General features: G+C 38.2%; 7 protein-coding genes across 14 annotated transcripts; 6 read left to right on the top strand and 1 right to left on the bottom strand.

The window, feature by feature from the left end:
* Positions 1–20,994: 20,994 nt before the first annotated feature.
* dnmt3ba (DNA (cytosine-5-)-methyltransferase 3 beta, duplicate a) lies at positions 20,995–38,901 on the top strand. The gene is made up of 26 exons (XM_036578421.1): positions 20,995–21,088; positions 22,998–23,123; positions 23,280–23,425; positions 23,605–23,809; positions 24,890–26,652; positions 27,390–27,549; positions 28,618–28,686; positions 28,991–29,058; positions 29,281–29,412; positions 29,826–29,900; positions 30,802–30,951; positions 31,048–31,155; positions 32,579–32,714; positions 33,196–33,327; positions 33,467–33,511; positions 33,595–33,674; positions 33,768–33,880; positions 34,745–34,928; positions 35,454–35,538; positions 35,692–35,837; positions 36,073–36,163; positions 36,446–36,594; positions 37,181–37,266; positions 37,490–37,559; positions 37,658–37,776; positions 37,897–38,901. Exons 2-26 carry the CDS (start codon positions 23,009–23,011, stop codon positions 38,039–38,041), a joined length of 4,572 nt encoding a protein of 1,523 aa, XP_036434314.1. The 5' UTR covers positions 20,995–21,088; positions 22,998–23,008; the 3' UTR covers positions 38,042–38,901.
* Positions 38,902–51,343: 12,442 nt separating this feature from the next.
* Positions 51,344–55,180, top strand: mapre1a (microtubule-associated protein, RP/EB family, member 1a). 3 transcript variants are annotated; one of them, XM_036578418.1, is made up of 7 exons: positions 51,344–51,452; positions 52,304–52,426; positions 52,712–52,857; positions 53,021–53,216; positions 53,830–53,933; positions 54,645–54,797; positions 54,886–55,180. In XM_036578418.1, the coding sequence occupies exons 2-7, from the start codon at positions 52,306–52,308 to the stop codon at positions 54,934–54,936; spliced, it is 771 nt and encodes a 256-aa protein (XP_036434311.1). In that variant the 5' UTR covers positions 51,344–51,452; positions 52,304–52,305; the 3' UTR covers positions 54,937–55,180. The 3 variants fall into 3 exon arrangements, with proteins under 3 accessions (XP_036434311.1, XP_036434313.1, XP_036434312.1); XM_036578420.1 differs by lacking the exon at positions 51,344–51,452 and adding an exon at positions 51,671–51,782; XM_036578419.1 differs by lacking the exon at positions 51,344–51,452 and having other exon boundaries at positions 52,116–52,426.
* A 1,333-nt stretch (positions 55,181–56,513) lies between these two features.
* On the top strand, positions 56,514–79,625 carry LOC118814039 (WD repeat-containing protein on Y chromosome-like). Its single transcript, XM_036579707.1, has 23 exons — positions 56,514–56,600; positions 56,766–56,901; positions 57,201–57,319; positions 58,667–58,770; positions 59,029–59,218; positions 61,675–61,780; positions 61,998–62,082; positions 62,510–62,625; positions 62,807–62,880; positions 65,168–65,298; positions 66,384–66,451; positions 66,570–66,718; positions 66,994–67,131; positions 69,020–69,130; positions 69,919–70,146; positions 71,332–71,460; positions 71,991–72,128; positions 73,113–73,328; positions 74,335–74,490; positions 75,724–75,892; positions 76,033–76,165; positions 77,412–77,568; positions 79,488–79,625. The coding sequence occupies exons 1-23, from the start codon at positions 56,514–56,516 to the stop codon at positions 79,623–79,625; spliced, it is 3,078 nt and encodes a 1,025-aa protein (XP_036435600.1).
* Positions 79,626–83,235: 3,610 nt separating this feature from the next.
* Positions 83,236–88,794, top strand: si:dkey-16n15.6 (organic solute transporter subunit alpha). The gene is made up of 7 exons (XM_036578417.1): positions 83,236–83,305; positions 83,998–84,149; positions 85,013–85,086; positions 85,196–85,351; positions 86,376–86,487; positions 87,182–87,434; positions 87,656–88,794. Exons 1-7 carry the CDS (start codon positions 83,236–83,238, stop codon positions 88,081–88,083), a joined length of 1,245 nt encoding a protein of 414 aa, XP_036434310.1. The 3' UTR covers positions 88,084–88,794.
* Positions 88,795–88,945: 151 nt separating this feature from the next.
* suv39h1a (suppressor of variegation 3-9 homolog 1a) lies at positions 88,946–94,210 on the top strand. Its single transcript, XM_036577987.1, has 7 exons — positions 88,946–90,017; positions 90,246–90,423; positions 90,934–91,079; positions 91,266–91,925; positions 92,453–92,599; positions 93,324–93,453; positions 93,569–94,210. The coding sequence occupies exons 2-7, from the start codon at positions 90,405–90,407 to the stop codon at positions 93,700–93,702; spliced, it is 1,236 nt and encodes a 411-aa protein (XP_036433880.1). The 5' UTR covers positions 88,946–90,017; positions 90,246–90,404; the 3' UTR covers positions 93,703–94,210.
* A 5,907-nt stretch (positions 94,211–100,117) lies between these two features.
* gpr173 (G protein-coupled receptor 173) lies at positions 100,118–109,395 on the bottom strand. Its single transcript, XM_036578416.1, has 3 exons — positions 108,717–109,395; positions 108,356–108,544; positions 100,118–102,451 (listed from the first exon to the last, which is right to left on the bottom strand). The coding sequence occupies exon 3, from the start codon at positions 102,207–102,209 to the stop codon at positions 101,046–101,048; it is 1,164 nt and encodes a 387-aa protein (XP_036434309.1). The 5' UTR covers positions 102,210–102,451; positions 108,356–108,544; positions 108,717–109,395; the 3' UTR covers positions 100,118–101,045.
* A 4,943-nt stretch (positions 109,396–114,338) lies between these two features.
* Positions 114,339–122,922, top strand: foxp3b (forkhead box P3b). Of its 6 annotated transcripts, none has more exons than XM_036577982.1 (13): positions 114,339–114,368; positions 115,114–115,177; positions 116,999–117,043; positions 117,165–117,313; positions 118,283–118,391; positions 118,734–118,872; positions 119,045–119,143; positions 119,261–119,348; positions 120,025–120,099; positions 120,328–120,466; positions 120,754–120,830; positions 120,971–121,072; positions 121,514–121,822. In XM_036577982.1, exons 4-13 carry the CDS (start codon positions 117,167–117,169, stop codon positions 121,751–121,753), a joined length of 1,215 nt encoding a protein of 404 aa, XP_036433875.1. In that variant the 5' UTR covers positions 114,339–114,368; positions 115,114–115,177; positions 116,999–117,043; positions 117,165–117,166; the 3' UTR covers positions 121,754–121,822. The 6 variants fall into 6 exon arrangements, with proteins under 6 accessions (XP_036433875.1, XP_036433878.1, XP_036433873.1 ...); XM_036577985.1 differs by lacking the exon at positions 116,999–117,043 and adding an exon at positions 122,438–122,922 and having other exon boundaries at positions 114,340–114,368; positions 121,514–121,635; XM_036577981.1 differs by lacking the exon at positions 114,339–114,368 and adding an exon at positions 114,402–114,431.
* Positions 122,923–140,331: the final 17,409 nt, after the last annotated feature.

The following is a 140,331-nucleotide window of genomic DNA, read 5'->3' as shown; positions in this document are numbered from 1 at the left end:
GATTTCTGTCATATGATAGTCATAAAACTTTGTCTACATTAGAAATTTAAACACATGCTGTGACTCCTAAATACTTCCAGTTTCCAGTCCTGTCTTTTGTGAATTAAGTTGGTTAAGTTGGTTAGAGTTGTAAGTCTGTCCCCATATCACTGTCCTGGGATAGTTTAATATAACCAGAAGGATACTAAACTGTCTGCTACACATTGTTGTTTTCTCAGCTTTAAACTCTTAAATGTATTATATTTTTATGATATATTATGTTGCTGTTTAATATGGGAGGGAAATCAAGCCAAAAAATATATTATAATTTAAACAATAAAATGTAAATGCAAACCGCTTTTTGCCATTTCTTTTCCCAAAATCTGCACAAATATGCTGCCAAAAATGAAAATGAAATGAAATACCTACATTTGCAAATTTAATTTTCTCACATAAGCATGAGTCATTTGTGAAAAAAATAAAAAATGAATTTAAAACAGCTATTCGTGGTATAATTTTTGGGACAAATGAAACTGTTTCTAATATTCCTGCGCCGATGGTTAAATCTCAGTGTTTTATTCCACTTCAACATGAAGTTAATAAGCTGCTGATTTAACAGATGAGATGTCTGTCCGGTTCTTATATATTCTGACTTCATTCTGACAAAAGAAAATAAAAGGGACTCTGCTGAGTGTTTTACAAAACACCACCACTCATTGGCTGAGTGCCTGAAACAGAACTCGTTTTCTCTTTTTTTCTTGAACAGTAGGATTTTCCTCTCATCCTAAATGGGAGTGTTTGTGAGAAGAACAGACTGCAGTCCGCCTGGCTTTTATTAGGAACCCCTGTTTCTTTTTTAGAGCATTTTAGTTAATCACCCATAAAAACACTGAACTTAGTTCATCAGTGTTTTTCTGATTCTGTGTTTTTGTTTTCATTTGTATTATTTAAAAACGTTTCTTTCATTTATTTATTTATTTATTTATTTATTTACTGGCGCGCGTTGCAATGGAACTTGGGTACTCCGTCTATGACGTCACCCCGCGCCAAGCTCGATTGTGACGTCACGCCGTATAAAAGGCGCTGTCAGTCCGGTGTTCGGTCATTAGCCCATTGGACACGTTAGGAGGAGGTTCCTCTGTGAGCTAAAGTGAGAATGAGCACCATGAAGAAACACTCGGAGAACGTGAGTTCTTTTTACCTTCTTTTCTCCGTCCTTCTCATTTAACACAGAAATGAAATTCATATTTCAATACTAATAATTCATCATAATGTTATGTTAACATTATATTATAAAAAACAAAACAAATATTATAAATTATATTTAAGTGGTCACAATGAGGAAGAATATATTGACCCTCATAACATATATATATATATATATATATATATATATATATATATATATATATATATATATATATATATGTATTTAAAATGAACAATTTACTCTCATGAGCTACAATTATGGTATGAGTTTTCATGATGATGCTGATTATTATAATGATAATGATGACTAATATTATGATGATGATGACTGGTTATTAATATTAATAATGATTAACTGGTCAAAACGAGGAGGAATATTGACCCTCATATCTAATAACTCACACTCACACATTTAAACTGAGTACTCTTATGAGCTACTATTAGTGATATGAGTTTTGATTGTGATGCTGGTTATTATAATGATAATGCTGATTATTATAATAGCAATGATGATAACTGTTATTAATATTAATAATAATGAGTCATGATTACCTGGTCAAAACGAGGAGGAATATTGACCCACATCTCATAACTCATAGATTTAAAATAATACAGTATAATGTGATTCTCTAGTGATATAAACCTCATCTAAACAGATGCAGGTGATCTCAGTATGTTTCTACAACACTGTGTGGAATATAAAGTCTGCAGGTAATTTAGTTCATTACTGTTTTACCATATTCAATCAAAAAAACATGTAATTTGGCCAGAAATAAACTTTTGCAGATGACTGTATATCCTGGAGAAAAGTTTCTATGACTGTGTAACTGAAATTGTGACAGTTTGGAGAATAAAATATGGCCTGAGAATAGTTGTTATTAATGCTATGAATGTTGTAATTGGCTGATATATAATATTAACTGTGGGAAAAATTCAGAGCCTTTGATTCATTGTTATGACTCCAATAAGAAAAACTTCCAATAAGAACTTGGCAAGAACTACTAACTGATGCACTCATTCATATTTGTGTCAACTGTAAAATAATCAACAACCAGTCTGCTCATGTGAAAATTTGCATTTGTGCATCTTCAAGAAAATTAAAACAAATCTAATTAAAGATTCTGTGCAATTCCAGTGAAAGTACAACATAAATGCCTTCACTTTCTTATTCATTCCTTTTTTATATATTTAAACAGATCACACTGGAGAAGTTCAACGATGTGCTGGATAAAATCTCTGTCTGGGTGAAAGCAGCTGTGAAGGAGGTGTTTGTTCCAGCTTTACAGCCGAGCATGGAGCAGAACCTCTTCTCCTCAGAAATGCCCTCAATCTCCAGAAGCCCCAGTGGAGTGGAGCGCGGAGAGACCAGCACTTCTCCCTCTGGGAGGATCTCCCAAAGACTGAGAGATGTTTTCAGCAGTGCCTTTGCTGGAAGCCCCTGCTGTCTTCCTTTAATGCCTGCTTCTCCATTCAGGTATGTTGACACTCAGACTTCACTGTGGCTGTTAGTGTTGCTCTAAAGAGCTGTGAACCTGAGACACTAACATAAATACACATCATGAAGTAATCTTATATTACAGCACTAAAATGATCAGCGTTTAACAACTAGAAGTTGTTGCTTGATAGCTTTCTGATATAAACAAGCTCAAGGTTCCCTCACCCCCTCTCTAGTTTTGTGGTAAATAGGTTAATTTTAATACCTGTTTTGTCTCTCTTTTCAAGGAGCAGCAGGAAACCCCTGCAGAATGAAACCATTAAGCCACTGATGGAGCTGCGAAGTGAACTGGAATTCATGTCCACGGCAAAGTGCAGTGATTTAAGCACAGCGCCCCCTTGTGAGCCTCTCAGAACCCTGTTTGGCATCACGAAGGAGAGCATTTTCCAGAATGTCCACAGAGAGCTCACCAATTCTCTGTGTAATATGATACTACCGCGCATGACGGACACTGCGAGAATGAAAAAAACTTTCAAGCTCGCCTGCACTATTCTGGATTATTCGCTGGTGCAGGTAAGTCACTGTAACTTTCAATTTGTTACATATTTTAGTTTAAATTTGATGCATATACATAATCGGGACTGCAGTTGAAAATTACCCAATTTTCTAAGAGTATTTTCTAAGAGTAGACCACTTTGCTACAGGGTAATTGATGTGCATTTCCTCAGACAGACAGACAGACAGATAGATAGATAGATAGATAGGTCACTGTGTGAGAAAAAAGTTTCACCGTGTTTTTCCTTCCATATATTTTATGGGGTTAATGGCTCTTTCCTTCTCTCTTTGTTCCACTAGCTGAACTCAGCTCTCGCTGAGGTGCATGATCATGCTGACTCCCATCAAGTGTCACTTTTGATTGCGAACACCAGCAAGGACGTCGCCGACATACTGCTGTTTGCAACTGTGACCAGAATGCACAACTTTGTCCATCTGTGCACAGCGTCTGAGTGGCAGATTGCTGCTCAATGCTCTTCTATCAGCAAGATCAATGATGGGCTGGAAGAGATGCTGCCTGCTGCAACCGCCAAGGTTGTGGCCACTATTTTCGAAAGCATGCTGAACGTCTGCAGTGAAGCATCATCTGAGGACCCAGAAGAATTTGGTTCTAAGACACCTCTATTTAACTTCATTCAGGCTGTGCATGACAAAATTAGGTCAGACCTTTTCAAAGCAGCCACCCTGAGAGGGTCTAGCAGCGGAACATGTTCCGGCATCGGGAGGAAATCTCCATCTAGTCCAGAGAGTTTATCTTCAACATCCTCCAAGACCAGCTGGGCACCAAAAGCAGGTCGGGCACTCCTTTGGCTGAATGAAGAAAATGACAAAGGCACTACAGTGGAAGATGGGATTATTAATCTCATCTCTTTCATCGGTGCTGAGGTCCCAGAGGTAACATCCTCTGTAATTTACCAGTCTCTGCAACTGGAGGACTACATGAGGCTAAAACCGCCCTGTGAGAGAATCATGGAGACGATCATCTTCTCAGTGAATGACAACGATGATCCACCCACCAGTGAGACACATACAAAAGGGCTCTTCAGGCTTTCCTGTGAGGCTTTCCATATTGAAGCCTCCAAGATGGTCAGTGATATAATTTTGAATGAGACCGCGGAATTAGACATGGCAAGAGAAGCAAGCAAAAGGAGTGAATCATTTGTTGCAAGAGGGGATCAGAGCCCACCTTCTGCCTTCAAAAGCAGCCTGGGAAGTAGCTCATTAGCTGCAGCCTCAACAGTTGTAAGTGCAGTGACAGCTGAGTTGAAGGGCACCTTTGAGGAGGAACTCAGGTTAGTTGATCCTTCTGTTGACTCCACTCTGTACATGGAACAAGTCCAGATGGTGTCTGAGAAAGTCCTGAATTCCACCCAGGCTAGACTGAAGAAAGTTTTTTTGCAAAACCTTCTCGTGAGAGCTGATGCAGCCATGACCAGTCACGATAGGGCTGCACTTAGTTATAACATACTGTCAGGCTCAAAGAAGGTAGTGAAGAGCATCATCCAGAACATCACTGCAATAGTGCCTCTCTCTGCAGACAGTGATTCTGTGACGTCAATCACACAACAGGTCTTGAAGTCTTTGGAGGAAGATCTAGAGCTCCAGTTCATGTGGCAGCTTTCAGACTCCTCTCTGATGCGTCCAGAATGCTTCAGTGATCTCATTGTCACAGAGGTCTCAGAAGCCGTTGCTGATAAGCTGCTCAGTAATGGAGCACTTCAGCAGAATGAGTCTTCTGATTATTTATTGGGAACACTGGACAACATACTTTCGACAGACTCCATCCATCAGTCCTCCCGTGAGCACATCAGCTTTGTGCGGAAACTAGTTCTAGGGGCGTCTGCTGTTCTGAACAGTGTGAGGGAGAAAACAAGCTCCCCTTGTGATGAGAAAGTCGTCTCTACACCTGAACTGTGTGAAGAGAAAGTCCAGTCAGGTATTGTGAGTGGCTTTATAAGGACAGTAACAGAGAGGCTGCTCCATCAGTGCCTCAACAGGATTTCAAGGAAGCCTCAGACTGTCCCCTCCTCAGTGGACCACCATCACCCTCAAACTGCATCACCTCTACTGACGCCCGAACTTCAGACTGAAACTGAAAATCAGACAGTGACATCCTTTCAGGCCAGTGAGAGCCAAATTGCACGACTTGCCGATGATCTGGTCAATTACGTGATGGAATCTCTGCCTGCAGATCTGTTCAAGAGATCAAGCTGCACCAGTTTGGGTAAGATCAGCTAAAAGAACACTTATTTGAACATGTTAACAAATGTAATACTGTACTATCCAGTCATAAGTACTGTGATTTAATAAAGGAATGAGCCATTTGAGGCTGTGCATTACAGTGATTTTAATTTTGGCAAAATCATTGTAATTCATTGTAACGGCATCAAGTGGCTTTTGCTTTTACAAAGAGTGAACAAATAGAAAATTGTGAAACACATTAATTTTCATTAAATCATTTATTTTTTATTGTAATTCTAATAATCTCAAACACTTCTTCCACTGAACAATGTAGTTTGTTAATCGTAGAATATGGTTGCGAAACAACACATTGTATAGTAAGTTAGAATATTGGTACAGAATTAAATAGATTTCCTTATATCTGTATATTTAGAGCATTTCACGACAGCTTCAACTGTAGATCAGACGATCAGATATAAAATCCGGAGCTGTCAGTTTTATAATACTACTTTGACATTCAAATGACTCTATGTAATGTATTTCAGGATCTACACCAAGCAAGACCTCCAAGCATCACCGCATCCTTCCATTCACGATTCCTAAGTTTAGGAGCCTGAAGCTCAGGTTTAAGGTAAGATTTTTCATTATTAGATTTTGCTCAGTTGACATTTTTTAAATGGTGTACTACTGTATTTTATTTCTGTTTGTGAAAGAAATGTACTTTGTCAATGCTTATTACTTAGCTATGGTTATTATTAAGTGACTACTATGAAATGTTCAGTAATTTCTATGAAATCAATATGTAAGTTATGTAGTAATGAGACTAAGGAACTGAAGTTTGCATGCACATCTGGATCGTTAGGGTTCAGGGTGTTAAATGTGATGGTTCGTTCTTCATCTTTTGGAATACTGAAATGAAATTTTCTCTTTTTAAAGAAACTGAGAAAGAAGGTAGAACCCATGAGTGCTCTTTCGTCAGACTGCACCCAGAAAAGACCTGATCTAACTGGTAAGTGTTTCTCTTCCAAGGATTTACATGAAATCATTCTGCTGTGTTTCACGCTCCACCATTTCGTCCAACATCTGTGGTGTTTAAATAATGACAATTTAACAATTCTCTGCACTTTCTTCCTCTCTTACAGGGTCTCAGACCGTGTCTTCTTTCTGCCCTCCATCAGAAGAACCATCAAAATCTCTGGCTACCACAACATCCTCAGCTGTTCCAGTACCAAAGAGGAAGAATTTCTTCTCCAGAGTGGCTACTGCTTTCTCTAAGGTCTTTAGGACAGGAAGCAAGATCTCGTCTTAATGACACAGAAGGTCAAATAAAAAATAAAAAGTAGTTATCGTCTCAGTATCATGACTTTATAAAATCACCTAAAAGTAATTATAACAAAGTAATGGTATTTGGGTGGAATGAGACTTTAAAGCTATAGTTAGATAAAGTAGTGGTATTTGGGTGGAATAGCCTTTAAAGCTATAGATAAAGTAGTGGTATTTGGGTGGAATAGCCCTTTATAGAATTAGGTAGTGGTATTTGGTGGAATAAGCCTTTAAAGCTATAGTTAGATGAAGTAGTGGTATTTGGGTGGAATTAGCCTTTAAAGCTATAGTTAGATAAAGTAGTGGTATTTGGGTGGAATAAGCCTTTAAAGCTATAGTCAGATAAAGTAGTGGTATTTGGGTGGAATAAGCCTTTAAAACTATAAGTAGTGAGATAAAGTAGTGGTACTTGGGTAGAATAAGCCTTTAAAACTATAAGTAGTTAGATAAAGTAGTGGTATTTGGGTGGAATAAGCCTTTAAAGCTATAGTTAGATAAAGTAGTGGTATTTGGGTGGAATTAGCCTTTAACACTATAGTTAGATAAGTAGTGGATTCTTGTACAGAGCACATTAGGGGGCTTCCCTGTTGTCACCCACACATTTTAACGTTCGTAGTTGAATCTGGTGCTGTAAAGCAAAGAAACACCAAAGTGTGCAGTGTTTTTTGTTGTTTTACATCACAGTGCAGTGCGTTTTGAGCTTTACGAAAACAGTAAACAGTGTAAACACGTACGTAAATCACGTCATTTCGTGGAAACCTGTGATCAGTTGGAGGACGCTGGCATCGAACCCACGATCTCTTGTATGCTGGTGTAAGTTTCAGGAACCTGCTGAAAGGGTTGAGAAAAGAAAGGAATAATCCTCCACCTGTAAGTGATGGACTGTCGGTGGTCAGCCAAGCCCACCTGCACAAGACAGAGGAGTCTGGTCTCTGAGACTCAGAGACCAAAGATATCCATGTCTTAAGCTGAAGTGTTGGGTTGTTGTGGAACATCCTAGCTGAAAAAAAACACAGGAACCATTCAGGGTTTCTGTTGGTTCCTGACGGTTCTGTAATGTGCTCTGTTTTTCATTGATGGGTTGATATCACAGTGTAAAGGACTCTCATGGTTCAACATGTGACCTGTGACTGATTCTAAATACACCTAATGGTTTCCTAAAGGGATCTAAAGGGGTTCTGCACGAAACTAGTGGTCTTTTATGGTGATCACCTTTAAGCCAATTCTACGGAGCACTGCTGGTGACATCCCATATAAACAAAAATAATGTGTGGCCACAACTTAGTACCCAGCTAACAAAATTACGTTCTCTGAACGTTCCCCTAACATTCCATTTTGGTTGTGGGAACGTTGCATTGAAATGTTCCCTCAATGTTATTTCGTCCAGTTTTCTAAATGTTCTCAAAACGTTCTTTATAAGTTATGAAATTGTTCCTATAACGTCACCTCGACCTTATTTGCAACAATTATTTAACACTCTAGGAACGTTGTCTTGGAACGTTCTGACAGCGTTCAAAATTATGTTCTCTGAACGTTCCTCTAACATTCCATTTTGGTTGTATGAACGTTTATCGTATGAACGTATGAACGTTTTATCGGACGGTTCCCCCATGAATCTGTCCAGTTTTCTTAATGTTCCCAAAACATTCAGGTTACAAGAATGTTCCCTAAACATCAACCCAACCTCATCGGCAACAATTTAACGTTCTAGGAATGTGGTCTTGCAATGTTCTGAGAACGTGAAAACATTCCTATAACATTTAATTATGATGAGATTGTTGCTACATTTAAATAGGCCATTTTTATGTTTCCATAACATCTTTCCTAAAACCACTGCCCCAGATTATCACCTCAGCTTTATATACACTGACCACTGAACATTCCTGGAATGTTATCTTTATACGTTCTTCAAAGGTTTATAGTTTCAGTTTTCTTAATTTTCTTAGGACGTTAGTAGAAAATGCCCCTAAAACATCTTCCCGATATTGTTGTGCAGCCAGCAGTACACAGCGTGAAAAGTTCAGATTTTTTTTAATGTTACTTTAACGTTCCATTAACATTTTCTCAGTCTAGTTAATGTTAGTCCCTCCCATCCACATTCCCATTCGTTGCTGATAGTCTAATTCAAACAATCCCAATTACTGTGATAATACTGACATAAACTAAAGCAAAATCAATGCAAGCATAATGAATTTAATAAATGTTTATTATTATTATTACTAATATTATTAATCAATTCAAGTGAATGAACAAAAAATGAAAAAAGTCGACACATTCATTAAAGGCGTCTCTGTGTTCTCCACCTGCAAAGTAAACAAATAGGTTTATTAGTTATTTTTTCACCTTTATCAGTTCATGTAAAGCATTGTTAAACTCTATCCAAGCCATTCTGGGTAGCTAAACACAAAGCTAAACACAAAGCTTCCTTTAAGTTAGTTAAATTCTGAACAAGACCTCTGCAATGCTTGGGAAACTTAAATACATATATATGTCCATGTTAAAAAATTCTAGAAACGGAAGGAATCAAACTGTTAGCAGAAGACTACACTGCATTGTTGAAGAACACCTCCAGTACAAAGAGAATGCCATTCATGTAATTTCACAGTCTGAATTTGGCATTGCAGTGGAGTTCCCTGTTAAAAGCTTGATTTGAATATTTTATCAAAACCTAAATACAACATGTAATAAAACTTGATTTATTTTTACATTTGGGAAAATGTTATTCGAAACTGAAACTGTAAAATTACACGAAACTTATTCTATGTGTATCTGGGGAGGTGTTTTTCGACACTGCAGTGGAGTTCCCTGATAACACCCTGGTTTCAATGTTTTATCAAATTTTAAAAGCTGCTTTATTTTTAATGAAACTGGATTTTTCAGATTTTTAAGCAAAGATTATTCAAAATTACCTAAATTCCAGGGGTTTAATGTAACTGCAGTCTGTATAGGGCTTCATCAATACCAATTACTTGTACTCTTACTCATACAAATTTACAGATACCAACATCTGGTACCAGCTGATACCATGTGACATAAGCATAGTATATGCTGCCATACTAATGAACAAATGACTCAGACTGGCAGTGCAGAGGGTCTGCTTACACAGTGAAGTGTTATAGGCTACGTTCACACAGCAGATTAAAGTGGCCCAAATCCGTTCTTTTCCGTCAGGTATGACACAGATGTGTTATATGTGTGGCAGTGTAAACGGGGGGAAAAAAAATAAAAATAAAAAAACCTCATGCGGTAATGCGACTCTGTCTGAACAACCAGATGAGAATTCATGTGATGCAAACATCAATCCAACTCACCTCTGAATGAGTTGTAGTATTCTGTGATAGTCACAGTATGAGCTGTAAAAATGTGAGTATTGTTCATCTTTCAGAGCTATTTAAAAGTAGAAACCAGACAGATAAGTTCCACTTTCATTTTCTTGTCAAAATAGTAACCTCTCTGGCAGCAGATTTAAACCAGTTATAAATAGGAAAAAAGCAGGCATGATGAACTGGAGAAAGTGGTTAAGCAAGTGGCTGTTACTGTTGACTCTGGACGAGTGTGTCACGTGAAGTGAGGCATTGTTCTTTTGGGCATGCGCATCAGTTTAGGAGCGTGAACTGTTCAGAGGAATGTCAGCTATAGATCACATTATAAAGATAATGTAAACAACCTAAAAAAAAGTGGGCCACTTTTACCTGCTGTGTGAACACGGCCTTAGTGTGTGTCACGCTAGCAAAAGTGGATCAGACGCAGCAGAGCTTTTAAACACTGTCACAGCATCCTGTGGGCAGCGTCCTGTGACCACTGATGAAGGACAAGAGGATGACCAACACAAACTGTGCAGCAGTAGAAGAGCTATCGTCTCTGACTTTACATCTACAAGGTGACTGACAAGGTAGGAGTGTCTAATAGAGTGGACAGTGAGTGGACAGTGTTTAAAAACTCCAGCAGCACTGCTGAGAATGATCCACCAGGCAAATAATATCTGCTCTGTGGTGGTCCTGACCATTGATGAACAAGGTAAAGGTGGGATAGATTATACAAAGATACAGACGGACTACAGTCTGTAATTGTAGAACATAAGTAGACCAGGACCAGAGTGTTTTAAAGATTTAGGGACACCCTAGAGTGTAACATGTTTCTAGAAAAAAGGACACAGCAAAGGTGTGACTTACCTTGATCCCCTGTGTGTAGCATATTTTAATGTATTTCAATACATTCTTTGAACACCTTGGACGCCACCTTGGGGTGTATGACCCAGCAAGCCTCTAAAAAACAAACATCATATTATACAAAGATGTGCTTTTTCACAGAACCTTCTTTTTTAAGCCTTTTTACTCCCAATATATTTGCTGACAATTCCTGTCATAATCCAGCTATCATTCATGTTACAGCATTACAGTGAGGTGAAACAAGTATTCAGACACCTTTGTTTTTGTTACTTGATATACTTATAGTGCATATATCCACTTCCAATTGATACACAAAGCCTTCTGACACTGTATTGACACAACTCTTCTGGAACAAAAATACAACACTCTGAGTGGTTTCAGTGGTAGACAGTAGTTGACATGGCTGAAGCTGGTTTCCAAGTCGCATTTTCCAGTTCTACCTTAAATGGTGCAGCAGGTCATTCTGGCGCCTGAATGGAACAGCTGCACTATTTACATGGAACGTGAACATTTGAACAAGAACGGCTTCCTAAAGATGAATTCCAGAACATGGAGGCGTTTATTTTCAATTGTCCAGTTACTCAAACTTAAGTACACATAAAGTAACTAAAAGGCCACGTAGGTAACAGAAAAAAGGTAACACTTTACATTAAGGGTCGCTAATCAATCATTAAATATATAATAATCAACTATTAGTTTCCCATTATTTAGTTATTAGTTAACTCTTCATTAAGCATTAGCTATTACTTAGTAATTGATTAAGCACTTATCAGTTAGTAATTAAGTACACTGTTAGTTGATAAGTTAGTTTGTCGTTAGTTTGTGGCTTACTTACTCATTATCTGTGTGCTAATTGCTGCTTATTACATTGTTAATTAACTAATAAGTATCTTTCTTCATATAAAGAAGTAACGTGATAACTTACTAGCACCTATGTGTTAATCCCGCTAATTATCTGTTAATTAACTTTCCATCACCTCCATATATTCAGTTGCTTCACTTTTCTCACTTTGGTTCATTAAAGATGCTTATGGTCACATCTGACCGTAAGATGAGCGCACACAAACTCATGGACGGTTTTGTTATTCATCACGTTCATCTTGGCATATCTGTACTCATATCTGGTAGGAGTGCATGTAAATTTGGGCATAAATGCTGGATATGTGGCTAATTAACCAAAACTATTATCAACATAATCTGTAATTGCAAAAATAAGAACAACAATAGAAAGTTTCAATAATACTAATTTGTGTGCATGACAGTCCAGTACAAAAGTGGATGTACTTATTTTACATGCACATTGATATAAACAAGTGCTGCAGCTATTTCATGTTCCATTTAAAGACACATTACACTGTGATTTTGTTTCATACTACTGACTCACAAACACAGCTTCGGTCATACACTGCAATAATACAGCGTTTATTTTAGGGAATTAATTACACTAAACAATCACTCTACTATGTTAACAACACTGAGAGTATTTTGTTTTATTTCACATTTTATTTTTTTCCAGTTGTTTTCATTTTAATACTATTAAGTTTGCTCAGCAGGGGACGAGTGCACTCACTGCTGGACATCAAACTCCACCCACTAGCACGGCCATTAGCTTTCATGCCAAACACTGCCGTTTTATTGGCTGGCTAGTGAAACATCTGCATGAATTAGTGTGTGCTTCATGTAAATGATATGTAAATGAGGTGCTGGTCGGCTGGTTTCATGCACTGAAGCTGATTTATCATTTATGCTCAAATCTCCACTTGTTTCCACATCGTACAAAATTGTTATGAATCAGACGCAGAGCAGTTCAGACCTTATAAGAGGCAAAAAGAGACGTGTTCTTTTTTTACGTAACTTTGATGATTAATGGGCCCTTTTCACAAGATTCGTGATTACTTCCGGTTTAAGCATTAGCAGGGTAAAACTCACTTCCTCTCCATATAGCTACCGCAGACGCGATGTCAAAATGTTTAGTAGTGAACTGTAACGCTCAAACTCTGAGCTACAACAGCTAAACTTTAGTTTTCCTGCACGGTTGTGACAGTGAGAGTAAAAAGTGGACGGAAGCTCTGATTTAACTGTAAACAGAGCTAAAATGCTGTATGTTGTTTTTACTGCAGTTCTGCTGCAGCTGCTTCACATCAAGCCGTCTCTGTGTCTTTATACAACACGCCAGCGATTTCGGTAATCTTCTGTTTTTATATGTAGCATTAATGTTACAGACTCTGTTTATATTAAGCTAGCTATACTGGCTAGAAGCTACTGCTAACCAAACTAGCCCGGCTAACATGAAGCAGCTTTTTCAGATGTTTTTTTCAGCTAGGAGTCGCGTTTTTGACTGAGCAGTGAAAGGTGGATATTTTCTGAAGTGCTGCTTCAGAAATTGCCATGAAACTATAAGAATAATGCTGTTTGGCAGATCGCTAACATAGCCAGCGTTAGAGCTAACTTAGCTTTAAAGTTTGATGCTCATACGAAACTGGTGCTCCTCAAACTGCTAATGGTAGGCTAGCTAATTAGCGACTGTAGCCTGCTAGCCTACCGTAAGCTAATACAGTTTAAACGAGGTCTGTAAAATAGACTTTACATATAAAAGTTTTTGTTTGCGTTTATGTCAGAAGTCACTGCCATCATGTAGCTAAATGTGTCACAGAACCTGCTCCACGTTAGTCGGCTGGTGGCAGCTGCTAATGAAAGCTAACTAGCTTCCTTATTTTGGGAACACAGCTACAGTTAGAAATGGCTTCTAGCGTTGTTAGCTATCTACAGCTAAACAACGTCTACCAAATTCATACTACACAGAAGAACTTTAATTTCTTTTGAAAACAAAAATATTACAGAAATCGCTGGCATGTTGTTCAACTACAGAGACACTGCTTGATGTGAGCAGCTGCAGCAGCAGTAAGCAGGGCTGCACCACACACAGCATTTTAGCTGTGTTTACAGTTAAATCAGTGCTTCCATTCACTTCCTTTTGTCATGATAGTGCACAAAAACTAACATATGTCTGTTGTAGCTCAGTATTTGAGCATTATAGTTCACTGCTAATTCTAAATCCGGACGTAATCACGACTCTTTGTGAAAAGGGCCCATGGCCATTAGATCTTTACATTTTGACCATTAATTACTTCTTAAATTCCACTTAATCAACCATTCATTACTTCTTAAATTCCTCTTACTTAATCATTAATTACTGATTTTGTGTTGTCACTTTACTTGGAGGGACACAAAAGCAGTAATTAATGGTTAAGTAAGAGGAATTTAAGAAGTAATTAATGGTCAAAATGTAAAGATCTAATGGTCATTAATCATCGAAGTTACGTAAAAAAAGAACACATTTTTTTGCCTTTTATAAGGTCTGAACTGCTCTGCGTCTGATTCATAACAATTTTGTACGATGTGGAAACAAGTGGAGATTTGAGCATAAATGATAAATCAGCTTCAGTGCATGAAACCAGCCTACCAGCACCTCATTTACATGAAGCACACCCTAATTCATGCAGATGTTTCAGTAGCCAGCCAATAAAACGGCAGTGTTTGGCATGAAAGCTAATGGCCGTGCTCGTGGGTGGAGTTTGATGTCCAGCAGTGAGTGCACTCCTCCCCTGCTGACCAAACTTAATAGTATTAAAATAAAAACAACTGGAAAAAATAAAATGTGAAATAAAACAAAATACTCTCAGTGTTGTTAACATAGTAGAGTGATTGTTTAGTGTAATTAATTCCCTAAAATAAACGCTGTATTATTGCAGTATATGACAACAAAAGCACAGTGTAATGTGTCTTTAAATGGAACATGAAATAGTTGCAGCACTTGTTTATATCAATGTGCATGTAAAGTAAGTACATCCACTTTTGTACTGGACTGTCATGCAAACAAATTAGTATAATTGAAATTTTCTATTGTTGTTCTTATTTTAGCAATTACAGATTATGTTGATAATAGTTTTGGTTAATTAGCCACATATCCAGCATTTATGCCCAAATTTACATGCACTCCTACCAGATATGAGTACAGATATGCCAAGATGAACGTGATGAATAACAAAACCGTCCATGAATTTGTGTGCGACCATAAGCATCTTTAATGAGCAACAACCAAAGTGAGAAAAGTGAAGCAACTGAATATATGGAGGTGATGGAAAGTTAATTAACAGATAATTCGCGGGATTAACACATAAGTGCTAGTAAGTTATCACGTTACTTCTTTATATGAAGAAAAATACTTATTAGTTAATTAACAATGTAATAAGCAGCAATTAGCACACAGATAACGAGTAAGTAAGCCACAAACTAACGACAAACTAACTTATCAACTAACAGTGTACTTAATTACTAATTGATAAGTGCTTAATCAATTACTAAGTAATAGCTAATGCTTAATGAAGAGTTAACTAATAACTAAATAATGGGAAACTAATAGTTGATTATTATATATTTAATGATTGATTAGCGACCCTTAATGTAAAGTGTTACCCTGCCCGGTATCATTGAGAAACTGTAGTTATCTTGTACCTCTCCTCAAGGATTAAGTCTTGTTATATTTAAAAGACCAATCTTTAAAGTAAAGCTGAACATCTGATTCAGTCTTGGCTTCAGTTCTACTTTGATATTTTGTTTTTCTTAGATTTCACCTTTCTCATATCTGGCTCTTTTTCATGTCTGCTTGCTATACTGACATTATTATTATTATTTTTTTATTATTAAATTTTAGACTCCTTCAGTTTGGATTCCAATTTCTTGTATTGTATTTTTATTTTTTGGGTTATCACACATCTTTTGGGTTATCACACATTGTGAACTCATGAAAAACATAAGACATAAGATAAAAAAACATTCTGCCCTTGTGTTATGTAGAATTTACACTCGTATGCAAAAGTTTAGGCACCCCTGGTCACATTACATCAGGCATTTGCTGATTTTCTAAGTGAAAATAAGTAACATATCCTCTAGAGAGAGCACACTTCCGCTCATTTTAATGTGCAATGAATGTTTATTTGCTGAACTTAACATATCAGAACATATCAAAAAAATAAAAAATAGAATGTGTCCTGTGCAAAAGTTGTGGCACAATTTTTATTTTGTGTATGTTAAACACCAATATGTTAAACTCAGCAAGGAAAAATAAATTGTGCCCTATAATTAACTTCGTTCCCTGTAGAGGAGGAAACTTTCATTGACTTTGAATAGCAATAAAACCTGCCTGGGCTGTTTAAACTTTTACATACTGCTTTGCAAAATGTATCGAAAACAAGAACAGCAAAAAATAAAAATAAAAAAACATAATAAATGACATATTTGTGTTGCCCCTTGTGTCTCAGGGACCCTAAGCAACTGCCCGTGCCACTTACAGCTATAGAAACAGAAGAGGTCAGTCTGATAGAGAGATTGTGACAGCCAATCAGAGTGCACAGTGCCTCCTGACCACAAAATTTGCAAATAGCACTGGTGAGACTGGTGAGTGAGCTTCATGGTGGGGGTTTGTGGTCAGCAAGCAGTTATCTTCAGTTACATACATTGAGGTGGGAGAGAAAGAAGAGGAAGAAGCAAAGGACCCCTTCCTTTTTAGGGGTGAGAACCTGAGAAGCTCAGTAAACCCACGATTCCGTAAACTGTGCTTTCACTTCTCAGCATGTTCATTTTCTCAGCTGAGCATGTCTGAGCATTGCAAAGTTCTCATGCATCTTTCAGTGATTGGGGAAATTAACCCTCTTCAGCACATACTCTCTACCTTCAAGTCCCTTTCTTGTCATAAGCTAATGGTCTGTCTCTTTCACGCTAGCACTCCCTCTCCACTCTTTTTCTCTACTCAGTTTCATATGAGGTTGCTGACTGTGGCCCACTGGATCCCCCACCACCATTCTTCCATTGTTACTCTCTTCAGAAGGGTGTGGTTGAATGGATCTACTATTATTCAAAGGGGGCGGGAGGGAGGGCATAAAACATCGGGCAGTTTTTAAGCCCTCTCACATTCCAATCCACATCTGGGGTGACTTCCTTTTCAAAACCGGTACGTTTGTAACTGCCAGCAAGACCACTCTCCAGTGCCTGCTAATGATACCCAGTAATCCCATCAGTTTTATGCTAGTTCTATGTGTAAAAGAATGCAGGCGAACTGTGACTATTAGAGTTAGACCTTCAATTTGGGCCATATATGTCAAAACTTGGCCAAAAAGGAGAGAGAAAAACACATGCTAATTTCGACTAGCGCTTTTATGGGATTCTAAAAAGGATGTTAATGCTAAGCCAACAACAATTTACATGAACATTTTTTGACAGTTCTAGATTAAATGCAAACATCTTAAGCTTGTAACAGACACATTAAAATATGTTTTACCTTGTATCCAATAGTTTTACTGTGACTCCTTCAGTAAAGCACCACAGCAGAGAGTTGCTGTTTTCTATTTCTAACAACTGACTGAAATGCATCAGTCAGACTACAGTATTCACAATCAGTGACATATGTAAGATTTCCAGAGGGCCTATAGTGACATTTGTTTCTCACAAATTTGGTTCTGCCAATTGGAAATCGATGCATGACAGGTTGATTCCACTGTTATTTCCTGAATATTTTGGTGGCTGTGCTGTGTTCATGACAACTGGGAACTAAGACTGTTTTAGGTTGGAAAAAATTAACATTCACAGCGCTTTTATACAAGCTTTTATACAGGATTCAAAGAGTTGTTTGATTAGTGTGTCATTTATTTTAAAAGTGGATATTAGCTATGACAATTACCCCTTATGATTGTGCTGAAAATCACATTAAAACACAGTTTGATAAAAAAATCTTTTAACTTAACCATGCAAGTATCCCCCTACATTTAGCAACACACATAGCATATCAAACTTAAAAGTCAGTCTAAAAAGCTTACAACATGCCATTACTAATTGTTCTGTGGTTGCTGCCACATTGACATCATGTCAAGTCAGAGCTTTTGAAAAACTTTCTAAGTGGGAATTATGAGTTGGGTGGATGTTCAAATGGATTTTTCTTACTTGGAAGCTGAAAACGTCCCAGTTCACATTTGGTTGTGAAAGCACCATTAATCTAACATGTTCCTTCTGTTTAGCTCCTGAAGTCCTAACCTATGGGAGAGCTTGGCTGTAACCAAGATACCACAGAGCAAGATCCTAATTGGATGATTTTCTGTTGGGCAGTTCAATAATTTAGCCCTTTTGTTCCCAACCAACAATGAATTAAGAGAAACTGCTACAGTACTTGTGGAGTTTAAAGTAAAAAAAAAAATGTTGATTATATTAAATGAGTATGAACTAAAAATTACAGACACTTAATTTACACTGATAGAATATGTGTAACTGTGTTACATGACCATGTTACACAAAGGGAAGTTTTCATCTGAAAGCTTTCATCACTCAGCTTAGCCAAGAACCACCTACTTTAACAGGAATGGGTCATCAGATCTACATACAAAATGACCAATCACAAATCACAGAAGATTTTCAAAAAGGTGGTACACATCCACATGGGATAAATAGCATGTCTGCTGGCGTGAATTCTAGTCTCACATTCCCATCCTTATTTCAGTTTCCAAGGACCCTCGAACAGAGTTTGCACATTTTCATTATCGTACAAACCATTATAGTTAACTGTAAAACTCGTCACTGATATTTACTCAGTTGTGTGCTAGCTTTGCTGTGCTTATTTGCGAATATATTTCAGTTCACAAAAAAAGTCAGAAACATACATCTATATCTATGCCTTTTAAGGTTCCTCCAGCTGTTGACTGACAGCTCTGATATGTATGATTCATCCAATAATATTGTGAAAATCACACCAGAAACCAAGGGAAGTAAGATCAGAATGAGGATGCATAATTAGACTCCACACCAGCAGCACACGGTTTTATCTCGATGATGCTTCACATAGAACAATCAAATAGCATTTTACATGGTACTGTGAACATCGCAAATGTTTTTTTTCAATCCAGTGACTATATCTTGCTCTGAAGATCTAACTACTGTCACCCTGAAAAAAGGTAACTGCTTATTATTGATGCTAGCCTTTATTTAGCTTGAGGAACTAAATCTTTAGGATGGGTAAAATCCAGTGCATGGAAGTAAATACACACAGATGTGCACACAGCCGTCAGAGTGCAACTAACAAAATCCTGATTGTTGTGGCCAGCATTGTGTGCAATATAGAGTCCGAAACTGAGACTAACAGAATGATAACTCTCAACTTATGAACTATCAACTTATTACTTCACTTAGATTTGCCCATTTCCCTAAATGGTTTTACATCACACAAAAAACGTTTAAGACAATACATTGTTTATTTAGTTTTTTTATGTTATTATTTCACATTATTCAAGCTTTATTTCAAATGGATGTACACATATCACATATGACACCAATTTCATTAAAAAAATTTGAGGTTACATATATACTGTTTGTACCTTTATTGACAAAAATCCAGATAAAGCCATATAGGCAATGTTGAGTTAGTTCTGTCACTTAGCCTAGTCTAACATCTTAGTTTTCTCTGTATTTAGTGTTTCTATTCTAACGTCCAGCACAGCTGAAATGCTCATTTTTCATGGCTGTTTAAGATCTCAAGGTGTATCTGAAATGTGCCAGATACACACACAGAAAAACGGTGCTTGGAACTTACATGCTGCAAATGTGTTGATGTGTAAAATTTGTCACATGAATATGACTGTAAAAAGAGGAGAACAGAAGAACAGCAATTGTGTTAATGTAACGCATTTCACTGACGTCCAGTCACGGACAAATTTAAACCAGTTTATTTTTTTGCAACATTCATCTTTGGTGTCAAACGTCAGTGTCCAAATCTGGACGAGTTTCTTTTAAAGCAGACTGAACGTCGTTGTTGTAACGAAACATCGTCTCTCCGAAACCGAAACACTGCAGGGGACGGCAACCTTCACTTTGACGTACATGAACGTAACGAGGTTGTATTTAAAGTGATTGTGGAGCGTTTCTATTGGTCCAATTCACCGGAAACGAACTCGTAATGTGAAGAGCCGCTGGCGTTTTCAAATAGTGTAAAACCAAATAAAACTGAGAACATGGAGTTTGGATCACAACAGTGACCATAAGGAGGATTTCCAGGCACATTTTCAGGCTTAACTATGATTTCTGTAGCCTTTCCACAGTACAGAGCGGGTTATAACGAGAGACGCGTCAGCCCAGATAAACCAGCGACAGGTCTACCATTTCAGAGGATCACATGGAGCTCCGCCATTTCGTTAGCCTCATAAAAGCGTTAAACCCACGGACCAAAATGGGCGGCTTTTGTTTGATACGTTAAGTCAAAACGCCAGAAAACGTCGCGCTCAGCAGCTACACCGCTGTAAAACGCACAGAGATACTGGAGTTATCCACTGGCAAATTCACCAACGTTATATTGAAGAGATGGAGTAAAGTGATAGGTCTTAATAACACATTAATACATTAATGATCATAAAAACGTGTTTAACCGCGGAGGTAATTCGAACCACATAAATCAGGGGAATCCACAAACGTCACATACTGATTAAACCGAATTTGCGTGCCGTGAAACGTAGGACGAGTTTTTTTCAATTATTTACTTACTTTGTTATTTAGCTATTTACTTCTTGTCAGCCTTGTATTGTGGGGGACGTTGCGTCCCTAACCGCGATCCCGAGTCCAATTATTCTATGAAAAAAACTAAACTAAATTTCATAACATTCCCAACGAAAGTGCTCAGACTAGTAGAATCGTTAGTGTTTTGTTGGCGGCCGAAGGTCTACCACACTACCATTTTCTTTCTTTTGTATTTTTCATCTTCCAACTTAGCACAGCGCGCCAAACAGACGACAAAGCTTCACTCGTGATAAATATTGGGGTTAAATATTACTAGGTTTTCCTGCGTTATCAGTTCTCTGGTTGGCTACTCGTGTATTTCATTTACCGACTAGCCGACGCTCGGCGGGCTGTGTGCTCGAGCCGATGGAACACAACAAAGCCATGAAGTGCCCGAGTTATCCTGGCGTCGTTAGTCGGGTAAAACTAACCTAAACCTGGTCTAGGTTAGTGCGCAAACGGACCGCCCCCTTGAGTTTCTCGGCCAATCCTGTTCCGCGGAACGGACAGCGCCGTCCCCCTCACATCTTCAGACCAATCGTACTGAGCAAAATGGATAAGTTGGGGGGGCGTCTTTTGGGGTGCAGTGGTGAACTGGAGACTTTATAGACTAGAGCGTAGTGGCCTGCGGGAGCGAGAGAAAGCGGAGGTAGGTCCGATTTTAAAGAGCAGCCTGCATTTACAACTTTCCTCATGCTTTTTGTTATTGTAGCGAAAGCGAGAGCGTTTAAACGCCGCCGTCTGTCTGGAGATACAGCAGCTCCGCTCTCTGTAGTGCAGACATCGAGGCCAGGTTTGCGAGCGTGAAAGACACAAAGAGACACTTCTGACACAAAGGCAATCAACCTGTCTTGACACAGTGAAAACAGCAGCGTCCATACTGAGTAGTTTTTGTTTGTTTTTGAAGAGAAGTGATCTTTTTCTCCGTTAACATGTGCTTAAAGCTCTTAAAGAGAGTCAGACAGATAGACAGACAGACTGCTACTTAGCTTCTCGCTTTAACAACAGAACGAAACAAAGCGACTTAGATCATCGCTTTGTCAGCTTTAATCTAAACCTTACACAGAAGAATCAGGCTCTTTCAGTGCACTTTCCTCGTAACTCGGAGAGGCTGGCGGACTGAATGATCGTGCAGTGTTTTAACTCTGACAGTGTTTGAGGTTTGCTGTGCTGCAGAAAGCCGGCGTGTCCCGGATTGGCTGTTTTGTTGTTTATCTAGTGGGCTCAGCGTGTTCATTAAGATAACATACATTATTTCTGTCCTGTCCGATCTGTGGGCTGTAAATAAAATAAAAAAAAACGCAACCTGGGTGTGTGAAAGTGAAACTTCCTATCGGAGTGAGGAATATTCGCGGCAAAATCTGACCCGCGAGATTTTTTTCCCTCTCGGACTGCTCACTATTCATTGAAAGGGGGAGGAGAAACATTAGCTCAGCGCGTCGGAACTGACGGAGGAAGAAGGAAGCGCTTTCTCCTTTTTTTACCCTTTTTATTTTTTCCACGTGCTTGAAGCAATGTGTCAGGGAGCGTATACCTATAAAGACGTTCTCAAACGTTACAAACGCATAGAAACAGTTGATCAAACCTCTAGATTGAAACATAATCGCACTTTTGTTATTATTCTAAATAGACATTTTCTTGCACAGTGCAGTGCTTTGCAGAAATGTGCACGTTCACAGGCACGAGAAATCTGTTATTGAGCTGTTTTTGGTTAGCAAAAGTGCAGCCAAATATAAGTAAATTAACCCTTTTTTGCGTTCACTCTTAAAAAAGATGCTTCTTCAAGGGTTCTTTAGTAAAGACAGTGGTTCTATTCAGAACCATGAACAGTCGTGCTTAAATGGTGCTTTGCATGGCGAAATAATTCTTCAGAAGTAGAAGAACCCTTTATGGTGCTATATAGAAACATTTTTTAAAGGGTTCTACATAGAACCATATTCAACACATTCTTCACCAATCTGAAGAACAATTTCACCATGCAAAGAACCATTTCAGCATGCCAGTGGTTCTTTGAGAGTTCATGGCTCTATATAGAACTGTTGTCTTTACCAAAGAACCCTTGAACAACCATCTTTTAAAGAGTGTACTGTAAAATATGGTGGTTAAGTATAACACCGTGGATATTCTGATCACAACAGTCGGTCACATTGCTTGATATTACAGTTTATAATGTAATAAACTTATAATTACAATTCAGTGTTTTGCATTAAATATCTTATGAGTAATTATGATAGATCTGATGTGCTCAAATCTCTAAGATGCACATTAATAGTGGAATCATAATAGTATCTGCAGATTTTTATTTAAAGAAAATCTATGGCCTAGATTTGACCAATAATACAAACTGATATTTGATGATGCATTATATGTCTTCTTGATGAGCAAATCACTGCATTTGTATTCTAGGTTTTATAAATATATTTCAGCACTGAGAGGTAGGTACATGGAAAATATTGGATATCGGCATCACCCTAGCGTTCCCATATCGGTAGCATGCAGTATTTTGACATTTGTGTCTGTGTGAATGATAGTGGGCTAACTATGTTTATTTCTTGCAGGAAACTAGAAAATGGCAAAAAATGTGGTTCTGGGCCCAGACGACAAGTGGAGCCGTTATGAGGTTCTTTCCTGGCTTAATGACATGCTCCAAACCGAATTCACACAGGTGGAACAGCTGTGTTCAGGTACTGCATTTATCTCTCTTACTGGTGCAGCAATGCTACATGGATTATAAATAATCGATAACAACTATAACTGTATGCATACTGTATGAACCGAATAATAAGTAAGTGGATACAAGTGCATAGTCAACGTACTTAAGATTGCATGTTTCTCTGCAGGGGCATGCTTTTGTCAGTTGATGGACTGGCTCTTTCCGGGGTCCATCAACATGAGCAAAGTAAAGTTTCAGTCCCAGGACAAGGCAGATTTTCTCCAGAACTACAGTCTTCTACAAGCAGGCTTCAGGAAAATGGGCGTCACAAAAGTGAGACTTAACATATCATTTTACCATTTGATCGTACTTTATTACACATTAAAGTAGAACTACAGCTGAGTGATAGAGAACTGCAGAATTGTCTAGAGATACATGTAAAAAGTTTTTTTTTATTTCTTTATTTCTAATGCGCTTTTGCAGTGTTTCTGACGAACTGCTTCTTATTACAGTCTGTTCCAGTGGAAGAGCTCACCAAGGGGAAATTCAGTGCTAACTTTACCTTTCTGAAGTGGTTTAGAAAATTTTTCCAAGCTAACTTGACTGGGCAGGTCTATAACCCAGTGGAGGCACGCAATGGTCAGGAAATTGCAACCGCAAGACCAAGTCTTAATTCTCCTCAGAACTCAAAGGACCTAAGAAATATCAGTACCCCTGGTAAGACTTTTTAAAAAATATTTTACAGGAGAAAGCAAAATTATTATTAGCTTTTAATGTAGGTTAATGTAACAAGACTTGATTCTTTTTGCTTAATTTCTGGTGGTTCCTTCGATAACATATTTACGTTCATACATTTTAAAAAATTAGTTTGTGACACAAAACAAAAATCTATGACTTTTCAACTTTGTTAGATCAAGTTCTTTACATATCAAAATACATCCATTAACAGCAGTGAAAATTCCATGTCATTAAAAGAGAATAACAGATTAAATGGCAGAAATAGCCATTTTTATACTGCCTTTAAACAATTAAAGGGGTGTTCCACAGATTTTTCTCATTTTTTATATGGTTCAGTTATTAAGATAAAAAAGTTATTCTGAGTGGTTTGATATGAAATGTGCTACTCATAGGCAGAGGCAGAATCACAGAACATTTTTACATGAAATGATTACATGTTACCTGATTCCCAACGCATTGTTTTATAATAGTTTAGCAATATGTTTGTGGCCTGAACCATATTTTTTACATACATTCATGGTGGAGATGTACATGCAGGGCATTGTAAGGCAAAATAGCACTGCCCAAAATTTTAATTTTTACCACTATATGTAGGATTTTACTATTCTAAACATTCCCTATAAAAACTCAGAAGACACATGTAGGTTCATTGGTCATTATGAATGGTTAATAAAATGACTTTATTTGCAGTGTAGACACTATAACCCCTGGTTCCTATCACCACCACTGTAAAGATGTAGGAGTAAGTAATTTTATCTACAATGAACCATTTCACACTCTGAATGGCTTTGTTTACGTCTCAGTGATTGAATTCTGAAAAAGTTTGAAAAAACAGTGGAATTTCCTTTTAATTAGCAGTCAGATTTGTCATAACACTAAAGTGTCTAGGGCAGGGGGTACATCAGGACTCGGGTTGGGAACCACTGCTCTGTGTGAAAATCCTGTGAGATGTTGTCCTTTGGCTTTCTTATTTTTATTTATCTTAGTGATTTTGGATTATAGTTTCCTATTGGGTAAAGAGAAGGGGTATGTAATTAATTGTTTCTGTTTTTTGCTCAGGGAAGGGGAAAGAGGACTCTGAGTCGGATCTGGATCTTCATGAAAAGAAGAACATCACTTATGACCCCCAGTGGCAAGAAACCTTCAAATGGGTCAAGCCCAGCATTCTAGGAGATACCTATGCATACTGCACAGTCTGTGATGTAAATGTTAATGTGCTTCGCTTAGGATTGCTTGACTTAAAATATCACCAGGAGTGTAGAAAGCACAGGACAGCTGCAAAAAAGCCATCATCAAATGGAAAGCAGGTTGATGATTCCTTCACCTGTAGTGAACTCATGCTGCGCTTCATTCAAACCCACTGTCGGCCTGCTCAGGCTAACGAGGTCTCCCTGCATACTGCCAGGCATGTTCTTGGACTACAGTACCCAGAAGGCATTTCCTCTGCTGCCAAGCAGATCCCTTACTGTATTTACCTTTATGGACGGGTGGCGCTAGGTGAAGAAAGCGAGGAAGAGAATTCTGCCTGTGTAGTGCTGCTGGGTTTTTTTGACGAAAAGGCTGCAAAGCATCGCATACGAATCCTGGATGTTTTTCAGTATGTAGACTTAGATGACTCTTTTGCAAAGTCTTTGGTTGATACCTTGGAAAGATTTGACATACCTTTGAGCAACATGGCCGCTTTTTATGTCGATGACCGGGATGAGACATCTGCAAAGGTTGCTGTGAAGCTGAAGGAACTTAACCCTAAAGTGGTGGCTCTAGGTGGCCTTTATGACTTGGCCAACTCAGCTTGCCATTCTGGAGTAATGGCCCTGTCCAGTGAAGTACAAGACCTGATTGGTAACATTTATGAACACTACTCCGGTTGCTGTACTAAAAATGACAATCTCAAAGGGCTTTTTGCAGGTGTTGGTGGCCTTGATAGCTCAGTCCATTCCTTTACCAACAACTGCAAGAATTTTTGCATTCTCATCCACAGGGTGCTTGAAATGTGGACGGACTTGATCTCACACTTCACTTCATGCAGTGAGAATGACAACAAAGCTAAACTCATCTGTTCTCAACTTGAAAACCCCAAACTCAGGGTCACCTTTATGTTCCTAGACCATGGCCTCGGACCATTGAATGCATTCAATGATCGTCTGGAAAGCCGTGAAGGTTCTGCTCGTGCGGACCTTGTGCAGATTCTGCGAGAAGCCAGTGGTCTCCTGCGCTCCTATGCCTCTAGTTTTCTCCGTCCTCAGGCTGTTGTACGTTTCCTGAAAGAAAGAGATGCAGCCATTCTTGACAACCAAAAGTTATACCTTCCTAGCACTGAGCTCAGCTTCGGTGGGCCAGCCGTGGAGGACTTTCTGTCTGAAAATGAAGCTGAACTGACTGACTCCCTGAAGGCCTTTCAGGATGACTGTATGGCCTTCTATAAGGCACTTACAGCTTGTGTAGCTGATGGGCTCCCCCTGAGTGATGGTATCCTGAGGAGTATGTCCCAGCTTCTTAGTCCAGAGGGAAGGCTAAAGGTCACAGGCAAGGCTGTCGTAGACCTTGGGGTCCAGTTTGGCCTTTCTGCGACCCCAGAGGCATCTGCACAGCTGCGAGACGAGTTCCTTGAGTACCAGCTTGTTGAGGAAGGAGATGGTGAGAAGAATGGGGCAAATGGACACCCTGAAGGCATCTCAGATGGTTTACCTAGCCCTTCTTTAGAGCAACATTGGAGCTCTGTCCTCAGGACCAGTGGGCAAGACTCTGCCTTCAGGAAACTTATCCTTAGTCTTTTGGCATTACCCTGTCCACCTCTTGAAGCGGAGAAAGTCTTTGCTCAGGTGTGCAGAAGCGTGAATTGGAATTGTGAATATACAGTACTGTACAAAAGTCATATACTACCCTACATTTATTCAGTTTCATTATAAAACAGATCAGCATGTGGAAATGACGCTTTCTGCCTTCTGCCATGTTTTCTATCACCATATTAAAGAAGCACAATGCTGTTTCCAGTCAAAACAACCATAAAATAAAAGTTATTAATTTTTCAGCATCAAGAAAAAAGCAGAAAACATTCCTTCAACTAAATTCCTTCAACTAAATACAATATCAGATTTGTTAGTATTTAGTGTGTCCACACCACATTTATTACAGCTTCCATACTTTTTAGGAGACTTTTTGTTTTTCAAAGAAATCTGCAGTGATACTTTTCTGCACCTCAAAAGTTCAGTCTTGGTTGTGTTTTCTGCCTTTCACGATCCAAGTAATCCCAAACACATTCAGTGATGTTGAGGTCTGGGCTGTGGGGTGGCCAGTTTTGAGAACGCCAACAGCTTAATTGTTTCATTTGCAATTTTTTCATTTTTTATGTTTATACCCTTTTCTTTGTAAGGGCTTCTTGACAGATCCACATAAATATAATGGAAATTATAATGTAGTAAGAACAACAATATGAATATAATGTGGGAGTATTGGAGAATACTTTTGTAACAAGGGATGCTGACTAAAATGAGAAAAATGAAGAGAAATAAGAAAATTTATCCTGGAACTGAAACCTGTTTGTGTGAATGTCACATAGGCAGTGGAGAATGGAGACATGGATCAGTTGGATGACAGCCTGGCTGAGAGTGACTCTGATAACACCAAAGTGCTGGACTCGACCAACGATGATTCATCCTCAGAACTTGCCAGCTGTAAGCCATCACCTGTCAGAAATGGCAGGAGGAAGAAGGCAACAAGTAAGTACATGAAGTAAATCTAGTTACTTAAATATAATACATTTTCATAAAATGGATTAGCCTGTAATCGAGTGATTGAAACCCATTATTTAAGTTTTTAGTGCAGACAAACTGAGACGGCAGGATTTTGGAACTTTTGACATGTGTTTTTGTGCCATTAGTTGCAGTTCATTCATGCAACTGATGTTTTACACTCACTGTTATATGCCATTTCACACAGCCTACTTGTTTGGTTGTACTGACATGAAACCAGTAAGTCTCATATCCCAAAGTTCTTTGACAGGGCTTGTGTGTCACTTCTATAGCTTGTAGCGCAGCTTTTCAAAATGCTTATTTTTGGTATGATAGTTACTCAGGCAGTGAAGAAATCTAAGAAACCGCTTTAAAGGCAATTTTTTTCATGTTTAAGTACCTTAAACTGCAAGGGTCAGTATGCAGGCCCAGACTTCACTTCCTCACTCTTATAACTCTATAAAAGACACGTTACTTCCATAGTAATTTCTAAATATTCTGAAAATTTTGAAAATGTCAGCATATATCTTGAAGCTTATAACTAAATAGTAAACTTGCAGTTAACAGTGTTTAATCGTTTTATAGGGATGCACCGATATGGGAATTCGATGCCAAAATCTGTTTTTCTTGTACATATTTGGTGATGCTGATACATAAACATTTATAAAATGTAGAAAAATCCACCTGGATTACAGAGAAATGTAACCCTTTTTGTGGAGGGTTACAAATGCAGTAAAATATAGAAAATTATTATTTTTACACAGTAATCCAGCATCGTCTTAACATTCTGCTCTTCAATAAATACATTAAATATCAGTGTGATATATTGATCAAACGTCTGCCAATACCGCTGGGATTCCAATATCATTGTACATTCCTACCTTTTTAAAGGTGTATTTAAGTATGAGAGGTCATTCTACATGTTGTCATATTCATAGAAACAAAGCACTACTGTAATTGCATCTCTGTGTAGTTACTTGCTATGCTCTTTGACTAAGTAAACAAAATGCTCCTAGAAGCCACCTGGATTGATACAAACATTATGTTGTTTTCCAGAGATGGTTGACCTTTCAGACTCAGTGAAGCCGTGCACGGTGCGACTGCGGAAGATAACCAGTAAGACAGGTGTGAGCAGAACAAGCTCAGTTTTAGTGATTCAAGAGCAAGTAACTACCAGAAAATGCTTATAAACCCCAGTTTGTCCTCCTCAAAGCAAAGCATCTTTGCCCTCTAATCCCCTCAACCCCCTGCTTGCATTTGCTATAATGATTAAAGATTAATTCAGTTAAACGAAATAAGACATTCATAGAAAATAGTCTGCATGATCAAATGCTCTTTAGATACCTTAGATAGGTTCATCATTGGTTTGTTGACATTAGATAGCTTGGACTACCATTAGTGTGATTCAGTCTTACTGTTTGTCTTGCAGAGATTAACAAAGATGGCAGCATGGTCTTTGTTGAAGATGATGTAGTTTGGACTAGTCCCTCCCAGAAGGTGAATACCATTTTTTTTCAGTTTAGATCAGATAAAAGAATGTCCTGTCTCTGTATCTACACACATTAATTTGCATCAGCTTTTAATCCTCCTATCTATCTATCTTTCCTGCTAGCGTCTTTTCCTTTCCTTGCCTTTCCCTGGGTACTCTACCGCCTCTTAGTGCGGCTGTGGGAGGTGCAAGGCCTGAGCGAGGGTGTGTGTGTTTTTATTGTCCCTCAGGGCACCATTAGGGGGATATACGGTTGGGAAAGCAGTTTGCGCCAGAAGCCACAGGCACGTACTGTCTTTCAGGCTGGCTCAGGCACCTGGGACGAACCACAGAACCTCCAAAAGGACGAGAAGGCAGAGGTGGTATGTACCTGTCCAGGTCTACCATGCTGTGTTGCTACTGTCCAGTTGGCTGGCTGCAATTTTGGCTCTGTGTGGTCGTGCTCCCTCCTAAATATTAGGACCCCTTGTTTTCATCTTCTGCCCTTCTTGTACCTCTTTTTCCTTTCCGTCGTATCTTCCTTTTGCTTTCTGCTTATACACTTCTTCATTGTTCATAGAATTCTGGTCGACGAACAACTCTTTAAGTGGCTCTCTGACCCAAGATCTTCATGTAGTGCCTTTGAATAATCAGGGCTGTGGCTAGGAGTCTGTATGTTGTGTGTATGTCTGCTGGTTTCTTGTGTACATGTTTCATAGTGTGACTTGATCTTCACCTATTATTTCACTGATTTTATTATAGTTTATTATATGAATTGAGTGTCTTTTGATTCTAGGGGAAGAAAGGCTTGTCTCTATCTAACATCTCTACATCAAGTCCAAAGTCTGCAAAGAGACCCCAGAAGTATCAGGTAATTTTCCATAGTTCTTTTATTCTCATGTAGCAATGCTAGAAGAGTTTTTTTGAATCACTGATCAGTGAAAGATTTTTGATCAGTTGGTTATGAGCTAAATATGCTTTTTGTCCAGAAAGCTTGCATAGCATCTATAAATATTAAGAGTGATATTTTGAAAGGTGGGAGAAAAGGAGCTCTGGTGTGACATCACAGAAGAACCCCCTTTGGTTCCCTGAAGAACTTTTCAGTTGAATTGTTCTTTAAAATTGCACTATGTAAGCTTGAAAGAAGTAACATTACTGAGTCAACATGGTGTCTGTGTGCTGCTGTGAAGCCTGACATAGTGATTTGACAGTGAGAGGTGGTGGGTTGGAATGTACGTCAGTTATTCAACATACCTCTTCATGTATTAATGTCACACATACGATCGCGAAAATAATGTCCAGCTGGAAGTTTGAGTCTCAAATGACCTACATCAACATTGTGCGGATGAAGATATCATGACAATAGTACATCCTTCTCTTACATCCTCAGAAGTCCTTAACCAAGTTTTCGTTGTTCTCATTGGAGACTTTTTCCAAAGTGCTCAAAGATGTCAGATTCATCCACACAGGGAAGGATTCTGAAGCCCAACCGATTTTACAAGATGTTTTTCCTCATGCTGTGTGCAATTAAACATTTCCACCAGAGAAGTTTCAAAATCCTCAAATCTTTCATAATGTAGCTTTAAATAATCACTTTTGTAAACAAGATGAGGTGTAGAATTATGAAGAACTAAACTTTTTAAAGAGGCCATATCATTAATTGTCCTCACCATTTTGTTTTCAAATGTACTACCTTCCGGAATAGTTCAGTTGTACAAGTTGCACCACTGTCTGGCCTGTTAATGTGTTTTCTTGACTGTCTCCACCTGCAGGACGGGAAGGGTTTTAGCATTGGAGAATTGGTGTGGGGGAAGGTAAAGGGTTTCTCCTGGTGGCCGGGACTGGTTGTGGCCTGGAAGTCAAAGACCTCTCCCCCATCCATGAGGCGTGTGGAATGGTTTGGAGATGGCATGTACTCAGAGGTAAAAATCGACTACTGAAGTCAACTCTTTTTCCTTTATTTCCTGTAGATGCCAGCATTGACTGTGCACTGACTGAGTTGTCTTCCTTCTCTGTAGATTTATACAGAAAGGCTGTTGCCTTTTGCTGCATTTTCAGAGTGCTTTTGCAAGAACTCATATGCCAGTCTGCCCACTTACAAAGATGCAATTTACCAAGCTCTTGAGGTAAGTGCACAAAAAGTACATTGTTGTATGAACTTACAACTCTGTTTCCAAAAAGTTCGAACACTGTAAAATGTAATAAAAACGGAGTAAAATGATGAGCAAATCATTTAAATCCTATATTTAATTGGAAATAGTACAAAGACAACATATCAAATGTTAAAACTGAGAAATTTGTATTGTTTTTTGAAAATTATATGTCCATTTTGAATTTGATGCCAGCAACACATTTCAAAAAAGATGGTAAAGTGGCAACAAAAGACAGCTGAAATTGTGTAATGCTAAAAAGAACACCTGGTGGAACAACTAATTAGAATAATTTGCAACAGGTCAGAAACATAATTGGGTATAAAAAGTGCATCCCATAGAAGTCTTTCAGAAGTAGAGATGGGGAGGGGCTCACCACTCTATGAAAGACTGTGCAGGCAAATAGTGCAACAATTCAAGGATAACGTTCTCAATATAAAATCCAGAAACACCGCAACCGTCTCTGGGCCCAAGCTCATTAAGAGCTCATTAATTTGGGAAATAATGGATGTTGCATCCTCCAGGCTGAAGAAGAGAGAAACAATCTGGCTTGTAATCAGCACAAAGTTCAAAAGCTAGCATCCGTGATGGTATGGAGGTGCATTAGTGCACATGGCATGGGTGAAGGCCCATTAATGCTGAAGGATATATAGAGGTTTTTGAGCAACATATACTGTCATCCAGGCGACATCTTTTTTAGGGAAAGCCTTGCTTGTATTAGCTAGTCAATATCAAACCACATTCAGCACCTATTACAGCACCATGGCTTTGTAGTAAAATAGTCCAGGTGCTAAACTGGCCTGCCTGCAGTCCAGACCTGTCATCCACTGAAAACATTTAACGCGTTATGAAACGAAATATATGACAAAAGAGACCCAGAACTGTTGAGCAGCTGAAACCCTACTTGAAACAAGAATGGGAAAAAATATCACTTTCAAAACTACAGCAGTTGGTCTCCTCAGTTCCCAAACAATTACAGTGTTGTTAAAAGGAGAGGTGATGAAACAGTGGTAAATGTGCCCCCGTCCCAACTTTTCTGAAACGTGCTGCTGGCATCAAATTCAAAATGAGCATATATTTTTTTCAAAAAACAATAAAATTTCAATATTTAATATGTTGTCTTTGTACTATTTTCAGTTAAATAAAGGTTTAAATGATTTACACATCATTGCTTTCTGTTTTTAGAAACTTTTTTGGAAACAGGGTTGTAATATATTTGTGACACATGGTGCTATTCAGTCAAATAGACTAGAGTTAACATACACAGACTTTGTTACCTCAGCATGAAATTAGTTGCAATTAATGTCAACTCTTTTGAAACCCTGTTGGCTTATGCTTTTGGGTGTGACACGTCCAGCCTCAGAATAACAAAGAGCATTGTGTCGTTCTTTGTATGTAGTTGGCAGGTGAGCGTTGCACCAAGACTTTTACCTCATCTGGAAACAAAGCGGAAGAGGTGAAGGCTATGCTGGACTGGGCTTTTGGGGGTTTTCAGCCCCCAGGCCCTGAAGGCTTTGCGCCACCAGACTCTTATGGTAAGAATCATGGATGTCACAGCATTTAAATTTCTATAATGATATTGGTGACCAAATGTATCACTGTTTTTGGTATATTTAACTGCATAACTATTTTAAAAAGATGGTAATCATACATGGTTATCAAAATATGAAAGTATGAAATAAGATAATTATCATTTGTTGTTGTATCATGGTATATAACTGATATTATTAAAAGCGAATCTTAGTAATAATATAGTAATAATACGGTCGTCTCCTCCTATGACCTACATTGTGTTCGGCATGCTAAATTATGTTTTCATTCATTCTATGATCATCACTTCACTCCTTTTAAATACAAAGAAAAAGGCAATTATATTGTAAATGCATGAATGCAATCTATGTATTTGACAGGTAGGCTTCTTGATGGACCACACAGAACAGTATTTTATTTCAGCATACAGTCCATAACCTGTATACAATAGGAAATTATATAGTAAAGGTTGAACACTCTTCTCAGACTCTTTGACCAGCCAAAAGACTGAGTCTTCAGACTCATCTGTGTCTGATTATCAGCCTCCAGCCAAGAGAAAGTATGTTCACAGGGGAAGACCATCCAACACTGCCCCTACTACTCAGGAGTACACCAGAGGTATAAAAGTGGAAAGTAGTGACTTATTGTGCAGAAGAGTTGTTCATTTTTACACCAATTAGTGCTTCTTCTCTGCACAAGAATGCTGTAACATGTTTGTACATCCTTACTTCACCTTATCTTTACCTTTCCTTAAAAGAACAAGTGGTCCATGAAGTCACAGTCAAAGGCAAAAAGATTGAAGGTAAGCTGTCATAGTGGATGCAGCATTCAATCTTTTCTGTAACCTGGATTATTTGTATGTAAGCTTCTTGTTTCCTTCTACAGATTTCTGCCTTTCATGTGGAAGTGCCAACATTGAAATTTTTCATCCACTTTTTGAAGGGAGCCTTTGTTTCAAATGCAAGGTAAACTATCCTGGGTACTACTATGAAACTGTACAACAGTTTGGTTTTAATACATATTAAGTTATTAATTTATGTGTGTGTCATTCAATGTAGGAAAACTTTACAGAGACGCTTTTCAGATATGATGACGATGGATACCAGTCTTACTGCACTGTGTGTTGTGCCGGGCTAGAGGTCATTCTTTGTGGCAACACCAGCTGCTGCAGGTTAGACACTTTGTCTGTCTCTTTCTAGATTTCTATGCAGTTTGGAAACTTCATTTTAAAGCACTCAGTTCCAGACCTGGTATGTACAGTCAGAAAATGTCTGGGCAAACAATAGAATATGGTACAGTTAGTGACCTTAAGAAAACATGGAAATTCTCTCCTCTTAACACTCAATTTGCTGTCCACTGATGTTGCGGTAGTGGCAGTTTGCTTCATGTGTCTCAGAGGAAGTACATTCTAGCCTTCACCCTCCCAGGGGGAGACCAAGCTAGCAAGTGGAATTGGCAATGACTATATTGTGGAGAAAATTAGTTAAAAAGAGGAAATTTTGGAAAGTTAAAAAACTGGATTATCTCTCTTTTTTAACGGGCCGATATCATGGAAAACCGAATTTCCATTGTGCTTTTGAAATGAAGGAGTTTGAAGTAATATGTAAACATTGTTAAAGTTTCAAAACGTATCATTCACTCAGCAGACAGTACAGTCCATATATGTAAACTGTGCTGCAAAAACAGCCTGTTTTGAATGAACTATTTCTGTGATGTCACAAGAACCAACTCATTTGCATATATCCACCTATTCAGCTTAAAGCAGTTCAAGTCCACCCATTCATGCTGAAGTTATAAGGAGTGTTTCAGCTCTGAGTGCTTTCTGAATGAGGCACAACGCAGGGCAGCCATTCAGAACAGAGCTCATGTACATATACCAGTCTTAAAGGCAGAGTAACAAAAACAGACAGTTTAATTCTAATGGATAAAGAAAAGATGAAAAATGTAGGATATGGGCCTTTTAATAAAAGCCTTCAATTAAAAGTGTCTATGAAATATGAATCAACTGCCTGTAACAACATTCTCTCCCTCTCAGGTGTTTCTGTAAAGACTGTTTGAATGTGCTGGTTGGACCAGAAACCTTTGACAAGTTGAAGGAGGTAGATCCGTGGAGCTGCTACGTTTGTCTGCCCCCTAAGAAGTATGGTGTGCTCAAACTCAGACCAGACTGGAGTGTGCGTGTGCAGGAGTTTTTCGCCAATAACAGTGCCTTTGAATTTGTGAGTGACAAATGTCCTTATTACGAGCAGTCTTATACTCCTGTCCTGATAGTATGGGGTCCACAGCTTTTTTTTTCATCTTCTACTACTAGTCTAATGTAGCTAACAAAAAGTGGAAGCTTATACCCTTCAATTAGCATTGTTTTTTTGCCCATTTTGTAGTCCATTTCAACAGTATGTCATATGAGAGACATAAGAGACAGTATGTCATATAAGAGATATAACATAGTGTCATATAAGGAAGTCTATTTTAACAACCAGACATGGTTAGGGCAAGTGTGGGGTGATTTAAATTATGCTAATTGGTGACCATAAGCTACATTAGCCTTGTAGCTCCAGTGCAAAATTAAAGAAGCAAGCTTCAGATACTAAACATGTCTTGGCTACATTTGGGAATAAGGAGAAAACTGTGTGCATTTGATTTTTCAGTAAACTGTTGCTTTAACATTGGATTTCTATTAATATAATTAACATTGATTTTGCAATGTATGATTATCATAACTGCCATTCATCTCCATGATCTAGGAGCCACACAGAGTTTACCCTTCAATTCCTGCCCATCAGCGCCGGCCCATCAGGGTCCTCTCCCTCTTCGATGGGATTGCCACAGGTCAGTCAGTGTGCTCAGTGCTGTATTTTGAAAGAGTTAAAGAGCTCTAAAGTAGAGAATCTGAAAAGAAATTAAAATGAAGGGTCTTATTCTTGCTTTCCAAAGGCTGTTGTCTGGGACAGTTATTGTAATGTGTCTTGTTTCTTTTGTAAGGCTACCTCGTTCTGAAAGACCTCGGCTTCAAAGTAGAGCGCTACATTGCTTCTGAGATCTGTGAGGACTCCATTGCTGTGGGGATGATCAAGCATGAGGGAAAAATTGAATATATCAATGATGTACGCACCATCACCAGGAAACATGTAAGTACAAGCAACAGAAATTACTGTCTTGATTCCTTGTGAATTACTTACCTAATATGTCGATATATGGATTATTATTAGAGATGGTCTTCATCTCAGACTATGCTGTGGCATTTTACTATCATGTTATACAAACAATATTATTACTATGCATATTTATCCAGATGTTACAGTGAAAATGCTGCACTACATTATAAAACCCTCAAAATGTTTCTCCTGCTGCTGTCTGCTATAGTTGGCTGAATGGGGCCCATTTGACCTCCTGATTGGTGGCAGTCCCTGTAATGACCTGTCCATGGTGAATCCGGCCAGAAAAGGCCTTTTTGGTAAAATAGCACTTGCCTATTTCTATATGCTTCAGTATAATCCATTGTAAATGGAATATTGTGTAATACATTTTCAATATATTATTTTTTTATATTTTAACAGAATGAGTTTGAAACACACAGCAGAGTGGCTTGTGTTAAGGGTCCTCTGTGTTTAAAGATTTAATGATTTTCTTTATTTTAATTTTAGTTATAAGAGCTTGTAACTCATTGAGATACCTCAATCTGTTCACCCAATGTGTTTAGTTTTTATTCCCACTTTTCTCCCTGTTTCTCTCTCAGAGGGCACGGGTCGACTGTTTTTTGAGTACTATCGCATGCTTACCATGATGAGGCCCAAAGAGGATGATGACCGCCCATTCTTCTGGCTCTTTGAGAATGTGGTGGCCATGAGTGCCCATGATAAAGCTGACATCTGTCGCTTCTTAGAGGTTAGAATGTAACCTTCACTTCTGTTCACCTTCATGTGTCAGTTTTTCTCTCATATTTCATTGTCTCTAGGATTGTATGTGCTTCATTACTTTTATTAGACAAAAAAAGTCTTTTTCATGCTTTTACTATCTGTTTGTTTTTCCTACAGTTGTATGCCAAAGTTTGAACATACACCACTGAAATGACAAGTTTTGTTGTTTTGCAAAGTGAAAAGATGTTAATACATCCTTCACACATTTAAATATAGTATTTTTCTGCAAATTCTGGTGCAGAGTTTGTATTTATTTGTTGAGTTTAACAAATTAGGGAAAAAAACAAAATATAAAATTTGCCATAATTTTTGCACAGGTTTTATTTTTCCCCAAAATGTTAAATTCAGCAAATAAACAGTAATTGTTCATTAGAAGGTGCAAAAGTTTGTTCTCTGCAGAGAATATGTTAACTTATTTTCACTTAAATTATCAGTAATACACATCATTTAACCAGAGGTGTCAAAACTTTAGCATACAATTGTATATATATTTTGGAATCGTAGTGAATTTTTGTTCATAGTCATGTTTAATCTCATTCTCTCTGTGCTGTTAGTGTAATCCAATCCTGATTGATGCTGTGAAAGTGAGTCCTGCCCACAGAGCCCGTTACTTCTGGGGCAATCTACCTGGAATGAACAGGTAAAATCACAGAATCCTATTTAACCTCTGGTCATTAGTGAGCCAGCATTTGTATCTATGATTTATCTGCAGATTGCCGTAATAGTTTGGGGGTGGGGTGACATCACAGGTTGCTAGCAACCCATAGTATACATTTAATAGTGAAGGCATCACCAAGCCATGTCATTTGAGCATGAGGAAATGTGTTAGATCATATTCAAATGTTTCAAACATATCTCAACAGACCACTGGCTACCTCACTTACGGACAAGCTGGACCTGCAGGACTGCCTGGAAATCGGAAGACTGGCAAAGGTCAGAAAGAAAGGAATGCATTCATGCCAGCCATGTTCTAGTCTCCTTATATGCCACATGTTGACTTGCTCTGCCATTTTGTTCCACTGTTTCTGCAGTTTAATAAGGTTCGAACTATCACAACTAAGTCCAACTCCATTAAGCAAGGAAAAATGGGACCTCTGCCTGTCTCCATGAACGGGAAGGAGGATTACCTTTGGTGCACCGAGATGGAAAGGTAAGCATGAACAAAAAAGAGAAACACAGATTTAGCCAAAGCTCTTTTCAGAACTTACTTCAAGCTGTATTCTGAGAATTATGTTTTAGCTGTGCTTAAAAGCAGTAATTTCTATTGCAGCATATTTGGCTTCCCGAAGCATTACACTGATGTGAATAACATGGGCCGAGGGCAGAGGCAGAAGCTCCTGGGGCGTTCCTGGAGTGTTCCTGTGATCCGCCACCTCTTTGCCCCACTCAAGGATTACTTCGAATGCGAGTCCTAGTCATCCTTTCACCATGCAACGGTAGCACCAAAACTGAGATTCATTAGGGGAATAGTAGTGGAGAAGTGAAGTATTCTACCTATGACCCCTGCAATCCCCATTTCTCTCAAATTAATTACTTTTTAGAGGGTTTGTTGGTGTTTCTGCAGACTATGATCTCACAGAATTTTTAAGGTGTTTTAATTGTTACACAGTTTTTAGTGTTTTAAAGTGACTTGATCAGTTTTTCATGTGTGATCAAGCCTTCCAGAATGCACAGACACTTTCTTGTTTACTGTATATCTACTTGATGTGCTTTTTATGGCTTTGATGATGGTTTTATGTTGGAGAAAGCCAAGTGAACCTCCACCCACTACCTCAGCAATATTCTGTGACTGGTTCATTGTCTGGAGAAATACTGTTTAGCTATTTATAATTTTATTACATGAAAATGAGTTTGGCTTTAAAGACACTTTTGTCAGAATTTTACTCTTAGATAAGTTTAACCCTGTGAGGTCCATCGCACCATCTGATTCTGTGTAATGCCTGTTTTCTGTTTTTTATATCTAAATTTATCTTTGAAGTTTCCTCCAACATGCGTAATTGAAAACTGAACCTCCCCCCCCCAAAAAAAAACATAAAAAAAACAGGCTTTTTCAGTGTGTTGACACAGTGATGGACCTCATACGGCTAATGTCTTTTAAAATGTCCTCATTTGATTATGTTTTCATTTTAAACATTTTTAATCATGTTTTCATTTCGAAAGTGTTTTTACTGGCTTTTAGAACTTTTACACAACCACCACTGTCTCTTCTGACAATATGAAGTGTGTAATCATGTAATATACTGTATTTCTATGGTAGATATATTTTTAATCCCCATGATTCAAATCATAATTTCTCAAAACACTTTTGAGTAGAACTTACTAGGGATGCCTGATAATATCGGAACCATATCAGTATCAGCAGATATTTGACTAAAAAAAAATTTGAAATTGGAACAGAGGTTTAAATTTGACTGATATTTCAAACCATTATATAAGGATGTATGTATTGTACTATGGAAGAGCAGAATCTTTAGGTAATGCTGGGCTACTGCACTAAAATATCCGCATATTATGAATTTTACTGCTTCTGTAGCCCTACAGAAATAAACATTATATTTTTTCTGTAATGCTAATCCAGGTGGATCTAGTTCCAATTTCTACATTCTATAAATGTTTATGTATTAGTATTGGCCTTAGCAGATATGTACATGGCTTGGCTCATATTCTCATATCGGTGCGTCCCTAGAACTAATCAATAATTCATAAGGGAATGTCATCTTTTATGACAGTCTTCATTTTGAGTTTCTGATGCTGTACTATATCAGCAGTAATACACTGTGAACCTTCCAGAAAATAGGATGGAGAGGAAAAAAATGACTCCTTAAAATGACATAAGTGCCTACAAGAGGACGGACATTAGTTTTGCGTGATCCCAGGTATTTTGTGAAGTAAAGCTTTAGAATAGAATTTAGAGTAGGCTGAGCAGACTATTCATTCAGCAATGCCAAAAAAAGCTTGTGGCTCCATTCCTCTCCATTTCATTTTAAGTGTAGTCTTATGAAAGTAGTTTGCTGTATTCCAGGTGTTCATGTTGAGGTGCTAACAAAACAGCATTTGCTCTGTGTAGCAATGTTTGTAACGTGCATGGTGCTCTTATGTGGTAGTTTTATAACTAGTATTTATTCAGTATACAGAATCCTGTTAGTTCTCATTCTCCAGTTCTATCAGTGTTTTTTTAAACATATCTTCACTTTAATTTTTTTAATATTTCATAACATTAAGTCCAAATCAAACACAATGCATTTATCATTTCACAAATTGTTTTAACTGTTTTTTCCTACTAGTGATGTCATAGATTACTAGATGTTATCAGATTTTCTATACAGTGACTGTAGGATTGTCTGTAAGGTGCTGGAGACAGACTGAAGGCCATCAATAAAGTGCATGTGTATTGATGCATGTAGAGTGCATGAGGTTTTACTGTAGCTCAGAGCTTTTTAATTTCCCCTCCTAAGTGCCAGTGTGAAAAGTGTCTCATAGATGTTAGCTATGTGAAATGTCTGTTTTAGCCTAGTACAGTATTAACACATCAAGAAAATCTCTTAGAGCTCAACTCCTAACACCAGCAGGTCAGAAGGCCACAGAGGAACTTCATGTCAGAATTGACTGTTTTTATCGACAAATCAAGGAACAAAATACAATATTTGTATAGCTGAAATCTTTGAATAATACCTTTTGTATTTTGTGTTAAAATGGGTCTTTCAAGATTTCGTTTGGTGCTATGTTCTTATATTGAACATCAGTTATGTTAACAGTAGCATTAGACTTTTATATTTTAAATCTTTTGGTCTGAGGATGATCATTTTTTTTACCAGCCAGGGATTGTTTCATAGTGTGTACCATGAAAATCACTGTAATATGGTAAAGGGATTATCTTAATGTTACACTTAGAAAATTGGGCTCAGGTTTTGTCTTCATAACTTGATTTGGTGATCCCTTGAGCTTGATCCACCCATGTCAATCTTCATGTACTTGGTGACAAATAAACACTAGTTTAATGAATTCTATTAATGCTTCCTGTGTTTCATCAACCTTACAGTAAATCAGGGCTGCACAATACAGCCTTTGCTGTACTGATTACACAGATGTGCTTCTAATCAATCATTGAATGCTTTGTTTTGTGCTGAGAGCATCCTGACCAATCACAAATCAGTGGGTGCTTCAAGGCATTCTCATGATTCCACAAACATATTTTAATGAAACATTTTTTTTATCACAAAAATTCAGGCCAATCTTTTACCACATCACATCAAGAGTTCACTAATGTGTTTCCAATATACTGGACAGTATCACAATTGCAATATATAGCAATATAGTCATGTATTAGCATTACCATTTCCAAAGCACTTCTTAAGACAGCCCAGTGTTTTCAGTTATCGTCCAATACCTAGTTTATCTAATCACTCCTTCATTAAGTTAAATCAGGTGAGCTGCTGATGGAATTTAACAAATCCATGCAAAGGCTGCAGTGCAGTGAGAAGTCAGGAGTCTGAAACTCTAAGCTTCTAACCAACATATTAATTTTTTAAAATTGAGCAAAAACTTGTTAAGTTTTACTATATTTAGTTTTTTTTGTATTTATTCTACTGTTAAATAGCATTTTTACTGACAAAGGTTTAAGTGACTTTCATTAGGTTACAATATGCAGATGTGGCAGAAGTACACAAGTTCATTACTTAAGTAAAAGTACTAGTAAACAAGAAAATAAATACTCAAGTAAAAGTTGAAGTATGACTTACATGTTTTGACTCAAGTATAAGTATAAAAGTAACTAACTTTTTAAAAAGGATATATTGTTACTGAGGGTCAGTGGCATACATCCCTGAAACTGAGCGTATATAATGATCATAATGGTTTATACTAGAACTGCAGGCGTCTTCCACAAAAACCCACTTGTCTAGAGCACACAAACAGGTTTCCTTTACAAGCATCTAACACAGACAAAGAAAAAACTGTTGATTTTTATTTTAGCAGTCAGTACCGAACACCAGATCAGATCATTCCTTTAAGTAAGGCCAGGGGTGGAGTGGGATTTGTTTTAGACCAGTTACATGATGCAGACCAGCCCACCCCAAACTACACACACACACAACAGAACAGTAATGTCCTGCAATGTCGATACATTAGGCTACAGGCTATCAGCAGTGCAGTCATCATCCAACATATTCCAACACTTCCACCTTGACACAAAACAAGATCAACCAATCAGAAAGCTGGATTCACACAAACACAACCAACACTACAGCACCTTCACCATAAAGCATGCTCAACACAGACAGTTCTGTCTAGAAAAGATGACTAAACTAGGTTAAAATCAGACAACTGAGACTTATACAAAGTTGAATCTACAAAGTTAAGGATGTACAAACTTACAATAATTAATAATAACGAACACAAAAACACAGGTTACTGCCACAGTGGGCAGACTCGATGAAGACGACATAGAACTAGAATAGAACAGAATAGAATAGAAAAGTTAATCAAACAGCTGATGAGTGAAGACGTGAAAAAACAACACAGCAATCTTAAACATCTAGATCGAATCATTGTAGTGTTTTCCAGTTAAACTGCAGTATCTATTAGGGCCAGGTTAATGCTGCGTTCACATGTTTCTGTTGAACAATGTTCCGTGCCTTGTGGCGGTTCATGGCTGATTATCATTCTAGAGCTTTAGCAGTGTATATTGTTTATTTAAGGTAGAAAAAAGGCAGGAGGACACTCTGTAGTCTTATTTGTATGTTGTATAATACTGGGCTCTAAAATTCAACATTTGGCATCCATGGTTCCCAAAAAAATCGAAATCTGGTATATTTCACCGCTGCGGCTGACAGCAGAAGTTGGGAAAAATGAACTCTTGACAGAGCATTTTGCTGACCGCTGCAGTCTAATTAATTTTAGTAAAGTTTTAAAGTGATAAAAATTCTTCCTAAAATAATTTTTTTTTCTGAAAGGTAAAAATACTAACAGCAAAGCCTTTGATTCATCTGCTCTTACCTTCAAATGAAATCACTTCTAAGTGAAGGCAGCAAGGCGTCAAGGCAGCAGCCTTCTGTTTCAGACACAGCCTAAACATGTTTCAACAATGAGGATCAGGAACATGTCTGGATGCATATCAGCCTGAAACAACGGAAATTAGTTTAAAGCTTAAGTTATGGCCACAAATGTTTCATGAGATTTCAAATTCAGTTTACCTAAAGCAAAGTTACATTTCCTCAAACAACTGCAAGCAAAACATTGCTTTTATTTGGAGAGATCCAGCACTTTGTTGTTATTTGCTGCAGGCAAGTCAAGATGGTGGGAATGGAGCAGGATAAAGAGGAACAGACGGCCAGTGCTGCGAGCAATGGAGACAGACCTCGAGTTCTGCTCTTTTTGGTCTCTACTTCCTTGTTTTGCACTTGGCCTTTCCTATTCTTGTTCTTTCATCTGTTGTTCCATAGTCTTCGTCCTCCTCATTTCTCTTCTATTTCTCCTCTTTAGACACAACCTGTCACACACAATATTACCTTGCTTAAAACACAGTACATAACACAATAAAACATCACACTAGCACTGGAGTTCAGCAAAATCGGTAAGCGTGTGCACCACCACACCCCCACACCTCAGAGCTCTCATTCTTTGTGCAGGGATAGCTGGTGTCAAGACTCATCCTCAGAATCAGGTTCTCCAAAAACTGTACCCTATCTTCTCCTGTCTTACACTCCACCAAGGCTTTATGTAGCTGCAACAACCTGAAACATACACATAAATACAACCATAAAGGCTGTTCATCTCTGACTCAAATCATAAAGTGTTGGAGTTCCTCAAAAAAATAATAAAAACTTAAAAGTAAAAGGATAATTAGGAAAGTTAAAAAAAAATGGGAAAGTCCAAACTTTACATTTCTATTATGTGGTATTAATGTGTAGTATCACAAATAAATATGATGAAGCATGACACTTACCTGCCTGTCCTCTGGATGCTGTCCATCGGGCCATCAGGTATCCTGCACCCTGTGTCTCTTGGTGTGTCTCGCTTCATTAGAGAGGGAATGATGTCCACTCGGGGCAGTGTGGAGGGGGTTATCACATTATTGAGAGAGAATGAGAGACATATTTGTCAGTTTGTCTATATGGAACAGCTAGAAAAAAATTAAAAAGAAAGAATAGAAGTAAATAGAAATAGCTAAATTGTAAATGTTTATTGTATTTACTGATAATTACAAATCTTCTAACATTTCAGCATTGCAATCAGCCAACTAAGGCCGTGCGTAACAGTGATTTTCATGGACAAAATACAATATAATAACATCCAATGTAATAATTACTATTGTAAAACAGATAGTTCTGGTCCTAAAACCTGATTGGCTGAGCCATGTTCGAAGCCGCTGTAAAATCCACAATATACACACACCTGTGACCGTCTCACAACAACTGAATTCTGTGTTACTGCGCCACGGCATGAAAAAAACCTTTGTGCTGTTAATGGAATAATCTTTTACTCATGCCTCTCACATGGACCAACGAGTACATTGATGAAGTAGGAACCCATTTTTTGCTTAAACTGAGGGTCTGGTGACTTATATTCTTAACTAGAACTAGGCTGGTCAGCTACCTATAACAGGCTTAAAGCCTAAACAACTCAATCATTACTATCACAGACTTGGATTAAAGTACGTACGATATGATTAACTGTAAAACGGCAACATAAAAGTCTAAAAAATGTCACGTGAATGGTTTACACACTTCAAATGTTCGTGTTTCAGTCAGAAGTAGCATCAAACCCAAACAGCTCCATATTCCCTAAATAGTGTGCTAGCTATGAAAGTTTAGAAATTCTAGCTACTACAGCCAAATAATGCATCATTTATGGAATTGTGGATGTGTCTGAGTCCCAAATGACTATTTCTCAGCTGTATTTAGCACCGTTGGGAGGATCCAGTATTTAAATTCCTACATAGTGCACTATGTAGGGAGCAGGGAGCCATTCAAGATTCAGCCCCAGCACGAGAAGAGGGGCGCCAATGGATTGGTGCTAAATAAGACTCGCGGTGGTAATTTGGTGACCAAATTAACACCACAATTTTAATAAGCTGTTGAATTTATATAGAATTCAGCTTTGAATGTGGGTTATGCAATTAAATATTAGAACTGGGACAACATGTTATTTAACAAATAACATATAACAAAGCATTATTTTAAAAATTATTGTAATGAATTGGTGTATATATCATTACTCAGTCATGACTATATAGTCATTTGGTGTTCTCTGAGGACAATGCCAAATTTCATGTTCAGGGCATCTTCGATTTTAACTTTACCCATCTGGGATCCACAAACACATCAAGTTGATGTGTCTATATATGTTTCTCTATCTTTAATACAGTACGGAAATACAGTTCAAACATTTTCTGAATGTGTAGAGTCTCCCTTTCAATTCCTTCTCATTGTGAGATTATACGTTATTCACATCTGGAGTTATAAGGCTATGAAGAGAGGCTGGGATACACGTCACCTGCCTCTCACTGTGTGTAATTGGTGGATTCGTGTGTCCGTCGAGCTATTTTGTGAAACTGACCAATAGGAAATCACTAAAGACTTACCCTAAACATCGAAAACCATGCATTTTTCATTCAGTCAAGATTGGAGACACATGTTAAATAGCGTGCAGAGAGTTTACACCTTTTTACACACTGAAGTTGCTGCAGTTTTATAAAAAAGCAACACAGATAACAAAGCATTTTGATATGAAACATGTGGGTATCATTTTATACGCAAGTGTTTTTAGAGGCAAATTTAAGAATATATGCCAAAATCAAGAAAAATCCTTGAAGACCCAAGACGGTTAAAAAGGCATTTGTCTGCCATGCACAAAGAGAAGACATTGAGAAGTAATACTAACCTGTATTTCCATTCGTTGAAGCGCATGGCGTCTTCGTAGGGCTGCTGTGTACTTTACCATTCTCCCAATAGTGACCCTCACAGTATCCCAAGTACCTTTTTTCAAAGGAGCTGGTGCAGGAAAACAGCCGAACCAAAACCAGCATTATTGATCAAAGCAGACAAAATCAACAGATTACAGTTTTGTGGCTAGATATCAGTACAAACACAAACTCAAAGACTAGACTTTAAACATTGAGACTGGCATAAACTTTCAACATATCAGCTTTACTGAAGACTCTGCAGGTCTTGAGCTGTACAGTCAGGACCCCAGTCTGTCGAAGGAAAAAAACATTCATTTCAAGATTTTAGTTAAGTTTTATAAGCGTAAGACATTTATTAGCATCATTCCCTGATGCAGTTACTATTAATGTGACTTTACACTTTATAGAGCTCAAATAGAGAGATATGTAAATTAATATATTTAATTTGTTCTAAAAATTAATGACACTAACCAGCGCTCCAAGTGGAATCAATCAACGTGGTGGAGAACTTTCTCATTCTCCTTTTCTTCCTCAGCTTGAACTTGCAGAGATGAGAAATGGGATCTCAGGCGCTGCAGGGTAGAGATAAACATATATATATATATAATGATTCACTGAATGAAACACAGTGCTTTTCTGAATCTGTCAGAAACAATAATCAAGTTTTTATTTCATTTAGTTCATATTTTTGACCGAAATAATTTTAACCAAAACATTTGCTAATTTCACAGCTTTTTGGAGTTATTTAACACAACAAAACTACATTAACGTAAGAAAATATTAACAGAATAATTTACAGTAGTGAGTAGAGACTCACCTGCAGGTTCTCCACCTCAATGCACACCACAGTCATGGACAGTCCACTCCATTTTCTCCCCAGCTGTCTGTGCACCAGTCTGGATCTGAGTCTGAGTCTCTGAAGCCTGATCTTCTGCTTCTGACACAGTGAAAGCCTGAGGCTGTGAGTTGGCTTCCTGAGGGACAGTGCCACTCTCATCCCTCACACGGACACATCTGTACTGGGATGTGTGCTGCGGTCAGTTGGGCTCAAATTGAGGAGGGCTCCTCCACTTGGAGGTGCAAGCCAGCAAAAGTCCTTGAACTTCTCTTCTTCTTCAGGCTTGTCCAGCTCCTGGACAGCACTTTCCTGCTGAATTCCATCACTGATGGACTGTCTCCTTTTCCCTCCAGAACTCCAACACTGTGCTCCCTTTTCAGGCCTGAATGATGTTTCGTTGTGTGGAAACAGTTTCTTCATCCTCTCGGCCCTACACTGTGCTTTTCTCTCCAGGTATTTCTCTTGCCCTCTGTCTCTCTCTCCTCTCTTCCTGTTGTTCCTTCTCTTGCTTCCTTTCCAATTCCTTGTTCATCTTCATTTCTTCTCTTAAATTTACAGTAATTATTTTCACTGTTTTCTTGTTAGTTTCTTCTTCTCTCTGTTTTTCCTTTTGTGCCAGCCTCTCTTTCATCGCCTGCAGCTCTCTCTTCAGATTTTCATCTCTCTGGACAATTTTCATGGGCTTCTGCTCTTTCCTGGCTGTTTTCTCTTTGTTTTTATTCAGCTCTTCTTTCAGCTTTTCTTCTCTCCCCCAGAATCTCATAATTTCCATCCCATGCTGTTTCACCGTTTCCTCCAAACTTCTGATGTCATTCTCTCTTTGCATCTGCTCCAGTCCCATCACCTCCTCGCCATGGCTCTCTCTGGCACTTCACAGATTCCTTTTCTCTTCCTGCTTCTTGTTCAGGTCTATCTCTCTTCTCTCTGTCTGAACCTGTTGGAGCTGCTCCTTCTCTCTCTACCTCTCCTGGATTCTGCCCTTGTTGAAGAGGGGGATCGTGGGGTAGCAGTCGCTCCAGCACCCGCAGGCTGTGGGACTGGGTGGGGGATGCAGCTCTCTCTCCTGCTCCGTTCCTTGTGGAGCTACTGACTATAAGCTACAAAATGACTGGGTTAATACAGGTGTGGTTACTAAGTGTTTGATAAATACCTGCTGTGGGCTATTAATGTTGTACCTGCATTGTCTTCCACTGCTTTTTGTTTCTCTTCATCTTTCTTACTTCTGCTTTGTCCTCATACAAATGTTGTGTTCTGGTTTGGAAGATCACAAATAAAAAAACATACATACCAATTTATAGTTATTGGTTTTGTTTAAGGATTTAACCATTTCACCATCCACTGTGTCATTATTAGAAGAGTGAATGAGAAATAGTTTACACTTCAAATTAAGCATGAGGCTGTCATGTCAAGCAATTTCAAATGTTGTCCAATTAAAACAGAATGATTATTGTCATTTCCCAAAACACAGTGTACTGAATTTTAATCCTCATGTGTGGGAAACATTAATAAAGCCTTTCATATCTACTAGGGCTTACTGATGGGAAGTTCAGTTCATTTTTCCAAAATGGTTCTTGGTGAAATATGAAGAGTTTAATGCTTATGCGTTAGCTTGGGACTAACTTAGGAAATCTCATTCGAGGCACTGGCAGGAATCAGTGCTGTGCTATTGGATGGATACAGAAGGCTATGGTTATGATGTGCATTAAACCATTTCTTTCTGCATTAAACACTGCAGTGGCTAATGTTTACTCAATTTTATAACAAAACATTATGCATTTTAATTTAATTTCAGTAAATTACATAAACCTAATTTATTTTCAGTGTAATTTTTCAGAACAGCTGACATCTTAAAAACTGATTAGAAAATTCAGAACAATTGATTCATTTTGTTTGAACATTTCAAGTGATTTGGAATAGGCATCGCTAGTGCACAGTGGCATCAATAAATACATAACTTTAAGTTACAAAGACAAAAAAAAGACAACAGACACAAATAGTGCTGCACCAACAAGCAGCCAATCCTGAAACTGCCGAGGTCTGCTTCTTAAATACATTATCCAGTCTGGAACAACTACAGGTAACTTGTGCTATCACAATAAATTAATAATTGTTTTAATAATAAACAATTTATTTAGTTTCGTTTAAAAAACATCCTAAACCATAATTGAGTTTTCAATCACATACACTAGGATATTACTATTAAAAATAAGTGTTCGTACAAAAATACAAAGATAACCAGTGACTCCCCCGCTCAGAGTTGCACATTTATTGGTGCCAGCGAACTGGAAACTACAACTCCCATCAACCCCCAGTGCTGGGTTCTTTGACAAGGAACAAGTGGGGTGCATTTTATGGTAGGAAATGCATTCCCTTTTAAATCTAGCTACGCTGTTATTAAATCCAGAAAATATGCAAAAACTAAGCTTTCTGAAGCGGTGAAGCTGTAAAAACTGTATTTAAATGGGTTCGTTGCTCGAAGCTTTTAAAACCAGTGCACATTAATGACACCTGGTGGTTAAAATCATGAACATCAGCTCTGTCCTGGGAGATGTTAAAGGATAAAAGTCCAAATCTTTGTCTTCTAGTGTTTTACAAGTTTGTAATTCGTTTCTAAAATACTAAAGGTAATTATATGGCTGCGTTATATGATCAAAAATAACATCACTTTAGAGGCGATGTTTACAGCTGGTATTTATAACAAATCTCTTGACAAACTCATGTATTTCCTTATTCACTTGTAATTCTGTCTTACATATTCTTTCATAGTCAAGCTGTGGGCTTCATATATGAAATCGAAATCAAGACATTAGCATTTGGTTGTGGCTTAAAGCCATGAAAACCTGCATCAGTTCGTTTCTGTTAAATCAGTTCCAGAAACTGTGTTTCTGAAATATGAATCAAGCATCGATGCAGCGCCTCAAAGTAAAGTGAGTTGGTGTTTTGACACATGCTCCGAAGCTTCAGTGTCAAACATCACTAATAATGCATTTTGGTCTCAAGTACATATTACTAAAACATTTCATCTATGGGACAACATTTTGTGGTAGACCTCCTGCCAGAAAATGCATTGCCTCTTAAATCTGGCTTTGTCCGTGTTATATATATGGAATTGAGTAAAAAGTAAAAAGTATTAAGCGACAGAAATACTCAAGTAAAGTACAGGTACCAAAACAATTACTTAAGTACAGTAACAAAGTACTTCGTTACTTGACATCTGTGACAGTATGTACAAAATGCTGCTGGTAGCGTCTTCACCTATTCTAAGAAGACTGACCATATCACTCCCATCCTCACTGGTTACCTGTTACATTCTGAGTTCAGTACAAGCTTCTTATTATTACACACAAAGCTTTGCTCCAGTTTCTCCATTTATATGTCCCATCCTGTAGCTTACAGTTGAATAATTTAGACCTTCTCCAAGGTTCCAAGGTTCAAATTGACTTCTATAGGTCGATCATTTAGTGTGGTAGCTCCTAATTTATGGAAACTCTCCCCAAGTGTATTCAGGATGCCTCCTTTCTATCTTCATTCAAATCTCTGTTAAAGACATATTTATTTACACTATGCTATAAGTGTTCCTGCTGTCTTTGAATGTAAGGTCTACATGTGTCTGACAGTCATGTCTTTTTGTTGTTAATTGTGTACTTCCTGTTTAATGTGTTCATGTTCTATGACTGTAAAGCCCTTAGGCATCGGAAAGACACTATATAAATAGAAGTGATTATGTTAATTTTCTTGGCTGCTTAAAGGTGCAGTGTGTAAGATTTAGGGGATCTATTAGCTGAAATATAATATAGTATACAAAACCATGTTTTCATTAGTGTATAATAATCTGTAATCACCAATTGTGTTTTTGTTAGCTTAGAATGAGCCCTTCATATCTACATAGGGAGCAGGTCCTCTTCCAACAGAGGCCGCCATGTTGTGCTGCCATGTTTCTACAGTAGCCCAAAGTAGACACACCAAACACTGACTCTAAAGAGACCCTTTCACGTTTCTATGTTGTAGACGCAGCTTAAATTTGGTGGTGCAATAGCATCGTTTGGAAGACGTAGAAAGAAGAATCAGTGGTTGCTGCCAGTGTTAGCTAACCATTTTGTGTTGTGAGAAGTTTGAGAACCCAAATTTTGACAAATGGGGGATCATAGTTATTATACAGCACAAGAAAAAGTAAAGGAGGGTGAATGCTCATCGTCAAAAAAGTGAAAAGGAAGCAAAATGAAATCGGGACAGGTGAGGGCAGAAAAACTGATGGCCACTGTAGGTTCTACTACATGCTTGGACAGAGAGGGGTGATAGAGGGGTTATTCAGTTGGTCACAATCTGCAACCTCACTGGTTGATGCCACTAAATCTTACACACTGCAGCTTTAGGTACTGTTGGTGTGACACCTTTTGGCAAACATCAATTTAAATCAATTTAAATCAATTGTAAATTAATCACTTGCTCACAATTCAAGTGACATTAGTTTAACTGAAATGTGCTTATCTACATTTTTGCGCTGAAATGTCAGATTTGTTGCATCTGACCCATTCGCCTCATACAGGTGGCTTGCAGAGTGGAACAGTTGGAAAGATAAAGTGAGACCCTGTGTCAATTTCTAAAATGCATAAATAGCCCATAAGCAAAGAACAGACTGAGAAAAGATGACTCACATTTTGGTGGTTTTTAATAGTTATCAAAACAACGAACAGGCAATTACATAATGACTGACAAATCTACTTTAACGCTTCTTATAATTCTTATTCCAGTCTTACAATGAGCTCTTTTGATACATTTTATTTAAAACTGCAGCCAAACCCATAATGAGGTTGCACTTCAGGATAAACATTTATGCGTATTTAGCACATACAGGAACATCTAAATACAGCGCCACTAAACGGCCAGGTCTCACTTGACCTGACATTTCACTGCGGCTACACCTGAACCCCCCCTATTTAATTACTCACACTAGGACCTCTATTTTGACGGGTGTCAGTGAGATCACGTGACAACGGGAACGCGCCAACAGCGGTGAAGGCTGTAGCTGGAGCAGCACAGGCGGCAGCGTACGAATCCACTGTGTTCTGTTACCAGTGACGGCAAAGTGAGTTTATAAAAGTTTAGTTTTTTCATGCAGTCAGGATGAGCGTTTTATAGGGTTCGGTTTAGATTAGCTGGTGTAAACAAATCTGAATTCGACAACGATATGAGATCAATTTGATTGAATAATGTGACTAGTTACGCCGACTCCTCAAAACGAGGCTGAAGTTGGCTTCCTATTCGCCGGCGTTTTTTCCGAATTTTCACGTTCCACCTTAAATTGCGCAGCAGTTACATTCTTGTGCCCGAGGCGTTATAATAACTGCATTCATTTAAGGTGGAACGGGAAAACATAAACAAGAAGCCGACTTCAGCTTCGTCTCCTCAAAATAAGGTTAGCTAACGTTAGCTACGTTACTAACGTTGGTGACTGCTGCTCGTTCATATTGCTCCCTGTATTGAATGTAACTTATTTTTACCGGTTAGCTCCTATCGCTACGTAATATTTTTACTGTCAAATCATAACCGATTAGTGTGTGGTAATTGCTCACTAGTCACTAATAAGATAATTTAGCTTTAAAGCGAGTTAACATACCTCACAGTGTAACTTAGAAGCTCTTACATGGCACAGGCTGACGCTTTTCCTGGCTAGCTAGGTTAGCTAACTACGTAGCTAAGTAACGTTAACGTAATTTGCATCTTTTCCTTCCTCTGAAAACGGTGTGGTTAAATTTAAAGGAAGTGGTGATACTGCCTCTTCTCTTTTGTTCAGCTATTGGCTGCACATCGCTGTTTGGCTAACATTAGGAAGGCGAAATTGTTTTTTGCTTGACCTGAAAACTTTAAGACTAGAGAAAAGTGATCGTACAAGTGCTTTCTGAATTCACATTAACCTTCATCGTCTGTTTCTCCTAGTCATGGCCGTGAACGTCTTCTCTACATCGGTAACCAGTGACAACCTTAGTCGCCACGATTTGTTGACATGGATCAACAACTCGCTGCACATGAACCATACCAAGGTCGAGCAGCTGTGTTCAGGTCAGTGAATATGAGCCTTGATACAGGGATAAAAATGAGTTGAGTTGAAGGGATACGTACTTAAATGTATTTCAATGAAAACTAAAGACACACACCCTGTGAAACAGCTGTTTGAGACCTAGACATTTTGTCTTGTGTGAAACAGTAAGCTATGCCTATCCTGCTATATTTGAGGCGGTAAAAGTGCTTCATTTATGTAGCTTTTACTTGCAGCCAGTAAAGTGATGACCATTCTCTAGACCTTTGTCTCTTCTCATTGTTGTTGCTTTTGCTACTGTCTTTTAGGTGCTGCCTACTGTCAGTTCATGGATATGTTGTTCCCATCTTCTTTGCCCTTGAAGAAAGTGAAATTCCAGGCCAAGCTGGAGCATGAGTATATCCACAATTTTAAACTCCTTCAAAGCAGCTTTAAAAAGCTCGGGGTGAACAAGGTGAGTAACGCCAATAACACGACTCACTTGGCCTGAAATGTGGCTAATATTATTCCTTTGGTCAAAAATAAAGACAACATGCTGTTTTTCTTTTCCTAAAAATATACCCTGTTCACTTCTTATTATTAATTTACTTGGTCTATTTAAACTCTGCTCTTTACAGATTATCCCCGTGGACAAGCTTGTGAAAGGGAAATTCCAGGATAACTTTGAGTTTGTGCAGTGGTTTAAGAAGTTCTTTGACGCTAACTACGATGGGAAGGAGTATGATCCAGAAGCAGCGCGGCAGGGACAGGAGGTCGCTGCCTCAGAGCGTCCGGCTGCAGCAGTGGCAAATAAAGCAAGGAAAGGCAGCTCAGGTGAGGAGAAATACTACTGAGCCAAGATGGAAAACACCAGTACAACACCTTTTAGACTATTGTGGCCTACGTGAAGCTGTGCAATATAATTTATGAAACTGAAGCTTATCCATGTAATACGCTGTGTAGGTTTTCTGTATGTATTTTTCTTTCTGTACTGTGCCCATTGCTAATTTGGACAACTGGAGATCAACAACTCTTATATTCTTTGTTCTTTAATATTTTTAAGCTTCTCAGACCCCTGAAATATTTTTTTGGAATGATTTCCCAAAGTGTGGCGTGGGTTTTTTTTTTTCTTCCCCCAAATGAAGAGTTTCTACTGGTATTACTTAAAATGTCTCATTTGCCATATTCCCGAATTTGGACGTGAGTAACTCCTGGTCTGAGTTGCATGTTTGTTAATCCTAATCGCAGAGGCACGCATCACTCCAGTCAAGCCAACAGCTCCAGTTGGTAAGATACATAGTGTTTCAAAGTGTTTTCAACTAACTCTGGTTACGGGCACCTAACCTGCTGCACCACCCTTTATTCTCTCACTCTGATCATGGTGTGTATTATTCCCATGTGTTTGTGATTGTGTGAGTGTTGTGATTTGTACTGTGTTATTCTCCAGCTCCACAGCGATCGACCACTGCTGCCCCTAAGCCAGCGCCATCTGCAGCAAGGAGGACGGGGTCGGTGGCTGCAGAGGAGGATAGAGAAGAGCTTACTCAAACGGTAAGGCTTTGCTAGTAAGAATTTACATGCCTGTTAATATTTCAAGAAAAATCAGATGTACACAATATTCCTCTTACCCTAAATATGGTCAAACATCCAAGACCTGTTTAGTGTCTGAGGTTTGCTGCTTTAGTTTTGCACTGGGCTTATGGGACTAATATAGCTAACAAATAATTGAAACATAAACCCAAAATGGATGAACGTATGGACAAAATTCTGGCTTCAACATGACTTGTGCTGCTGTTTTTAGCTATGCAACAAATGTTCGTCCCTTTAGTAGAAATACCATTTCATACGGTGTCAGAAACTGTATAAACAGTTCTGTGGCAAGTGTGTGAAGTTTTAGCCATGCAGTTTGCACAGTGCTAATGTAATTGGTGGGTATAAACTTCCATTATTTCTTTTAGCTACATTAGCTCTGTAGCTCCCATGCAAAACTTTTGAAGCAAACTTAGATCATTGAACACGCTTTGGCTGATCATCTACATTTGGGATAAGGAGAATGTTCAATAGATTTTATTGCTCTCTCTTAAATATAGTTCATGATGAGAATCAATTAAAGTAAGTTGGAATTAAATTAGGAATGATTATGATCAAAAGTTGCCTTACTTTATAAGTATTAGTTTTACTCATTGGTTATCTTTCATCATTTGTAGCCCAATTAATTGCACAGCTCCTCTAAGTCTAATGCTTATTTTCACTGTTCACCAGATCAGTGATCTGAAATGCACCGTCACAGACTTGGAGAAGGAGAGGGACTTTTATTTCGGCAAGCTGAGGAATATTGAGCTCCTTTGCCAGGAGAAGGAGGGGGAGGCTGACCCCACGCTGCAAAAGATACTTGATATTCTGTATGCCACAGATGTGAGTTCCTTGATATTTTAAACAGTTGACAGATAAAAGTTGTTCAGCCCAGTGTATGTATTGTTGACATTTTGTTTTCTTTCAACAGGAAGGTTTTGCGATTCCTGAGAACAACACGGGTGAACCAGAAGAGTTTTGACCGATTAGGCTATGCTAAGCTCTTGGACAAGTGTGCGTGCTTGCACATTTTCTACTGTCATGTTGATTTCTTCGGTCAGCCACCTTTGGCACATTGCTTTTGCACATTGACCTTTTTGAATGTTTTATACTTGGAGAGGTTCTATTTCTGTGCTCTGAAATGTCTTTGAAGTTACAGATTATTTTCATAAAATATTATTATTAATATTATTAAAGGTGTTTCATTGTTGCACTTTCAACAAAAGTGACTTAATGAGAGATTTCTTCACAGGAGACGTTACCTTGTATGAAACAAAACCTTCTGAAACGCATTTTTGGCAGTATCTAGTTTTTGTCATTATGAAGCTGTTCTTCTGCTATGGTGAGGTGTACCAAAGTTCACTTCCTCTAATAAGCTTAGACACCGGATGTGTGATCAGCATCTTTTGTGTGGCCTTGCATCAGGGCATTTCCCTTTTCTTTGGCCTAAAGAATAAGAAAAAGGACCTATTCTGTCTTCAGTCCACAATGACTGCTTGTTCAGGTGGTAGCTAAATAAAGAGGGCTTTATAATTTTCATGCACACCTTCAAAACCACTCTAGATGTGTTAAGAATATCAGACCTCTTCTAGGCTATGACAGGAAGCCACATCTATTTTTTTTCTTTCACACAACTTATGCTGTTTGTGGAGGACACGAACGTCCGTATGTGTTCTCTTCATCCAATTGCTTTGGAGAATAGTTTCGACTACCAATACAACAATACAATGCAAGATTCATCCTGGAAGTTCCAAGCTAAGCATCAAAACCTCACCAAAGCATGAGCCATTACTGTATTGGTAAATCTCTCAACTAAAATTAGCACAAATAAAGGCAATTGTGGTATCAAAGAGCTGTTGAACTCTGGAACCACCAGTTTAATGAACAGTACAGTATGTCACTTATTTGGTCAAGCCAAAAGCAAACAGTGTACAGAACAAACTGAATGGAAGATCACCTTCATACATAATATGCAAATAAACCATGAATGGTGGTTCCTTATTAAAGAGACTGGATCTTCTTGGTTTATGTTTTGTCTGCTCATTTGTACGTACTTGAATTACATTGTATATTTGTTGTAAAGATAAATTATGTCAAGTGACTGCTTAAATGTGAATTTTAACTTGATTATTATGTGATCAAATCTGTACGCATGTGTTTATAAGTGAGGCCCCTGGTGTCTGAGGATCATCTATATCTTGTGCTTGGTTCAAATAAGTTGTTTTTAAAGAAACTTAAAAATGATGTAAGTAAAAACATCTTAAATCTAGTTAACGTATCTAATATTTCTTTTGTTTCTTTGTTAATTTTTTATTCACAATGACATGTTTCACTTATTTTATCTGAAGATAAAAAGTAAAAAAAAGTCTAGAAATTAGTTCAATAATCGACAATCTCAATATGAAAATATCTAAATCAACTGATAAGATAATCATGCTGCACTTTGTGTTTATAGAACAGTAGAGTCGTCACTTCTATTTATACAAAATCCCTCATGCTGTGGGAATTGTGATGTCATCAGCACATCAGTTGTGATTGCTGATATTGTTCTAGAATTCTATGAAGTATCTGTTTGGAGATTTGGCACTGAGGCCATATGTGGCCATCATAAGCTGTCGTGGAGAAGTTCACCTGGGTGTGGGGCTGGTTGGTTTGTGCAAAGAACACTTTGCCTTGCTAGTGTCACCTCTGAAGGGTGGAAGCCAAAGCAAACCACAGCCATGGTAAGTCCACCCCCCACCTTGCTACATAGTATTTTTGGGAAGTTTTTCTTTTATATTTAGCATTTCTTTCGAATCTCATGTGCTGTAGGGAGGGGCACAGGGAAAAAGTGCGTATGGAGATAAGGAAATACCAGCGCCAAGTCATTTGGAGGACCAGATCAATGAGCAGCACCTTCGCCTCATTGAACGAATGTTCAAAGAGGCAAATAAAACAGGAGGCAAAGGTGGGGAAAGTTGAGATATCTGCTACATAGGTTAATCAAATATTGACCTCATTTTCCCTCATAAATGAAATTTTGTATTAGAAACTAAAACTTGTCTAGTATCAGGCAGTATACCAAGATCTAAGATACCTTCTAATAGAAGTGTCCCTACCTGTGTCCCTCTATGTCTGCAATTTTCAAAATTTCCTTGCCTTTGGTTCATCTTTTAAACTTATAGTTCATATCCAAAAGGTTTGGATTTATCTCCTGGTGTGTTAATCTTTGCTTATTTTTATTCTTTTCTCACAATTTTATCTCAGGTCTAAACATGAAGGATTTTAGAGAGGCCATGAAGAAGATCATGAAGGATGTGGAGGATGAAGATATTGACATTATCTTCATGAAGGTGGACTCCAACTGTGATGGCATTCTGGAATGGGTAACTTAATATCAAAATGGGCTAGACTAATCAGATCACTTTGAGCACTGGAATATCCAGGGGAGTGAAGGAAGGAAGTTTTTTCCTTGTGTAATCTTTAGATGCAGAAACTAAGGGTCAGATATTCACATTTCTCATTTGTGCCCAATATTTTCTCTGTGATGTTTTGCGTGTTACTAACATTGCGCTACCAGTGACCTATTTAAACAGGTTCATTTCCGATAAACAGGTTGTTTTCCAATAAATTTAAAAAACCTCTTCATACATTAGTATTATTTCATTTGTGAATCTACAAGCTGTATAACAAGATTTTTATGAAAGCGAACAGAGCAACTAAAGTTGCCAGTGGGCTTAAAATGGTCTCCTATAGAAACCATTATAGAAACAGATCTATAGAAACGGGTATGTGGACTGTTATCAGTCTTTCTTTATTTAGCCTATTAGTTGTTGAAAACACTGAACAGGGCAGTTTATTATTCTTTGGCTCTGTATGAACTGTAAAACCTTTGGCCACCTGAATTCTTTGATAGATGAACTCTTAATCAGTCAATCACAGCTGCATTTCTGAAAAGTAAACATATAGACTACATAAAACTTGGTGTATTTATATGTATAATATGTCCACTTAAAATAATTCTGCATGATGATATACATGTGTTTGATGAAATCACAAATGCACAACAACATTTAAAGGTGTATGCAAAAGTTTGGATGCCCAGTCAAATTACGTTTTGTTGATTTTCTAAGATAAGCGGTTTAGTGTGTGTGTGTGTGTGTGTGATTTTCTAAGTAAAAATAAGTAACACATCCTCTACACAGAACACACTTCTACTTATTTTTGTAACAGTTACTGTTAATTTGCCGAATTTAACAAACTGGGCCAAATAAACACAAAATGTGGCCTGTGCGAAAGCTATAGCACATTTTATGTTTTGTTTTTTACAATTTGTTAAACTCAGCAAATAATTGCAAATTGTGCACTAAAATGTGCAGGAAAAATGCCATTTCAAGTGTTCTCTCCGTAGAGGAGAGAAAATTAACAGAACAGGTAGCTTGACCCAGGGGGTGTAAAAGGATAGCTTAAAAATATCTAAGGGAAACACTGCAGTGCTTTCTGAACTTTACATGCAGATATTGGAATGTGTTAGTGTTTTTAGGTGTGTATTTATTAATATGTCTTTGCACAGTAAGTTGTTATTATTCTGGTACTGTGCAATTGCCATGTAATTTGTGCCTCACTTGTTTTGTTTGAACCAAAATCAATTCAGTTAAAAAATTAGCTTTCTAATGAAAATTGACTTTTAACTTCAATAAGCCACAATTTTGTGCGTTTGATTGATTTCCCAGGAGGATTATCTGGACTACATGTTTCTTGAATACAAACAGAAAGACATTCTGCAGCAGAAGAATCGGCTACTGTACTTCCCCAAACCTCTGAAGATTGTTCCTGCGTAAGTACAATGTCTCCTTCAAATGCTTCTGCAAGAAAAAAGTGTTACAAAACATTATTTCATAACACATTGTCACCCTTACACAAATCCGTACCTGCACTGTTGGACACTTAGAAATGCTTAATCCACCATTAGAAACCTTTTGTTTGAATATTTTCCTTATACAAATCTAGTAACAGCCCCAAGGGTGAATGAAATAATACAGCACAAGTGGCAATACTCTATCACTCTATCGTACTCTATCGTTCATCTATGCAGAGACCACCATGACATCATTGTGCAACTACAGTTCTATTCTTTCCAACACCCTGCTGGTGACAAGAAGATGGACCCTGGAGAGCATGGCACGGCTGTGGGCTCGGTCAATGGTGGCCGATATCTGTCCATCAGTCAAAATGGAACTCTAAGCTTCTGGAGTGAGAGCTTCAAACTACAGCGAACTGTAAATGTGAGTGTGCTTACTATCTACAAATGATCATTTTCTCTGTTGTAGAAGGGGATGAGGTGACAGTGAGGAGCGGATTATTCAAATGGAACTCACTTGCCGTCTGTGGGTTTGCCTTAGTCAGCTAATCAGCTAGCCATGCAAACTTTAAATGCAAAATGTTTTTAAGAAGTTTGAGCATAACGTACATACAGTCCTGTGGAGAAGTACAGCCCTGTGATTTTTTTTTTTACTTTTTCAGCATGTTTGGACATACAGATAGCTGGTCTTCATTTAAACAACATTGATAGATAAAGGTGATATAATTTAACAAATGGCATGTAAAATCAACGTTTTATATTTCTCTTATGTAAGTGAAATAAACAGAAATGCAGTTTCTTTATCTGGAAAAAGTAAATACACCCCTATATATATATATCTCACTTCTTCAGATGTGTTGAATTGAAATCAGGTGCCTCCTCCTGATATCTGGTCTGGTTTGCTTTTTGTTATCCGATTTTGTGGCATCACGCATACATCAAAAGAGCTCTGTGAGGCCCTCAGAGAGAAGGTAGTAGATGCCTGTGAGTTTAAGCTTCCAAAATTTTAGAAATCAATCCTTCCGATGTCCATAAGATCATCTTCAAGTAGAAAATATTTAAATCCACTGCCAACATGTCCAGGACAGGCCTCTCCAGCAAATTTAACCCAAGAGCAGACCGTAACATGCTAAAAGAAGTCTCCTTTGTCTTCGTATTAAGAACCCCAGAATTTCATCACAGGGTCTGCATGTAGCTCTTGCCACTGTGGATGTCACAGTGCATGTGTCTACCATTAGAATGAGATCGCACAAATTTGACCTACATGGGAGGTGTGCCAGAGGAAAGCATTTGCTGTCTGAAAAGAACATCAGAGCAAGACTGCAGTTTGCTAATGAATATCTAGACAAGGACCAGAACCTATGCTATGGACAGACGACTCAAAGATAGAGTTGTTTGGCCACAGTGCTGGAAACCTATTGTTTTTATTCTGCATACACTATATTGCCAAAAGTATTCACTCACCCATCCAAATCATTGAATTGAGGTGTTCCAATCACTTCCATGGCCACAGGTGTACAAAACCAAGCACCTAGGCATGCAGACTGCTTCTACAAACATTTGTGAAAGAATGGGTCGCTCTCAGGAGCTCAGTGAATTCCAGCATGGTACCGTGATAGGATGCCACCTGTGCAACAAGTCCAGTCATGAAATTTCCTTGCTACTAAATATTCCACAGTCAACTGTCAGTGGTATTATAACAAAGTGGAAGTGATTGGGAACGACAGCAACTCAGCCACGAAGTGACAGAGCAGGGTCAGCGGATGCTGAAGCGCATAGTGCGCAGAGGTCCCCAACTTTCTGCAGAGTCAATCGCTACAGACCTCCAAACTTCATGTGGCCTTAAGATTAGCTCAAGAACAGAGCATAGAGAGTTTCATGGAATCGGTTTCCATGGCCGAGCAGCTGCATCCAAGCCTTACATCACCAAGCACAATGCAAAGCATCGAATGCAGTGGTGTAAAGCGCCACCACTGGACTCTAGAGCAGTGGAGACGTGTTCTCTGGAGTGACGAATCACGCTTCTCCGTCTGGCAATCCGATGGACAAGTCTGGGTTTGGCGGTTGCCAGGAGAACGGTACTTGTCTGACTGCATTGTGCCAAGTGTAAAGTTTGGTGGAGGGGGGATTATGGTGTGGGGTTGTTTTTCAGGGGTTGGGCTCGGTCCCTTAGTTCCAGTGAAAGGAACTCTTAATGCTTCAGCATACTAAGAGATTTTGGACAATTTGGGGATGGCCTCTTCCTGTTTCAACATGACTGCGCACCAGTGCACAAAGCAAGGTCCATAAAGACATAGATGAGTGAATTTGGTATGGAAGAACTTGACTAGCCTGCACAGAGTCCTGACCTCAACCCGATAGAACACCTTCGGGATGAATTAGAGTGGAGGCCTTCTCATCCAACATCAGTGTCTGACCTCACAAATGTGCTTCTGGAAGAACGGTCAAAAATTCCCGTAAATACACTCCTAAACCTTGTGGAAAGCCTCCCCAGAAGAGTTGAAGCTTTTATAGCTGCAAAGGGTAGGCCAACATCATATCAAACCCTATGGAATAAGAATGGGATGTCAATCAAGTTCATATGCGTGTGAAGGCAGACGAGCGAATACTTTTGGCAATATAGTGTATTTAACTGCTTGCATACTTCTTTTAAGTGTATTAGTCATGCTGCATTAACATTTCAGTTTTGGACTACTTTTATATGTTATTTGGTAAGTTCAAATGAGATATTGAGATATTTCATACTGTAAATCCCCATATATGCTTTAAAATGTGAATTATTTTTTGTAGTCATCCATCTGTTCACTGGTGTGTCCATCCTTTGCACTTATTTATTGTTGTGTGTGTAGCTGACTGTGCTCACTGAATACTATTCAATAGATCAGTAAGATGGCACACACTGCTGGCCAGCCCATCTCGGTGACAAACATGCTCTGCTTGGGTAACATCAACCAGCTCTGTATCTCATTTTCTGGTCGTGATATAGGTGAGTATGTTGGTAAGGTTCGAATAATTGGCCTTGAGTGAAAACAGCTCATTTGATTTATTTGTATTATTATATGAGACTTAGCTCTATATACTATATACTGCAATTCTGTTCTATTATAATTTAGACTAGTGGTGCCCAAAGGTGAAAGCAGTACAAGAAATATAGACTGATTGTCCAGTCTCTCTTCTTATGTTTGATCTATGTGTGTTTCTAGAGTTCTATGATGTTAGCGTCAGTAAATGTGAACTGATTTACTCTCTGTCTGGGCTGGAGGCCAACGTGTTGGTGATGGACTATTGGTAAGTGCTCAGTCACCTCTTAGGTGTCCACTATAGTGAAACACACCATGCTTAACCAGAACAATCCCATTGCACATTCAGAGGGTAATGTGCTGACAGTCAAAACAGTTGGAAAAATGTAATGTAAATACAAATGGCGCAATGCTACTTTCTTTTCCGATACCATCTAACATCCAAGCTATTTTTAACTGAAGAACATCTAAAAATAGGCTATCAAGTTGAAACTGCTCAAACACAATACTGCCTCACAGAAAGTAAATACATCTTTAAATGTAGTATAGTGCAGTGCCAAAGCGATTAGACAGTTATTTAAGAGTGTTCTGTATTTTTCACTTCTGTTTAAAAGCCTTCTTTCAGTGCTTAGTTTTGTTACAGTTATTTAACAAAATTGTACTGTAATACAATGAAGTCTGTCGTTGCTGTTCAGGACTGATGGGAAGAGAGGAATTTACTCATTTGGAGATTTCAACGGCACTGTTTTCATATTCACTTCAGCGAATGTGGTGCAGAATGGTCTGTTCAACAGTGTAGCATTTAAAGCTGGTATGCAGAGGTCTTTATCACGCTTACTTACAGTATCCCATTCAGCAGTTTTATGCATTTTTACGGTAAAATAACATTCTCATGTCTCTGACTGTGCTGAAGTGTTCAACTTTATGCAGTGTGAATGAAGGGATGTTTTCATTATTAATATTTTATTTTTTTTAACCTGTTTTCTTTTGAGCTGGAAACATACCCCGCATAGCTGTGAGCAACCTACTGAAGAACAGCTGCATTCCCTTTCTCTGCTTTAAAGTTGTAAGTAAAGAATTCTGAGCAGTTAATACCTCCTTTTATAATCCTCCGTATTAAGTTCAGAAGATGAAGGTTTATCGGTGAAAAATAAAGTGAAAATATTTAGAGCAGCAGAATATGTAGTTGCTTGTAGAGCCCTGATTTTTATTTGTGTGTGTGTGTGTATATATATATCAATTTAATTAATTGTTAATGCCCATTTATTGATGCACAACTTTTGGTGGCCATCCTCAACCCTTCAACAGCGACTTTCATTCAATATATATCAATGTTAATTCCATATATATCAAAGTTTATTAAATATTTCCTGTTTGGCTTGTGTATATATATATATATATATATATATATATATATATATATTAGGGGTGGGAATCTCTAGGCACCTCACGATTCGATTCGATTACGAGGGCTGCGATGCGATTATAAAATGATTATCGACGCATCTCGATGCATCTTTTTTTTCTATATAGCATTTCTATTTTCTCACTGTGTGAGCTCAAGTTTCGAGTTTATTTGTCATTTGCACAACATGTCAGGATATTTATGCATTGAAATGCTTGTGGTGAGGCTCAGCTAATCACTCTACAGAAAGTAAATAAGTAAAAATAAAAATACAAGAAAAACCAACTGAAATATATTAAATATACACAAAATATACACAGAATATAGAGACAATATACATTTTAAAGTGACTAAGTGAGTCTGTGTTATTGTTATTTAAAGTGACTTGGTACTTTTAAAGCAAAGTATTTGTAATGATCCATAATGAATTTACTTCCAATATCTTTTTTAATAAAACAAATGGAAGTGATGTGGCAGGAGAACTAGAAGGCTCTCATTCAGTGCTCTCGTTTGGAGATGCTGCTGCTACTCATCTGCGATAAAATGCGCAGTTACGGTGAAATAAGATCCAGTGGTGATGGATGTCCACGCAGCACATTACAGCTATTCTACCCGTTTTCTTTAGTGATTTTATAACTTCGGTTTTGGTCTCGTTGTAGAGACGAGGGGGTGGGGGGGGATCGCTGTGTCAGTAAAGTATCTTTGAGACGAGGCGCGTGCAACATAGTGCGAAAGCCCTGTTTCGCAACGACTGAGAACCAGTGTGCAGACTGCAGCTCACATAGCAGCGATGCATTATTCGCATTTATAAGCAGCGCAGTTGGTTTCCTGGTACGTTAAATCTGCAACGAGAGACTGTCAAACAGTAAACAGTGGCGAAGCTGAAGTCACTTCTCTTTCGAATTCTCCCGTTCCACCTTAAATGGTGCCGCATTTACATTCGACGCCGCAGTTAGAATTTAAGGTGGAACGGGTAAATTCGAACAAGAAGCTGGAGAATAAGAAGTGACTTCAGTCTCGTAAAACAGTCGTTAAGAGACATTTAACTGATCTACTTCTGAGGAAAAGTTTTCTGGCCGAGATGGGAGGAAAGCGGCTATAGCTAAAGCTTAAAGCAGAGCGAAGTAAGTCCGCGTTTCCGTTTACATTGTTTAGCCTATACTAGGATATCATCACATACTGGACATTAAATGTTGCGGCTCCCAAGGTGGTTTGATTTTTGTTGAAAGGACAAAATGTCTCTTCTTATCATTTGTGTTGTGACTCCTGATCTAACCTGGCTTTAATGCAGAGGGAGCCGGTCGGATTTTTCGCTCATCCAGTTGTGTTTTTGTTATGTGCCGCCACAGACTGGCCGCGTGCTCTACTTCCGCATTTCCAAGTTCCGCCTTTTGCGTTCCGTCAACATTACGTTATAAACTAAATATTTAGAAAATCGATTTTTGAGATTTATGATTCGATTCAGAATCGTTCACGTCCGCATTGCGATGCATCTAAGAATCGATTTTTTCCCGCACCCCTAATATATGTGTGTGTGTGTGTGTATATATATATATATATACATACATACATATATGTATAATATATATATATATATATATATATATATATATATATATATATATATATATATATATATGTTCGCTATTCCTTGACTTAATTTTCTTCTTATTTAACCTCAGTTTCTATATTTGTATTCCTGTATATAAGAATTTAGCATGTATTTCATTTCCTTTAATTGTTTTGTTTATTGTGTGTGTGTGTGTGTGTGTGTGTGTGTGTTTGTGTGTGTGTGTGTGTTTTGTTTATTGTTTATTGTTTTCTTTTTTGTTACTGTTTTATATTATATAAGGCTGCCTTGTGATACAAAAGTTGCATTGCTGTTCATCTTTTAATCATTTTTCATCAATCACTCCTTGACTCCATCTTATTTTCTCATGTTCAATAGCCGCTCCATAGCGTCTGGATCCGTCAGATCCGCTATATTCCCGATCTGAACTCTGTCGCCACCTGCTGTACTGCAGACCGCACTACCATGGCCCTCACTACAGTGCCCCACTCCAGCATATGCAAAATTGAGTAAGAAACATGTTTATCCCCCATAGCTTCTGTATTCTAGTCAGGAATGTTTTGGACCACACGTCATGCTTCATTTGGGGCAGAAGAGGATCCCTGTAACACTACAAAGGTTTATTCTGAAGAAAACTTTATCACTTATAAATATTTGTGTCAGTATTGCTTTAATAATAATGCCATTTCTCATGCCTTTTATCAGTTTTGACATTGATATGATGTCAGTACTCATCAGCGCTCACTCCTTTCAGTTGTTAAAGCCACTTTTAGGCCAGAAGATTTTTTTTAGTTCCTTTTGACAATAGTTTGGACAAGAAAACTGCCAAAATAATAATTATCCAAATGCTTCTCTTCATAGCGAGTAATATTTGCTGAACATAAAGCTGAGTGTTGAAAAATATCCTTAAATGGTAAATAAATGCTTTATGCTAGCAATACCTGGTATTTTTCTTACTCCATAGAAATGTAACTGAGAATTCTCAAATTTTGAAAGAAGATAAATTATCCCAAAAATGTGCACTGCACTAGCCAGTGTAGGTCACTGCATATTGTTAAAGGGGAATTCTGTCTGTTTTTTAAACTTTCTGCATAAATCTAGTGGTTGAGACATAAACAAAGTCATTCAGAGTTGTTTGATGTGAAATGTTTCATTGTAGAGAAGTCTACCATGATAGGGACCAGGAATTGCTATAGTGTACAGTACAAGTCTACAATACAAATAAAGCTATTTTTATTTACTATACAGAATCACCAGTGAACCTTCACATGTCTTCTGAGTTTTATTTGTAATGTTGATAGTGGTAAAATAGTGGTAAATATGAAGGAAAAAATGTTTTTGGCTCAAAGCACCCTGCATGTGTCTCTTCACCATGAATGGATCTTTAAAAATATGTTTTAACTAATTTCATGTAACAACTTTCTGTGAGGGAGGCATTTAACAGACTCAGTAAGTTTCTGTAGAACAGAACATTTCACATCAAACCACTCTGAATGACTTTGGATCTTAACCGTTTATTTGTGCAGACATTTTTTAAGGATTAGTGGAATTCCTCTTTAAGCACTAATTTAAGCTTATGTTTACATGTTTACAGCACTGCCCGCTTCCATGTGCAGATGGGCATTATGTGCTTCGATTACTCACCTGAGTTCAATATCCTGGGTTTGTATACTACATACCTAATCATGCTTGATAGTCGGTTTATAGAGGTTTATCGAACGCATTGAGTTTCCTGAATGTTACCTTCATGCTGCTCATTAGTGTTTGTGTGCTGCTGCAGTGACAGGAGGTTTTGATGGAGTAATCCGTGTGTGGAATCCATATGTGACCTCTCGGGCGACATCTCAATTGAAAGGCTGTTCTGCCGCCATCACGCACTTAATGGTGAATGGCAAACAAAACATAGTCATCAGCGTTTCCAAAGACAAGGTGAGTCAGACTATTCTGTAGATTTTTTTCTGATATTATGATGCTTTTTTTTTTTCTTCTTTCAGAACCACACATTTTCCCTGTGATTTATCATTGCTCTGTGTAGTTTATTTTTATTGTGTAACCTTTTTTAAAAACTCTGATTACTCAGTTAATTTTCCAAATAATTGGTCGATTACTTGATTACTGATATAATTAATAGTGACAAGTTCATGCTCTGTTTATGAAACAGTCTTACGGGGGCCTGTGTTTGTGTATGTGTGTGTCCATTTTAGAGTGTGTGTGTGTGGGACTTGCAACATTGCAAGTGTGTGCAGAACATCCATCCCAGGAACATCAGATTGGGTCGATTCCCCATCTCTTGCACCTACTACAACCACAACACCAACACTGTTGTTCTGGCTACATACAACGTAAGTTCTACTACAGCTACATGATGCAGTTTTCTTATGTGGAAAAAGTAAGTACACCCCCATGTATATCACTACTTCAGATGTCAACTTTAAATCAGGTGCACCCAACCAGGTGCTAATTATTAGAACACCAAATATCCAAAATATTGTAAATCAGTCGTTTCACTGTCCAGAAGATCATCTACAAGTGGAGAAGATTAAAAAACACTTCTAATTTGTCCATGCCAGGCCATCCTAGCAAATTTAACCAGAGAGCAGACCATAAGATGCTAAAAGAAGTCTCTGAGAACCCCATAATTTCATCACTGGAGGTAGCTCTTCCCTCTGTTGATGTAAAAGTGCTTGCATCTACCATTGCAAAAGACTTCACAAATAAGACCTACATGAGAGGACCACCAGGAGGAAGACTTTGCTGTCTAAAAAGATCATTGGGGCAAGACAAAAGCTTGGTAACAAACATCTAGGCAAGGACCAGGACTTCTGGAACAACATGCTATAGACAGATGAGTCAAACATAGAGTTGCCTGGCCATGGTACTTAAAGACATGTTTGGCAAAAAATAGCAAAAACAGCATTTGATCAGAAGAACGTCATAACAGCTGTAAAGCAAAGTATGGTGGTGGAAATGTTATTGTTTTGGGCTAATTTGCTGCCTCAGGGCCTGGCCAACTTGTAGTCTTTGAATTAACTGTGAATTCTTTCATACCGGAGAGTACTTGAGGAGAATGTGAGACCATCCATAAAAAAGTTGAAGCTGAAGAAGTGGACCTTCAGCTTTAACTTTTTTGAAAGTTGTATGTTTGGGATCATGAAATCATGATCAAAGAGAAAAAATCAACACTTACATCGCTCGTTTGGAGACGAATGGACTTATTCGCATTTATAATCACTCCAGCTGGTTTCCTGATACGTTTAATCTGCAGCGAGAAACTGTCAAACACTAAAAAGTCGCGAAGCTGAAGTCAGCTTCATGTTCAAATTTTCCCATTCCACCTTAAATGGTACAGCAGTTACATTCTTGCACCTCAGGCAGTATTTAAGGTGGAACAGGATAATTCTAACAAGAAGCTGGAGAATGAGAAGCGGCTTCAGATGTTGACAGACATTTTACAAGTAACTGTTCTACTTTTGAGGAAAAGTTTCCCGCCAGAAGTGCAAGAAAAGTGGCTATAGCTGAGCTAAAGCTTAAAGCAGAGCAAAGTAAGTCTGCGTGTTTGTTTATATTGTTTTGTAGCCTGTACTAGGACATTAGCACATATTGAGACATATTTACAACCAAGATAGTAAAGTGGACATAAAATATTGTAGCTCCCGTGGTGGTTACATTTTTATTGAAAGGACAAAATGGCTCTTCTTAACATTTGGGTTGCTGACCCCTTGCCTAATCAAAGCCCAGATCTGAATCCCATTGAAATGCTGTGGGGGATTTGAAACAGGCTGTACCTGCAAGAAATCCCTCAAACATTGCACTTTTGAAATAATTCTGCATGGAGGAATGGGCAAAAATGTCTCCCCATAGTAGTCAGAAACTTGTCGACAGTTATAGGAAACACCTACATAAAGTTATTTCTGCTAAAGGGGGCAGTACAAGTTACTGAAGCCAGGGGTATACTTACTTTTTTCAAGAGACAAAAATTAGATTTTTTTTTTAAATATATGATTTCGAAGTCAGATTTCCATTGTTTTTGTTCTATTACATAACGCTTATCTATACTTACTGTTTGTCTGAAGATGAAATACTGATATGCCCACATATAAAAAAAAAAAAGAGAAACATTTCATGGGGTATACTTACTTCTTCACATTAATGTACATACAAACTCTCACACAAAACAGCATCCTGTTGTTTATATGTGTGTTTTTGTATTTGTGTGGTAAATATGTGCAGATTGGAGTTCTTCAAGGGCTTGTGGATGGCAAAGACAACACCATGGCTGAAACAGTGACGTCTCATGAGCAGCCTGTCTGTGCAGCTCTGTACAACGCTAACTTCAGACAGGTCAGACATCAGCTGAGCAAGATCAGCAACTGCTAGACAAAAACTAAATCCATCCATTCCCCTGCATCCATCTACCCATCTATCCACCCATCTTCCTCCCCTGCATCCATCCATCCCTGCACCTCTTTTTGTATCCATCCATTTATACCATACATCCATCCATCCATTCATTCTTTTTGCATCCCTCCATCCATCCATCCATCCATCTTCTCCCTGCATCTGTCTATCCACCCATATCTGCACCTCTCCATGCCTCCCTGTGTGCACTTCTCCATCCATCCATCCGTCTATGCATCCACTTATCCATCCACCTAGATTCTTCTTGCATCTATTCTTTCATCATTCATCTATCCATCTGTCCTCTCCCTGCATCTCTCCATCCAACCCTGTCTGCACCGCTCCCTGCATCTGTCCTTCCATCCATCAATCCATCTGTCCTCTCCCTGCATCTATCCATCCACCAATCTCTGCACCTCTCCATGCATCCCTATCTACACCTCTCCGTCCATCCATTTATCTGTCCATCCATCCATCTATTCATCCATCCTCCTACATTCTTCTTGTGTCCATCCTGTCATCATTCATCTATTCATCTTTCTACAGCTGTCCATCCATCCCTGTCCGCACCTATCCCTTTATCTATTTATCCATCCATCCAGCCATACATACATAAATACATACAAAATCCATTCTGCCTGTCTCTTCATCCCTCCTTCCATCCATCTATTCATCCATCCCTCCCAGAAGGTCTCTCACTGGGCTTCCCTCACCTAATGCATTGCCTGCAGGTGGTGAGTGGATGTCGTGCTGGTGAGGTGAACGTGTGGGATATCTTGAGTGGAGAGAAGGTCATGCAGTTCCAGGCCAACCCCAAGCAGCCAGTGGAGGTGACTGCCATGGCTTTTGATGGCCTAAAGCGGCGCCTTATCACTGCCTCTACAGACGGCATGCTGCGTCTCTGGAACTTTAACAATGGAGCGCTGCTCAGACAGCTCCCTCTGGTGGACAACAGTGAGGTGGGAAACGGCTTCAGTTCTACCTTCAGTTCTAGTACTCAAACTTCCTAATCAAAACTGCTCTCAGATCAGCAGTTGGGAAACACTGAGTCCCAACTTTACTATTCCACCATTCTAACTGAACTGTTTGTTGATTGATAGATTTCAGGGATCCTGTACATTAATGATAGGATCTATGTGTCTGGTTGCAGCAAACGAGTCATCTCATATCTGTGAGTCTTTCACTGAAGTACAAATATCACTGAAAGAGTAAAAGATTTCTCTCTGTATTTATTTTAAATAAACTGAATTGTAAGTTGTACTCCAGCCTTACAGTACCAATTTCACTTGCGTTATCTGTCATTTCACAAACTACTAAACTTGATTACTGTTCTAACAGATTTTATTTCATGTGTTTCCACTGTTGTACACTAGTATTCTTGATCACTTTTATCTGCCTTCAGCTGATTATTTTCTCTCTCTCTCTCTCTCTCTCTCTCTCTGCCTCTGCCCACCGCCCCTCATCTCTCGTTTTTTTTTTTCTTCCTGTCAATCACTTTCTCTGCCTTGATCACTGTGCAACATAGTGATTTTAAAGACAATAGGACAGAGATTGACTATCGTGTATGGAACCAGTACCACACAGAAGATATTTCCTCCATGCATGTTCATGGGAACGAGCTGTTGGTAACATCCTCCTTTAACAGTGACATCATCATCTGGAATGTTAACTCGGGCCAAGCTGTCTGCCGTTTAAACGCAAGCAAGAGTCCACTTTTTCTAGTTCCAGTTAGAGTAAGTGTGAGAATACAAACGTATATTCACTGCACACACTTTTAGTTGTACATTCTGCATATACTGTATGTACTTCAGTACTTGATTGTAACTGTACTTAACTTCCTTTGCATCTGTTATATTACTTGCAAATTGTTTGTGTATTGTCTGTTTTGTGTGTGTGTGTGTGTATGTGTGTATGTATGTATGTGTATATATGTATGTTTGTGTGTGTATATTATAGGATTTAATTTTATGTTGACTCCTGCCTCAAGACAAATTTGTTGTACATCTGGTACTTACGAATAAAGATTGTGATTCTGATGACCTGTTACTGCAATGTGAACCATGTTTGCATTTACATTTTCACATTTCAAAATGTAATATTAAAATATATTATAAATATAGTATATTGTGATATATTTTCAATACAATACAATGCAGGTGATGGATAGTGGCAGTAGGGATACAGATACCACTCAGAAAGTTGTTCTGAATGTCAGTCACACGAAGTCCAGTCGACGCAATATTGTAAGCCCTCCTCCATCCAACTATTCACAGGTGGGAGAACCATTTGTGTGTCTTTTCACTTTCTGTGACATAATGAATAGGGGTTCTTTAGAAACCAGTTCGATGCATTAATAAATATCAAATGACCTCATGATTCAGTGCAGGCATTTTGATACAAAATTAGAATTACTTAAAAAAAAATACACAAATGTGACTGGATGAACTGTTTGCACAGTAGTGAAATATAGACAGTTTTGGATTTGTACATTTAAAAAAAATAGGCAGACAATTTTATTCTGATGAAAACATAAGAGCTTTATGAGTATTGTTATAATCAGTTATAATTGATGCTAACATTAGAAACGTCAGCACCTTCAGAGCAATGCAGGACTGTTTTTTTTACACCCATAATAGTGAGCTATTTTGTAGATGACTTAAATGTACTTTTGTATGTATTTTTCCACATCATCTTTCATTAAAGAGTACATATAAATTGGCTGTTGTTTGTTTATACACACTTTTGTGGTTTTTATTTCCATTTTAACAATTGTAGGGTATGTTTACATATATTGTGTCTTTAGGCTAGGCGGTGTCGCTTCCAAGCTCCATTTCAAAGTGGGTCTGGGATGGATAGGATTAAGGAAGCTCTGCAAAAGCCCAAAGAAGGCAGCGTAGTCAGTGCTGTCAATCTCAACACATCCAGCATAGCTGTAGTGAAGGTACTGGACAATAGTTGTTATTTTTAGGTGTCATGTTGTAGGTGTATTTACTTATGGGAGACTATTAAAATTTTGACCAGATGTAATTATCTTGGGACTTGCTACATGTACTAACTTTCACTTTAAGGACAACTTTGAGAAAACAGTATCACTCGTGAATATCTTAGTGCTACTTTAACAAATACCTGAATAGCACAGATTAGCACTCAAATGTTTCCTGTTTATTAAACCACTTCTGAGGCAAAGTATTTTCAGTATGTGCTTTTAACAATACTTTGAAAACTAGCAAATTGTTATTTAGGTCAAATCTATTCTTCATAACAAGGAAGACACTGTAAAACTGTTAATGTCACCAAAACCTTAGCAGATATTTTGGTCGTTCTTGGCCATACAGTGTCAAATGGTGAAGGTGGGGCTCTATCATTTGCTCCTTTCCATGTAACCACTTTCATCCGCATACAGCACTGTGCAGAAGTTAGAGACCCCCTTTTTACAAGACGAAAATTTGCAAATCAAACAAAGAAGCTGCTGGTGTTCTCTAAACAATGGACTGCCCCCCATAGTCCAGTCCTCAACATCCTTGAATGTGTTTGGAATTACTTGGATCAAGGAAAGCAGGAAATACAAGCAGTGTCAAAGACTGAACTTTGGAGGTGTGGACAAATAATCCTGCAGTTTTTGTTGAAAAACTGAAAGCAAATCTCATGACAATAATGGAAACTGAAATAAAAGCAAAATGTGGACACACTAAATATTGAAGTTGATAGATTTAATTGTTGAATCGTTTGTGCAATTTTCTGTTAAATATGTTTTCTGTCTTTTTTTCTGACACTGGAAATTTAATGACTGTTTTGACTGGAATTTACATAAATGAAGGGCAGTCTCTGACTTTGCAGAGTACGGTGTATAAAGTCAGAAACTCTGAGTTTCATCTGATGTCTGGTCGTTGTAGGCCTCTTCTCATGTTTCTCTTGCTCTGGGTAGGTTTTGTTTTTGAACACTCGTGAGATGAGTCCCGATACAGCCATCCTGCTGAGCAGCGCAACAGATGGCTACGTGTATGCCTGGTCCATTAGCCAGAGTGGGGGCCTCCTAGGGAAGTTCAGGCCAGCCCAGCGAGATGACCTATTCATCAGCTCCATGTCCACTGACTCCCGTGATCAGATGCTGCTGACTGGAGACAGCCATGGATACATCATGGTGAGTAGAAGAGAGGGCTGCAGATGTACATTTGCAAATCTCAGTATAAGATGTAGGACATTTCAAAGCTAAACTATGTATGTTTTGAGGATTTGGAGACCTCTATGGTGGAATGTGTTAGTGCATGCAACATGCAGAACATTATTTTGTAACACTGGTTGTGCTTCGAAACCCTTCACTGAGTGTTTAAAGAGAACTTGGTCAAAACTTTGTGAAGGATGTTTTAGAGGATGTGAGTGAATTATCTACTATTGTCATTATCATTTTCACCAGTATAATGTTGATTTTGCATTTGAGACCTAAACATTGAGCAGGACCTTCTTTTTGAGCTTATGCATGTGACGTTAATACATTAAGACAGATCACGTGTCCTAAAAACGTCTGCAATATCAAACTTGACGCCGCTGACTTTTAAATGACTATTTCAGGCTTTAGAGGGTGACTCGCAGTATCATATGTACACCACATATTTGCATGTTTTTTCCTGATGCAGTAATACTATTTTTTTAAATTATGCTAACAAATCTTACATAGTGCAGTTTTAGAAACACAGTTAGAAGCAGTTTTGGAATCATTTGAACACTGACAGTCTGAGGTGTTTAAGCTTTTGTTGGCTTGTTACAGGTAAAATGCTGCACACTTCTTGGTGTTGTCAGTATCATTTTTTTCTTTGGTAGCTCCCCCAAATATTCTCAATATGGCCTTCTACTATAGGACTGTAAGTCTTAAAGCTATTTGTTTGGCAAAAAATCTAATTTAAATACATATCCCCTTACATTAAAAGTAGTTGGTCAGCTAATGTTTGGTGCATGAAGTTTGTGTACTGTCATGTATGAAAATGACAAAAGTATGGCAAAATGTAGGTTTCAAGATCACTGTACTATTACTATATGTACATGGAATGTAAGCTACATATGTAAGGTGGAAAATTGTGGAAATTTTTTTTCCAAACTAATGCTTTAAAGAGTTTTCTGTCTTTCTTACTCTGTCTTCACTTTCTCTGTAGTTGTGGGACATAGAAAAGTATTGTTACCAAATGCACAGACAGAGTTTGTGCGAAGATAAAAGCCCTGGTGAGGAATCTCTCAGGCTGTGGGAACTCATCCCGTACTACTGCAGGGTGCAGGGTCCTCGTGCAGTGGGGGTGCAGCAGGAGAAAGAGGTACGGGAGCTTACATTCACATGGCCACGTGGCATGGTCAAAGTGAAAAACATGCTAGAAGTCATGTTAGCCATTAACACTAGCTTCTGTGTTATGGCAGGGTATTTTATAACATGCAGTCGCTTTTACATTTTGCAGTACACATCAAAATTACCTTGGAACACATAGTTATAGTTCAGTACATAATCAAATAAAAAAAATAATCTACACTATTTTCTGTTTGTACTTTTGTCCTTTAGCCTTGTAGCTCAGGTGCAAAACTAAAAAAACAACCTTCATGAACCAAACATGTCTGATTGATATATCAATCAGACATGTTTGGTTCATGAAGGTTGTTTTTTTAGTTTTGCACCTGAGCTACAAGGCTAAAGGACAAAAGTACAAACAGAATTCTGACGTCAAGATGGCTGCTACTGCTACTTCTGTGTTTTGCAGTGTAATGTATGTTTGTCCATTTGTTTCATAACAGTATATCCTACTGTGTCAGAAACCACATAAGCAAGTCTATATGAAAGTATTTAAAAGGGAATTCTTTGATTTTTCAAAATGTTGGCATGATTTGATCATTAAGTCGTAAACGAAGTAATTCAGAATGGTTTGATGTGAGATGCTCCATTCTAGAAAAACTTACTGAGTCAGATTTGTTTACAGTGGTGGTGATAGGAACCAGACATCTGAAGAATTTAATGCCTCTACAAGCTACATTGCAGAAATGTATTACATGAAAAGGTTACACATATGTTGCCTTATGTCTGAGACAAGGTTTTATGATAGCTTTGAGATAAGGTTTTGTCCCAAAATATATGTAAATTTCTTTTTCCCCATTTTACCACTCTTTCACCTTTATCACATATAAAAACTCACTGGCCAATTTGGACATTAAATAAATGGCTATACGAGTAGACATCACAATCCCTGGTTCCCATCGTCCCTCACTGTAAAGAACGCAGCTTATTTTCAGGCATGTGTGATAATTTAGGCATGCAGTTTAAAAGATGTTTCCATTACTGGTAAGCTACATTACCTCTGTAGCTCTAGCAATCGTCTTATAAACATGGCTTGGTTGATCAGCTACATTTTGGGTAAGTGAAAAGGATGTAAACTAGATTTTTTTTCCAAATGATCTTTTTTAACACACAACTGAATGCAGAAATATGAATAATGAATCCTTATTAAGAAAGAAATAGATTGAAAACTGTATTTTGAAATTAAATCCTACACATAATCCCTCAGGTGATAGACGGGTGGAGCGTGTCTCTCACCCCTCCTGAACTGCTGAGCTCATGGCGTTGTCACCTTAAAGGAATAGCGCACCTGGAGTATGTGGAACGCTACCATCTCATTATTACAGCAAGTGTAGACTGTAATGTGCGTCTGTGGACTATTGCTGGACACCACATAGGTACACATGCCTTGCTATAGAAGCCTGAGATGGTTTGAAAATTTATGTTGACTTTTTCACATTACTTTTTCCTAGAATCGTATGAGCCAAGAAACGGTTAGGAATCTTTTTTTAAAATTGCACTAATGTGGGCTATACAGGTACCTTTGGGCAGAGTTGTTGGCAAGTGGGCAATCTTGATGCCAGGCCCTATGAGCTGCCTCTGGACCTGAGGAGAGCAGGTTCATTCCAGACCCTCAAAGTGCTTAACAAGGGACGACGTCCACACTGGAGGTTAGATTGGATTACACAGACAACAAATCCACTTTTACTGAAAAACCTCTTCTTTTGACGTGTGTTGGCAACTATACAATTTTCTTTGGACTACAACAGTGGTTCCTAATGCTGGAAAAAATGATATGGAGGAAGAAACAATATTTTGGTAATTGAAAATGTTTTTAGTGTAGTCAATCTATCTAATATTTTTCATTCTGAGATTGTTGTAAGAATATTATGAGATTATTTTACTTTCTAGACATTAAAATTGTCATATTATCGAGTGTAATTGTATTATTGTATTGACAGATAACGTTTCTTGTTTTAAGACATCTAGAGAAATTATTCTATTGGCAGATAATTTTGCTTGTCAAGAAATAATGCTTGAAACACGCAAAAATATAGAATAATTTCTGTAGATAAAATAATTTAAAACAAGATATACAACATTCTTTATTTGTTTTAAATACTTTTATCTGGAGAAAATATTCTATAATTTTATCAACAAGATTTAAGATCATTTCATTTGCCAAGGTATCATTTTTTGCAGAGTGGTCTTGAAGTACCCCTGCCCTGCACATTATTATGTTGGCCTTGCACACACTCAGTTTTGAGTAGGGCTAAATGATTAATCATTTTTAGATCAAAATTACAATTTGAAAGAGTGCCTTTTTCAAATCGCAAGAGAGAGAGAGGAAGTTTAATTATATCCCACAGAGTTTAACATTGTGGGGAATTGGGAAAGTGTAGCCTAATAACAGAGTGCTCTTCAGTTGGCACTCTGGCACACTACACTCAGTGTTCAAGTCGCATCCAAAAAAATGCATGTGCTGGTCTTCTTGGCAAAAAAAAGCCTGGAGCGTAATTTATAGAAAATAATTGCATTTAAATCTTAACTGCATTATTGCTCAGAAAAATTGCAGTTAGATTTTTTTCCCCAAAATCGTTCAGTGCTACATCAGGAAGGGATTCTTAATTAGATGATTAGTTGAGTGAGTTGTGTTAGAGCAGAAAAAAAGCAAAATATGCAAGACAGGAGTACTCCAGGTCCAGGGATGGAAACCACTGCTGTAACAAAGGCAAATGAATAGTCAGTCATGATCAGATCTAAATGCAGGAACACATCAACCATACCTGTGTTTGTTTGTTGGGAGAATCTTGAATGATCTCTCTTCATTTACTCTTGTTCACTTTACTGTTTACCATTACCACTTAACCATTAGTCAGTTTTTCTTCTGTTTTTTTTTTATTTTTTATTTTGAAGGTCTGTCAAGTACATCTTGCCAATCCTGGCATCTCAGAGACGGCATCAATCTTCCATGTCCAAGGAAGATCTTTCGGCTGCAGACGCCAACATCAGCACCTACAGCCTTGAGCAGATCGACCACACCTGGACAGTCAGGCAGGAGAGGGGCAAGCAGGTGAGACTGTGTGCAAATACACTTAATATGTATATATAAATGTACACACATACACACATTAGTATTATGAACACCTCTTTGTAGCGTCCATTTTATCAGCTGCACTAACCTCACAGGAGCACTTTCTAGTTCTACAATTACAGACTGTAGTCCAGCTGTTTCTCTGCATACTTTGTTACCCCCCTTTTACCCTGCTCTTCAATTGTTAGGACCCCCACAGAGCCACCACAGAGCAGGTATTATTTGGGTGATGGATCATTCTTAGCCTCAGTGGCTATGTTAGTGTGTGTTGCGCTGGTACGAGTGGATCAGACACAGCAGTGCTGGTGGAGTTCCTGTGGGGGTCCTGACTATTAAAAAAACAGGGTGAAAAAGGGGGCTAACAAAGTATGCAAAGAAACAGACGGACTACAGTGTGTAATTGTAGAACTAGAAAGTGCTCCTATAGGGCAAGTGGAACTAATAAAATGGAAACTGAGTGTAGAAACAAGGAGGTGTTTGTAATAAAGTGCTCTGACTAATGGAAACATTATGCCACTATGCTCTCATTATGCCCGTCACAACTTCAGTAAAAGTTCTGTCTTGGTGACAAATAATTTCTTGTTTTATGCTGCAATGAAACAATAGAAGCCATGTTGCTCCCAACAGGTTCATGTAGTGTTGCGTTCTCAGTTAAAATTACCATGTGTATCGTATGAACATTACAGGGCAAAACAACTTTTGTCACTGACTAACTTTTGATTAATCGTTGCAGCCCTTGTTCGTACATTCTGGTTCCTCAGTCTACCCAGTTTGGTTTTTACCCAGTAGGTAGCACTTAAGAGCTTTGTTGGTGGCAAAATGAACATAAAACAAGTTTGTTAAAACTATACTGATTTTTTTGTTAAAATTGAAAGAAGTAGCATTACTGAGTCAGGTGGAAAAAAACATGGTGTCCATGCGCTGCTGCAAGTCACCCTGTAAAGCGTGAAATTATCATTTGAAAGTCAGAGTTGTCCGGGTGGATTTTGCAGGACTTTTTCAGACCACGTTATACTTCTTTACATGTTAACGTCACACGCACAGGCTCATTCACTTCCGTCCTCGGAAAATATGTCATTCACCAAGTCGTTCATCCCGTTTTAAGTTATATTTGAAAACTCTAAGCGCACTTACAATCATCAGTTTCATCCTCAAGGGGAAGGGGTTCAAAGCACAACCCATATTACTAAATCTTCTGCCACACGTGTGCAATTACACATTCCCACTAAAACATTTCTCCAAATCTCCAAAACTTACATGATGTAGCTTTAAAGATGACATGAAAATGAAAGTCTTTCTGCTCTTTCTTTGGATTCCATCATTAAAGTCCAGCAGTATTTTGGGAGGAGCTTATAAACAGAAAGAGAGACATCACGTACCATCCTGTGCACCTGATCTATAAAATAGCCTCAGTAACAGAGGGCAGGCAAGCCACATGGCAACCTCTTAATACTTCTGATAACTACTTTATAGCAAATAGGTTGCACCAGCAACACCCAGTTTCATTTAGTCTTTACAGTAATGTACTACACCAAGCTACTTCTCTTTTTAAGCTTACTTAGTACAAAGTACATCAAACCATGGATGGAGTTGGATCTGTGTAATGGCAATTATTGGGAAAATATTAATTTTAATAGTAATTGTCCTTATGAATATTGGTGCCACGAGTCAAAATCAAGCAGACAAAATCTAGACTGTACTGAAAACATGCAAAATACTGTGAAAAATTTCCAGTGCTGTTGCTATGGTTCTTTCATCCATTCAGTAGCAGTCACCAAACCCATTTATCTTCTCCTTTTCTTTTTTCAAAAAGGTTTAAAATCAATGATGGAATAACTTCAACCTGCAAGGGTTTCACTGTCTCTGATTATATGTCACATGTGTTTGTCTCTTTCAAGCTACGGGTCTATAATGCGATGCACTGCACCGATCTCCTTCCCATCATCCAGCACCCCATGCCTGATATTCTAAAAAATCACCAGCAGAGGATGCCCAAGACCTCCAAGACAGGCCATAAGCAGAAAAAAATCCTTTAGACAATGTTCCACCACCCACGACATGGCATGACTTGGGTCCAAAAGATCTGTTACTGGTCACCTGTGCTAATGGCTCTCACAAATGCAAATGATTATTAATGATTATTAGTCCAAAATAACTCCTATTCTTCTTTTATGATACAAAGCTTTTAAATTAACAAAAGAAGCTTACAGGAAAGGAGCTTGGGAAGCTTTTTTGAAAGGTCTTGCATGTATAAAGTGCAGACATAAATGTCATGTGGTCTTCAAAATCTTCCCCCTGGATAAATAAACAGTCATGCCATATGGTTAAAGCATCAGCTTGTGTGTCAAGTATCAGTTTGTGCATCTTGTTACATATTTTATTCCTTTGTATGTACATTCAGAAAGAGAAAGCATAGATGGCTACTGTAAAAAAAAAACAAAAACAAAAAAAACGTTTAGGGCAACACTTTAGTTTCTGGGCACTGAGGCTTCACAAACTAGTTTAACTTTTAATTTTGCAAGATGAATTACTTCTCCCAAGGTTTCAATTTCCTCAACATTTGGGAAACTGTAGGTTGTTGGTTACATGGTTTAATGTCCAGCTTCTGAAGTCCAGGGATCTCCTCTCCGGCTTGAATCATACGGAGCACTTCTGCGAATGAGAGGGGATCACCCTGCTCTGGCACGAATTCCTTATTTGACTGTGTTTGCTCCTCAGAGCCACAAATGTTGTTCCCTTGCCACAAGTTGTCTTTAACACAACTTGTGTCTGTAGCAACTGTGACATCTCCATTTGAGACCGTTTGTAAATCCTGTTGTCCATCACGCCACTTCTGGAAACCAATTAAATCTACTGGCTCTATGAACCTACAACAAATAAACATGGTAGACTGGTTAGCCTGCTTAACCTAATTTGTATTTTCCAGTTTAACTTAAAGACAGGCAATATTGGAAATTCTGACATCACTATTGTTGAAGATATTCTCACCATACAGGATATGTATCATGATATTTAGTTCTTCTGAGGTTTGTGAACAACCTGCTATGTACAGAATGCTCCAGCAAAACAGGGTGACGTTTAAAATTTAAAAACAAGCAGTTTTTATAGCTGTTTTCAACTGTGTAGTTGGCAGAAGCAAACTATGTAATAAGGAACAAAAGGGAAAAAATCCAAAGGAAAAAAATGAAAATCAATCAACTGGTAAAAAAATACGTGAATAACGTAATGGTATATTGAACTTGTTACTTGGTGCTCAAAGGTTCTGTTTCTGTGTGTGTGTGTGTGTGTACGTATACACACTTACTGGCCACTTCAGTAACACAACACCTACATCTTTCATCTTCACTCACACACACACACACACACACACACACACTGACTGGCCACTTCATTAAGAATATCTACCTTGTATCTACACTCTGTCCATTTTATCAGCTCCAATTTGTAGTTTTGTATGTACAGACTGTACTCCATCTGTTTCTCTGCATAATTTTAGCCCTCTTTTACCGAGTGCATCAGACATAGCAGTTTTGTTGGAGTTTTTAAACATCATCTCCACTCACTGTCCACTCTATTAGACACACCAACCTTGTTGGTCCACCTTGTAGATGTAAAGTCAGAGACAGTAGCTCATCTGTTGCTGCACGGCTTGTGTTGGTCATCCTATAGTCTAGTATATAATGTATAGTCCTATAGACTATCCTGTGATCCTTCATCAGTGCTAACAGGACACTGTTGGCCAGATGTTTTTGCTTGGTGGACTATTCTTAGTCCAGCAGTGAAACTGCTGTTTGAAAACTGTCTGATTCTGATCCACTCATACCAGCACAGCACACACACCACCACCACGTCAGTGTCACTGCAGTGCTGAGAATGATCCAGAACCCAAATAATACCTGCTCTGTGGTGGTCCTGTGGGAGTCCTGACCATTGAAGAACAGCGTGAAAGAGGGCTAACAAAGTATGCAGCGCCACACAGACACTACAGCCTGTAAAACTACCTGTAGGGTTAGTGACCCTGACGAAACAGACAAAGAATGTAGAAACAAGAAGGTGTACTTAATGCTTAAAATGCTCAATGAAGTTGCCGGTCGGTATACTCGGAAAAGCATGCCGTGACGGAATTCACTGTAACATACTGGCGACCCTACTGATCTCACACGCAGACTTACTTCAATAACACATACGTACCTGTTATAATAGAATATTTTTAGCTCCAGCAAATCTTTGTTGGGCACTTTCTTCAGACCGTCTTTAAAACGAGCATCACTTTCGAAGTCGTACGAATTAAATCTGCTGTATGGAGAGTCCATTGCAGCGACAAGCCGTATCTCCAAACTAGGAACGACACAATAACGATTATTAGCTTAAGACACATGCAGCTTTCTACATGACGTCTGTCTTTAAATGAAGTGCCATAATCAAACACGAAAAGATCTCATTCTCTTATTTACACAGCCAACCCTGGCAAGTGAATGTAGTTCCGTGGGTGTCCACTAACGCGACCTAACTCAGAATTTCAAAATAAAAGACCCGGGCTTGGGAAACTGCAAACTGAATTTTAATAGCTACATGCAAGTTGGGCCAAATTTGAAAATGGGTACGTCTGTAAGCTATATAGACCTATGACTTATTATTAATTAATTGAGTTGTATTACATTTTACAACAGATAATGTCTCAAAGTAGCTTTACAAAAACCCAGGTCCAAACAAGTGCAACTATGGCAAAAAAAAATCCCTAAGAATATGAAGAAGGACCCTTGAGAGGAACCAAGAATCAAAAGCTGTACCCACCTGGGTAGTGCCGAATAGTCCAGTTTTACTCCAAGTAGTACAAGTTTATAAGTGAGTTTAAATTAGATTTTTTGCAGCAAATGGAAGAAATACTAGCAAGATGAACAAGTGAACCCTAAAAGAAAACTGTCTGTGTTATACAGGCTTTTATTAAATAGTTTTGTATAGGTAATGCGGCATGTATTTTACCCTACAAGGTGATATGATATCCCACTGTTCAACACAGTCCTGTAGTGCACCTGTACTTCACAGTTTTGTTTTAGCCGCATCTCCTTAACAGTTATTTCATGATTAAGTTTTCTTGAGCGGAATCAAGTGTGTTAGAGCAGAAACAACACAAAACTGCAATGCAAAGGTGACTAGCAGTGGAGTTGGAAATGGTGATTTATCCATTGCTATTTCTTTGAAACTTGCCTAACAATTTGCCTAAACTAAAAGATGCCGTCTGCTATGTGTTACCCCAGAGAAACCAACTATTATAGAAACAGTGCTTTACTGGAAACAGTGGACGTGCTTGGCCTGAGGATGAGGATGGACTTGGCCCTTTACCTGTGACTGTACCTGTCTTTGTCAATCATTAATTTCTGAGATCAGGAAGACATCACTCAGACCATCAGAAGCTACCTTAACACAGAGCAAGCGAAACTCTCTAACCGTCCTTTGTCTTGTTTTTGTTCTTATACAATCAAAAGGTTTAACTTGTGTCTTTTCTGGGCTAATTTGTGAAGATGAACTAAATAATAAGTCTAAGGTTGAGGTGCTGTCTACTACTTTGGTGTTTTACATCAAGGCCCCAGAGCACCCTGTTCAATCTGGTTATTTTCTGTAAGGTTGTGTATTCGCAGAACAGCGATGCTCAGGAGAGAAGACAACTGCAGCCTGATGGGGGCTGAAATCCCACTCTCATCAGAGTTCTTCAAAGGTAAGGCATGCTGAAAACATTAGTTTTGCACTTCAGCCTTCTCTTATCTACAGTAGGATACTGCATTGATCCATAAATGTGTGATGAAACACTGAATTATATAACAATGAGGTCATATGTTTGAGTGGAATATAATTGCCACAGTTTTCAAGAGCAAATGATTTTTCCATGCATAAACGTTCAGTTTTAAGTAACACATTAGCCATTTATAATAAGTACTTTCAGCTCTTAAGTGTGCAGCTGATAAATAACTCTCCAATGAATTATTTGATTGTTGCTAGTATTTCTGCTATATTTAGTTTTTTTTTTTTTTTACTTTATAGCATATTTACTTAATTAATCAGTGTTTAATAATTAAGTTGTCAGACCTGCATACAGTGTACAAAGACAATTTAACACAAATGAAGTGGTGTGACATGAGATACGTCTGTTTGACTGTATTGATTCCATTAGAATTTATATGTGACTGCTCTTTCACGACAGTATTTAGTCATTTCCATGGGACATTTCTAAACAAAACAGTAATTTGAATATTATTTAAATGCAACCAATTCTTGCGTTTTCTGAATGCTGCAATAAGAATTAGGTCTGGCAACTTCTCTGCACATATTGGTTTTATATTTCTACATAATACATGTGTCTCAGTGTTCTGCAAATGCAATGTGTTCATGTTGTGTGTCCTCTACAAAAAGTGATTAAAAACGAGCTGTGGTTGTTCCTCATCCCGGCGGTGCTGGCTGTACTGCTGCTGGCTCTCTTCCTGGAGGAGGTTGGCTTCTTCCTCCGTAATGAGCCTTCGTCCAGACGCAGGCGTCTCTGCCTGTGGATCCTGGGCATGTACCCGGTAAAACAACAGCCATGCTAGGTCAAAGTGAATCAGTAGATGGTTTTGTAAAATAATTTGCTTTGGATGCATTGTACACCATATGGCCAAAAATGTCCAGAGTTCCCTTCTAATTGGCGGATTGCTACTTTAAGGCACTGCTGCCACCAACATTAGAATGTGTGGTTAAAGCCATGTAATCTCCATAGAAAAGCACTGCCTGTAGATCATTATGCACAATACTAAACATCAGCTAGAGTAGTGTAAAGCTCCCCAGCACCGGACTGTGGAGCTGTCTTCTTTGATGTGATGCAGCATTAACGCTTGTGGGATGAATCTGACTGCTATTTGTGATCTAGACACAATCAGCCAATATCAGAGCTGACCTTACTTGTACTCTTGTTGCTGAATAGAATCAAACCCCAGCAGCAACCCTCCGTCTAGTGGAAAGCATTCAAAAAAATAAATGTTATTAATGCAGCAAAGATTTTGTAAGAAATTCTGGATAAATATGTGCCTGGATACTACTGGACATATAGTGTACAGATATGGCATATTGCTATTGCTTGGTATCAGTATCAGTATCAATATCATCTGAAAATGTTAGAATGGATATCCAATAAAAAAAAATTAATCCAGTCCAATCCTGTAACAAATCCAGCTGAAATACATACATTCACATTGTGTTGTTATTTGTGTATTATAGCCTACTATAAGATGCTCATCATAAGTGAGAAGCTTCAGTTAAAACAGATTAAAGTGTAAGAACAAATATCAGATGAGTACCTGTACTGGCTTATACTCAATGTTTCAATATTGGTATCACAAAAAAAAGTTGTATTGTGTACCTGCTGTATGTTTTTCTCAGCCTTATTCTTTCTCAGGTTTTTGGAATGACGTCCATCATTGCATTGTATGTCCCTCGGTCCTCCTCACTATGCAATTTTATAGCTTCTCTGTAAGTAAAATTGTGAGTTTGTTATGCTTTCAATAGTTTTTTTAAGAGTGTACAGGTCGAGCAACACAGGGAAGCCCATTTACGAGAACTGTATTATATTGTCTTGAAGGTATCACTCCATCACTCTGCTGAAATTTATGGGCCTTATCAAAAACTTCTTTGGGGGGAAAGCCCAAATGCTGGAAGCGCTGGCAGGGGAACATGTCTCTCCTAACCCTTTCCCATGCTGCTGCTGCTGCTGTCTGCCTCTCATCAATATTAACAGGTAGACAGTTCCATTACATACAAAGATGCCCTTTTTGCTTTGAATTTACACAGTGGAGAACCCCCAGGGCCTTCTTCACCTTCAGAAAAGGTCTAATGATTTCTGTGAAAAAAAAAATGTCTGTAGTTTATAGTTTGTTTTTGTTCAAAAATAATCATCATACTAGCTGGATTTCATTTCTGCAAGTATTGTAACAACAATTATTTCTACTACTCTTGTTTCATTGTTAAGTTTTGTTAGGAAAGTGAAATTCTTGAAACACCCAACAGAAAATTATACAATCAGAATCTTTATTTCTCTGCGCTATCTAGGTAGATACAGCTAAGTGAGTTCTCCCATTGGGTAGGACTTCAGAAGCTGAACTGAAGTCCTAACTTGTCAGATTAACCGGCAGCATAATTAGAAAGTAACACCAACCACTTCTTCATTTACAATGGATGGGACCAATTTTGTGTGAAAAAAACATCACTCTAGGCTTTCTGGGACTCCATATATAATTCTGGGACTAGACATGTCACTGACTGCGAGTATATATGGTAGCCTGACCAGTGCTTTTCAGTCAAGATGAAAACAGTGGCAGCTCAATGTCAGGCCTCTGAAGGAGTCACTGTGAAACTAATACAAAATAAAATATATGTAAACAGATTTGTTACAGACTTCAAATAAAACATGGAATGTCTTTTACAAGCTTCGAATGTCATCCAAAAAATGTTCCTGTGAATTGCTGTTAGTATAAGGTTGACATACTACTAAAATCCCATAAAGGTGCTCACAAAATTAACATTACTGTGGTGGTGTTTTTCCTCTTTTTTGACCAAGATCCGACATTTATGGCCCAAATTTCAGGCCAGGCTCTAACATTCATGGTTCATCACTGGATTATTTTAATAACAAAGGCTGCTTTAAAAGGTGTAAATAGCTGTTTGAGACTGAGGTTAAGTATATTGATCGATTGGACTAACACATGGCCGTCCTGCAGTAATGTAGCAAAATGGCATCTGTGCCTTGTCCTGCTGTGTTACAGGACAAGCCTGGGATGGATGATGGCAGCTGTGCTACAGCTCTCTGTGGTCAGATCACTGCTGTTCTTCCTCACTCTTGTCCTCTGGACAGATGAGCAGTACGACTATGGTGACGTGAGTAAAATATGCCATTTTAGCATGTGCCATTTTGCATTTCAGCACAAAGATGATTTAGATAAATGTAATGGTTTACAAAATTCATAATTTGATTTGATACATTCTTCAGTACAGCAAAAATAAGGGGTGACTGAAAATGTGCCTTATATTAATGCGTTAATGTTTCCATTCCATTTCCATTGTCAGTTTATTGGAGCATTCAACATTATAAGTATTAAGTAACATACTATGTGCACAAAATTTGAAACAAAAGCTGTGCTTTATAGTGTCCCGATTGAATGTTCTAGCCACAAGCTAACACGTTATTCAAGATACAATTAAACAATACGATAAGAAAAGTATAAAAAAGTATAAGATATACTGCCATAAAATTCTACCAAAAGACTGTATTGTATTGTTACGGGCCTGTTAGCTATGTCACTAGCCTACAGTTCATCTTAAGTAGAGTAAGTGCAACCAGATCAGTGCAACCAGATCAGCATCAAATATTACAGTAATAGATATTTATCAGTGAATCACTGCTGTGCCAGGGGTTTTATATTTGTTAAGACATTTACTGTCTCCTAATTATCCATATGTGTTGGTAATTCAGGCCTAAGCTGCTGCTTGTACTATACTGCATATGTATTCAACAACTATATAATTCTATATGATACCATAAACTATAATGCATTTCCCCCATGTCACTTAGGTGGATTCAGTCAATCCCAACGTGTATGTGAATGCCATCATCTGTGTGTCCACCTTTCTGTCCTTCTATGGCTACCTGCTCTTCTACAAGGCAACTAAGAGAGCACTGCATGGCTATGGGCTCCGAGCCAAGTTTATTTGCATCATTGTAGTCTTGGTCTTGTGTGGACTTCAAAGTGGAATTTTGGAAACCATGGGAGCACTAGAAGTTGTGCCATGTACACCTCCCTTCTCTGATCTGTTTCGCTCCCAGTGTAAGTGCTTATTAGGCAAATTTGTTTGGGAATATTTAATTCTTTACGGTAGTGGTGTATAATCCTTGTCCTGAAGTACCCTTGCCCTGCATATTTTTGTGATTTCCCAGCTCTAATAGACCTGATACAACTAATCAGCTAATTAACAAGCTCTTCCTGAAGTGTCTTGAGCTTGGAATCCACTGCTTTATGCTAATTCTTTCTCCCTCTCTGTCTTTCAGTAATCTACCATTACGCTGTGATTGTGGAGATGTTCTGCATTGGCCTCTTTGCTCGGAACATATTCCGCAAAGTGGAACCCAGTCCAGAAGATGCTTACGGACTTGAGGAGGGGATCATGAGCAACACTGATAAGTCTGTTCAAACAGAAGACGAGTTGCCGCTTGCCGTGCAGCCCAGCTCTCAGGCAGAGGAGCCGTGGTGCTCTAATCCTGGCTATAGCAGCGATAGCGAAGACAGCCTGTGCAGAATAGAACATGCCCCACTGGACCGCTTTCCCTTTCCCTTACAGTCCAGGCCTCCAATACTGGCAAACCTAGAAAGAGATAACACTGAACTAACTGAGCAGTGTAAAAGAAAGGAGCCATCAATCATCACTGTCAGTGCTGAGATTAACTGTGTGGAAAATACTGATGTGACTGTTGTATAGAAGCAGAAGCATCAAACTGAGCAAGGCACATATCACCAACATCCAGTCCAACCAATTATTATTTCACTGCAATTTAGGTGCCAAAGTGCGAAAACCAAGCACCGATCTACTTGCATACCTAGATGCTATTAGTGTCTTTTTTGTAAACATATGTTAATACATTTGCTAATAGAGCATGAAATGGTAGGTAGAAAAGCATTATTTGTTTTATATTCATTATTTATTCTCTGCACTTGACACTTTACAGGCCCCACTAACATGTTCATCTCATATTTACTTAACGAGCACATTTCAGAAATTAAGCCTTTCCATAACTCCCTGTGGAGTGTCACTGAAACTAAAATAGCTGAACCATCATGAGCGTGTCTAAAAAATGTGAACTATTGCATCATTTTCAAGAAGTCACTAAAAGTGAGTCAAATCATTTACAGCTGTCTCAGTTTTCTGTTATCATTTACAACTTCAAATTGCAAAGGCACTGACCAGTAACCAGTTCATTTTTTAGGAATACTGTATGTAATTTTCACAACATGTTGTAATAATATTTTATTCGCTTTTGCTTTTAGAGATATGATGCTATATGATACTAAGTAGAACCGTCTTTGTAAGTCACTTATATTGAATTGTTCTTGCCTTGTGCTTTTTACAATAACGAGAATAATGTAATAGTACTGTCACCTGTTATATTAAGAATAAAAAAATAGTCTTTAACTTCTACTTACTTACTTATTTATCTATTTATTTATGAAGGCAAATCGTTTCAAGTTGAATATACAATTTGAGTTGAATATGTAACATTGCAAAGCAAATGTATAGTTTGAGCTACATGAAAAGAGGGGGAATCAGCTTGTTACATGGAAAAGTATTATGAAGAATTTTAACTTTAACCTCATTATGCAATAATTATAATCAATAATTGAGAATGCTTTAGGAGGAATACTTTTCTGTTGCATACATCTTCTGTATCTGCACCCCTTTAGCAAGCAGATGACATGTCCACACTACTTTTTGAAATGCCCTATTGCCTCCATCACAAGTGTAGCACGTAGCCCTGTATGGTTGCTTATCCTGTGGTACTAATGGCTGGCTTTAAGCTGCAGTTGAAATGTCACTGCATTTGACATTACTTATCAGAGTAATGTATAGGGCGTATCCTAATGCCGACTTCATGTGATTGAGTAAGCGCTCATATCCAGTGCATCCCTAGCTACTGTGCCGCAGAAACCCACGCGCACAATCTGTATTTCAAATTCAAACTTTAACGGAAACCTCGCGGATCAGCGCAAGCCTGAGCCAACGGTTACGGCCAACTGTTCACCGTTACAGCTGAGGGAAATAGCTTACGTTAGTTCTTCCAGCTGAAAATTCCCATAATTGTTCTGAAACACATTAACGTGTCATTATTAATCGATAATCAACTTAAGCTCGTGATTATTTATCATAAGCAACATTAACGTCAGACAGTATAATGCTAACATTAGCCAAGGTTAACTTAGCAGAACTCCACACTGAGGTAGGTTAAAAATAACGGTAAGTTGTGGTGTTGAACTTGCGGAATGCGGAACCACAGTGCAGCTTCGTGAAAAAAAAAGGAACTGACAAAATTGGCATTATACTGTGTGTAACTTAACTAACTCTGTAACCGGATTGATATCGCCAGTACGTTTCTCTCTAAAGCTACCAACGTTTCATATTCCCCCATCCAGGTTCTGGCACTTCACGAAATGACGGCTATGAAAGTTTCCCTTTGCCAAGTGCAAACCTTTCCATACGTTTCCTGTTCAGATGATACGTTTTGGTGCGAGTTAAGTTGGTTCTGCCATTGGCCCTTATTAGCCTTATGCTATTCAGTACATTTAAGCTGTAGGTGTGTGTGTTTCTTCTGAATTTGCAGGCTGTTTTTGTTGGCTAATAGCGTGTGTGAAGGAAATCGTGTAGGTAATTTATTAACTTACAGTTAAAACTCTAATCGAAAATACTAAACATACCATTGAAGTCTTTAAAGTATTTTTTTCTTTAAACATGTTCTCGCTGAGTGATTTAAATGGGATCAAATCTTTCCCGCCATAGTGTACGTCACTGTCACCACTTGCACTGTGGGTATCGTAGTTTTAAAAGATGGTGAAATTATTTGTAATGGATTTGTCAAACTCTTTTAACAGTAGTGGTTGATCTGCAAGCTGTGCTCGGTCTTTTAAGAATGGCCAATAAGAATCGAATGGCTTCCTGCTGGCAACACCTCCATCGGTCACTAACGCAGATGGTTCAGCCTTCGTCTCGTTTCTGCTTTGCAGGAACTACTTCAGGCGCAGGAGGAGAACATGGCGCAGTATTTAAAAGGTAGGATTTTGTGTCAGGGGAGACTGCTTGTAGAACGTCCGTGCACGAGCGCAGTGGTAATCTGACTGTCTATTTCTAAACGAACTTTTTCGCCCCAGTAAATCAAAAAAATATATAAAATAAAAAATTACACGTCAGTCAGTGGAGAAATTTGCACGAAGAATGTGGTCCAGGATTGTTTAGAATGTGCCTGTTTTCTTTTGATCAGCTGATTTGGGTAAAGCGTTTGATTCAAATCAGATACAGGGCTCAAATCCATGAGCAACTCACTAGTGATTGTGTCCAAAACACAGTCACTTTCCAATGTCTCAGATCCAAATTAAAGCAAATCCTAGACTAAAAAGAATGTCCTATGGTGACTAACCTTTTGTGCTGGAATTTAGTCCAAGACTAGCCTCAGTCACCGTCTTGGAAACCAGCACTTAATGTCTAGTATAATTGTCCTTGAGCTGTTGATAATTCATAATGTATTTCCAATGTATTGCATCCGTTTTTGTTTTGTCTCTAAAGATTGCAGTGTCTCTTGTAAGCTCTTATGGGATGACCTACAAGCTCTGTGTCGCAGACAGAGATTAGTGTGCGAGCAGCTATCTGTAACGAAACACAACTTCAATGACTACGAGGTGGAGTACTTATGTAACTACAGAAATATTAAGGTGAGAGGGCCCTAAGGAAAATATTACTATGGATGAAGAAGCTTTTTGCCTCCCCTCTTGACCTGTGTTGCTGTAATGTAACAACATTGATGGCTACATGTGTGGAAGAACCTGTCTTGAGTGTTATGTGTGTATTTTTACTTTGTGTTCTTTCTGTACTGTGTTATAATATATGCTCCAATGTAGGGTCGAGAGTTTTTCCTGGTGAAGTGGAAAGGTTACTCGGAGGCTGAGAACACATGGGAACCTCGCAGAAACCTCAAATGCCCCAAAATGCTGAGAGAGTTTCGGCGAGACATGCGCCTGGCGCTGCTTTTGGCTAATAAACCACTGGACTCCACATCACTGGATGCTTCTTCTGCTTCCTTCCTGCTTCAGAAGGCCAAACAGCGTCTGAAACTTCTGCGCTGGGAGGAACAGCTGAACCGGACCTGCAAGCACAAGGGTCGCATCTTTGTACTCAATGAGGTGGACCTGGATGGCCCTCCCAAAGACTTTATGTACATCAGTGACTATAGGATTGGCGAAGGGGTGAAGTTGAGTCAGACAGCAGCAGGCTGTGAGTGTGCAGACTGTATAAGGGACCCTGTAAACGGTTGCTGTGCAGGAGCATCCAAGCACCGTATGGCATATAATGACAGCAGGCAGGTAAAAATCAAGCCAGGTTTGCCTATCTATGAGTGTAACTCCCGGTGCCGCTGTGGGCCAGACTGTGGGAACAGAGTGGTGCAGAGGGGCATTCAGTACGACCTGTGCATCTTCAAGACAGCCAACGGAAGAGGCTGGGGTGTGCGCACGCTTGAGAGAATTCACAAGAACGCATTTGTTATGGAGTACCTTGGAGAGGTGGGTACTATTTTTGAGAAACATGTCTTTTTTTCGTTCTTCTTCTCATTTACTGCATATGTAAAGCTGTGGGCTGTAGTATGTTTTGTTTTGCCTTTTTGGCCAACTTCTGCTGCTGATTAAGTATGTTTTTATGAAAACCTTGTAAAATTGGTAGAAATGCTGAACAAAAAAGCACTCATCAAGGTGTCATAGAAAGTGTGTTTAATTATTCATGCAAGACATTTAGGAAACTTTACCTTTTGGCACGAAAAGAGAAAATAAACTGAACTATTTTATCTACTTTACTTTTCTTTGGCCTTGATGTGCACTGAAGTCATGACAGATTGTCTTTAAAGAGCCATGATTATCAGAATCAGGATGTGTTTCACTGGCATTGGCGTTTGTCTTTGCAGAAATTCACATGGAGACACACGTACTAACAAGTATTATTTAATTGTTAAAACTCTACTGTAAGAACTTGTCATAAGTTGCCATTCTATTTGGATGCATAAATGCTGCTTGCTGTCTGCGGTGTGCCATCACAGATTATCACTTCGGAGGAGGCAGAGAGGAGAGGAGAAACATATGACAAGCAGGGAGCCACCTACCTGTTTGATCTGGATTATGTGGATGATGTTTATACAGTGGATGCTGCCCATTATGGAAATATCTCCCACTTTGTCAACCACTGTGTGAGTGTGACATTATTAGTCAGTATGAATTCCTCTTAAACTTGACACTAGCAATGCAAAGTTGCTTAAGGCTTTTTTTTAAAACATATGTGTCAGTAACAACGTCTCATAGTATAAACAGTGTTTCAGTACTGTTTGATTTGATGTTAGAGAGGTTCAAGATTTCTACCTTCAGATTATGCAGCCTTTTTTACTACATTGGAGACACAAGCAAATCCTGAGTATTAAGTTGGACTGGGTGATATTGATTAAATTCCATATTGTGAGATTCTTCAAATAAATAATGGAATCAGATGATATTTTAATTTAGCATTAATAAAAATAGCTTCCATTATTAAATTTAATTAGGTCAATTCCTTCTATGTTTTGTTAATTTATACTAAAAGAATGTCTTACATATATTTTTTTTTAATTGGATAAAATTGGACATTCTGAAACACCCTGAAAATGACATATATTGCAATTAACTGTTAGGTCCTGGATACAGTGAGTAAAGTGCACAAAATAGAATGAAAAAGCTGCTTGGCAAGGGCATCACTTTTTATGGGCATTATATCATGCATATAGTGCTCCTAATATATCAAATATATTGCTAAACTGGAAAACAATGTCATGGCGTACCAGTACTATCAATATGTTGCTTAGCCCTGATGTTGTGTGTGGGCCAGTGGATGCCAGTAATAGAACCAACAAATGTAATAGTACTCTAATAACAATTTTGCAGTGCGACCCAAACTTGCAGGTGTATAACGTTTTCATTGACAACTTGGACGAACGCCTTCCCAGGATCGCATTTTTTGCAACACGAGCAATCAAAGCAGGGGAGGAGCTCACGTTTGACTACAAAATGACAAGTAAGTGCGTGACATTATTGTTTACAATTTCATAGCAAAAAACTCTTTGTATAGACTTGCTTATTAATGAGCTAACTGATTTTATTCATTTTTTGGGGACTTGCTTGTGGTGCAGTTGATGAAGTAGATGCAGAGAGTGCCAAAATGGATGCAAGTTTCAGCATGGCTGGAGTACAGGGCACTCCTGTCAAATCTATGCGCATGGAGTGCAAGTGTGAAGTAGAGAAGTGCCGGAAATACTTGTTTTAGTAATATCTTTCTGATGGTGAATACACTACTGCCATCACTTTATTTTATTTTATTATTTTTTGTCCTTCAGACATTTCTTTGGTTCAGTCTTTGTACTGTGTAGTAGTTCTGAGCTCTGAATTTGTTAAAGAATGTTGCAGTAGTTTTAGGTGGTATTTACTGTTCACAACACTGTGGTTTTAGCAGTTGTTTTAATATTAGTTTTATACATGTTACTTTCTACCTTTTTCTAGGGGTGGGCAATATGGGATTATGACAAATATTGTGATGCTTAGACATTTTCATGATACATTATATGTATCACAGTATGCTTACACAGACAGAATGCACTAGTAGTGCCACAGTCAAATACCATCAAATAATTCCAGTGGTTTTTATTTAACATTTCACATTCTGTACTGTGATAAAACCAATTAAATAGGGCTGATAATGCTCTCTTTATAATGAAAAGGTATGGAAGATATCCATGAGATTCTCAGAAAAGCATATTCTGTATCACAATAATACAATTTATTCCTGATGATGATGATAAAATATCATATTTCCCATCTCTACCTTTTTTAAATTCTGAAAAATGCTGCCTGGCAAAAGTCAATAATTGCATGTCCTTCCTCTCAATTTGATATTTTGTTAAATGCTCCATTATTCATTGTTGAAACAATGCTTAATTTGAGAACGGATGAGCTTTTGTGTGCTTTTATTGATTTTTTTTATGCCTTTTTTTCCTACAAAGAATTTTCATAAATAGTTTCACAGATCATGTCGAATAAAATGCAGATAAACCATTAAAGTTAGTTTTGTCTTTCTTAAAGAAGTCTGGGGTAGCCACCAGATGGTGCTAATGTATTCAGATATACATACTGCACACCAATAAAATCCTGTTCACGTTTTGTTTTAGTGCAATTACATGTACGCTTGTTGTAGGCAGATCTGGGAGTGAAGATGCACATTTATGAGAATTAATCAAGATCTAATCAACCTTTCGTTAACAAGCTCTTAGTACAATCATAGACTAGCTATTAAGTGTAAAATGAGGTCAGGGATTACCTCTTGGTCTATTTCTGTTTACCACTTGATCTTTCAGTACTTGAAATGTAGGCTGTTATTTGATAATTGCGCCAAAGACTCTATGGTAGTTAAATAGTGGTTCGGGCTGGGCCCTGTGTGTGGTGTGTGTGTGACAGCTACTTTCAGAAAGAGTCAGCTGGGTGTGCTCCTTTTGGGACCTGAATCCCCAGCTTAGGTCAGTAAGCTCTGTTCAGCTTTAGTTTCCCTACAGGAGGTCAGGTACCTTCAGCTTCCATCCATCAATTCTTTCTCAGTTGCTGTCTATCCCTTCTTTTTCTCTTTTCTTTCAACTGATCTGCCTCTATCCTCTGTCCCCACTCAATAGCTGTCCTTCCCTCTCTCTGTTCTCTCAATTGCACTTCCATGATGTGCTTTCTACTCTGGCTGAGTACAGGCCTTCCTCCAGCCTTTATTGGATTGGGTGGATTTATGGTGGATCAGTCTTTGCTAAGCATAGAGTGAATAAAGCTAGCAGCTGACCTCGCTCATATGGCCTCCGAGATTGACCATCACCATCCTTACACTCATAGCATAGTTGTTTGACCATTGTGTGCTGTTCATGATTTCTTAGTTAAAGGTCCTCTGCAGTCCTTTTCACTGCTGCCTAGGGCCATACAGCATAATTTGTTATCGCAATGTTGGTCTTGGCTACGCTGATAATTTGGTGATATGCATGCTACAAAATCGAGAAATCAAGCCAGACTTTGTACGCTGTGTACTGTGAGCGTGAGAGCATGAGCATCCATATCTGGCTATTCTCGTAAAAGCCACATAATAGATCTTAGTAAAAAATGGTTAGCCTCGTATCCGTATTGTTTAGGCACCTGACAACCAGCAACCATTATGTTAACTTACAACCAGTATGGTAACTTACTGCTTCTTCTCCATATTTAAAAAGATGTTAAAACAAAATCAAAAAACTACAAAAATAATGTATGAAAACGCACCAATAGTTTCAGAATGGGTGAATAGGACAGAAAGTGTTAGATTTCTAACATACTCGAACCCCTTTTGCTTTCAGCAGGTTTCTGTACTCTGATGGCACAAGCAACATATTAGCGGCCTCTGTAATACTGACATGTTTTGCAGACTCACCTTTGCAGGCAGTAGCAGTAGCCAGTTTATTGCAGATTAAGGCCAGTGGTCTGCTGCTCTTAATCTGAAGGTGTTAACTGCAGGCATCTGTGTTAGGTGGCATGTTTACTCACAGGAAAAGACAAGAACTGGATGAGGGGTGGAAAATTGTACAGGGTCAAAGATCAGCCATGTCTGAATGCTCTGAGTTTCCCCTGCATTTGACAACACCAGTGCTATGAAGTCTTACGATTTGACTGACAGTGTTGTTGATAGCATTTTTTATGCTTAACCCCTTCTTTATCAGGTTTGCCTGTTTCTGCTGACAGAGGTTTATATGAATAAATATTACACTACATAATTTTAAATAAATCAATCAATGTGGCTGTAGTAGTTCACCAGTGTAATTGTATTTAACAAATCACAATTCTGAGACTGAACCAGTAGCCCTTCATTACTTGTGTGTAGACCTTATCCCTTGCCATGTGTTTGTGAACTGGTCACTGTTTTGTGCTGTGAAGAACACAATTATATTCCATTTACATTTCTTTTTAAGAGATTTTATGCCACATTAACAGTCAAAAACGCAACAAAAGTAAACCTTTATTGTTGTGGGGGGAAAAACCCTTTAATTTACAGAACAAGATATCTCAATCTGACAGCCAACTTGACATTCTCTCATTTTGTCCTTTTTTTTTTTCTTTTCGTACAACATGCACTCATGAAAAAAATAATTTCTGAGTTGATCAAAGAAGTATTTCAAGTTGATTCAAGAAGTATTTAATTTTTAGTTTAATGAACGGAACTTTAACACTTAGTACATTGCTCACCGAGTAGTGTGGGCATGTTTGTCATGTCTTTTGTTCTTACTTTCACTTTTGTTAGTCGGTGTAAGAACTAAGAAATTGTCTTTTAAAGTATATGCCTGTCTTTTATTGAGACATTGATTCAGTGAGATATGGATGGATATTAGGCACTATCAAATTACTAGAGAGTTAAAAGAAATATAAAAGCATCTTTGAAATAAATAGACCAAAATAGGCACTTAACAGATAAGGATATGAAGGAATGCTGACAGGCTGGTTTTCAAATTAAAATGTGTGATGTATAGTGTCATATTAGAATATTAAAGTTTTTATGAAGATATGCCTAAAATATATCTCAAAAATAATGTACAGACAGTGTTTGTTTCATATCTCAGTATGATTCTTGAATGATTTTGCTGGCAATTTTTTATTTATTATCTACTGAAAATCCCACCATGACATTAAAACTGGAAATACTTTTGGTTGAATAGCTAAACCCTACTGGTCTCATGGACAGATGCAGGTTAAGCCTAGTGCTAGGCCGAAAGGGATCCTCATATGGTAATTTAGTCCGAGAGAGATATTCAGAAATCTGGCCCCAAACGCTGTATTAGCCTTAACCCTGTTTGAAAGCTGAAGCAAAGCCAGCATATCAACATTCGTTTGTGAATTATATTTCTGTCTGTTCATTTGCATTTCAATTATTCTTTCATTTATTTTCAGTAATCAGTGTGACAATGACATTGGCAGACAATAGGAGATAACGGTTAAGGGAATAGCACAGCCTGCAGCCTTGAAGCGGCTACCATTGTCATGTACTGGATGCTTTAAAGCAGACTCTAGATCCCAAATGAGACAGTACCTGTCTTCAAAGAGTTGTTACTTCAGATATGTCATATGGGCTTACAGCACAGCGTTGGGGTATAGAATTATACATCACTGAGCTACTACTTTAGCTATGCCTCAGTGGTAATTCACATCTTTTCCAACCCAGTGGAAAGAATCAGAACTGCTGCATGCTGCCCACTTTACACAAGATGGCAGTTCTGTTACTAGTTTGTATTATTACTGCTTTCATAGAAGCCTTATTATGTCCAGTGGAAAGCAGGTGGTAGCTTAGTTTACTAAATTATTGGCTCAAGTTTCTGAAGACTACTGTAGCATGTCTTGGCTGTTTTATTTAAAATGCTGTTGACTTCTTTTAGAGATGTCTCTGAATCTGAATGTATTTCATCCACTGAATCCAAATATGGCAGGACAAACATTTTTTGAAAACATGTAGAGGGAAAGCAAACTTGATCAACTGCAGAAGTTATGTGTTTTTCATCAGGCAGTCCTTTGTTCACCATAACATACTGAATGTGGCTTCATCCACAGTCCCCCTGGTTCTCTCCCACATTCATACTCAGCATAATCACTCACTCACACATGCGCGGTAAAAAGATGATGACCAAGAGTCCCTCCCTCTCCCCCTTTTGTAGTTAGTCCATAGTCCATATAATACACAGGAAATCGCACAGAGGTCACAGTTATTTTACAAAAGATAGGTTGCCTGAAGCAACTAAAAATGTTCTACCAGGCATTTTTGCTCATTACAAAAATCACTCCCTTTTCGCCCACCCACAAGCCCTCCCTCCCAAACACCAATTTGAGTGCTTGTTCTTCTTTTTCCGATCCTTTCCACATGAGAGTACACAATACTGCCAACCTGTATCTGCCTCCTTTTCCCCCACCCCCAAAAGATACGAAGAAGAAGAAGAAGAAACAAAAAACAAAACAAAAAACAAAAATGTCTTAAAGAAATCCACAAGAATCAAGGAAGTTCCTTTTAATTCCACAGGAAATCAAGTTTTTGCATTCAAGTCTTTCCATTGAACTGTGCAAAATTGTACACTCCAGTGTCACAATTTGGCAATTTTTTCCAGCTATTTATCACCCTCCTGATGCTTTTTTTTTCTTTTCGACCTCAGTTTGTGTGGTTGTGAAGGGGAGTGAAGAATGTCCTCCAAAAGTCAAAGACACAGTGTAATTTTCCCCAGCATTCTTTTTGTTTTTCTCAGTGTCTGTAGAGGCATACAGCTGTTAAATCTTCCTTAACATCAGTAACATCAAACCATGACAATAGAGTAAGGCAGTAAATGCAGATAACAGAAAGAATCATTATTCCCCCTTTTCAGTAGTAGATGGTTGTTTTAGTTGTTGGTGTAGCTGTTGGTTCATTTTTCTGTTATTCTCTGTTTTTCATTGCTACAAATGGAGCAGAAAGGAGTCAGAACACCTCCAACAATCTGAAGACTACCTTGCGTAAAAGATCACAATTGTCTGCTCTCTGTAACATTCGTTTAAATATTACAATCTTTGTGTCCCTGCCTATATCGATCAGCATTCCATTTCAAGTCAGCATTATCTCAACAAAACATTTCACTGATCAACAATTTCTGAAGATGTGTGCAAAATACTATCAGGCAAATTAATTTTAACCCCTGTCCACCCCATCCCCAAATCCTTGACTTAGCTCAACTAATACTTACAGTAATACTTATTTATGGAATATTAGTTTAAATGATGATAATAATTAAACAAAACATATTTGATGTTAAACTATCATTTTTCTCCAGTCAAACACTGTTCATGATCGTTATTTGAGTCTTATATTGTATCCGTTATTAGATCACTGCTCTAACAACTCAATCAAAAATTGAACCAGAAAAGCATATTAATAAACTCTTTTCTCATAATCTAACCTTCCACTAAGGTTTTAATTCAGTCTCTCAATCCTCCAAACTATTGTCACTCCTTCTTTGCTCCTCATTCTATACTATATCTTTTATTATTTTGATTCTGTAATGTCCATGGCTCTTGACTGTAATTTGCATGAAAAGTTCAAATGAACTAGCATATCCTTCTGTGGTAGTTTCATATCTCATAATATATAGTATCTGTTGGGTCAATTCTGATTTGCACTCAGTTATTCCAGATTCAAGTACCTTTATTTTTTTCCTGTGACATGACGAGTATGATTATCTAAATAGTTGACCCAAGGACTGATTCATCCCCAAAAAACGAGTAACAATTAATTACATTCTCTCCAGCTTGGTTATCAGCCCATTTGTAGAACGTCATGTCAAAAATACCAAAATTTCTAAACACTTGCAACACACCATTTTTCTTTTTTTGTCAACTCATGTTATGTTGTCAGTACTAAATTTGAAAACATTTGAGGACATCAACTACAATGCTGTACATTTTTCATGCCACCTCCTCAGTAACTCTTCTGTTTTAATAACAAGACACTGCTCATGTTCCTAGATTCAGGCAAATAAACTTGAAGGCATTAGTCATTTTCTGCATTGTAATGAATTTTTTTTTCATTAGTGAAAATTAATTTATAAATAGAGTTGAAAAAGACATAAATAAATATAGTAAGCCATTACAGCAAAACGTTTAATTAAAGCAGTTAAAGATAAGAGCCAAATGTGATTATGCACTGAATCTGACATAGCTTCAACTACTTCCTTCAGATCAATGATGTCTTTGGTGCATGTAGCAGACAAAAAACACCATTCCTTGTTCTTTAATCTGTAATGTCTAAGAGAATCGGAGTTGCCTATTTTCTATTATTTATTCTAATTGGACACTCCAAAGATTAACATAAATGTACCAGTTTTGGCCAATTTAAGCTCTCAGCATTAACTTTACATGGAGACTGCATACATCATTTTCTCCTTAAACATAATACATGCATGCACAAAATAGTTTTTGATTTCTGCAAAATTTGCACTTTAGTAATTGGTCCTTAAAATAATGCTGTGCAAAGAGTGTAGATTTCTGCTGTTTATTAACAATGTTTTGATATCTAATATATATTTCTGGCTGAATAATAGTCTTCAGGCTCAATTAAAGGGTTTGATAGTTTACATGTGATGCCATTAGATAAAGAGAGGTGTTTATTTTTACAGAATCAATCACATTTGGCCCTTTGTGATTCAGTCCTCATACAATTGGTCACTTAAAATAATTGGTTTGGTATGAAAACAGTTGTTTTTTTCATTATAATTATACCCCTGTTTTTAAGAATGATAGCACCCTCATGCTTGTGGTAAACAGCACTCAGGACTGTTTATATATAATTTAGTGATTCACATTTTTGCCCAGAAACCTTTCCCTTAAAAATCAGCAAGAAAAAAGAAGATAGAACATTTAGGTGACAGCAGATGCTTTTTTTCCATGATACGCACCATTTTAAAGCATCACGCACTGCGTCAAAGGCCACAGTAACAAAAAATGTCCCTCATGCCTTCATCATCAAATACATTTAAACATTTCTTACTGTTTAGTTGTCACCCACAACAAGAGAAAGAATAGTAAAGAAAAAAAACGAATGAACATTTGTCTTTACATGACACAGTAAGGCTCACGGGGTAGTTGAGGTTTAGTTCTACAACAGGGAGGCAGGTGGGCCAGCAGACCCTTCTTCAGGTCCTTGTTAAGGAAAAAGCAGATAATGGGGTTTACCCCTGCCTGGGCAAAACTCATCCACACCGTAGTGGAGAGGTATCGGTGTGGGATGGTGCATGCCTTCACAAAGACCCGCCAGTAACAGGCCACAATGTATGGTGACCACAGCACCAGAAAAAACAAGGTGATCACGTAAAACATCCTGCCAAGCTGCTTCTCTGCCTTGAATTCCTCCATGCCAAGCAGCCGTCGGTTCTGGTTGTGCAAGTTCTGCCTGATGCCCAACAGGGTAGGTGGCATTGGGCCCCGTCCGAATCCTGCAATCCAGTTGGCGGCCGCCTGGCCAGTGGCTCCAGGCCCATGAAAGGTCCAGTTTTGGCTGATGGCTGGAACCATCTGGACGGGCTTCATCTTGCGGTGTTTGTACTCAAAGAGCAAGAGCTTCATGTAGACCACGTGAGTGGCCAGGATCAGCACAGCCAGCATAAGCATGAAGCCCAGTGTGTCATTGGCCTTGAAGTAGCGATGCTCGAAAATGCACTGGTCTTCTTCACGAATGAACTTGTAGGTACCTACATCAAAGACAGGCGGGAAAGCCATAGCAACTGACAGTGTCCAGACCATACACACCACAGCAACACAGGTCCAGAAGGTCATGCGCTTAGAGTAGAACCTGTGATGTGCAATGGCCATGTACCGTGTGACGCTAATGCAGAACAGCATGAAGGCGGCATGGAAGCAGAAGAGCACAGCCATGAAAGCCACCACCTTGCAGCTGAGTACACTGTAGGTCCAGGCTGAGCCATTCTTGATGGACACTAATACAAAGGGGAAGCAGACTGCTGATCGAATGGTGTCAGCCAGGCAGAGGTCCAACAGGAAATAGTATGGGGCCTTGTGTAGGGCCCTGTCCCTTAACACTAGCAGAGAGACCACTAAGTTGCCCACAAGGCTGATGCATATGATCAGCCCTAGAAGGACAAGCTTAACATAAGTGGACACAGCCGATGAAGGCCCTCCACCCACCATTCCACCTGTGGTAGCCACAACTGCTGCCAGGGGGTTACTGGGCCCATCACTGCTCTCGTTTCCGTTGGCCATCCCTCTTTCTGCTCTGACTGCAGAGCTTCTTCCTCTCCTTTGGAACAAACACCTCCTTTTCTATCACCTCCTCCCCCTCCTCCTCCTCCGCCTCCTCCGGCTGAGCTGTCTTTCGTCTTCGTGGTTGCCTCTTGTTGTTGTCTCACATAGAGCAGGAGAAGCTGGTTCTGCATTGCCCCATTTTGCAGTTCTCGTTGGAGCTACTTTTCAAAACTGCTTCCTTTTGTCTCCTCCTCTTACACCTATGAATAAAGTAAAATAGTTATTGTTTTCAATGTGGCAGTAATTTCGAACTTTGCGTAAGCTTTGTTCAAAGTTAACAGATTTTTGTAAAGATGAAAATGTCTGTACCATAAAAGTATTTAACCTGGCACATATATGCTGTTTGAACGGAAAAATGGCTAAAAGCATTGCTACTTTTAGTGGCAAATGCATTTTATTCTATTTCCCCTAAACCAAATATGATAAGACTCATTTTTATTTTATGAAGAAATCCAACTGAAGTAGTGTTGGGACACTATTGTTGGGATGTCTTCACAATTTGTATGATAAATAGAGACTACTTGTATGTTCTGTGTTATACCCATCTATATTGATATATCACGCTACCATTACCATATCTGACTCTATATTCTCACCATTTTGGAGTTAATGAGCATGTTTCCTTTTTCCCATTAAAATCTGCACTGCCTAGTGTACTGACAGTTCTAGACCATATTCATAAAGCTTCTAAGAGTTAGAAGCCTGGATGAGATTATTTTCTTACTTACTAAGACCTTACTAACAGAAACAGAACCTAGATCAGAACTCAGAGAAGCTCACTGAATACAGTATGTGGTCTGTGCTTGATCTCCTTAACCACCTAGTCTCAACCTTAGCATCTTATCCTTCTACACTCACTCACCAGATATACAATTACTAGGCTCAAACCCTGTCTCTCCTGATGCTTTTTCACCTCATGGAAACTACAAAGATTCTGACCATGGGCCACTCCCAGCAGCTCCCCTTATTAGCTTCCCAAAAGGCAAAAGCATGTTTAGCACAGCAGGCATTCAGCTGTGCTGTACTTGCCTGCAAAACTGAATCAGATGCCCAGTGCAGTATATTGAATTTTTATTGTTGGGTCCTGTTTGAGGTGAAGTGCCAAGATGTGCCTGTACAGGTCAGCGAGCTTAGCCTCAAAAGAGGGCGCAACAGCTATTTTAAAGATCATCGAGGTCTCCAGACCACAAGTTTTCCAGATTTTATTTCCTCATCTTAAACTGCAATTCAAAGACTTAAACAAGGTCCACAATCCAGCGTGCCTGCTGTAAAGCAAAAGGCCATTGATTCACCCACTGCACACCAGTGTAGTTGGAGAGGTGGATCAGGGGTCAAGAGAAGTGCAATATAGTGGAAGATTGGATCAGGAGTCAAGAGTGGTGATGAGGATATGGTAAAAACCAGTCTGTCCTCGAAATAAGATGTGTGAAGATAACAGATGCTAACAGATATTTTGATTCATGAAACATTGTTTAATACTGTTCCTCTAAACCCTCCATCTGGACATTTTAGCCTTCTATTCATCTTGTGTACACCAAATGCAATGCTAAAAAAAGCTGGGTAGGCTAATTGATTTTCAGACTGATTCTTGATGCAGAGTCCCTCTACAATCACCCAACAGTGTGCACCTAATTGAAAATAAGCTACTATATTTGATATCTCACAGGTTCAGAAAGTGTTTACAATAATGATGAGAGACTGTGGGAGTGAACCAGTCAGGGTCTGTACCCGACTGATAATCAGTGATCACTAAAAAACTTTTGCAACTTGAACAGATAACAATTGATCCGATTTCCTATTGTTTGTAGCTTTTAACAAATGTTTACAGTAAACTCATTTCCATTTGACTTCTTTCTTTAATATGGGTCTTCTCGAAGCAAATCTGGATAGTTTAGGAGCTAGGACCTCCTTAAAATTTGAACATCAAGAATATACTGCTTTTCCCATTTTAACATTCTTGGCTAACACATTCATGTCCAATAACTAAATTTGGTATGATAAGGGAAAATACCACAGTTTCTTTTTTCTGTTTGGTTTAAAGTGATGGAATTTTGTATTATTATACCATGGATGAACATCTAACACTACTCATTTCGTTATGTACGTATGTATTTATGTATGTACATACCTATAATAAAAATGTGAATTGTCTTATTGTGTTAAAAATCAGTAGTCCAGTGTGACCAAAAGACTGAACTTAATGAGATTTTACCACTCACCATATTATTATTTTTTTTGCTATATGGTTTGATGGATTTGAAACATTTCCTTGGGCAAGCTCTGACAACATATGGACATATGGAAATTTACAACTCCAGATATAGACATTAATGAGTTAGGGGGATAGAAAAGGCATTTATCACTTATGGAAGAAATAAAACTGTTTTGTGTTTCATTTAACTTAATGTTCCTGGGATACAAACTTTTCAGAAACCAGCAACACTAAACTGAACATCAGTCAACATTTCTCACAATAGCCAATCTCTGCTTTTAGTCTTTTCAAAGGTTCTAGATTTAGATAATCATGCCAGATTTATCAACATGCAGCTAATAAATATTTCAGTGGGGTTTATTAGACCTCAAATAGCAAAATTGACAAAATTTCTGGGTTCGCAATCAAATACTAAGGGGCCCCCCAACCAGTTTGTATTTTTGGTCTATTCTAGCCCCCAGAAAACCTGAATCAGGTTTGTCTCTAAAACAGAAACGCTCAAAAAATGACATTTACTTGCAAAACAAAAATGTATGTACAACAGTACCATTAAAAAAAAAATAAGTGGCACAATTTACTATTCACACATACTGACTCAGTTTTCCTTTATCAGGGTGTGAACTGAATTTAACATCTCTCCAAAGGGGCAGATTTGTAGGCTACATGTCAGTTGTAAACACAAATCAATCAATAGTCCCCTGAAAGGGAAAAGCAGGGCTCCTGTAAGCATCTGCTGTAGCATGCTGAGGAACATCTTCTGCTTCCCTCTCAGCACACAGCAGATCAGCTGTTCCCACCACACGCAACATGGCATGCCAGCAACTAGTCTGTCACAGTGATTACCTCACTTGTTGCTAGGTTACAACACCTAACATCACTTTTTGTATGTTGAGTGTGGGTATCTCTGTAGATAGAGAGGCAGAACGATGGGGAGTGGGAAAGAAAGGTGGGGGAGGGAAAGATAATCACCCATGATCTATGGTGAGGTTGAGAAACCATTTAATTATGGAGATCGAGATGTAGGATCCCAGTAAAAAAAAAGGCTAGTTAGTGAATTCAGACAGCTACCCTTCTGTGATGACACTGGGAGCACTTACTGGACCATTTGTATTAGCTGTGACTGGCTATCAGATTTTACTTCAGAACTGTTTGAGATTATTGAGAACCCTAGGTGATTATTACAGAGTATCGGACTCCAACAGTAGAGAGAACAACATCGACCTATTGTTTTAGAGCAGTCATACTAATGTACTTCTGTCACAGCAATTACAGCAGCTTGTTGCTAAGCTACAGGGCCCTTCTGCCTCATGCCGTGTGTGCGTGCGTGTGTGTCTTTCTAAGACTCAATGCACTCAAATTTGTATGTGTTGAGGTGAGGTGGGAGGGGAAGTAAGGCTCACCAGATGCAATCAGCTACACGAGAAGAAAAGTGAATGTTTTGTTTTTTAGATAGTGGAACCAAAGCATACGAGTGCATATCAGTAATCCAGCATTACTTCAAACTGTATGTTCTGTTAAGAAAAAAAAATGTTTGCCTGACAATTCAAGACCCAATAATAATGAGGATAGACAGAAACTACCAGAATCTTACTGAACAAATCTGTTTTTATTTGACTAAATCAAGACAAATTTATGCAAAAGCTGACATCAAACTGAGAAACAGTCAAAATGAACTATGTGTGGTACCACTTTACTGAGACAGGCCTAGGTGTCAAATGTATGTTTTTTTTTACTTTATAACCATCATGTGTTTGAGTGTGTCTATGGCAAAATTCTGGACAATTGTGCATGACTCTGAATGCTCATTATGCAGCTGACAACTTGATTAAAAAAGTAATTAAATGACACTGGTTTCTGGACTGCATAATGATGATGTTACCTACACAAAATATAAAAATACAGATTTTGCACCTGTATTTTAACTTTTGGCAAAGGCAGCTGGAACATATACATTTCAGTGCCCACAAAATGAATGACAGCTAATAATCTAACAGGTGTGACTTCATCCTCTCAAATTTAAAAGGAAAGTAAGATCTTAGGTCTACTTATCAAGACTGTAGATGAATCAGAGGAAACCATATATTTCCAAGAAATATGACACCCAATGTTATATTAGATATCAGTGAGTTTGGGTTGCTCTGGTTATCTACATTGTCAGAAAGGCAGTTGACATAAATGCAAAAAGACAGCACACTTAATTTTGTCAGTAAGACCTTTTGATATAGCAGTAAGTGTAGGTAAACCTACCTACCTACCTATTTATGATAGCTATCTATCAGATTTAACTACTGTCGATGCATTTTGAAGTACCAGTCATTCTAAAAGAAAAAAATTAAAAGGAACAGAAGTTCATCGTATCTATGACTTCTTATGTCAGATCCTTAATGCTGAGAATGTCTATGGTATCCCAGAATGAGTATTATGATGAAAAAATGAAAATATAAACCCTGTCTGATTATTTGCTTTTGTATTCTCTAAATATATTAGTGCATTGAAAATTACATAAATACGTTTGTGAAATTTCTTTTTAAATGAATCATATTTAAAGCCCCCCACCCAATCCACCAGTGATCATTAACGACACCACAGTTAAGCTTATGCAACACACAAAATACGTGTAAACAAAGAGATCGTGCGTTATGCTAATTACTCGTTGATTAACTAATAGGCAAACGTTTAAATGTATATTACGATTGGAATCTTTATGTTTGCCTTAAATTTAATGTCGTTTTAATAGCGAACGCTCCGGGAGGAGTCTGCTAAAATGGGAGTTGGTTGGAGGCAGAAGGCCGCGCCACAGTCAAGAACTGGATAGCAACAGCAGGGCGTTATTTTTTTCCCCACCGCTTTTCCGACACACCCCACCTCCGTGCTAGGATTGGCTAGAGATGGTCCACTTCCAGCGCTGTGATTGGTTAGTAAGGCACACTCACGAACAGTCTGCCGTATCTGAGTATGAACTACTAGCCAATCCTAGCAGGGCAGGGCGGGGCCTGTCGGAAAACAGGTGGGGAAAAATAACGCCAACAGCAGCGAGCACTGCTACCCCTTTCTTTCTCTAAGGGAGGAGGCGACACGGAATGAATTCAACATCCAAAAGAGCCAAAATTGTTTCAACTTCTCCACACAGATCACGTCGGTGCAGCTAAAAACAAATAATAAAATAATAACAGGTTCAGTTCTTAGTCAGGTCTTCCCCTCTTAGTCTTGGTCTGTATTAGGCTATTGTGTAGCCATAAGAATGAGCTGCGCCACACTGGCAGGTTTCAGCGTCTTCTGAAGCCTAGCTCCTCCTGCATTACTCGCACTATAAAACATCATTCCCATGACAAGAAGGGGGGCTGAATATGTGATCGAGAAACTAATTCATGGCTGAGATCTGGTGACGAGACCCTCGCAGCCAATGCCAATGCGTCTAAATGCCTACGCAAAAGTGCAAATGACTTGTATCACAGTGTCTATATGCACGAGACAGAGCAGTCAGAGTCGCACTTATAATGTTTGATGCCTTCATTATGTCTCGGGTTCAGCTCAGATCTGTTTGGGCCACAGGCCTCCATTATTCATATACACAAACAGCAACCGTTTGTGTGTGTGTGTGTGTGTGTGCGTGCGTGCATGCTTTGGTGTGCATGTTTCTGTGAGGGTGAAATAACAAGTGGATAAAAAGGCCTACAGTTCAGTCAGTGAGCAATAAGGTAGCCCCTGCGACAAGAGAGAAGAGACGAGAGACAAGGATACTTTGCCTTTCACAGAAGGGCTCAGATTGACATCAGTGGTTGTTTCTCAAGCCTTTAATAAATGATGCTTCTCCTAAAAATTCTACCTTTATTAAATGGTTCAGAACAAGAGAATGTGTGGTTGTAATGGATGTGATTGATGGATATCTTACCTGGAATCCTCAAGCCTTCATCCGAGACAATGGCTTTGGCTTCGGCTGTGGGCCTGAACGGGAGCTTGTTGCAGTTAGCAAGCCACGAAAACACAGAAAAGGAGGGGAAATGTGTCTTTTGGCACCGACACACCTCACACAGTGGATCCAACATGAATCCAACCGGTAATCCAAGATCGATTTCACGTCCTTTGCCAAGTAACAGAGAGCAGAAGGATTAGATGAATAAATAAATAAATTAATTAATGAATGCACAGGATGGTTACGTCCGTGGAGAAAACAATATAACGCAAAGTTAGATTATTAATTTCATTATTAAAGTCTGTGCGAAACGCCGTGTGTAGTAATTCAGTTAGCTTACGTGCACACGGGTTTCAGAAAGCGAGAAATATCGTTTCCTCTTTTTTCGTGTGCATGTCATGTCTCCGGGTTTTCCATAAAGCCAGCGCGAGCCTCGAACAGTAGCTATATTCCCCTCCACAACCGCGGCACAATGAAATAAATAAATGGAGCCTTGCCAGAATGGTGCACGGAGCTGCTGGCTGTTTATGGGAGAGCCCTGATAAATAATCCACTGATAGAGGCTCGGTGTGGCGGTCAGGTGCGCAGGACTGCGTTCGGAAATAGAGTCTGGAGACTGGATCTGGCTAACAGGGGGCTGTGCGGCGCGGCGCAGGGCTGCTGCTGCTGCTCTGTTCCTCTCTGCCTTTCGTCTTCGTCTCGCTGGAATCTCAGCCGTTGTAGCTACGCACGTTTCTCTTAACGGACCTTTCGGCCCATCTTGTGCCGAACTTAATCCGTTTGATGGGATCAAGCATCAGCCCTGCGCGTGTCTTCACCGCTCAGCCTCGTCCTCTGGCATCCTCATCCTACGGGCGCCCTATATACCTAAACACACGCGTCTGTTTGGGTGGAGAACTCGCAGAAAGAGCCAGTACCCCTCCTCATGGCCGTCCGCGGCGATCACGACATGCGGGATGGAGCCGGATGGAGAAGGAAAACGTAAAAGGAGGAGAAACGAAACGGTTGTTTTTGCGCGGTGAGCGGGGGAGAGCGTGTGCTCGCCCAGCCTCCGGCACTCGGCTGCTTTCGGAAACACTCGGCTCCGCTCGGCTCGGCTGATGCGAACTTCCAGTTGGCCCACATTCCCCCTTCTTATGAATGAGGAATGAGCTGAGTGTGCTACACCACTTTTTCTAAGGTGTTTAATACATAGACCTGGATAGACATACAGACAAACTGATAGATGGGCGGAGGAATAGCTAGATAGATAGATAGATAGATAGATAGATAGACAGACAGACAGACAGATAGATAGATAGATACTCCGCTTATTCTTTCAAATGCACAAACCTCTCTTATTATTAGTGAATAGAAGCATATGAAAGTATGCACATATATGCATGAAAAATCACGTAGGAATGTACAATGGCCTCAAAACGTATTTGAAGATGAAAATCTTCAAACTCCACCTTAAATGCAATAATTACTGTTAAAACTTTTGGACTTGGGTGTGTAGGTCAAAAACAACTGTACATAGCACAAATAACCAAATGACTTCCACATCAAAGGCCAGAAAAGCCACAAAGTTCAAAAATCTAGACCGACATATCAAACGTTTTTCTTTATTTGCCAGACATAGGTGCTCAAGTGCAAAGTGCACAGCAAATAAATACAAGAACTCTAGACACACCTGGGCTGCATTCAGCCCTGATAAAATAGAGCAAAACGTTAAATGGAAATGGTGGTGTGTTGAACATTGTGTTGTGTTATGCAAGCATTGAAATTATGGCAGCTGAGAAGGCCATTATTGGTGCCTTTTTCAAAGAATTATCAGGGCCTGATAAAATTGGTTTAAAATAATTAGCTAAATGAAGTTAATCATATAAACAACCACATTACAAAGTTACAAAGAAGATGGGCCTTTAAAAAGTGTTTAAGACATTTATATCATACTTAAATATGTATTTAGTTCATTGTGTTAGGAAACTTAATATGAAAATAAGTGCTATTTATTTTAAACAGACAATTCCAAGAGATCTGGCAAAGCATTCTTTCAAAAAGTGACCAGTGTGTTTCAGTTATGTTTGAGCAGTTTCTTTGCAGACTTGTACAAATTTGAATCCAAAATGCATAAGTACACGTTTGAGTTCATGATTCCATCAATGAACACAAGTTCACCAACACCATCTTAAGACAAACAGCCCTGGACTTGATGTTTCTGCTTCTGTGCATTGCAATATCTTTAGTGCAGTCTGGTTTGAGGTTTTCTTCAGGGTATCTCTACACTAAGAGTCTACTATTAGTTTCATGTTGTTCTAAAATTGATTTTTTCTGAAACAAATATCATTTTGTTAAAGCATTTTTTGAAGTAACCTAAATAACAAAGTTTTTAAGGTTTACCAATGGTTAAATGTGTTAAAGTGTCCAGATAATTTTGGGGTCCACTATAAATGCAGTATTCCTGTAATATATACTTTTTCTATTAAGAATGAGAAGTAACACATGAAAATGTACAGGGATATAAAACTGAAGTCAGTCAGATTGGAGTGACAGATAATGCTTCTAATCATCTTAATTTACGTGTGTACAATGGTTCCACATAAAATATACTCCATCATCTTGTTGCCAAAAATAAGTAAATCTGAAACATAGTGTTAATGTAATTTATTTTGGAACTGACGTACACATTTATAACCCACTAGCTTATTTTTTCACTGTAGAGATCAAAAATCAAAAACTGCTTCTGAACTCACCACTGTGAGTTGAACCTTAAAGTTTTGTGGTCATATTGGAAGAAACATCACAGTTTATAAAATAAAGGTTATACATAACAAAGCAAGACATATACAGTAAATAGACAGTTGGTTTTTCATCTGTTTACCCAACTTGTATTAAAAACCTTTAAGTGCAGCAGTGATTGAAGGCCATAGGACACTGCAGTCATAGGACTACCTATTACTGATTGCTGATTGCAATCCACATGGAAATCTGATCGCTCTGCTTTGTTAGATGCTTGTCCTTAAACTCTTCATGGTGCGTATTTGATTGAAGCGAAGAGTGTGGCCTGCCAGCTCACCTGGTGGGCCCTTGGTGCAGTAGCATTTAGACTGTCTGTAAGTTGCTGGTAAAAAGGTGTTTTGTCTCTGCGTGACACGATGCTCTGCCGTGTGCCCTTATGCCTACATGAACAGCTGTTCGAACCGCTGGAAGCCCGGAGAACAGATGGCCTCACCTGACAAAAGGAAAAAGAGCCGAGGACACACAAGCAGTCGTTGGAAAGGATTAAAACTGAGGATGCAGTAGTCAGTCTCTGTGAGAGAGTTAAGTGTAACATTAAATATTTAAGTATTCCCAGTTGGATAAAGATTTAATGCTCACACAAGTAATTTTTGAGTTCATGTTCTTAGATGGACTGAAAATCATTTCTATAAACTGAAATCATATGACTAGCATAATGGTAGTTGGTAGAATGAACTAATCCACTGAACAACCTTGTAATGTTATAAAATATGGTATAATAATGAATGGTCCAATATAATATAAGATCCTTGTTCACAATATGAAGAATATTCATCCTTATGTGGGTTAATTATAGTAATGTTGTTGACTATTTAGGCATCCAAGTGTGCCTTGAAGAGTCAACAGTGCCTTATAAAGTCTCCAGACCTACTTTGAAATGGAAGACATGTCACATTTACTCCCTGAGTAAGGTCAGTTTATATCTTTGCATTCCGTGCGGTAGCGCCTCTTAGTGGGCAGAAGTTCACAATTATGATTTATCATTTTTTTGCAGCTCCTTGTTGCACAGTAAAACAAAAAGTGCGATACAAGGCTTCGGAATTTGTGTTTTGTAACATGGACTCCTCAGCACAGAATACCAATACAGGCCTTTTTCATATTGTAATTTCAGCACGAGAGAATTCATTACTTATTTAATGTCAATAGACCACACTTCTTTACTCGTTTGTAGACTGCCACGCTTTTAAGTCTGTATGTCAAAAATAAAGATTAGACTTGTGTTTTGCAGGGGCTATATTATGTATGTCAGCATTTGCTCTGCTCTATCTCCAAAGTAAGAACACATTCATGTGCATAGCGGTTTGAATAGTTTATGATTCATCACAGTGAAAACTAAATACTGCTCCTACGAAACTGTTTGCCTTAGCACATTTGTCAGCAAATGGGCACACAAACAGTGATGTTTATCATATTTTTCGGAGAAATCAGAATACTAGAGTGAATTGACAGGCTATGCGGTGTTCGACCGTTGACATTTGCCAACCACAAAAATAAGAAATCTGAACAAAACAGGCTGTCAGCGTGAAAATGCACGTCATCATTTGCCCCGTGAGGACAGTCCCAGGTGTGCAATTTGTTTTGAAGTTTTTTGTCGCCTTTCCCTTGCGGTTGATTACGTTCTACATGTATATAAATCACCAAAATCATTTGAATGTTGTTGATATTACAGAGATATTGCTGTTGGGTTAAAAAAATAAAAAGGTATCTGAAGAAATAAAGTGGCATTAATTGTTATTGTATAATGGCTTTATTGATAATGGTGATGATGACAACTACAGTGTTACATTAACATTTACAAGTAACACTGTTCTATGACCACAAACACACAATAAGCTTGAACAAAGTAAAAAGCTTGATCTAAGCCCCGATTCACACACTCACGCACAGGAGAATGTGAACCTAGGTCCAAAACTTCACACAAAATCATGGGTCATCTAGTTTCAGTGGCAATGCCACCCACATACAAAGCTCATATCTACTCACAGCTGAATCTCATACGTGCTTCACACCTACAAAGAGAAATACTGAGTCAGAGAAACATGATTCAAATTTTAGATGAGTCATTACAACAAAAAAGCAAGAATTTTCACATAGTAAAGAATGAATAAATGCGATAACAACAGCTAAAATTTGTAATCTCTGGAACATCTGGTACCCTTTGTAAAATAAGCAAAATGAGCTATTAGTCTGTTGTTTATCAGCTAGAGGCGGAAAAATTTGTATGGATGAATGGCATTAGATCCTTTTATTTGTGTATTCATGTCTCATCCAGTTTTATAGGAGAAGACTCAGTGCAATTCTTGCAAAGGAACAGGGCACAAAGTACTAAAAGCAGGGGTACCAATAATTGTGATGTTTGTTTGAGGGGGATAGTATGTACTGAAGAATTATATAGGGCAATCACATAACACCACATTGTACCAGTTAATCAAACCTATGCAGCTACATACAATATAAATTCTCCGTTCATCATACTACAAGCACATATCAAAGTGAATTAAGAACTTTTCATTAGTTCACAATGGAATTAGTATTACATTATTGCTGTTATTTACCTGAAATTTCTGAAAAAATTTCAAAGTACAGGAGTGACTGAAAGTGAAGAATGGACAAATAAAAGCATGTGGTGTTGGCTTATTTAGAAAATCGCTTCATAACCTGGTAGCATATCCTGACATCTTTAGGAATGGCCAGTAAATTGTTAAGTCTTATTTCAGTATTTTTTTTCCATGGAATTTTAGAATAAAAAAGGCTATGGATATTTGCAATCACAGTATTTTTGCAACATTTGTTGGAGTACAGGTTATTTGCTTCAACAATGGTTTGATTCAAGTTTTTAATTGAAAATGACCCACAAATGTTCATATAAGCTAAAAAAGATTTTACTGGCATAGTAAGCAATGGATGACAGATGGCTGTTGTTCTCACCGTCCTTGTGCAACTATTTTCATCACAGGACTGATTAGGCCATTGTAAGTAGATTGTGCAGTTTTCAGACGCGAATGATTAACTAATAGTTTTGCATTTAGAGTAAGGTAATTATTTTCCACACTGTTCACTATTCTGATTTGACCATAAAGTTTCTCTGCATTTCTTGCTGAAAACTTGCAAATTTCCTTTTTGATGACATTTAGCATTTTCTGAGTATAAATACAGGTTGGACATTGAGCACATGCCGCGTAATACTTTGAAAGGGAGGTGACAACTTAAGGTGAGTCTCAGTATGAAAAAGGTGCATTTTCTTATGCAGTGCAAGACCTTATGTACTTGCAAAGTAAGTAAACATTTATTTTTAATATTTTAAAGTAACATATATATGTAAAAATATACATAGTATATACACAGTGTTTTTGTATTATGTTTAGATCTAAATGTGCGTGAATGTTTAACTCTTCAGTAAAGGTGTGACAGAACGTAAAAATTTGAAATAGCATTATCTTCTTTGCTTATTTTGCTACATATAAGTAAGATATATGCACATATACATGTAAAACCTAAAATCACACCACTTCTGATGATTTAAAATAAGTAATCTCAAATACAACTAGACTGAGTAAAAATCAATCTCGCTTGTTTGTAATTTTGCAATTGCAGAAGTAGTTATGTATTAAATGTCATTAGATGATATTTAGTCTAATAGACTAACACTTTTTCAAATAGGAGTATCTAATGTAGATTACAGAAGTCAGTTTTTTTTTCTTCCATATGAGCCTTTCCTAACCACACAAAGTACTCTTGTAACTTCAGATCACCTAGAAGTGCTACAGGTACACAAGACTTTGACGTAGAAGTCTTTTCAAGTCTTTTATTTGTCTTAAAAAAGTCATCATAAAAGATAAAGGATCACATTTTTATGCAAACTTAGTTGATTATGGCCTTTACCATGGAGTTTTAACACCTTGGATGACAAAAAATAAGACTTTTACGTATTTTTTCTTCATTCTTGTCAACAACAGCAACACAGGAAGAGACGTGGAGGCACAAAAAAGTGCAAATCGAAGGTTGTGTGCTTTTGAGCAGGTAATTGTTTTCCCACTCAGTTGTTGTACAATGAGGACAAAAAATGCAATAAATAATTGAGTATAAATACATTTCAAGTATCTGTTCAACTGTAGAGGACTTGTGAATAGTGATTCATAGGTGCATGTGCTGGTTTTGTTTGTTTGTTTCTTGTTTTTCTTGTTTGTTGCTTGGTTTTCATTTTATTTTAGTATAGTTTGTTCAGGTAAAAGTATACATGCTCTTGTTTTTTGTGTGTTTCGTCATGAAATAAAAGATGTCACAATGTGCAGTTTTCAGGGTACATTTGCTCGTTGTGCATTACATGATGTCGTTTGCATTGTCTGTTTCTGCTCTGCATTGAAATGATTCCCTTATTTTTCTGAAAAGCAAAGTATCTTTAAGTATTCATATTGTTATTAGATTATCTAAATTGCAACAGAATCCATTTGTCTAAAAATACTTATGGAAAAACTTTTGGAAAGAATTTGAGTATCAGATGTAGGCCTTCTCCATAGAATATACAGTATAGACATTATACTATATGCAGTATAGATTCTAAAAATCTAGATATATTTTTATGTTTTATTAATGAGATTGGTAAAAATGCATATGTGGGTGGACTAATTGAAAGGTGTGCGTAGTCGCAATGAGGTTCTCTTGTGTTATATCACAGATGACTGTTGTTCATGTTGTATATGTCTTGGTGCGCATCATCCTGAAAATGAAAAACTCCTGAAAATAGTTTTGTTCACATGTTTTTGTCTGTGTAAACAATATGTGGTAGACTGAGTGGTTGGTAGAAACTGATTCCAGAAAAGACTTTTACCAGTTTCAGACCATAAACACTGTTGAATGGCTTTGTGGGAGAGTTGTGCGTAATAACGAAACGTTCCATTTTATGAAGAAAAAAAGAAGATTTGAAGATTTTGGGCAGTGAGTAATTTTCCATCACTGGGAAGGTCATGTCCAAAACCCCTTAGAGCAATTTGTTTATATACAAGCTCCTATCACTAAGCAGAACAATAGCTGTAGGCAGTATGTGTCAGGCGTTTTGTTATGAATAGGCCAATGATCACTTTGTTGGAAGTCTTCCAGTGCTGACTGTTAATATGATTGCAGCTGGCATCTGCAATTAGATATTATAGTTTGCTTACACTCACCAATTTTTATGTAATTCTTTTGTTTTACATTATTATTTATTTGTTTATTTACTGATATTTTGAGGCCATCAGAAATGTTCACTTCTATAATGTGCAACATTCAATTATTTATTTTTAATCCTGTGATCTCAGCTCAAGTGTTTTTTTGTACACAGAGATAATATCAGTAACCACAAAGATTGAGAACTTTCTCTTTCTGTGTGTACCTATATCCCATTTCCCCTTCCTGGCTTGCTTATCTTGTGCATGTGTTTTTTGCAAAATGCAAAGTGAGTGTACATGCATTCGTGTGTGAGTGTGTGTTTGCGTGCGGTGTGTGTTTGTGTGGTTTCCTGAGAGGTGGGAGAGGTCGATGTGCTTTTGAAATAGAAATGCATTTGCTCAACTGCTAAATTGAGATGGGTGAAGGGGTGTGAAAGGGGCTTCAGCTTAAATCCCTGTCTTTGGTGTTGCCCCATGGTCCGGCTTCCCCGTGAGAGCATGTGCTCTGTTTCGACAGCTTTGCTATCTCGTGCCAATGTACACATCCACCGAAGCAGTCATTCTACTTTCATTTATTTCCTTTCCCACCCTCATAATGTTAATGAAGGGGAAAAACCCTTGTGTTGTGTTAAAAGAAAAGCATTTACATTTCTGCCTCAGTCTTCATCTTTTGAGGATTTCTGATTGTTTTTTGCAGATATTGTGAAGTGAGCAAAAATTTGGAACAGCCAAGAAGCCAGAAGTAAAGCATTATCATTACGTAGTTGAAAAAGTTTAGTGCCTGACCTCCTGTTTATCTAGCTTCTATTTAGATGTAAACACGAATGTAATGCTTATAAGAGTTGCTTCTGTTTTAACTATAGGAATGCCACAGTCCAAGAGCGAGAGCGACAGGACGAGGTGCGTGAGGGATGTAGAAGGACGTCGTGTTCTGAAAGAGGAGCAGGAAGATAAGGTTGATGATCTAAATATCCATGCTTCAGTCCAGTCTGAAGAAAACCCTTCCTCTCAGGTAATTGGTGCAGTTTATGATTTTTGGTTTATTCCACATCAAATTATGACAGGTCAGACTATGGATTTCCTTGAAAAATCCAAATAACAAAAAAAAACTATGTAGTTCGTGCAACTATGCAGAATTTCGAAACTAGATTTTCAGTTATAAAGTTTGCCTTAGCAGGATCTAAATCATACCTTAAATATATTATAAATGTTGAGTTTAACTGCATACAGAATGATTCATCTGAGAAGTATTAATTAGTTATAAATACAACACTAAGAATGATATTTCACTTATTCAACTAGTTTCATATGAACGTATTGTCTCAAAGGTTTAGTTTTTGCAGCGGTCTTCTGCGTCAGATTGTGAAATCTTTCATCTTTAAAATGTAATCTTTGTTTAAACTTATTTTTGCAAATTTTTGTGAGGCACTTCTACATTTCTATCAGACCTATTATTATTATTATTATTATTATTTCTATTATTATCTGTATTCAATGTGCAAATTACATTATGAGTTTGAAATGAACTGCCACTAAAAATCCATTTGGGAAGACTGTTTGATCCTATATTTTCTCTAAAGGAAAAGTATTTATTTCCTTCTAATGTTCACTTGAATAAGGACAGTTATACCTCATTAATGTATAAAACATACAGGTTCGTTATGTTTCCTTTGGGGTTTCGTATATTTGTGCCTATGAGGTATTTGACCAAAGAGCACAACAGAAAGAAATAGTAAAACAGCAAATAGAAAAGCATTGGATTTCCAGATCTGTGATCCGATGTGGCTGACCGTAGGTGAGCTAGTGTGGAATTATTTTTGTCAATTTGTTTTAGTGAGAAATATGAAAAATGTTTCATTAATGCTTAGACAGGAAGCCCCTTGCCAGCTAAATGCTATAAATGTTAATGTATCAGTTAGCTATAAATTTGAAAATCTCTGTGTATATATGTGTGTTTGTCTCTGTGTGTTTGTCTCTGCAGAGTGCTGATAAAGCAGCGCATACACATATTCTTCAGTTAGCATTTCAGAGTCCTCAGCTGACCCAGAATAGACCATCTGTGCTCCGTTCCACCTCTCTACTACATCTGGGTTTGTATTGTGGCAAGAAAACATTCAATATTACGTTAAAATAACATTATTATTTTATCTAAGTTCCCTCGAGCTGCTGCTTGAGAACAAGATAAGAATGTATTTGCCTCGTCTTTGCCTCGAAACAGAATGATGAGCGAAGCAGAATACAGTTCGTTATTGTTTAGCAGGAAATATTTGTGACCCAGAAGTTGTACATCTTACATGAGTTATTATTCAAATCATTTACATTTATCATAATATTTAGTCAATTTTATTAAAATTCAGTAGTGATTGGCAAAAGTATTACAGTGCATAATTCTTCCATCACTCATTCATTTCCTTATTGTATTCTTTCTCCAGGACACACCGATTTTTCTCGTTTATCACCAAACGAGTGTGACCCAGCAGTCAACAGTAGAGAAAAGGCCACAGGATATAGCTCTAGTCAAGCTTTAGCTTTCATAAATCAGCGCAAAACACCCAGCATTCAGCTGAACAGGTCAGATTCTCTACTGCTCTTACTTTTTAATTTTTCAAACTATGAATGCAGTCAGTTGCATTTTAATTTAGCCAGCTCATGAGCAGCTCATGAGCAGACCTCCCAGAGCCCATATCTGATGATTGTGTCCGTTTACTGGCACATTTTGCCAATATACATTTATCCTTCACAGCCTTGTCCAATCAGAAGTGGTAAGCTGTCTTTTTGTCAATGGACGGTGCCGTTGGCCTGGCTGTGATGAAGCTTTTGAGGAGTACCCTGTTTTCCTAAAGTGAGTCTTCATCGTTTTTGAGGCGCTTTAGCCAAATTTGCCACATATCTGGCTACTCTTTGCCAGGCCTCTTGGTACCGTTTTTTTAAATAACCATACTTCGCTCTAATTGTCTAGACACCTGAACCATGTACACAACTGTGGAGAAAAAACTATTGCGCAATGGAGGGTACAGCAGGACAGGGTGCGGCATATGGAGAATCAGGTATATATGTAGTTGCATTCAGCAGGATAATCAGTGGGTATTTCAGAAATGAGAAACATTTTAGATTTGTTTAAGACATTGTTCTAGATTTCACTAGATTTCGTCTTGGCAAGTGAAGTCTTAAATCTTGTTAATATATCTAATATTTCCCATTATGAAATTGTTAGAAAAATATTAGATGACATTTCTAGATGACCTTATTGTTTTAATTAATTTTAGATAGAGAAAATGTCTTATTCTGTTGTCAGATGATTGTGCATGTTTAAGCATTATTTATTGAAATATAGTTACATAATGTCTATAATTTTGATTATTTCAAAAAATAAGCTTAAATCTTGTTAATACATCTAATATTTCTCATTATAATATTATTGAAAGAAAAAATAGATAATCTATTTCTAGATGACTTGTTTTAAGTAATTTTATGTAGAGAAATTGTCTTGTTCTTTTGGCAGATTGTACTTATGCATTAAAAGTCTTAGAAGTCAATTAGATGACTATATTTAAGATGTTTACACTAGACATTTTTTTGCAGTGTTGCTAGATACACTGACACCTTTTTATAAAATTATTCATTGAGATGTTTAGTCTTGAAACAAGTGTAGATACCAGTTACTGTTTTGTTTTGTTTTAAATTTTTCTTTGGTAATGCTAAAATGCATTCACTCTGTCTCAGCTCATTCAGGAGAGACAGAGACTTCATGCCATGCAGCTCCATCTAAGGCTGTCTGAACACAACTCAGCACACCCAGTAAGAAAAAAAAAACATATTTGCCCTCACCTCCATTTCCTCAAACTCTCAGACTCTGTTTATCATGAAACTGCATGCAAACCCATCTCTAATTGTCTAATTAACCACAAAAAAATCTGAGATTAACTTTGTTTATAGATGGTCCCATGTCATAGTTTTACCATTTCAAACAGTTGATGTTTCTCCTGTATTAAATGTATGGTGGTGTAATGTGTGGTTCTCTATCAGAGAGCAGGCCTAGGCTGGTGGAGTCCACTGGCAGCGATCATGCCCCCACCCGAGGAGCCAGATGGAGGGGCAGAGTGGGCCAGTGATGCAGCAGGACGCCAGGAATACTGGCCCACGCCTGCCCCTCACCTGCTGTCAGGTAACACCTACTAACACACTGAATTACCCAGGGCTGTCAGGATAGATAACACACATTCACATGTATGCACTTACATGCTAATGCAAGCCCACGCTCATGTCCTAAAAACCCTTTTGTCTTTCATTCACTGAAGATGACATTTTAACCCCCAGTAGTACAATGACACCATACCCATATTTGGATCGTTATAGGCTGTCAGCAGTAACATTTTTTGTCATTGGCATCATATGTTTTTTCCCAAAGCCTTACTTAAAATCCATGCCATAAAATATTTCTCTTCATAATAGATTTCATCAACAGTATGGAATGCTACAAATATGTCAATATTAGGCCTCCATATACCTATGCCTTTCTTATCAGATGGGTGAGTAAACAATGTCTGCAAATAATACAGCCATTATATTCCACTATGTTCTGATGAATTGATGCATTAGTATATGCATATATGACATTAAATGGAAACCCTTAGTGATGTTTTGTCTGCATGATTATTTTTTTCCATAGTCAATATTGGAGGCACCAGACAAGCGAAGAGCACTGAATGAAATCTACAACTGGTTCATTCGAATGTTCTTTTACTTCCGTCACAACACTCCCACTTGGAAGGTACTGTATCATGCTGAGATGTAGTTCAACTCATCCAGCCCATTTTAGTGCAGCTAATTCACAATCCTCTGAAATCATCCTAGGTATAAATAAAGGGTAAATAAGGACTTGATCCCACATCAAAACGCCTCCCACAAGTCATTAAAATTCTGAGAAACCCCAAATGTTATATGTAGGTGTGTTAGATCATCGTCGGCGCTAAACTCTTCTTGCCTCTCTTTTCCCTGGTGGATTGTCCACCCCTGACCCAGAGCTTTATGACAGTTTAGCCATTAGATGGCAGTGTTGACATGAAATCATATCTTAATATGTGAGTCCCCATCTCTGAAGACTGAAACTTCCTTTATTACTGGATTCTACTTTCAATTCATATTCAAATCATTCAATTCAAATCATAGTTTCTGTTGTCTTCTGCTGTCTGCAATTGTTTTTTGTAAGCAGAACGCAGTGCGCCACAACCTCAGCCTCCATAAGTGTTTCGTGCGGGTGGATGGAGGGAAAGGGGCTGTATGGACCGTGGATGAAAGGGAGTTTCAAAAGAAAAAGGGCCAAAAGTTCAACAGGTACTGCATGCTCTTTCAGGGCTTTTGCACATTCCATTCCAGTAGCAAAGGTGGGACCCTACTTCCAATAACAAGATGCCAAGTAATAGATACATGCTTTTGTTTTTTCTTGCCTTGACTGTTGTAATGAATTGCTCACAGGACTTCCTACAACCAGAACAAACTAAGTTGTGCAAAATGCAGCAGCAAGAATGTTAACATGTACTAGAAAAAAATAAGATCATATTAGACCAGTTTTAACATCCTCTACTAGCTGCCTGTTTCCTTTAGAATTGCCTATACAATTTTATTACTAGTTTTAGAATTTCTTAATGGTATAGCACCTTTATATGAAATTTAAAAAGAGTAGTGAAGCAGCCTTTGGTTTTTATATGCCAAAGATCTGGAATACATTATCAATAAATATTCGCCAAGCTCCATCCACCATTTTTCAAGACATATTTTTTCACTTTAGCATTTATAAGTTTTATTATTTTCGTTATTCTCACTGGCCTGTTACTTTTACATTATTTTCATATTATTTTAATTGTTCTACTTTTACTCTATTTTTTACTTTTCAGTTGTTATTATTTTTGTTGTTTTCTGTCATTCCTTTTATTTGATGCATTATTATTATTATTATTATTATTATTAGTAGTAGTAGTAGTAGTAGTAGTAGCAAAATCAAAGCTAGGTTGAATTAGAAATAATTTAGAATGAAAATAATTTTAATTAGTGTATTTTCTTAACCTTGTCCTTCTCCAGTCCTAATCTAGCAGATCAAATGGATTATTGTTTTTTTTGTTTTTTATTTGTTTTTTAGGGACTCTGGTTTGAAATGGCTGACACCTTATCCCCATTCTCCCCAAGTGTCTTAGGTTTCCCCAACTGAGACTCTCTTGCTGTCAATAATGGTGAAAAATGTTTTATTTTATTTTTTTTCATTTGACTTGTTTCAGTGGAAAATGCAGTGGAAAATACTTCATGCAGAATGTTATAATAATGCTAAACGAAATAAATTAGCGTGATTTGCGTGATTAAAGTAGACCTCTACAAAAAATTATCTATTTTTCAAACTTATATGATATTTTTAGTGTTTTGTTAACATTTAAATATAAGCCATGTGATCCTTTTTACTATGCTATTTTTATACTCAAACGTACAATAATCCAAAGTGGTGTCTCATAATTTGTCCTACTGCAGTAATCCAAATATGGGTGAGTCTTTAAAGAAGCTACATTGTATTAATATCACTTATGTGTATTGTGTCTATTATACATAAATGTTCCAGAATACTAACATTCAGCAATGTTTATACCTCAACCTTTAAATGACATTAAAACACTGATAGTGAAAAGACAAAACTGTTTGGAAAAATATGTTTGCAGTGAACAAGCATATTTTAAAGTCTGACTTTGTTGATGTTATGACAGTGCTTGGCCAGAAGAGGGGGACTGTGTGATAGAAGAGGTTGCCTTTGGGTGTGGTAACCCCTTTCCCTCTCAGTGCATTCAGGCAGAGACAAAATACATCAGATCTGTATAGAAATGAGTCAGACAAAATAACATCCAATTCTATGACACAGATTTGAGACTTTTATCATGGACACAGTAATAATGAAAAACACACAAAAAGCATGTGTGGGTGTTTTCTAATATGCACAGTACTGTGCGAATGTCAGAGATGGCCTGTCATTTATTTAATTTCCATTTAAAACAGCCTTTGAGAACAAGTTATTCATTTTTCCAGAGCTATTTCTGAGGAGATTACTTGTATAAGAAAGGGGAAAGTCAGGAAAATAAATGAAATAAAAAAAACCCAGAGCCCAGACCTCACCATCACTGAATGTGTTTGGGATTACTTGGATAATGAGGAGGAGAATGTACAACCAACTAAAACTGAACTTGGGAGGTGTGGAGTCTCCCAAAAGAATGGATGCTGTAATAAAGAAAAAGGGTGAATACACTAAATACTGAAAAATTCATTTTTTTCTGCTGAAAATGAACAACTTGCAATTCATGGAAATTAAATGAATCATCATCTGTGACTTTTGCACAGTGCTGTCTAATAATAATGAAAAACACACAAGACTATGTGCATGTGTATGTGTGTGACAATATTAAATGACTTAACTCTTATGAGTTTTATGTTTTATGCAGCCAGTTTTATCTTTGAAATCTGAATTCATCAAGCCTAAATAAAAAACCCTGAAAACTAAATGCGCAATCTTTGATCTTCATACAGCACACACATGTAAGCTTTTGTGCCATAGCTAGAAGAAGGGGTGTATAAATAAATGCTCTAGGTCTGCACCCTTGCGGTTCTCTGTTTTGTCTTCCAGCTCTGATGAAGCCTTCAGATCCCTCATGTTTCTCCTCCTTTCTCCTTTGTACACTCCCCAGCCTCCTCATACCTTTAAAGCCTTTTGTTCACCACTTCCCACGATCACTGCTGTGCACAGCACTGAGGAATGGTGACTTGTACTGTGAGGTTAGGATTTGAAAGACAGATCTAAAGGAAAGAGTCCACTATTTAAAGCCAGCTTTAATATATAGCGCTGTAGATGAAGTTCAAGGAGACGAGAGGCCTCTGCCATTGGACTCAATCAAGGTCAAGAATACTTGCTATGTTTTATGGCTTGAATTCTCTAGCTGCCACCTAAGCACATCGTTTCATCCTTGCTGTGCATTGTAAATGCTGTTTGGCAATGTCTTTCAAATTCACAAGGAGATTTTTTTTAATGGCCTTGAGTTCTACAGATGCACCATGTCTTAAAAGAGGGTAGACAGCCGCCTCAGGCGCTGAATTTTTTCTGGACCTCAATTATCCTCTGGGCATTTCCTTTAGAGAAATCGTCCCATTATACAGGCTTCTGGACAGCCTCACAAATTCCGACAGCTACCTCTCGCCTTGCCAGGTGCTTATTACCTGCTCTTCCTGAAGCCTCCACACCAGATTCCAAACAGGTGTCTCAGCCCCTGAATCCTGTGTGTTATATGACTACAGCATTTTTATTATCCTAACCCATGATGGCAAGACAGTGGAAATAGCTATGGTATGTGCTACTGGGACTTTCTCTCAGTTTTATAGGTAGAGAAAAGCATTCTGGATAGTTTTGTTGGATTCTGTTTTTATGTGACATTTGAAACTAATGACAGTGTTTCTAAGTATGGAGAGATATGCAGTAGAAAATAATTGGAAAGAGATGTCCTCTGTGAATGGTTCCAGTTCATGAGTACAGAAATCCAAGACATGCTTCTCTAATAATCCAGTGATATTTCACTGAAAAATGTAATCCATTGAATTTGCTCTATTTCACCCTGAATAAAATACAGTACTCTGCAAGTCAAAGACCACCCCTTATTATTTTTTTTTTCAGTGAAAACGATCATTAAGTACAGATGTATGACACAAGAACAGGAATAGAACATTATTTTTTTTTCAGTATTTAGTGTGTCCACCCTTTGCCTTTATCACAGCTTCCATTCTTTTCGGGAGACTTGCTTTCAGTTTTCCACTGAAATCTGCCGAGATATTTTTCCACACCTCCAAAGTTCAGTCTTTCTGCTTCTCATGATTGATGTAATCCCAAACACATTTGATGATGTTGAGGTCTAGAGGCCAGTCCATTGTTCTGAGAACACCAGCACCTTCTTTGTTTGATTGGTAAATGTTCTTTTTTGTCTATTTCTTTTTCTCAGTAATGACTGCTACACATCCTTTCAGACTCATAGTGTTGAGTTAAGGTCAACAGTGGAAGGACGGACAGAAACACCTGTGTGTGTTTTTAGATCTGAAGCAAGAATGGAGCTTGATTTTCTCCTTTCTCCCAAAGATGATAGTTTTAAGTACTGTTTATCTGATGGTAGCAGTTTAAGTGGTCTACCAGGTTTCATGTGGTTGTTAAAAGTCTTACTTATTTTCCTTTGAATTTCCCCTTGTTTATGAAAGTGGAAAATCTTATAGCTGATCTCCTTAGAAATGTCTTCAGAATGAGTAACTTGTACTCGATAGGCCATTTTTGGCTGGTTAGGTGAATGGTCCTTGACTTTTACACTATACTGTATATTACATAAGCACAATTATGTCTTTTAGTTTTCTTACTTGTGACAATAATAATGACGCAAAAAAATGTATTAATGAGGAAATGAGGCGAACATTTGAATCAAGCATAGTGCATTACTTTTTTAGTGTACTGTCATTGGGTTGGAGAATCAGAGAGCTGCTTAACTTAAATTTATCGTGGAGACATATGCCTACAGAATAACTTACCATTATAATGGCCAGATGGCAAATATAAAAGTTTTTTTAATAGATAAGAACCGATTAAGGGGCCATGCCGATTGAGAAAAGAGGGGAACTATTTTGTCAAAACCCATCACAAAGTTGTGTTTTATGTTCGTTTTTCTTCCCTTTTTGAAGGGAAAGACATAAATGAGAAAACGTGAAACGAGCCTCCAGCTTTTGTTTCAAGTCTGGAAAATGGCAGCCTCTCATGTCAGTTGGCCGTCGCTGACTGAGCTGAGGACCTGGTATTTCTGACAGGTCGAGACACAGATAAAGAATAGCTGAAACGGCAATCCTGAAACCCTGATTCCACTTCACAGAGAAGTGCTAAATCTTCCCTAGACAGGAGAGGTTCCAGATTATACCCTCACTAGAAGACCTGATGCCATGAATGCTGCATGCACTCCATAAATAATCTCATTGTACAGGTTTAACTGAATCGTCAAGAGGATGTGCCACTATTTTCAAGGTGTGCCCTTTGAAAACCACAACTGTTCCTGCTCTCAAGGTGTTTTCCACAGCGAAATCTCACTGACGAAATTTACATGTCTTTGATCTTCTTGATGCCGTTTGATCAAGTCATACAGACATTTCGGTCTTTATGAGGTGTCCTTTGGCGCGTGCCTCTGAATTCCCATTTACGTGAAATCGCACTTTTGTCAGCAAGTTTGTTTAAGCTTGTGAAGATGATATTCACACTTAAATTCATAAGTGCCAGACATGTTATGTTCCATTCATATCCCTTTGTCTTGGTATATGACGCTGAAGGCCCCGCGTGTCAACAAGTAGACATCCATATTGCCCTGTCTCAGCAGGAACAGGGCCAGCACTGTTTCACTTCTGAGGGAGTGTGAGCAGTCTGCCCTCTCGCTGTGTTTTCGGTGGGATTATGGGGCTAAAGGCCGAGATTAGCTCACAGCCTGTCTGCCTAAACCACTAAACCTCACATCCGTCAGGAACCGCCTGTATTCTGAAACGCTCACGCCCAGACAAGATAACATCAGTCGCCCCTGAGATTACACGCTTCTGCTGCCGCTGTGCATTAGATAAAGACTTTTTATAGCACCATGGAAAATTAATTACAAAGTCAGGGTGATGAAGATATGAGTTAAAGAGAAATTCCATCTCAGTTTCGTTTATTTGCATGTTTTACGCTGAACTGTGCACTCTTGCCATATGCAGCAACACCATGAAGCCAGAAAGTAGTTAACACACTGTTACTGATTTTTCGTAATGCGAACTAACATTTTATCTTAATTAGCATCATTTAGATCCTGCTATACATTTAATTGTGCTCTTGCCTGAAGCAAGAATCTCTGCATCTCTAGCACAGCATGTTAAGTACCATAATCGAAGCACTATCAGCAGAGAATGAGCACTCTTTTAACAGATGTGAGTAGATGTTCTCTTGTAATAGATGTGAATGATTATCAATATAATGCAAAGAAGAGCTTAGGGCTGGCGCAAAGACTAGAATTCATATCCTTGCTCCTTAAGAGGCTTAATAACATGATCACATAGTTCTGTAAATCCCCTTTTCATTTGATGACCTTGCAAGGACGAGGCAATTCAAGAGAGACACAAATTTCTTCAGGCTCAGCCCCCAGACCTCATTATATTCTCCTCAGAAATGGCCTTGCTCATACATCCATACATCTATGAGAGGTTTCCGCCCCAAATTCAGACATCAGCACGGAGTATCGGAATTAATTCCAGCAATTCCAACCCACTGCCTCTTATTTGTTCACAGGAAGGAGCTATAAGATTTCCTCCACAGAGCCATGGTCCCATCCAGCTCATGATAAAGGAGCTGGGGCGAGAGAGCATCTCAATTGCAAAGCATCTGCACCCTGCTCTCCTCTTCACCTTGATGTTGTCAGACATGTCGGCTTTTGAGGGAATGAAAGTGCGTCTTCCAAGAAGAGCAGATAAAAGGGTTTCTGGTTTCCATTTGGGCGCGGGGAGGCTCGCACCGCGGGGCATGGCAGCCTCTCTGATGCTTCCTGACAGGCCCAGGACTTTCCACAACTTTCATGTCACGATGCTGGAGTCAAATAGCTTTGGGGGGAGGTTTGAGAGAGATGGGTGATAATAGGAAAGAGAAAACGAGAGAGAGTCTCTAGCCTCTTTCTCTTCTTTAGCTTAACGAAGTGTTCACATTTAATTACCGCAGGCCAGGTATGTAGACGTGTGGCAAGGTGAGGAGGCTTGGCAATCATATATATTCATTACATTATGAAACATGCTTGTGGCTTTGATATTTGCCTTTGCAGTGCCTGACTGCCCAGCTGCATCACAATCAGAACCCCTGCTGGTTGATTCAACGCATGCACATGCACACTGCAAAAAGCAGTGCTTTGACTTTACTTAATTTAAATGTGAACATAATTTCCACATTCCTAAAATATTCTCGCTGTCATATCAAAGCATCTCCATCTTTTGTTTGCTTTTATATTATTTGAAAATGCCAGCTGGCCTCTACATTAACTACACAATTTTTGACACAACTATAAAAATGGTCCAAAATTACTTAGAAAACGGTTCTTTACATTAGCGTACATTAAAGGGGAATTCCAAGGATTTTTCTAAATCTCTGTATAACTAAGTGGTTATGACGCAAATACAGTTATTTAGAGTGGTTTGATGTGAAATGCTTCATTCTAGAGAAACTGAGTCAGAATTGTTAACAGTACCCCCTAACAAAGAGTTATTACATGACATGTTTATGAATATGTTGCCCTGCCCCGAGACATTTTTGTTGTAAGTTTTGCAATAAGCTTTTGGCTTAAATTTTGATTTTTATAATCCATTCATGGCAGAGAGGTACATGCAGGCCATTGTAAGACAAAACAGTCCCTAAAGAAAGCTGATTTTCAACTGTTTTACCATTATCAATGTTACATAGAAAGACTCAGAAGATACACGTAGGTTTATTGGCATCGTAAATAAAATGGTTATATTCACATTGTAGACTTTGCAATGTCATGCTCCTATCATCACCACTGTAAAGAAATCTGAGTTAATTAACTTCTTCACAATGCACGTCAAAACTCTGAATGATTTTGCTTATGTCTCAATCACGAACATTTGACAAATCAGTGGGATTCCCCTTAAAATTTAAGAATTTTTTTCTTTACCTGTAAAGTTACCATTTTGGAGATGTAAAGTTTTCTTACAACAATGAATGAATAGTTGGGGCCCAAAAAATATTTGGACATTTGTGCCATACTTGTATTAAATGCATAATGTTAGGAAGTAAAATAGCATCGGCCTGATCTTGTGCTAAAAGTGTTTTTCTCTGAATCAAATATCATAAGGAAATTAAAGAACTTAATTAAAGTTTACCAATAGTTAAATAGTCAAAGTGCCCAAATTCTTTTCGGGATAGCTGTATACTGATATATTACATAAACACAATTATTGCCAACACTGAAAGATAAAGTTGTATTGAAGTAATTTGTGGAAATGAACTTGTTTGCATCAAGCAGATTCAGTGCATTACATTTTTTTCAGTGCACATGCATACACACAGAGGCACTAAGAAGGGCTCTGAAAACGCATGGCCATTGGATTGACATTACCATTACAGGCACAGACATGTTGTGCTTCATTCTGGTCCAGAGGTTTCCAATGGGCTTAAATGCTGTTCCTGTTTATGGGAGTTTAAATGAGACAGCCGTGTAAAGCAGAGATCATGATACCGGCAGCCTTCCAATAAACAATCTTACATGCATGAAGACACACATTCATGCGTGAGCACGCACTGCGAAATCCCGTACACACACACAAGGGTGGATGTGCCCACAAAACCCATGTATGCACACCCTGCGAGGTGGAGGGAGGGATGGAGAGATTAGGATAAAGAGGGAGAAGATGAATAGCCGGATAATTAGCCTCATCTCCCAGGACCTGACAGAAATATGCAGACTAGATGGATGAGGCCCATAGAAAAGACCAGCCTTGTCCAACCCCCTCTCTACTTCTCACATTCACCCATCCCCCATCCGCTCCCCATCCCGCCATTCAAGCAGGATGAAGGGAGAGTGAGAAAAAGAGAGAGAGCATCCCCATCGGGTTTGTTATCAAAACCCCTTCACTCGCTCCCAAATACCCTCCCAAATTCCCTAAAAATCCCCTATGACAAATAATGTTTGGAGATACAATGCTTGGAGGAGGATGACGCTTGGAGAGATAGATGTCGAAAACTTGGATGACAATGACTTTGAAGAAGAAATTTTTTAAAAATAGCATTACTGCTGGTTAATCCTCTTCTATGTCTTCTAGCTAGATTTCCATGTGGCGTAGTTACCCAGAATAGGCACATCTCTCCTAATTACACAATGCTATAAAGCTGGAAGGTTGAAGGCTAATCTCACAGGGCCAGCCGTGATCCCATAACAAGAATACAAGCCTTGGGATAAATTTTGGTGCTGGATTTCAATGGACAGTGAAATCTTCCACTTACAAGACTACGGACTCTCTAAAACCCAGCCCCACATTTTTCTAGTCTGTGAAATGTTTATGTCTAAAATACAAAAATAACACAAGGAAAACAGTCTGGCTAGCAGAATGCAAATCATTAGATAATGGAACTGTTTTACCCCTACAAGAGGTAATATTTATTTTTACTACATGTAATGTAGTGCTCTCCACACACACAACACACATCTACACGATTGCCGAGTTTTTTGAGGGGGCTGCTAACTTACATTACATCCATGTGCTAACAGGAGGCTTGCTGTCCGTTGGACAATGTTGACAAGTGCACCATCACCCTATACGTTGGTTTAAAAATTTGAAGTAAACTAAGTTTGCTCTCACCCGAATAAGTCCATCCAATCCAACTAGCAAGTGTGAGGCCAATTATCCTATCTTGGACACCCAGCCACAGATGGCCGTGGCATCACCAGGGATCAAACTTGATCTTCCAATGACAGGGCCAGCATATCAATCTTAATATGAAAAAAGTGTGTTTTCTCTAGGTCTGTATTTTTGGAGCAGTTGGACTGCTCTATGTCTGAATTTATCCCACTCACAAACCGCAGATCCCCGATCAAGTCTGCCTGAAGATGCCTTTAGTTACTGAACATGTCTGAGAGCATATTAATAACTAACAGTGTTTTCCAGACTAAAACTAGTATTAAATATGTTACTTGTCATTTTATGTAATATTCTGTAGTGCAGCTTTATCATTACCCTTTCCAGTTTGAGAGAACTCATGATTTTGTATCTTTTTTGTGATACATTGTCTACAATACCCAGCATACATTACACAAATACATCAATCCACCCATGCAAATAAAGAAATTCATTGGTGTATTACTATGTAAAGGCTAATAAAAACAAATGTGATATTCAACTTCCTAGCAGTAATGTTAACTATCTACCTTTCTATTACATTAACCAGCTAGTGGTATTAAAAAAAAAAAAAAACCTACGTTGTGACAGACACAGCGATAGTGATTTTTCATTTTATTTTTTATTTTTTTACAAAGCCAGGCAACGCAACAATTAACACTATATACAAAAAAACATTAAACATATGATGTTAAACATATAATACTGTTCTACAAATTTCATGGTGTTCTTAAATCATTTTTAAAAATCCATTTTTCATCAGCAGTGCTGAGGTGATGCTATATTACACAGTGTATGATGGAAAGCTGAGGGCCTGTCTCAAGTCACAGTAGATTATATCTGTACCATAGCCTTCCTTCTAACAGCATCACCATATGTTATCAGTCCTCTATAGTGGCTGACAGCTCATTATAAGAAGATACCGATATAGCCAAATGCACCGCTAAGGCCTGCTGCAGTCAACTGTCATTCATATGAAGAAAAGGATGTCTGACGTTTTCAGCTGAAGCCACAATGCACACTGGCCCGCTGCAGTGGTTGTGCAAACAAGGTTTTGATTTAACAGCAGATTCTGTAAGGGCCAGTTTGAATTCTGACCATTGCAATTACATTCAGCAGAAGCACAGTGTGACAGCTGATGAAGTCCGGCCTCTCACAGACCCTCGCCAGGAGACTTCTTCTGGGAGAAGGAACAGTTACAGGTGGGTCTCATTGACTCTGTGTCATCACCTTTTCCTGTTTCTCATCTGATGTGGGAAATTGTTCTTTTCCGTCGGAGGAAACTGATCCCCTTTCCAGCAATGAGCTAGAGCTGGAATCAGCCATGACACAAATGTTAATTCTAATCTAGAATCTAGGAAACATTCAGCCCAGCATTTTTTTACACCAATTGCTATTTATCTTAGGATATTTTTCTTTAAAATGTAATAGAGTGAAAGTAAAAGTGGTAGTACTTTATAAAAGTATAGCTATATGAAAAATGTACTTAACTACGGTAATAAAGTGCATGCGCTTTATTTCTGTCTGGCATTGCCTAACTTCTCCAGTGAAGTTACGATTTCCGTGACATAATGTTTTGTTATGGCAATGACCATATCTGTCTAGAACTGAAGCTGTATGGGAACATGGATCGGAAACCATCAGGGAGGGTCTGATGGTTCACTGGAATGGTTCATTATAATGAGGTTTAAAAAGAAATTTGTAAAAAATCTTCACATGAATGTTCTCTACCAATTTAGGAGTTCCTCCTGGAACCTTTACATTATATAAATGTTTAAAAGTGTTCTTCACACTTTCACATCTCATTTACAAAAATGTCTCTCTAAAGAATCATACGCTGAAGGGTTATTCAGATAACCAAAAGCGGTTCTTCTACAGCATCATGCAAAGAACCCTTTTGTCACATTTATTTTTACAAGTGTAGGTGGGAATGGTGGAAAGGGGAGGTGAAACATGATATTTTTAGTTTAATATTATCTTTCCATGCCTGCTGGTGCACGGTGATATCATCAAAACTCAAATCATGTTTTAGAGGCAGGCACAGGCAAAGGTTATTACACTTTGATCAAAGATTACCAAGAAATTTGTCTTTTATGATGAATCATGCTTAATTTGTTCCAACACATGAACTAATAAGGTAAAAACGTGTTAGATTTTAAACTGGCTTCAAATACTTAAGGGACACATTTACCTAAGCTAAGGGCTGTACTTAAGTGCACTGCATTAAATTTCATAATTGCTGTTCTTAGGTAAGGTTCATACAAAGGGTTTTGCAGCACTATGTTGTTTGCAATTGTCAAAGTTAGCAATGAAAATTAAGCTTTCCACATAAGTATTTCCCTGAAGTAATTTTCTGAAGCTTACTTAAGATAAAGGATGTAAGTAAAATGTGTGTCAATATTCTTTTAAAATGTTTTTTGCAAGCAGCCACAGCGTTCTAAAGCCGTTCAATACAAAGAAAAGTAGCACAAAGTCTTAGACGTCAACGTATGATGAATGTATTTTTGTGTTTGCTTCATTTTTGGGTGACATCCAATATTTTTTCAGCAGATGCTAATGTAGCCAGGAGGAATCCTAAAATAATACTGACAGCTTGTTCAACGGGGATTTTGAGGGGTTCATTCTGCCTCAGCCAGTTTGCACAAGAATCGTGACGACTCACACAAACACTACTTAAGCAGTACGTTCATTTCCCATTGTTCTGCCAAGTCTCAGAGAGATCCCCTCATAGGTGGAGTTGTATGCGTATGTGTTCCTCGCCAAAGCAAAGCAATGATGAAAAGCATTGGAAGACTTCCCTAGATTACATCTGAGAATGCGTCAGTGTAATCTCGAAACCAAAATAAAATTAAAAAAAAAAAAAGTCCAGGTCATAATGAACATAAGCAGAGCCTGGGGCAAAATTCATAAGATATAACATTAAAACAGACAAAGACTTTTATAATTATTAAACATTAATTTAGTTCACCACAACTACTCTAAAAGCAAAGCCAACTAAACAAGCACCGCAAATATGATACCTTGGCAAGTGAAAGCATCTTAAATGTAGACAACATGTGTAATGTTTCTAATTATAAGATTGCTGTTAAAATATTATTATAACAAGATGTTATACATTATAACAAGATAATTATTCAACCAGCTGTACTGTGTGAAAGTCAGACACCATCCTTCGTGCACTCGCCAACTAAATATAATTTCAAATCGTCAGTCTTTAGTGTGTCCACCCTTTGCCTTTATTACAACTTCCATTCTTTTCAGGAGGTTTGCTTTCAGTTTTCCAAAGAAACCTGTAGGGATATTTTTCCACACCTCCAAAGTTCAGTCTTACACGTTGGCTACACTTCTGCTTCTTAGGATCCAAGTGATCCCGAACACATTCAGTGATGCTGAGGTCTGGACTCTGGGATGGTCAGTCCATTGTTGTGAGAACACCAGCAGCATCTTTGTTAGCTTCACAAATTTTCTTATTGTTTTTCTATTTCCTTTTCTCAGTAATGGCTTTATGACAGCTATTTTTTTAGTTTTTTTTTTGTTTTGTTTTTTAGTTTGTTTTTTTGTTTTTTAGGGTTTTTTTTTTTGGCTTTTCATCATTGCATCAGTCCTTTCAGGCTCATAGTGTTGAGTTGACTTCTCACAGTTGAAGGATGGACAGAAACAACTGTGGATTTTTCAGATCTGAAGCAAGAGTGTAGCTTGATTTTCTCCTCGCTCTCAAAGATGAAAGCTTTAAGTACTGTTTATCTGATGGACAGTTAGACATTTTTGTTGGTCTACCAGGTCCTGAACAGTTGTCCAATTTTCACTTATTGCTTTTTTTCCTTTGACTTTCCCCTTCATTATTATCTTATATCTAATCCCCTCAAAAATGCAGTAAGTAAAATAATGGCTAATGGTTTTCAAAGGAAATTAAATCAATGAAGAGTGGTCTCTGACTTTTGCACTATCCTGTATTTACAGACATTTCTTTCTTTTCTTTTTTAAGCAGTTTTATCCCATGAAATTATAGTATTGCAGTGGCAGATGATTTTCTTGTAAAATTAGAGTAATTGTAAAATTAGAGTAATCTTGTAATATTCTTACAATCATTTCATAATGAAAAATATTAGACATTTTGCCTACATTTTGAAATGTTTCCACAGAAATTCAAAACACCTTATTGTAGATCAGCAAAATCAAAACTCATTATAGATCAGCAAAATCAAACCACCCACGTTTACATAAGTCATATCCTTTCTGAGGAAGCTAATGTGTGTCCCTGAGTGCTCCACGTCCATCCGCGTGTGTGCCATTGCATCATATCACAATGTGCGTTACGAGGATTTCCGACAGTGACTATACCCAGGGTGGGTAACCAGGCTACATCCTTTACCAACACCCCACTCTTCCTGTTCTGTAACTGTAAGTCATGAAACAAAGCAAAACCTACAGCCACTGGAGAGCAGTTACATATGAACCACTGAACTGAGACCATGAGTATCAGTGACACTTCATTCTGTGCTCACCAATGGACTGGACAAGGGGCACCTAAATGTTCAGACCTGGAGGGCAGTAATGTAATCTGAGACAGTGGCTCAAGTACACAAAATACCAAGAGTGTCTCTACATGAAACAATGGTGAAGAATGCACTCATTCTTCTCATTCTGCAGGTGCTAGCCTGCAGTTATCAGAGAAGAGAAATAGAAAGAGCACAAATGCTATTAAATAAATAAAACAGAATACAATAATATTAGTGGAATAGTTCGGTTAAAGGGGCTTTTTTGCTAATCTGTTTATGCTTTTAGTTATAGGACCCTGCATGAATGTATATGAATGACTTCCAAATAATTGTTGTATTGACTGAGAAATTTTTGTGCTTTTCTGTTTCTTCTGTTGGATTTGAGATGGATGATGAGATAAGACCGACCACAAATGTTCAATTGAACCAATTAGAATTGGGTCAGATTTTTCCACAGCCCTTTGATGCCTGACTCACTCTTTCTGCATAATTTGTTGGCTTGTTTAACTTAACCAACCTATGCTGAATGACTTGTTGCCTATCATAGCCGCCCAATGGTAATTGCATTATGTGCTGGCTAAATTCCCACTTACATTAGCCAGTAACACTTGCCAAAATGGTTACCATAGTCTTTTCCAGTTGAACGTGACTTTACCTCCGTAATCTGAAACATTCACCTTTTGAAATATGTTTTAGTATTTATTTCTTTAAAATCTCACCTGGGTTAATCATCATCAAATCGCATAGCTTGAGTATTGTTAAGATATCTTAAATATTGATTTGATGGTCCCTTTTGATAATCAAATTTTTGATCATTAGATTTCCTCTTACCCCAAAATGCATCTGATTAGCCAAAGTTTGCTTCTTTAGTTTTACACTAGAGCTATGCAATGTAGCTAACAAGTAATGGAAGCTAATCTCTTTTCAGTTAGCATTGTGCAAACCTTTTACCTAAATCTTCACCCATTCACCCACACTTAACACTGAAGTTGGATTACAGACAAGCGTTGCATGATGTAAAGATAAAAATTGTATAAAATGTCATTTTTCACCAAATTATTAGTGCATTTACTAGCCTGAGTGTAGGGAGCTATGGCTTATTAGAATAAGGTAAAGGCTGATTAGGGAATAAATCTAAGAATAAAAAAATATGCAAGCAGTGCGGAACAACAGTACATAAAAGAATCCTGAATCATTATCAACACACTGGAAGATACACAGGAGTTTTAGAAGATTGTTTAGGAGTTGTGTAACCATCTGGCTGATCCTCTTGGTGGTCTGAGACACCACTGAAAACATCTTCATAGTGATAGGCCACCTGACCAGGACCTTGTTTTCCTACTATAATATCCAAAAACAATCAAGCAGTGTCATGTCTGGAAAGGCCTCTCAATAGATACTGCAGACACGCCTCCATTGTCTGCATCCACTCACCCAGACTGCACTCTCCTTCACCCAGCTCCAAATCCCGCTGTCCCTTTGAGGGTATACTAGGCTGTCTGCCTGACTATCATAGCAGGTAGAGGACTCCCTCAGAGTGCATGTCAGCTAAATGCAGAGTATTTGTAGCAGTGAGAGAGACTGAATGGAGCGTCTAAAGTGAACAGGACCGTGATTGATAGAAGGGTGAAGGGTCTGAGGCTGTGCTGGGGAACAGACTGACCTCCACACAAAAGCCTGAGCAGAGACACCCGGTTTGTTTTGGGAGCGGACAAGCTCCGCATGCACACACACACGCACACTTGCTGAGGGAGAATGTGAGCATGCCCTGATGTGAATGCTGTCTTTAATCCCTCTCCTGGTCACCTCACCCTACTCGGCCTGTTGTGGGCCACCGGAGCCGGAATCCCAAGAATTCCCAGGACACTTTTTCTCACGTTCCCTCATGGATCGCAATAATGGCTCATTCTTGCCAGTGAGCCGGGTAAAGTCACCCCTTGGAGTGCCTTGCCAATTACCTACTCTTCTGGCATGGTAATAAGGACAAAGCTTAAAGATCTGTTTAGTATCCCAGAGCAAAATTGTATTGCTTTAATGTTGCTTTTTGATGGCTCAGGAGACTTAAAGGGGAATTCTATGAAATCTTCTTTTCTGCATAATTCTGTGGTTGAGATGTAAACAAAGTCATTCAGAATGGTTTGGTATGAAATGTTTAATTGTAGAAAAACATGCTGACGGATTTCTTTACAGTGGTTAAGTCAAGAGTCAAGAGGCTTTTATTGTCATTCCATCTATGTACAAGTACACAGTGGAGCGAAATTACATTCTGGTGGTGATAGGAGCAAGGAGTCATAATGTCTACAATGCAAAAAGCCATTTTATTTACTATCCAAAACCATCAGTGAAACTACACGTGTCTTCTGAGTTTCTTATGTAATGTTGATGATAGTAAAATAGTGGTAAATCTGAAAAAAATTGTTTTGTTTGGAGATTAGTTTGTCACACAACGCCCTGCACGTACCTCTCCACCATAAATTTAAGCAAAAACTATTGTAAAACAATGTCTTGGCACCATATTTGATTTCATGCAGTAACTTTCAGAGAGGGAGCTTTTAGAGGCATTTAATTCTTCAGATGTCTGGTTTCTATCACCACCACTATGGACAACTCTGACTTGGAAAGTTTCTCTAGAACTGAGCATTTAAAAAATTGGTTGGGATTCCCCTTTAATGGCTATTTTCATAAAATTCCTTAGGAGGTCCAGCTTTGGACAAACAGGAGACATGAGATACAGGAGAGATAAAGGAGAGATGGGAGTTAAGTGGCACATAAACATGGGTGCTATCTCAGCAAATGTGAACACAATGTGAGATCTCTACTACAACTGAAGAGGAGACACGTGAGATTACTGTGCTCTTTTTCTCCTAAGAAATACCTGAGCAGCAGGAGACTTAAATAAAAGTCCTGTCTCCTGTCTTCCCATCTGATCTCATTGTTATCTAAGAGAAACAGAGATGTTAAGGAGATCTCTTTTTAGATTTTTCTTTCCCATGGGAATTATAGCTTAAATGGTGCTCAAGCATATCACAAAGCAATAACTAAGATATTATGGGCCCCAGAACAAAAGCCTCCCACTCCCCCACCCCCACCTAACCACCCATAAAAATCTACTTTCAATAAATAACAAAAAAGACATGTCTTTGCTTGTTTTCCTTGCTATTGCTATGTTTCAACCAAGTTGGTGCTCTAATGTAGGGTAATGTTTGAAGTATATTATTTCATTATCATAGCCTCCCTCCAGTCATTAAATAACTAACACTCTCCTCAGCCAATCACAGCTGTCCCTAAGCGTTATTTCCTCCGTAATGCAAAGGGAAAGCTCTGACAAAACTCCTCAGAACAAACCTGCTGTGAGAATGATTGTGGCAGTAAATTAGTCAGAAGTATTAGGCTGAGAGATGTGAAAATGTGTTACTGGGGAGCTTGTAATTCAGACACACGCTGCTTTTATTTCACTCCTGAAGCTGGAAGAGTTTTCATTTAAGCTATATGGAGGACCACACTCACAGCTCAACAGGAGTGTAGCACCAAATTTTGGGCCCAGGCATAGTAATGTTTCAAGGTCCCCCCTCCCCTCTCCAAAGAAAATAAAGGAAAGGAAACAAACGTAATGTATTTATTATGTTGAATTTCTTTATGAGGTTGGTTGGTATACATTAAACAGCCGACGAAAAGGAAAATGTACTTTGAGTCATCAGTCTTGCAGTATTTCAGTAAGGATTAGACTTAAACTGTGCCTCTGTTCCAAACAATCAATGTAAATACAAGGAAATAAAAAAAAAAAATCTAAAACATTATTTAAAATATAATTGAATAACATATTTTCACTGAAACTACTCAACAAAGCTATATAATTTGGTGAGCTCGCCTTGTCTCATGCCTTCAGTTGCATCAGGAAAAGGAAAGAGGAGCTGCTTTTTCTCCCTCAGTTAATACCTCTGGAACTAACGGTGTGTGTTTTACAAGTTAGCAGCTGGGCTAAGGCTAATGCTGCGTTTGCGTGATGTTGGAAACTGAGAAACACCAATTTTCCCTTGTGTAAAATGTGCTCAAACAACTGTCAAAGTCATATTTCCAACTGGTAAACTCAGGATTCTAGATGATACATGAGTTTACGAGATGTGGCACATAATGCGACCTTTTCTTTTTCTTTCTTTTTCTGTGCTATTTATGAACGAGTACCCAAACAGAGTTTACTTGTATTTACTAGTTAACCATCTGGTATATACAACATTCCGATGAGCACCCAATCGCAGCCTAACTTCTTTTGGCTATGATCACAGAAACACTGTATGTACTGAATTAAATCCTGCACTTTTTTATTAGCTTGTGCTTGTTACAGATGACTGCACATGCAGCTAATCCCTAGTTAGCTATTTAGGTAGTTAATGTTACCACAACATATTTACTTTTTGGCAACTTCAGGCTCATGTGTTTTATGACAGAAACGGGTCAAAAGTTGTTTGCCCATTTATTGCTTTCTCTCTCTCCTCTCCTTTCATTTTTAAATCCAGAGTTTTGTTTAATTTTAACCAGGTCAGAAGGTAAGCTAAACATTTTTTGGGTTACTGTATTTGCTAACACTGAATTCAACATGATGTTTTATAATAAATACCCTTACAGAGAAATGTTAAGTTCAATCAATTAGCTTAGTTAGCTTCTCTTACTTTAGCTGTTGAGTTTGATGAATTAGTCAGATTAAACAGGATTGAACAGTGCTTGCATTAGTGACTAAAAACACGTGGAAAGATGAACATTAACTTAATGCTTTCTCCTACACATGCCATCATTTGAATTATTTCACAAGTTTGATAAAAGTCCCCAAGTACAAGTTCTCCTCAAGATTAAACCTACTGGCTCTAGTGTTAGCTGTAGCACAAGCTTTAGCATTAGCACATCCCTGCTGAAAAGATCTGCTAAGACCAGCTTTTAGCAAAAGCTTTTAGCAACAGCTTTTGCTAAAAGCTGGTCTACGCTGGTCTTTAACGGTTTAGGAGGTTGACAAGCTCGACATCCAGCCAGACTAGACAAAAACAAACCTTATTTGGTCAACCAAACAACTTAAAGTAAAATA

Source organism: Colossoma macropomum, unplaced genomic scaffold, assembly GCF_904425465.1.
Source record: "Colossoma macropomum unplaced genomic scaffold, Colossoma_macropomum, whole genome shotgun sequence".
NCBI lineage: Eukaryota > Metazoa > Chordata > Actinopteri > Characiformes > Serrasalmidae > Colossoma > Colossoma macropomum.
This window is presented reverse-complemented; position numbering and strand designations above follow the sequence as displayed.

Bases quoted from the DNA above. Each gene is read 5' to 3' on its own strand.
- suv39h1a (XM_036577987.1), top strand. The intron at 91,926-92,452 runs GTGGGTACTATT...GTGCCATCACAG, and splicing joins TTATGGAGTACCTTGGAGAG to ATTATCACTTCGGAGGAGGC. The intron at 92,600-93,323 runs GTGAGTGTGACA...ACAATTTTGCAG, and splicing joins CCCACTTTGTCAACCACTGT to TGCGACCCAAACTTGCAGGT.
- dnmt3ba (XM_036578421.1), top strand. From the start codon at position 23,009: ATGGCAAAAAATGTGGTTCTGGGCCCAGACGACAAGTGGAGCCGTTAT. The intron at 34,929-35,453 runs GTGAGTGACAAA...TCCATGATCTAG, and splicing joins ATAACAGTGCCTTTGAATTT to GAGCCACACAGAGTTTACCC. The intron at 35,539-35,691 runs GTCAGTCAGTGT...TTCTTTTGTAAG, and splicing joins CTTCGATGGGATTGCCACAG to GCTACCTCGTTCTGAAAGAC.
- LOC118814039 (XM_036579707.1), top strand. From the start codon at position 56,514: ATGAAGTATCTGTTTGGAGATTTGGCACTGAGGCCATATGTGGCCATC. The intron at 67,132-69,019 runs GTAAGTTCTACT...AAATATGTGCAG, and splicing joins TTGTTCTGGCTACATACAAC to ATTGGAGTTCTTCAAGGGCT. The intron at 72,129-73,112 runs GTACTGGACAAT...TGCTCTGGGTAG, and splicing joins CCAGCATAGCTGTAGTGAAG to GTTTTGTTTTTGAACACTCG.
- si:dkey-16n15.6 (XM_036578417.1), top strand. From the start codon at position 83,236: ATGCTCAGGAGAGAAGACAACTGCAGCCTGATGGGGGCTGAAATCCCA. The intron at 83,306-83,997 runs GTAAGGCATGCT...CTCTACAAAAAG, and splicing joins CTCATCAGAGTTCTTCAAAG to TGATTAAAAACGAGCTGTGG. The intron at 86,488-87,181 runs GTGAGTAAAATA...CATGTCACTTAG, and splicing joins AGCAGTACGACTATGGTGAC to GTGGATTCAGTCAATCCCAA.
- gpr173 (XM_036578416.1), bottom strand. From the start codon at position 102,209: ATGGCCAACGGAAACGAGAGCAGTGATGGGCCCAGTAACCCCCTGGCA.
- foxp3b (XM_036577982.1), top strand. From the start codon at position 117,167: ATGCCACAGTCCAAGAGCGAGAGCGACAGGACGAGGTGCGTGAGGGAT. The intron at 119,144-119,260 runs GTGAGTCTTCAT...CTAATTGTCTAG, and splicing joins GAGTACCCTGTTTTCCTAAA to ACACCTGAACCATGTACACA. The intron at 120,100-120,327 runs GTAAGAAAAAAA...GTTCTCTATCAG, and splicing joins AACACAACTCAGCACACCCA to AGAGCAGGCCTAGGCTGGTG.
- mapre1a (XM_036578418.1), top strand. From the start codon at position 52,306: ATGGCCGTGAACGTCTTCTCTACATCGGTAACCAGTGACAACCTTAGT. The intron at 53,217-53,829 runs GTGAGGAGAAAT...GTTATTCTCCAG, and splicing joins AGCAAGGAAAGGCAGCTCAG to CTCCACAGCGATCGACCACT. The intron at 53,934-54,644 runs GTAAGGCTTTGC...ACTGTTCACCAG, and splicing joins GAGAAGAGCTTACTCAAACG to ATCAGTGATCTGAAATGCAC.